Below are 135,694 nucleotides of genomic sequence, written 5' to 3' on the forward strand. Positions count from 1 at the left end.
TGAACCACAGTCTGCAGGCGGGTCCAGTCGCAGGTGTGTGGTGCTGCCACGTGGGGTCACGCAGGGGTCACACTCACCTCTATGGGCCGACGGGACACCGTGGACAAATCCACCTGCAGACGGAAACAGAGGAGCGGAGGTTAGAGCGTCTCCTCCCACGGGTGACAGGAACATTTGCCCAAAGCAGCGGTTCAGGCTGGGTGTTTGTGCGCGAGGGTGTGGGTGGGAGTCGCGCGCTCACTGGACCCAGCGAGAGTGAGCGCTTCAGGTCGATGAGCGGCCGCAGAGCCGGAGCAGCGCGAGCGCGTGTGAGCGGCTGGACGCGGCTGGACGCGGCTGGACGCGGCTGGACGCGGCTGGACGCGGCTGCGCTGAGCAGCTTCCCTGTGTTTACTGCCGCTCAGAACCAGCTGCCGCCGCAGCCCCGTGTTTATGCCGAACACAAACACGGAGACCGGCGTCCTGACGCGCAGTAAACCATGCGTGCGGTCCAGATCAGGCAAACACGAGCCGCCGAGCCTTTGAAGGGAACTCCGTGATCGAGCAGGAACTGGAGCCCGCGCGCGCTTCCTGGGAAGCAGCTCTGCTTATTCTCCCTGGTTTACAGCCTATGACACAGATAAATTACAGACCCGAGTCCTCGCTGTCATGTAAACACGCGCATGAGAAACTGCAGCCTCGCAGCCTCAAGTGAAAACATGTGCAAACACACGTCTCCTGCTGGACCTCAGATGTTATCGCACCCAAAGCCAACGCTTTCGAATAGTTGTAACGTCTGGCGCCAGCGAGCGAAGACGGGTTCGACCGTAGCGCGTTCACGCGCGCTCCCACACTTGGCACGAAGCTGCACGAGCGTCTCCGCGCGAACAGCCGCTGCTTCTGTGCTCGGACGCTCGCGCGGTACCAAAGTGCGCAGACGCCGCAGTACCGCGTGGAACTCCCGAGCGTCTCCGAGCGTCGCCAGCGTTGGAGGTGAATTTTCACGCCTACCTCCTGCAGATATCCCGTCAGGTGGAGCAGGATCGCCACGCTGGACGCCACCTGGAGCAGTCCCATCACAGCGAGGGTTCCGAACAGGAGCGGCCGGTACGGAGACTCCGAGCTCTGCGCCGGCTGGAAGCGGTGCGGCCCCGACTCCACGTCCACGGAGCTCCGCAGGTAGCCTCTGTACTCGCTGTGGGTAGCTGCCATGATGCGCTGTGTGCCGTTCCGCCCCGGGGCCACGTCCCAGACTCAATGCGAGGAAGAGCGCGAGACGGTGAGTCCCTAAAACCAGCGGTGGGAGGGCGAAGACGGCGCGAGCGCTCCGCAGCCAATCACACGCCGCCCTCGGTGATCAGCGCGGAGACTGACAGGACCACGAACCAGACCGACCTGAGCCGAGACAGGTGGAGAGTCCAGATGTGGCTCAGTGGAACGCGTGGATCCACCCACGCGCCGACGAGAGAGTAGCGGGAAACGCGTCACTTGACGCCCCTGCAGTGTTGCACACGAGCGGGCTGGAAAAGAAGCATTCAAGTCATTACTGCCCACTGCATCGAACTGAATAAGGTGTGTGTGTGTGTGTGTGTGTGCGCGTTGGTAACCAGAGGAGGCAGACGTCGACCGTCGGCGTGAAGCAATGAGAGCAGGACGAGCTGCACCTCGGGTTCAAGAGGCCGAAACCTTATTAAGTGCTCGGTCCATTATGACCGCTTCACAGAGAGGAGAACATGTAGCGTAACACATGTACAGACACACACATACACACAAAGACGCATGCACACGTTCTCTGCTACTCAGATGAGGTTCACCCCACACAGGAGGTGTACAGGCTGATGGCACCGGTAGGAAGGTTCTCCGCTGGCGTTCTGTGGAGAACCTGATACTGATCAGCTGTGGCTGAAGGTGCTCCTCTGTCCAGTCACACACTGTGTGGAGGTGGAGGTGTCGTCTATGGAGAGGAGTTGGACCAGCATCCTCCTCTCAGCTACGGCATGGAGGGGGTCCAGCTCCACCCCAGAACAGAACCAGAACCTCCTGATCACTTTGTCCAGTCTGTTACTGTCTGCTCCATTCATGCTGCTGCCCCACAGACCACAGCCTAAAACACTGGACCCACAGACTCATAGAACATCCTCAGCTGGAGCTGCACACGTTAAAGGACCTGAGCCTCCTCAGGAACTACATCCTGCTCTGAGCCTTTTGTTCACAGCTGAGGAGTCCTTCTTCCAGTCCAGTTTATTGTCAGTACACTCCCAGGTACTTGTACCTGGTCCCAGTACACTCCCAGGTACTTGTACCTGGTCTCAGTACACTCCCAGCTACTTGTACCTGGTCCCAGTACACTCCCAGGTACTTGTACCTGGTCCCAGTACACTCCCAGGTACTTGTACTCGCTCACCCCCCTCCACTTCATTTTTAATAGTGAGTGTGGTGACAGCGCTCACAGATTTCCTAAAGTCCATCACCAGCTCCTTGGTTTTACTGATGTTCCGTTGGAGGTGGTTCTGTCCACATGTCCACCACTTCCTGGTACTGTGTGACGTCACCACCCTGGATACGTCCTACAGTAGCAGCGTCATCAGAGAAGTTCTGGAGAACAGGACCCAGTTGGACCTGAAGTGTGAGGTTCAGGCTGCAGAGGAGGGAGACAGGAGCGCCCCCTGTGGAGCTCCTGCTGCAGCCACGGTCTCACACACGGTTCTGCAGGCGGACGTCCTGGGGCGGCTGGTGAAGTGGTCCGTGGTGGTCCAAATGCATGGAAGAGCGGCGCTATTAATGTTACAACTGCCATTCAGAGGTCTGAGATGCAGGGAGAGCGGATCAGAACACCATTACAGCCAGCACAGATGGATTCTTTTGGACCCCATTCCTGGTCTGGCTCCTCTCAGCCCTGGAGCAGCACCATGTGACCCGTAGCATCACGTGGTTCTACTGGACCCCTCATCAGGGCCCGGCGGTCACGCTGCTGCATCTAAACATGGCACAGAGTGACCTCCCTCAGTTTCCCCAGCGCCAGCACAAAGCGGGCCTCCTTTAGAAACACCACTTATTTTGGGCCCAGCCGTGACAATGGAAAGGCGGGCGCTGTAGTAGCTGGGTGAGTTTGCGAAATCCAAGCAAACGTCTTGGTGCCAAGAAGTTCATGGGAGAAAGCTGCTTTCATTTGTGCCATCAAACCTCATGAAACCACACGCGCCCCCTTCTCACTGCTCTGAAATCAGCACAATGTCTGGAGCCCGAGGCCAGAAGCTTCTCCCCATCTTATCTTATCGGATCTTATCATGAACCCGTCTCGGCTGTGGCCGGGTCTGTGGTACCACCAAGAAGCCTCCCCTCAGGGGCCGGTACCGCACCGTGAGAACTGGTGTTTGTCACTGAACGTTTGGGCCAAGTTAATGTGTCTGTGCAGCGACTTCATGCTGCAGCACAAACCCAACAGAACCGGCTGCAGCAAAGGAAGCAAACCCAACAGAACCGACCGCCCGCCAGCGTCTGCAGCAAAGGAAGCAAACCCAACAGAACCGACCGCCCGCCAGCGTCTGCAGCAAAGGAAGCAAACCCAACAGAACCGACCGCCCGCCAGCGTCTGCAGCAAAGGAAGCAAACCCAACAGAACCGACCGCCCGCCAGCGTCTGCAGCAAAGGAAGCAAACCCAACAGAACCGACCGCCTGCCAGCGTCTGCAGCAAAAGAGAAGAGCTGCAGCACAAACCCAACAGAACCGGCTGCAGCAAAGGAGAGGAGCTGCAGCACAAACCCAACAGAACCGGCTGCAGCAAAGGAGAGGAGCTGCAGCACAAACCCAACAGAACCGGCTGCAGCAAAGGAGAGGAGCTGCAGCACAAACCCAACAGAACCGGCTGCAGCAAAAGAGAGGAGCTGCAGCACAAACCCAACAGAAGCGCAGCCCAGCCCAGCCGGTCTTGGTACTGCATGAGCAGCTGACCCGCTCTGCCTCCACTGTGGGGTCAGAGCTGGAGCTCCAGGGTTCACAGACAGACTGTGGAGTCACGGTGAGCCGGGTCCGGTCAGTCTGGTTCTGCCCAGGGCTATTTCAGCTTCAAAGCGACCAGCAGGATTCCACTGGATTCAGCTTGTTTTCAAACCATAAGTGTAGCGATGCATGAAGAAGAGAAGCCAAATATGAGGAAATGGTTGAGCTGCTGCCTGGCACAAATATTTGCCGTTGGGTGTTTGATGCGCAGCGTCCGGCGTCGCAGGATTCCTCCCGACGACGCCGCAGCCGAGCAGGATTTTTCCACTGTTTATCCCTGCTTCCTTTTATCTGCTGGAGGGAAGCGCCTTCTCCCCTCGCTCCCACATCCTGTGGGAAGGTCACTCCGAGTCTACTGTAAAACACACTCACCCCGGCCGGCCGTCTCCATAGCGACCGGCTGTTTACACCCCTCCCCCACTCTCCTGTCACACCAGGCTGCGGTTTCATCAAAACGACACACAGAAGAAAACGCGAGCGGTGATCGGCCGAGCGGGGATATTCCAGACCATTAGGCTGATCCGGTTTCACTTGTGGGCTGGAGAGTGTGGGAGAGTCGGGCTGAAGGCGGTTCTGCCAGATGACAGCGACACCACCCCAGTTGGCAGCCCATTACCCGACTCCTCTGCTACTGAAGGCGAGGTCACACGACCTGCTGGACCGAATGGACCTTCTGCTCGGGTTCTGAAAGGTTCAGGCCGGCACATGGACCGACACCGAGCCCGGACCCACGGGTCAGCACTGCCGCAGACCCGTGACCCGCTCCACCCTCCAAGCAGGCGGAACCTCCTGCTGGATTCTGGAGGGACCTTCTCGGTCCGACCTTCGGTGCTTGTGGTCCGTTTGTGTAGTTCTGAGTATGTGACTCGTTTTTTCAGACCACCTTTTGTGCTCTGTTAACTTCCAAAACACATCAAGCATTTCTTCATACGACCGAGCAGAGGATGGGGATGAGGAGGAAGAGGAAACGTGCTACGACAGGATCGATGACATCATCGTCAGACGACTCAGCATCTCCCACACTTCCCCTCTGCTTCCTCTCTGTGGTCACATCAAAGGCGGCATGAGACAATGCTGTCATCGTGTGCTGGGCTCAATGCATGAGCTCAATGGAAGGCGACTTGTTGAGATGTTTCCCCATTTCAGGCTTCCAAGTGTACACACACACACACACGTATACACACACACACCCACACACACACACACACACACACACATGTATACAAACACACACACACACGCACACGTATACAAACACACACACACGCACACGTATACAAACACACACACACACACACGTATACAAACACACACACACACACAGACACATGTATACACACACACACACACGTATACAAACACACACACACACACACACACAAACACACACACAAAACACACACACACGTATACAAACACACACACACACGCACACGTATACAAACACACACACACGCACACGTATACAAACACACACACACACACACATATACAAACACACACACACACACACACACACACAGACACATGTATACACACACACACACGTATACAAACACACACACACACACACACACACACACACACACACAACACACACACACACACGTATACACACACACACACGTAGACACACACACACACACACATATGTATACAAACACACACACACACACACACACAGACACATGTATACACACACACACACGTATACAAACACACACACACACACACACACACAAACACACACACACACACGTATACACACACACACACGTAGACACACACACACACACACACACATATGTATACAAACACACACACACACACACACACACACACACACACGTATACACACACACACACACACGTATACACACACAAACAGACACAAACGTATACAAACACACACACACACACACACACACACACACACACACACACACACACACACATGTATACACACACACACACACACACACACACACACACACACACACACACACACACACACACACACACACACACCCCTGAGTCAGCAGGAGCGGGCGTCGCTCCCTGCAGACACACACAGCAGCCTTTCCTGCTGTGGGAACGCTGTGATCAGGAGCCAGTGGAGCTCACGGCTCATGTTCCTCATGAACCCGGTTGCATTGACCACGTTTCCCCTGTGCTTTTAAAGCCCTCAGGACCGGACCCTCCGCCCCGGGGCTCGTCTTTCTGCTGCTCTGATCGTACAGATACTCTCTCACACACTCTAAATGTTGCTCCCACGCCGATCCTCTGAGCGGCTGTGGGACTCGCGTCCACGCTCACGCGGTCACAGATCACTGTGTGGTCGCTCCTGGAACCAAGCAGACAAAAGCAGGGACAGGTCGCGTCGGTCCTGCTTCCACTCGTAAAGGCAGCGGGATCGGGGAAGTTCATGTGCGTTCTGTTACCATAGCAACGGCCCAAACACCACCTGACATGGGACGACGCCTCCCATGGGGGTTCTGATGCAGTCTGGTGAACAGTACCCACAAACACAAGCATGTATGAACTGCACTGACACACAGCACAGAGCGAGCAGCGCCCATTGCCCCGTCAGAACCAGAACCCTGGCTCGTCCACCAGGGGCTGTGGGCTCAGCCACGGAGCTCCGTCAGTGTGAGTTCTGAAGAGTTCTGCACCCAGAGGTCAGCTCATCAGTTCACACATGCACGTAATGCGGCCGTGCCCACACAAATGAAGCAATAAAGCAAGAACGCATGAGACGTAAGCTCAGTCCTGCATTCGTGCTCTTACAGTGCATTTACAGGAGGGAACGCGGGGAACACGCCCAGACGCATGACGCACCGAGGAGCGAAACGCAAGAACAGCATGAATCACCAGAACACCAACAAAGGCATTCTGGTAACAATGGATATAGATGGGAAATAACATTAAATCAGCTAATGTATCAGAATAAAGCGGTTAATTACAGTAAAATGGGGAAGGTTTGACTGAGCAAAACAAGCAAAGAGAAAAGTTTTCAAATTGTTCCAAATTACAAACGATGGGAACAATCGGTTTTCCACCTGGTGAATGTTTTCAGTGTCTCCTTCACTCTTTGCGGGTGTTCGGATGCAGCCTCCTGCTTGTGTTCTCTGGTGCTGCAGGCCAGAGGTCGTCCAGCGCCACCGGACCCGCGCCTCCTGAAGGAGGCGAGGAGAAAGAGCCCATAGAGCGGCGGAGGCCCAACAAAGGAGCATCTTCAGGCCCAGTGGGGATGATGTCGCTGGTTTTCCCCTCTCCAGCACAAAGGCACAGTCTATCATGGATTCCAGGGCTTTGACTCAATCCTCCACCCTCGTCCCCCTTCATCCATGGCCTCTCCCAACAACCTGGCCATTTGTTGCTGTTGGGAGGGAAGTGATGTCAGTGGTTCACACACTCGCTCCCATCTGTTAGTAACGTCTGCACAGCAACCGGGGAAGACTTTCCTCCCCTCTTATTTCCTGCTTTATTCTAAACATGTGGTGAATATGATCCTAACCCTCACAGAAGAAGAACTCGCTCTATGTCGTGAGTTCTGCCAGGTCTGTGAAATTCCATAAAACCTGCAAACACGAAAAGATGAGTTTGTATCTAATAAAAAGGAAGGACGGAGATGTGACGTTTCATTCACTGCCTCAGAGTCACGACTCGAGACTCCACACGATGACGAGTCAGACACACAAGAGGTCTGTTTGAGGATCATCCAGTCACAGCAGTGTGTCACCACCAGGTCTCTGTCATGGTTCCACAGCAAGACGTGGTGTGTCAGAGCCCGTTCACTTCCTGTGGCGTCACTTCAGAGCTCGGATTCAGGTTCCTGCGGTTGTGCTGTAGTAACAGGCCCTGGATAAGCGTTAGTCACATCACTGGACCCTGAGCCGCCTGCCAGCGCCTGCGTCCAGCTGCAGGTCCAGATGCAGGTCCGGCTGCAGGTCCGGCTGCAGGTCCGGCTGCAGGTCCGGCTGCAGGTCCAGATGCAGGTCCGGCTGCAGGTCCAGATGCAGGTCCAGATGCAAGTCCGGCTGCAGGTCCGGCTGCAGGTCCGGCTGCAGGTCCAGATGCAGGTCCGGCTGCAGGTCCGGCTGCAGGTCCAGATGCAGGTCCAGATGCAGGTCCGGCTGCAGGTCCAGATGCAGGTCCGGCTGCAGGTCCAGATGCAGGTCCGGCTGCAGGTCCGGCTGCAGGTCCAGATGCAGGTCCGGCTGCAGGTCCGGCTGCAGGTCCAGATGCAGGTCCAGATGCAGGTCCAGATGCAGGTCCGGCTGCAGGTCCAGATGCAGGTCCGGCTGCAGGTCCAGATGCAGGTCCAGATGCAGGTCCAGATGCAAGTCCGGCTCCAGGTCCGGCTGCAGGTCCGGCTGCAGGTCCAGATGCAGGTCCGGCTGCAGGTCCAGATGCAGGTCCAGATGCAGGTCCAGATGCAGGTCCGGCTGCAGGTCCAGATGCAGGTCCGGCTGCAGGTCCGGCTGCAGGTCCAGATGCAGGTCCGGCTGCAGGTCCAGATGCAGGTCCGGCTGCAGGTCCGGCTGCAGGTCCGGCTGCAGGTCCGGCTGCTGACGTCAGCACAGGCTACCTTTCTAATGTGAGTGAGAAGCAGACTTCATGCAAGAGAACCTCAACCTCCACTTCCTCAGTCTTTACTGACGACACACAGGCGGAAATGCTTTGGGTTTGCAGCCACACCAGCGGGAACAGGACTTTCCCCATTAAATCTTACACTGATGAACGAAAATAAGTCACAAGACGTTCAATAAGCATCAGAGACGCGATGCGTCTGCCACGAAGTCTGACACTGGACAAATGTTGTTGTTTTGCTGATATGAAACACATCTCTGCCTACAGTAACTCAGTACAGGACCAGGGTTCGTCATGTTGCTCCGGAACAAGAAGTCCAAAGTTCCCCAGCCTCATCCTCTTCCTCAGCAGATGAAGCAGCCGCTGCAGAGGCTGACGCTTCCCACACCCACCCACCCACGGACCCCCTCATTTGCAGTCGGCTGGAATGACTTCACCCACACGGGTCAGGTCACCCACAGTCACGTCCTTGTGCGGCTGCTCTGGGAAACTCTGCTCGTTCAGCAGCTCCCACTGCGCTGAAGATCAGAGATGTGCTCGTCAGACACATTCCTCGCCTCCTGTATCACTGTGCAGCCTGCAATTAGGCATCCCCACCTTCCCTCCTGCCTCGCGTGTCAGACACCTCCATTCATCCAGTGACAGGTATTGGCTGTAGTGAACATTATCTAATTATACATCTCCACCTGTGTGGTGCAGACTAATCGCACAGCAACAATGGCTGTTTGTGCAGCTGAGCTTGTTACTGACACCAGCTCCATCTGTTTCACTTGGCACCTGCAGCAGCCTCGGACTCATTCTGGCCACGGTTCCTAATATCACTCTCTGGAACTTTAAAATATTCACTTTCAGCCGCTGGGGTTTCGTTTTCTGAGTCGTACCTTGGGTCTAAAGTATGAACCCATTTATTTTGTACCTAATTAAATTTAACCTGAGGAATTAATTAGTGGATACAGTGATGAGGACAAAGCAGCACATGGAAAAGCTTTATTATCACACGAAGCTTCGACAGAAACAAAGCAAGAGGTTTTAAAACGTAAACTATTCAGGAACATCACTGGGAGAACAGGTTGTGATCTCACTGCTATGGAACTTACATACAATATTAAATATCTTTATTGGGCAGGTTACACAGGAAGCAGATGATGCAGAGTCTTTGCAGGGACACAAACACAGTAATATAGCGCCGAAGGTCACGAGGGAAGCTGGGGAGTGCAAAGGAGGAAAACGGTGGAGGGGAAAACCTGGGAAAGTCCTCAGCATTCACACTGGGAGAGAATCTGTACACGGCCACGACTCGCAATACATTCCTTTAAATGTGAACCAAAAACACTTCACGCTCCCGCTTTGCAGCGTAATACTTCAACTATTACCTTACAGTAGTTTTACCTCAGCGAGAACTTTACTTTTTTTTTTTTAAAGATTTGTTTGTGTGTGTAAACAAATCAAGCATGACAAACACCTTAGAAGAGGCTGTCTGGCATGTGCAGAGAGCCAGTGTCATTAGCCAGCACAGGAGAATTACAATGACGTTAACAGAAAAGTCAGCTTTAAACCGTGATGACAGTTCAGCCATGCAGGGGAACACACCAACCACAACATTAACTTTCCTGTAATGCCTGTGAGGCTGTGGTATATTACAGTGTTTCATACTCAAGGAGCCAAGTCCTGATCATTCTTAGGTCCCTCATTAAAACAATAAATAAAGACAAAGATCCCAATAAGCTTTCTGTGGGGGGTTTGGGGTCCACTGGAGGAACTTCACAGAGGAGGGCAGAGGTCTGAGGACCGGCCTTCTCCTCAGCCCCATCACGAGCAAGGAAATAAATAAAAAGTGCAACTCAGCAAGGAGCTGGTAGTGCTATGCATGGACGTCGTATGAGGTGACTGTAGCGTGGGCGACAGAATGCGCGAGTCCAGGGTTCAGCTATGTTCATGCTGGCTTTGTGGGCTGGCGCTTTAATTACTACAAGATTCACCATCTGCGTCACTGGATCTTCCCCAAACTGGACGTAGATGACCGGAGTATCACTTTACGACTGACTGGAGGGGAGGAGTCACCTTCTGAGCCACATCTGGCAACGTGTGTAGCTCTGAGCAGCAGTTCACATTTCATTATGAATTTTTCCTTCACAAAAATATACTTATTATTTTAACACCGACCGGCCGAGTAAACATCGTCTACTTTTACTAAGTTCGACAACTTAAGCGATTGTAGCAGGACATGTTTATCTGATACTGCACAGCATCAGATAAAACAGGAATTCCAATACTGGCAAGAGGCAAGGAGCGTTTCAGACGGGCCCATCTGATCGTCAACGCAGAGAACAATTAACAGGGTCTCGTTGGTCTTCACAGGTCCAAAACTTTAGATCTGATCCACAATGATTTATAGCAAACCCAGTCAAGCGCATTCATTAGGTCACAAGAGAACACAGCTGCAGAAACCAAACTGAAAACAGCCACAGCAGCAGGATAAGCGACGCTTACATCCGTTACCAAGCAGCCGTGTGCCCGTGCTGTCCTGAAAAGACACCAGAACAAGTAAACGCATGGGTTTCAAGGCTCTGCTTCCACTCTAATGAGCCCTGAGGCAAGCTACATGTAGGGAGGAGATGATGCTCCGTTAAAACATCTGTTCTCCGAATCCATACCGTGAAGGCTTCAGTACAGGCGTTTGGACCTGACCTCCAGCTACAGAACCAGGAGAACCCATGAAGACCCTAAAGTACGGCAGCCTCTCGGTCAAAAGACTCCACCAGAATTTAACTTGTGCACTGATTAATCCTCCAGGAGGAAATGACTGCCAGATGTTGACGGGTGCTGCCCTGAGTGATAAGACGAGGGTGTGGTGTGCACAGTTGGTCTCTAAGCATGTGAAAACATCACCGCGGAGGTGAGCCGTGGGTGTACTGACATCATCCACCCAGCAGTGATGGGGATTCCCTAGCAAAACACTCATTCTCTTTCTCTCCACTGTCTGGAACACATGGGGTGCGTCTCCCTGTTCTCTTCTGTTCTTTCTGTAGCTCAAGTGGCAGCAAAGCGTGAGGGCTTCAACTTAGGAGTGTGGGTGGGCAGGAGAAACAGCTCACTGAATCAACACGATATGTGCAGCCTAGTAAATGATGAAACTGCGGCAACAAAACAAAGGTGGAATGGAAAGTAAACAGAACTGTTGGTCATGGCATGCAATACAAAACACACGCCGCCCACATTCACGAGCTGGTTACAGGCCCGCTCTGCATGGCACTAGGGCTGTAGCTAGGCATGCTCCAGGAGCCACTGGAAGAGGGGGGCGCGCTGGGCGTCTCCGCCCACCTGGAGCGCTTCCTCCCTGGCCTGGGGCGGGCTCGGAGTCTGACTCTCTTCACAGTATCGCAGCAGCATGTGCAGCAGGTCTCCCACCCTCCACTTCTTCTCCCGGAGCCTTTGAACCACCACAGGAAGCTGAAAGACACGGTTCATTGACGTCAGTCATCAAAAGGACGAACCGTCACATTCAGGGAGTTAGTCCTGACGAAGTAGAGGTAACACACGTGTGCAGCTGTAACACCTTACGGCTCGGCAGCAGAAAAGACGCCACAGGGCCAGCTTCTGCCTCTGTCTGTTGGGCAGCTGCAGCTGGGTTTTCCTGACTTGAGAACAGTGGCGCAGGCCAATGCTTTTCATTAGTGTGTCCCTAGCACACGGCCCATCAGAAACATGAGATCGTCTGGGCCCTGTTACACTTTGTGTCTCAGAAAATGTCTAATTAAAGATGAAACATTGAGGCATGAACTTGTACCTCAGACAGCTACAACTAAATTTATTCAGCTTCAACATATCATTCATTACCCAGACGTCATTTAAATGCTATAAAAGCTTTGAGCTTTGAGTCTGATGTCAAGTGGATGGAAAGCAGGCACACAGTTTGACCTGCTACTTTGTGAGGATCTATAGACAGTCAGATAAATTAAAGTAAGGTAATACATATTTACACTTGATTCCAGCTGAAGGTTGGTTTCTAAGCTGTAGAACCAATAACAATGGTTCCTCTGACCGAATGAATAACCTCCACAGTGGGAAGCGGTCAGGAGCTAATGAGGGTGTTCACCTGCTGGAGCTCTCGATCAGGACTCAGCTGGATCTGGGGGATGTCAGCCATGGAGGCTGCCACCCACTGCAGCATGCTCCTGAGCTGACGGTCCAGGGTCGAGTGCTGGCCCAGGTCCCTGACGTCGGAGTTGACTATGAGCAGGGCGGGTCTGGGAGCCGGCACCTGAGTCCTGTCCACACGGAGAGTCCCTGCAGCACAGAGACACACGTACAGGTTTCTACTGCTCTGATGTGATGCTTTTCCACCTTCCCACAACAGAACAAGCCTCGTGAGGAGCCCCTGACTGGTTTGACACATATGTCCTGTGGAGGGACTGGAACAGATGAATGAGCACTTGTGCAGCTGAATATGGGGGTGGTAAAATCCCCAGCTGCTGCAACACACAGCTGAAATCAAAGCCAACTGTTCTGAATCTTCCAGTGGAAAGAGTAAGACGTGAAGTGAATGTGTCAAACTGTCTGATACGGATATTCAGGCCAGACGTCAAGTGAAAGCTGTCCTTACCACTGGATTCCTCCTTGGCCTCAGTCTCCTTGTCCTCCGTGTTGTCACTGTTGAATGACAAATGTCACAGCATTTAGTGCCAAAGGACCGAAGCTTGAAGGAAACATCTACACCAGCAGCTTTCCTTAAGCTTGGCGGGATGTCAGAATCCACACAGAGATCATATTTAGAGTGTTTGTTCGTTAGGACCCTCATTGAGTTCACATCTCCACGTACGTTTTCCCATTCTGAAATCAACTCCACTGAATTTCTTCATAAGCAGCTGAGAAGGTATTTGCAACATGACGTGCCAACAGGTAACAGCTATTTCTGCTCTTTATAAGTAAGTTAATCACAGACTTGTTGACACAGCCCACGGCTACAGACACTCAGGCTCTGCTCGATATCAGGATATGACTTTCTTTCCAGAGGGTGACGACTCAGGAGGCTTATTTTCATCTGCTGCTTTGTGAAGAGGATCACGAAGCAGCAACGTCTGAGGAGCACAAGCCCACAGTTTGCAGCAAAACTGTGGTTCTAACGCTAACTCCTCCATAGCATCTCAACCTGTCTGTGAGAACGGCCTCCTAACGGGGGCACAGCTGAGTGTTGAGTCCCTCATACATCAAGCAGCCATGTGTGAGTGGTTGTACACAGTCATCTGTTGTGACCTGCTCACAGCTTCACATTCTAATGATGATCTGTGATGTGACATGACTTTTACTTAGTGGAATATACACAGAAATGCTAGTGATTCACAAAACTCGCTAGTAAATTAAATATGGCACAGATCACAATGCTTGTTCATATTAATGCTAAACCCCAGACATCCAGCTCTGCGTTGGTTCTGACACAGTCAGTCCTCCATGTTGTTTTTATACACGTTAACAGGAAGGTGCTCAAACCAAACAAGCAAAACAGTTGTTTCGCAAGTTTCAGCCTCTTTTAAGACAAGGAATCTGTGGCTCTGTGCTTTATGTTCTAGGAAGCCACTGGTTTCAGTTGATGTCAGATCAGAACGTGAACAAACTCGCTTAAAAAAAAAGTCATTCTAGCCTGTGAATATTGTGACATGTTAGCTGCCAAACAGATGTCAGTTCCTCTGCAGCGAAGGTGGAAAATGACAAATACGATGCTGAGCGAACTCTTGGAGCGGCAGCGAAGGTGTGCAGTCTGGGGTAAAAGCATCAACACTGCAGTGCGTCGGTGTAAAGGACCTGAAGCTGTAGGGACCAAATCAGCTACAGCTTCCGATCCTGCTGGTGAGCACAACAACACAACAGAGCATTCTAGTTAGCAGCACCGCATGCTAGCGCTGGCACCAACAAGCAGACGGCAGGTCCAGGGGTCATGCAAGGCGGCTCCTAGTATGAGACAAAATGTAGCTCAATCTTTAAATGTGGGTTCCTTTGTCCCATTCTAGGTGAGCCTCCAGGCCTGATGCGGTTTGGAAGCTTAGTCATGCTAAGCAGATGCTGACCAACCTGTCAGAGGGGGAGAAGGACATTCGCTCCTCACACGCCTCCCCCTCCAGGCCCAGACTGCTCCAGCTACTGCTGTTCCCATTGCTGCTGGAGAGAGAAGGTAGGTAACGCACCACAGTAACACTGACAGGGCTGAACATGACACTTACTGACATGGAACAAAGCGAGGGATGATCACATCCATCACAGAGCTTCAACAAACAACATTCAAGCTAATGACAGTGTCGGGAATTTGAAATAATCCAGGTGAAGGTCATAACAACGAAGAATTCTCCAAAGCATGAATATTTCCTCCATGTCTCCACTAAACCATCTGCAATGTTGATTGAAACAATTTGTTGCTAAAGGCCCAACACGTGAGATCACTGCATTCTTGTCCTCGCTTAATCCCGTTAACAAGGCGGTTTCCAGCTGGCAACAAAAGCACAACAACAAACACTTTGTGTAATTAGTCAGTGATTAGACGGCTGGCTGGAACCTGCACACGGTGGCGTGCGGCGCTCAGTGAGGCTGAAGGGCAGAACGATCCGATGCCTAAAAATACCGCCATTAATCTGCGTTAGCTCAGATTTAGCTTTCTCCTGTGGTTTCTCTGAATGACACTGCACCTTTAATCAATCAACATGCTCCTGTCAGTGGGCGCTTAAAGGTGATTTTTCTTCCTTTTGTTATTATATCTGCCCAGTGAACTTTGGACTTTGTTCCTGTAGAAACAGAGCCTTGAATAAGGAGACAACTCAGAGACACTCCTTTAGAAAATATTATGATACCTTAACTTGGCCCTGGTGGACAACATAGCGCTCTGCTATCACAATGTGCTCACTTAGCATCCTGGGAAAGAATTTCACATGTCGTCAGCTGCTTCCATAGAGATAAGCAGCCTGCGCTACAACCTTAAACATGTGTCTATCGACTCAGACAAAGGCTACGCTGTCACAACTACTGCCCCGTTCTGATCTCTGCGGTGCATTTAAAAAACGTTCTCAGAAGAACTTGGCTGCTTTGACAGCTACATAAAGCCTCTAAGAGCTACACATAAGAGACCTCACATATAATGCAACATTTGCACAAATCAGGGAAAATTGCATGTTGGCAGCGAGGCCTCTAACCATACGGCGCATTGTGCTGTGTGCTGACCTTGGGAAACGTCCAACCTGGACTGAACCACAGCAGAATAAAATGAGGGCAATAAATCCCAATAAAAGTTTCACTACTACTGTGGTAGCAAAGAGAGGAGCACAGTTCCACCACCATCCTAAGATTCAGACCACAAATAAACTGCACTGCTTTTAACGTTCAGGCCAGGTCAGCCTCGTCCCAGAAGAGTTCAACAGAACCAGTCCAAGGTTTGGACCCTCACATGCTGTTTCCCATGTCACGTGACCACAGAGTTCAAACTTGAATTTTAATATCCCCTGTATCGTCTTAAAATGTAGTTGAATAGCAGATGTACATGACATACATACAAGATCTTAGAGACCCCATTATCAGCAGGGAATGAGGTTGAGACAGTAGCTGGTACCACCTGTTAAAAAAAACTAAACAAAAAAATCCTGGCAGCGTTTCTGGGGAGCCTGAACGCCGCTCCTACCAATCTGCTCATCTGTCAGCACTCGTGTGTAGCAGATTGCATCACAGAAGGTGGACAAGGAACGGAGCTGAAGACTTTGTGCATGTTGAACAAATACATTGTATTTCAAAATGGGTGTTGGCTGCATGTGTAACAAGTGGTGCTTCAGTACCTGTCACTGAGGTGGAGGAAGCTGCTGTTGTCATCAGGGTGCTCGTCCTCAAAACTCAGGTTAGACCAGCTGCCCAGACTGTCGTCTCCTACGCTCAGCTGATGTGACACAGTGGACTCCGTGGTTTCTCTACCTGGAGAGCTGAATGCAGGCACCAGCAGAGGCTTTAGAGCTCTATGGTTAGATCAGAGATCATACTGTAGCATGCTGCAGCTGAACGCTATGTGGACGTGGTGCTCACCTGACGTTGGCAGCCTGGCAGACGTTGGACAGGGCGGAGGTCATGATCTCAGCAGTGAGGCTCTCTGCGTAGCTGGTTCCATCATGACCGATGCCACTGTCTGCGTTCAAGCTGGTGTTGCTCAGTTCCCTTTTAGCCGTTTCCATTGCCATGGAAACCATTTCCTCAGCAAACACTGTCCTGTGGTCCAGATCTATGTGGATCTTTGGTATCTCCAGGCTGGACAGCCGCTCAGCCCTCCCCTGAAATTCCCCTTGTTTCCTGTTCTGTAAGACAGGTTGGCGGTTGTGCCCGCTAAGTTTGATGCAGTATGGACACTCTTGGGCCTGACAATAACGGCATGTCCTCTCCCCCAGGACGGGGCCCAGTGCTGGTCCCTCAAACAGCCTCTGAGTGTGGGAGTGTCTGTCGTGGCCTCGGTTGGCCGGATGCTCCAGGCTAGTCAGTCCCATGGGTGTCAGACTTATCTTTAGAGTGTCATCAACTATTTTCCTAGCGTAATGCTCAATGACCTGCATCACCCTCCTGCTGTAGCCACCATCATACAGGCTCCCTGTACTGCAGTAATGCCTGCTCTTAGCCTCCCTGGACAACAGGGGACAGGAAAAGGAGACATTCTGTGTGTCTTCAACCTTGGATTTCTTATAGAGACAAGAGTCGGTAAGAGACTTTGGAAGTCGCACAGAGGAATGATGCAGCTTGCGAGTGACATCACAGGTGATGTTATAAGCTAGAGACTCCGCAAAGTTGACCAGATCCATGTACTCCCTCTGAGACTGTGCTTCCCTGCAACAACACCGAGCGTCAGCGCCAGAGGGACCAGTCATGGACTCTGCTTGGCCTTTGGGCGATAGAGCCTCACTACCACAAGCTTTGCATTCATCTGGTACAAACTTGAAGGACTGAAGGTGGGTTTTAGATGATCTCTGTTTGATCTTGCGACTGGCGTGAGCCAAGCCTTGTTTGATGGAGCTATAGGCCAAACGACTAGCGTACTGATCTAGGACCAACTCCCTACATCCTCCTTCCTTTTTTAGCACCCTGATGAGGTATCCAGCATATTCATCTGTCACACTCTCACAGCTGGGATACTCAGAGGACAGACCAGAGCTGGAGCTGGAGATGGTGCTTGAAGTGGAAGTGGGAGAATGGAAGACAGAGGCTATCAGATCATTAGACCATTGCTCAGCCAGGCTCCCTAGCCTCCATTCTCTGTGGTGATAGTGATGGTGATGCAAACCTTCAGAACAGCATCTGTCCGAGCTTTGCCTTCCAACACCTCTATGGTATGGACACTGCTGTCCAGAGCCTACCATCCTCTTCACATCGTTGATGACCTCTCCTGCCACTTCCCCAGCGTACATCCACAAGGTGTTCAGAGTCTGCTCTGAGAACTGAGCCACACTGTCTCTGACTCTCTCACTGCCCTTTTGCAACTCTCCCCCCTCCTCTGCCACTCCCAGGGTGTCCATCTCTGTTGCCATGGAGACAATATGACATGCCAACCGTTCAGCATAGTGGAGAGCTTCCTTGTTGGACATTCTGCGAGCAGACACCTGGTTGAGGTCCTGACCATCATCCCTGGTCTCTAAGCATCTGATGCCACAAACACCATTCTCCTCAGCCCACTCTTCCTCCTCTTCATCCTCATCACCATCTGCCTCCTCAGAAAGAGACCGCATCAGTTTAAACATGAACTCAGCGTTGTCTGCCTCAGGGGTTAAATCTTTTGGACCTGGGCCAGGTTCAGGCTGATAGTGTGGGGTGGGAGGGGGTGTAGCAGGAGAAAATTCCTTGGCCAGCTTGCTTTTAAGTTTCTTAGAAAACTTTTTTATCTGTTTCTCTTTAGACACCTCACTTGGCTGTTGAGGCGTAGAAGGAGGGGTTCCGGGAGTCTCACCAGATTTTTGACCAGAACATTGACCTGAGTCTTCCACAGTCCTTCGTCCACCCATCTCAGGGTCTGGCACATTTAGAGTATGCATGATTACAGGAAGTGTTTCAACCACACCTTTGGTCCAAGGGTCTACTTCAAAACTGGCTTTTCGCTGGCCTGAGCCTGTGTGGAAGGAAATGTGAGGAACGTTACGATCTGTTGTTTGCTCAGCTGGGCCTCCCTTCCTTAAATTCCCAGAATTGCTACAGTCTAGTGTGAAACACTCCACATCAGCTCCCTGATGGTGAGGAGAATCTAGGGTCTCATAATTGACTGTGTCTTCATTAGAAAACAAACACCTTTGTCTATTGATTGTCTTCGTAAATAGATCAGCACACTCCCCAAAACCTTTCTTTGTCTTTGAAGCGGCTATTAACTCACAAGCTTCGGTTACTAGCTTATCAACCGTGTTGCCAGAGAGGTTGTGGAATGGGGACTGTACCTCAGGGGGGACTCCTCCAGTCACAGAGGTCTGGGTTGCGTCACTGTAAAGGTGGGCTTGTGTAGATGTAGTGATGTGGGATAAAGGTGGGGAGGCTTTTTTAGAGTTAGCCCGTGGGCTGTCCGACATGCTCAGCTTGTATTGACAGGTCTCCTCTGAATTCTGGAGGTGGGAGAGAGCTTGACCTGCTTTGGGCACAGGAATACAGCTGGCCATGCCTGAAACACTGAACAGGGCTTTCTTTACAGTGCAGCTAGCATCCTCTCCTGAGGGCACTGCCGCTGCTGCAGGTGAGCTGGCACTTAAAACCTGTTGGTTAGCAAAGGTACTGCAGGTGCTTGTGTTCTCTGCACTCACGTAACAGATGTTGTCCAGAGACACGCTAATAGCTGCTTGGCTGGTGAAGGCAACATCAGCCTGAGAGAGCTCAATGAAGGCTTCCTGAATAACAGATTCAGACAGGTCTGACGCGTAAGAGGAAACCACCTCTTCCTCCTCTGCCTCTTGTCCATGGCCAAAGGACCAATCACTGGGGGTGAGAGGAGTTGAGGGGTGGGAAAACTGACAGACTTCCATTATGCCTTCAAACACGAGCTCTTCGGCCAAATCAGCAGCGAAACGTGTCACTGTGTTGTGAAAAATTTGCTTTTTTACTTTCAGGAACTCTTTCAGCGCCCCAGAGACCGCTTCTCCGACGAGAAAACCAGCTAATCCATTAATAGCTCGTTCCTTTAGTACATAGGCTCGGCGCATCCCAATCTCATGGAAGGCCATCTGAAACACGGAGGAGGTGAGCTTGGCAGCTAGATGACACAGTGTTGTGGTACAAGAGGATACACCTTTCTGGAGGTCTCGCAAGGCGCTGCCCAGGCTCATTTCCACCAGATCAGATGCAAACCTCTGAATGCCGTCCTTTAAAGACTGGGAAGTCTTCTGGAGCTTGGCCACTGTCACAGTCTCTTGTATTTCAGAGAGCTTCATCAAGTAGCCTGAAGGGTTTTTGAATTCCTTGTGGCACACACAGCTGAGATTTTTGTTTTCACTGATGTCAACAGCAGACTGATAGCCACATACTGATCCCAGGATTTCTCTGGACAGACTGCTGGCAAAGTCAGAGTAGGTCTTATACAGAGAGCAAAGATGCTGGGGTTTGCGTAACTCTGAGTTATCCTCTCCATCCTCATCTGTGTTCCAGAAATATTCTAGCGATCCACTAGAGTCCACCAGAGGGCTGAAGGCTGAGGAACTTACAGGACTGAAGAGGGGGCCACCATTATCGTCAGAAGAGGTCTGCACCGGCCTTATGGGGTCAAAGGCATCAGCCTGGAGCGAGTATGGAGAGCCTGCTTTCAGAGGAGTAGGTTTTTTAACACTGGCTGGAAGGGTGGGCTGGTCAAAGCGATGAGGATTCATACCCTTGGTTGAGCAGCCCCTAGAAACATACTTGGATGCTGAGCCAGCGGTATAAGACTCAGTGGACATCTGTTGTGTTGGTGGGACACTGTTGGCATCCAAAGGCAGTGTCAGGGTGCAGCTCTCTGAGCTTAGCTCCTCCAGGTCATCAAACTGGTCAAAACTGTCAAAGAATTCACTGACTTCAGAGTCAGAGTCTTCAACTGGATCTCTGGGTCCCCCTGGCACCTGGGGGATTTCCAACTTGGCCAACAGGCTCTTCTGGTAGCCCACCTCATCTAGAAAAATTATAGGGCTAGGGCTGGAGCAGTCGGACTCCTCCGATTCACTGGCATGATTTAAAGGTGGGGGGACATGAAACCCAGGACGACAGTACGTCCACTGGGATTCCACCCCAGATGAGGTCTGCACTGTGACAGATACACCAGGAGCCGACGTGCCTGAATACTTATTGGAAGAGGAACTTCTAATAGCACGGGAGCCTGATAGTTCCTTTCTTCTCTTGTGGGCCGGTACCGTCTGTGAGGCTACGTCACGCTTTTTGAAATGCCGATGGAAAGCTGCAGCTGAAGAGAGTGGAGAAAACTGGTTATATGCAATAAAAAGAAAGTAGAAAAACTTGTTTCTGAGGCTGTGACCAAAGCGTACTACAACCACTGAGAACTACATCTTAAACATACAGGGATTGTCTGCCGTGTCATCCTCCTCCAGATGCTCCAGAGCTGTGACAAAGTCGTCCTCGATTGACGAGACTGACTGGTTGGTGTCATCTTCCTCTGGATGACTTGGCTCAGTTGTTACTTTCTGCAGCGCCTGGAGCTCCAGAGCATAGCGGACACCTGCCATGTAGCATCCCAACAAGCCCACTGAAGACGGTACACTGGCCTGAGTGTTGGGATAACGCCTCAGCACACACACAGCCCTTAACCAGCACTGGAGGCAGACATATCAGAAGATTAAGAACTATTTGTTCAGCTTTATTGTAGAATAATAAGACATCTGTAACCAGAGGCAGACAGAGCCTGTAAACTGATCCAGCATTCATGTTCTAAAATAACTAAAAAAAACAAAACAGCTGATACAACAGGAAATGAAAACCTCTCTTGGGGGATTTTTTTGGTCAAATCCTACAGAAGAGGGGAGGAAGGCCAGAAGTCTATTGTTTTGTCTGTCTGTACTGACTGATAGTGGATCTGTTACATATGCAGAACACAAAATATCTTAGTGCATATCCACTGTGCAATGTGTGGATATGTGGGAGGTCTAGCTGTGTGAAAATAACAGATCAAGCTGCAGGGCCTGTGAGAACACAAACCCATGAAGCCTACAACTGGGCTGAAAAACGAATCTTTCTGCCCATGTATGCCTCCTGCTTTTCTTTAGAGGCTTAAGAAGAACAACAGCAACGTGTCTCTACAAGCGGAGACAGAAACGGACAGTGAAGCAACAACTCAGAGAATTATAAGAAGAAAAAGGTCATACTCTTGTGAAAAAGAACTTGTGCAGAAGACACCACAGATGTAGACGCTTTGTGAATGAACTGGCATTAGCACCAGTGGAGCTCTTCTGGAAGAAAAAGGCTAAGACGCCGGCGTGCACTGAGCGCTGGTAGCTGCCAAAGCCCATTTGCTCTCCTCACGTCCTTGTCCTCTGCTTACTTCTGCTTTACTCAACATGCTGACTGAAATGACTGACTTAAAAAAGCAGCTCAGACACATACCTGAGTCCCAAAGTCTTTATGCTCCGCCAGCCTGCGGGAGTCTTTCACTAGCAGGACTTCATCATTCTTCAGGCCGTGGATGTGGACAGAGCGGAGCAGCTCACACAGGCCGCCTGCCAGAGACGACAGGGCCTGGGGAGGAAGACACAGAGCTTAGCTTCTGACCTACGTCTAACCACAGAACTATGGAGATATGTTCCTCCCTTCAGTTACCTGCTGGGTGACTTCTTCCCCCTCACACTGGCCAGGCAGGCACACAAAGTGAATCTGAACGAGCACAGTCAAGGAGAAGCATTAAAGGACGTCATGCTTGCCAGGGTTTGAGCTCTGTGTACATTTGCACTAAACCAACCTCTGTCAGTCTGGTGACGTCTCGGCTTTGCAGCTCGAAGGCAATGCTGCACAGCTCCTTTTTGTTCCTGAAGAGACTTTTCACACAGTGAGCGCTGCTTTCGCGCACAGCCTGCAAGAAAGAATAGAGAATTACGAGTTAATGAAAACCACACCACTGGCCTTTATTCATGAGTTCTGTCATTGTGTCTGCAATTTATTGTTGGTTGAGTTTTGTTTTTTTTACTGTTAATTGTTGACACACACAACAGACTGAAAGAGGAAGTCAAGTCAGTCAGTGACAGGTGATCGCGCACGTGTATCAGGTTTCAGATGCAGAACGAAACGTAGCAGACAGACCTCCTTCCGGACTGAGCCTCTGGACCTCACTGGGAATCCTCTGATGCGGGCACAGGCATCCATAGCATCAGAGAGCTGCACGTGGCTGGCTGGCGGCTCACCTGTGAGTGGTAAGGTGGCACTGTGAGAGGAAGGACTTACAAAACACACACCTGCTGTGGAAGGTGAAGGCAGCCTCAAGGCGTTAGTGTCTGTGCTTCTGTGAGCTGCTTGGCTGCTGTCACCCTGAACACACAACGTAGCTATGACATCATCAGTGCCAGTTGCACCAGGGAGAGCCCGCTGTATGTCTCTATGTGCTGCTGCCCACCAAAACAGGAAGCATAACCTCAAGCCACCTGTGCAGTTTGGTGGTTTAGTAAACCAACCACTACAAGTTTGAACAGCCAAGCAAGTTTTCATCAAACCTGTGAAAAGAAAAATAAATCAAGGCTTTGACTTGTCCTACTGATGAGATACACTACATAAAATAAGTCTGTCTCCTCTGATCTTCTTTCATCCGTCAAGTCTGCATCAGAGATCAAACACCAGAGGGAGCAGCATGAAAGAGTGGGTAAAGGAGGCTAAATATTTACAGTGCTCCAGAAAGAAAAGTTCCCAAGAAATCCTAGCCTCTCCTTTGAGGTTCGGTCCAAAGCAGCTGTTTGGGTCTAGTCGCAGGCAGGCGGTGCTACCCATCAGCCCATCCTGCATCCTGGGAACCGGAGAGCTGGTGTATGTGCCCACCCCCACTATCAGCCATCAAGCGGCTCCTGTTCAAAAATAAGTCCCTACAGCCTGACCTCAGCTTTGTAGCACATCTATTCCTTCTCAGGGGAGATGCTCACAGTGACGTCTGTTATGGTTGTGACTATCTAAAGTGGAAGGGAAGGAAACAGGGCAGCGAATCAGCAGTTTTAGCTTGGGTTTCAGCAAACAGCGGTGCAATGTATGAGAAACTCAACAAATATGATCATCACATTATTCAGCTAATTTGGTTACATACAGTAATGCTTAGCCCCCAGTCATCACTGGAATTATAGACCAAACCGAGTTAAACTTTGTTGCAGTTAACACATATACCAAGGCTGATTCATAGAGGTAATTATGACAAAACCAGAGCAGATGAAGGGGACAGTAGGATGTGTAGGACTTAGTAGTGAGAAAGCCCCACAGCCTGTCAAGGGCACAGACTGTGTAGTCTAAAATCCTGTTTGTTTGGAGTGTGGGTGGCCTGAGCGAGAGATCAACAGAGACAAAGAATGAGAGGGAGGATGAGAAGAAACTCAGAGAGAGGCGAGCGGCTGTCTGTGCTCTCTGGCCAGGGTTTAACAACAGGGGGAATATACGACAAGGGTATGCAAGCCGGTGTCTGCTTGAGTGGACAAACACATGCAGTTATAGAAAGGGATGTACTCCATCAAGTCCATAACTAAATTAATCACTTCGAGAATAAAAGCCTAAATATTCAAATGAGTCAAAGTTTGGTCTACTGGCCACAACAGGAAGGTTGTGATCACACCACTCTACTACAGCAGTTACTTCTCTGGTGTTCTCTTAAGCAAAGCATCAGCTTTGGAGAAAACATACGAGTGACACATTCATAATAAAAAAAATCCTCTGCAGGACTAATTTACAATGCAAACACTAAACCTTTGCTGTGTCCAATACTCCCAAAATGAGCTGAATGAACTCCTCACGGACTTGGTCAGTTCATTTTTACAAACCCCAATTATTAAATTACTGATATAAAAAGTGCAAAACTTTAAGTTACAGCTTCTCAGTTTTAGACTCTGCTCTTGTCTGTTACAGAGTTTACGCAGAGTTTGACCTTGTGATTCAAAGGAAGAAGTCTGTGCCATGAGAGGCTCTGTTAAAACTTTGCCATAAGTTTTGGAAAATATCTTTAGTAAGACAACAATGTCAATATGGATGCCAGCTGCCGCTCCAATAGACACACATACAGTAGAAATATAAGGTAATGCATCACCTCAAGTCTCCACATTTAGTTCTTGGCAAAATCATTAAAGTAAAATTAAAAACTATGTGAACTATGTGCGAGTGGCTCAATCCTGACACTACCAAAAAAATATGCGTCTTGTTTGAAGCACACTAGCATCAATATCATGGAGCCATCACATGTCAGATCACATCTTGGGGACATGAACACACTCACAACTGCAATAGCATCGGTCACATCTGCAGTTCAGAGAATTCACGTCAGGAACATCTGTTATTGTCGCACTGACTCATCGCACAGTCCAGCAGTCAATCTAGTAAATCTACTACTGTATGCCTTCGTGTTTGCCTGGAGCTGCCGTCACCCTAAAGGTTCTGTTCATTATTAGACGTTGTGGTGTCGCTCACCCCTTGTTCGAAACAACACATGACCCAAGTAATGAATTAGAAACACGTTCTCACACACAAACCGATCATCCCTCCTACAGAACCGCAGTCATTGGACTGTTGATGACGCCACAGACTCAGCCCTGGTAGCTCAGCACCGCGCTAGCGTCAGAGCCTCTGAGCTGGTCCCCGCCGCAGCAGGCCACACACGGTGGGAACCGCAGCTAGCAGCTAGCAGCCTTCAGGGGACAGAGCAGCCGTACGATGCGCCTCGCTCGTGACGAGCTGTCAATCACGGCGCTAGCAGCAGGACCGAGTCGCGACCGGCTGCCTGTGATGTCACCTGACGCAGTCCGCTAGCACCTAGCCACCAGTCCTCTAGGTTCCAACGCCTGAGCAGAGCGACGGCTGCTCGCGTTGTGGGCGTTTCACACAGCTATGTAACAGTCTACGTTCGCACTCAGCGTCGAACTCCAGCAGCAAAGACGGAACCACTGGGCTTAACGCGCGACTTCTACGTTTTCTACTTGCTAATGCAACGGTTGACACGTAGCTAAACCAACATCTAGTATTCGGCCTCCTCTCCAGCCAGGCATCATCATTACTAGTGTAAATGCTTCCCAAAAGCCACTCTTACCTTCAAAATGTAAGAAATGGGTTCAGGGAGGTTTTCATATGTAAGAAACTAGGATAATCGATTTCACCGATTGCCAAAAATGAACCACACTTCCCATTCCCTGTGCCGTTCCGTTTGTCCCATGAAAACAAGACTGCGCCAGGCATCACCGATCGAGCGCCGACCCCGCGAAGTGTTCGCGCTCACACCGTAGAACACAGAGCAGTCGAACCCCAGACAGATGAAGCTGAATTAGCACTGGGCTGCGCTGTATTATAGCTGCCTACACGTTTGGTATATTGTACCCTACTAAGTCAAATTTTAGCTTGAGGATACTTGCAAAGCACCGCCCCACTACTTTTGTTTGTGGCTTTAGCAGAAGGTGCATTTTGTAGGAATTAGTTTTTAGTGATATACTCCACCACAGTTACATACTGTATAGCTCTTCAAATGTTTTACTGGTCGATCTACACCTGCTAAGTCAAGACTGCTGGGAATGAATGAGTGAATGTTCTGGGCATCGAGCCCAGAGTTAGTGTAAGTGATTTAAACACAGATAACATGAATGTGCAAGTCTTTGGTAGATTTGTTCCACAGAAATTGTTAAGGTCCTTTCAGTTTAACTGTGTCATTAATGTCATTAATTAATGAATGTGTCATTAATTTGATGTCTTTATTCCATAATCAGTCCATTTAGTTAAAAAGAAACTCTTTTGAAAAAAGGGACATTTCTTTGTTCATTTCAAAGCATTTGTTTCTTTGTAATTAGTATCATCCTGCAAATCCAAATAGGTGATTAGGTTAAAGCCAACTGAATTTTGATAAATTGTTTATTTAAGACCAATGAAACTTCATCAGGAACAAAGATCTTTAAGTTTACGACTTTTGATGCAGCCACTATCAAGTTGACTAAAAATATTCGAGTCTGTTAAAGCTTGTTGTCACATGTTAACATATCGGTAGTACTTTGTACAAGGTTTCAGGTCAGGCCAAAAATAAAATAACCAGGTGTTTTTCCATGAAGTTAGGTCTTTCCAATGTTCTGTTAGAGATAAGAATCAAACACCACAAAAGTAGTTTATTGCTATTTGCTTTCTGTAGTTATGAAAGAATCCATCTAGCCACAGGGGTTGGAAGCCACTGACTTCTTTGCCAGTCCCAAGCCCGGATAAATAGAGAGGGTTGTGTCAGGAAGGGCATTTGACCTAAAACCTGCGGAGAACAACTGTGAATCGACAATAGGAGGATGTTGGCGATGTAGCTGCCAGGCAAGAGGACGACCAAAGAGGAGATACGTGGATGTGCTGACAGAGGACGTGAGGTTGGCTGGAAATGAGAATGCTTCCAGCTGACTGTATAAAAGGAGAATCTGTTTAAGAGGAAGTTGCCGCATAGTTTGAGATAAACTATTACTTAATATCACTTAGGAGGCAGCAAATGTCAGTTTTGTTATGGACTTGTAAAATGCAAGGCAGTAAATGTGTTACAATCAATCAGATTCCACTTTGAGATGGAAGGGGAAAAGTGACTTGAAGCAGAAGAAGCTGCTGAATTTGATAGAAAAAAAGCTGAGAAATGTTTCCTGAGAAGAGAGGATGTGGAGAGACGCGTGCAGGGACGTGGGTGTTCCAGGACACTTCAAACGCCACACAGACGCTGGGTTGAGGTGCTTTCAAACGACATATGGCTGATTAGTGATGCGAGAAAGGTTAGACTGAAGAATGTGTTGTTTCAAGAGACAGAAGCACGCTGCGTATGTATTTGGTTTTATTGAAGAAGAGAGATATGAACCGGTAACCTGTTGAAAGGCACCTTTAAAAATGTACAACAAAAGCGGAACCATTTATTTATTCAGATACAAAAATACACATCTCAGTGACTCCAAATGTAATAAATAGTTAACCATGCGTTCCAACCATAAAAAGGCACAGAAAACAGTCACTTAGTAGTCATAGAAAGGATCAACTACTTTACCCAAATCATCCAGATACTGTAGAAATACAGGTGACAACTGTAACATTATATTCCAAATGTGAAAACACAATATACATCATGTCATTTAACCTTAGGCAATAAATATGCAAACATTGTTTCTACCTACATTTAGATTCCTACAAATTAAAACTGTGCCATTGTAAACGTAATGTAAACAAAAGAAACTCCTTGCATGCGTTTGGGTGGTTCTTTGAAAACCAGGCAGTTTGCAGCATTATTTACAGAACACAGCGGGGGGGCAACTTTCGCTTTCGCCTGGAACTGGCAGACACGTCAGACACACGAGCACAGACTCAGAGAACGCAACACTCACACGCCTGATGGCCACGAAGTGATGAGCTGCAAGAGGAAGGCAGCAGAAGCCTACGTAGACCCTGAACCTGCCAACGGTCCAAGGCCTCGTTGTGTGTGACTCACACAGCAGAATGGCTGGAAATGACGCGGATCTTTGGCCACGAGGGGAGACGGAAACTCTACGTATACATCTACCAATGTGCAGGTCTCCACTGGACACTGGCCTAATTATGGAGCCCATCATCAGTTAGTTAAGGGGTTTCATAGACTGCCCTCTGCTGGTGATGCACAGACACTCACCTTCCAGCCTGGGCACGTTTCAGGACACAACTGAGCAACACACAGGGCTCAAATGACAGCATCAAAAGCGTTGGCAATGGTAAATACACAAGTGTAGATAGGCTTCAATATGCTACTGTTGTTGTACACACACTCAAACACACTGTGATTCAACGCGACAGCCACATCTGCTCAGTTTCTTGGTTCAGTCCCACGTCAGATTATCTTCTTGGAAGCACAGAGGAGCAAAACTACAGGCTAGTGAAGACGTTTCTGGAAGAAATCTGGAGTGTGTTAGAAACAGCAGGCTGTGTAGGCTCTGACTTTTCAAAGTGAACCTCCCAAACCTTGAGGAGGAGGAGAACGTGTACAAAAGCCATTTCCCACTGAGAGACCTGCAGAGACAGTATCAAAACGAGATCAAATATTGCACCGTCGTTCGTGTACATTACAAGAGATTGGAACAAAATCAACAATACACAATTATTATGGTGTAATATACACAGTCAAATGTGTCATCTGTTGACAACGCATGCCACGTCAGGAATCTACTAACGCATTCAACTACAACACAAACATTGTTTGCATACATGAGTTTACTGTATATACAAACTAGCATCACATAGAAATATACCCTGTAATGCCACCAGAGACGAAAAGTAGTGTCTTATCAAGAAGAAAACAGGCTACGGCTCTAAGCCGCAGTCCAAAACCACGTCTAGTTCTATTCTCCTTAGTGTCGGTACGCTGTTAAACTGCCAAAGGTAAAAAGTTGAGGTGACCTGTTAGTTCTACATGATGCTATGAGGATTTGCACTCGCACCAAGCAAGAAGTCAAAAGTGCCGTGGAAGTATTTCTTAAAAACTCTGCTACGCTACGTCTAAACAAAGAGCTGCTCTCCATGATCACACCCACAGAGAAGAGTCCAAAGAACCAGAACTCATCCGAGGTTCAACGTCTTATGACACCAACTGACTGGAAACGTGGCACCGTTGATCCGTCATGCGAACAGAACAAGTTCAAGCAGGAAAGGGAATTCCACCAGTTCAGTAGTAACCAACAAATCATAATACTTAATTTATGTAAAACTTGTTCAAGTCTTTTTTTGCACAAACTAAATCCAGACACTAATCATGCAATTAAATATAGAGCGATCAGCGAGCTTAGCATGCGTAGCGCGTAGCTGCGGCCAGCGGGACTCAGCCACTGGAAGCTGGTGGCCACGCCCCCGTCAGCAGGGGTTGCATACCTGAAAGTGGGCGGAGCCTCTACGTAGAAATGGCTTAGTGTGTGTGTGTGCGTGTGTACGTGTGTGTTTGTTGTGCGTGTGTGTGTGTGTGTGTGTACGTGTGTGTTTGTTGTGTGTGTGTATACATGTGTGTTTGTTGTGCATGTGTGTGTATGTGTTGTGCATGCATGTGTGTGTGTGTGTGTGTGTGTGTGTGTGTGTGTGTGTGTACGTGTGTGTTGTGCATGCATGTGTGTTTGTGTTTATTTGTTGTGCATGTGTATGTGTGATCATCCTAGGCGTCTTTTGCGCTCCCTTTACATTCTCCATCCTCATTTTGGCCCCTGAGCACAAACATAAACTGTCTGATGTTCACAGCTTCCTCTGCAGCCGTCGCGTGCAGCTGCTCCCTCTCTGTGTGCGCTGCTCCTGAACTCATGCGCTGTCAGGGGAATGTTTGCTTCCCTCTGCGGCAGCGTCTGCACCGGGGTTAGAGGTCAACCATGGAGGCTTTGGCCAGGTCCTTAGTTCCCTGGAGAATTCTCTTCATATGACCCACTTTCGATATCCCCAGATCCTGAGGAGGAGAAGGATGCTCACATTATTGGCACCTGGGGAACGTTCACAGCTGCTTTCAGGATGAATATATTTTGTACATGAGTTACTCTTCACTCGTGTCTTTGATCGGCTGCTTCACAGAGCTCAGTTCTGCTGGAGGTTTCTTTTGTTCCTTCCCACTGTCTCCTGGTGCCGCTCACTAAGACTCGTTGTCTCTATACGACTGGGTTGTTGGTTTGATAAACACACCTTAATAATATTTAGCTGTCTCTTCACCTCTCCCTGCTGCTCAGTGATGCACTGATGGATTCCCAGCCGTCACCGGTGGATGTGGTCACAGCTGGCCGGCCGCTCCACATCCACCGTGGTGGTTGCTGTGGTCGGAGGTGCCAGGAAAACGCTGCTTCTCAGCCTCATCTGACTGACAATCCTGCGCCTGCGGCCGCTACGTTGTCTGACTGCTCACTCCTTACATCCTGTGGTTAACAGGGACAAACTGATGGCCCTGTCTGCGTCAACACAAGACGCAAATCTTATTTAGCAACATTTAACCTCAAGTGCTGTTCTTCCCTGTCTTACTAGGAACAGAGGAAGGAGGCCGACGCTGAGGGCGTCAGAGCTGTACGTCAGTGCTTCGCTGGGTTCCCACATGATGACTGCTTCATGTGTCACATGCTCCATTATTCACTTACGTTTTTCTGCCAGATCTGTTACCAAGAATAAACCCAGACCCCCACGTGAGGAGAGTTTAGTCATATATTACTCACTTCTCATCATTAGACATAAACATAGAAGCTCTTTGAGGCTGTGCTACTCTGGAACCACTGCTACAGGTTATTTTATTTACTTGCAGGCCTTTTATTATTCTCCTGCGTTGAGCTGATGCTCATTGCTCCTCCAGCGTCTGTGCATGTTGGTGTGCTGTCTGTCACAGCTGGGCTTCGCTGCCTGACTCTACTCCCGCCCCTCGCTCCCGCCCGTCGCCAAATACACAGTGTTAGTGGGATACAGCGAGTCTCCTTCACCAAGCAACAAGTAGACAGAAGAAGCCAAGCAGAGCGATGCAGCGCAGCACGACAGGGAGACAGCTGACAGGTTCGAGAGTGTGAGAGGAGACAGAGGTAGAGCTGGCTGTGGGTGAGGGGTCCACACAGATCCAGAGGCTGCAGGTGTGTTACAGGCGTGTGTGTGTACCTTCAGGTCCCTCCTCTCCAGATGCAGCAGCTCGGAGCCTCGGATGTCGTGCCGGATGAAGGTGTCTCTGTATTCGCCCAGACTCAGCTGTTCCAGCCAGACGCCCACCTCCTCTGTGCCCCATCTGTCCACTATGCACACAGAGACACAACGGAGCAGAGCAGAAAGAGGCTCAGAGCCTCGCAGGTACGCTCACACAACAAAGGGCCACGCTCACGACTCGTGGAGGAAAAGATGTGGGAGACAAACGGGAGGGAGAGCGGAGGAGGAGGAGGAGGAGGAGGAGGTGGGTCAGTGGCATGCACTGCACAGCAGCTCGGATCAGAGCACACACAGGTAGGAGGAGGCAGAGGGCGGAAGCCTGAGCAGTCTGCAGGAAACACAGCCCCGTGAGAGGAAGGACCGACAGCACACGCTCACGCCGACCCCACGCGTTCCCTGGGACCTGCTCTGCCTACTGAATGCATGGATGGGGGCAGGTGTGATGGGAGGTGTGTACTGGTGTCCCTGAGCGTCGCACGGCGCTGCTGAGCGTCCCCGCTGGGACGCGAGCTCGGTCCTACCTGACTGAGGGCTCGTCTTCTTGGCCGCCTTCTCCTTCTTGAACTTGGGCACGATGCGAAACATGCCGCTGCGACTGTTCCTCTTGCCGTAACCCAGAGTGTGGTCCTGGTACATAAGCACAGTCAACCTATAGCTTCTCATTTAGTTACTCAGCTCTGCCGTGACTTGGAGCCATGCTACACCACACAGCTCTGTTTAGCATTAGGCCCTAATCTGTATCTGGCTCCATGACCCTGACCTTCAATATGTCAGACACGTGGCCGTGGTTCAAACTCCTGGCAAACAGAGCTTTCATGAGCAATAATGGCGACAGGCCGAAGCCCACAGAAGGTCCCATTACCTCCTCGTCGTCCGGCTGCAGGATGTGGTAGAGCCAGGGGGTCTCTCCCAGTTTGCCCAGCTCCAGCTCCACGCTCTGCAGAGCGCTGGACAGCTGCTCCTCCTCGGGGGGATCCAGTTGCTGCAGCACACAACAAGATGAAAGCTGAGCTTGAACATGGCACAGAGAGAAGTGAGAGGCTTGATGGTGGTCTGACACTCACCAGAGAGACTCGGCCCAACAGTAGAGACTCCGTCTCATAGTAGAGGGCCTTGACGGTGCTGGCCACCTCTATGGCCGTGTTCCTAGTCAGACTCTGAATGAGGAGCACAGATCACAACAGTTTATTCCACAGCTGGACCTCGCTGACCTCTAGTGGCCAGTCTGGGTGTAACCTTTTCCTACGGGGTGATTTGTGTTGTGAGCTCACCTCTGGAAACTTGGGATGTGTCTTGTTGATGGCGTGAGACGCAGCATTAACAGCATGAGCCAGCTCCTGCTCCAGCAGCCCATTGGTCTTTGCAGCCTCACAGATCCTGTGAAGAGCAGTGTGTTACCAGCCGGGACCGTCGGACTCTGAAGGTGGGTGCTGGTGGCAGGAGCGCTTACCTCGTGATGAGCTCCTCTGCAGCTCGGGCACACATCTGCACCAGGGCGGCCTCCTCCTCTGTGGCCAGATCCACGGACTGCTGCGGGTACAGGTGGGTCCGCAGAGGAGGCTTGTCATACTTCAACTTGTCCTCCCAGGACTTCAATGTGTTCTCAAACGCCTGCAGAGCCAAGATCAAACTATCACACACACACGAAACGTTTTCCACCCCAAACCCAAAACAAAACATCCGCTCGGCTCATGTTTCCTTTCATTCCTCCCCCTCTCCCCTCGAGTGTCTGTCTCACCCGGTCTCTGGTGAGCATCTGAGCTCGGTTTTTGTGCTGGATCTTGATGACTCCAGGAGGCTGAATCCAGGCCTCGCCGTCCACCTGGATCGGAACCCCCTCATCTCCCAGAATGGTGATCTTGACTGTTCGACACTGATCCGGGCACAGAAGCAGTGATCATGCGTTGGTACAGACACTGTGTGTGTTCACGTAGAGTTTTCAGAGTGTGTTGTCACCTGTGCTATGCGGTGGTGCTGCAGTTTGATGACTCTGGACACGGCCATCTGCATGCTCCCAAACACAGCCACCACCTCCAGGATCTTATCGTCAAAGGACGGAGCGCAGAAGATCTGCACAGCACAGTAATGACACGGTCAGACTGAACCCGCCTCATGCCCACAAAGCCGGGCTTTGTCCCTGGTTTTGTCTTGGAGCAGAACCTTAAAGTGACATTAAAGGGTAGTATGTAAGAACGAAGGGACACTCAGATTCCTCCATATTTTCTGTGCAGAGAAATGATTTATTCCTCTGCAAAAGTCCCCTGAGACGTCTCAGGGGATTGAGTGCACGTGCTCACAGACCACAACTGGTGCTTCCTGTTATTTTCTGCACCTGCCCCAGCAATGGTTGGACTGAGAGGGGGCGGAGCTAAGCGACAGGTAGGTCCAATCACTGCAGCTCCGGTGATTCGTCAGAGCGCAGTGCATTCTGGGTGTTGTAGGATATGACTGTTTTCAGCCACAACGCTTTTACTGCAGTTTTCCCTGTTTTCTCTGGACATAGATGTTAAATGTTGTTGCACACTTTTGCTGATAAAATGTAATGTCTTTTATAACACAACTTTTCCAGCGAAGTATCGCTTTAAGAGAAAACTACTGTACGCTGACTAAATGTCCTGTCCCTGTTTCTGTTTCCTCCCCTCCACCAAAACACTTAGATAACAGCAAATGTACACACTGCCTGTGTGTCCAAGGGTAACGTCTGCAGGGCTGGAGTGTGTGTGGGTGTGAGCCGACGCTGTAATCCCTTCCCGGACAAGCGCAAACTTTTCTAACCATTCCTCCCACTGCACCTCCAGGCTGTCGGGTCATGTCACACCAGCATCCAGGCCCAGTTACCCAACAAACACACAGAGACGCAGCCTTGAACCAGAAGTCGGGCCAGGTTCTGACGTCAGCGCCCTTCCTCTGGAGACATGATCCCACTCATGTCCAGCAGCATGGAACATTACACATTGTTGAGGGCAGGGTAATTGTACTCACATCATCCTCCTTGGTGCCGCCCCAGAAGTTGGTCCCGCCTGCGTAGCTAGGAATGTTTAAGACTGCGATGCCCTGAAGGCTGGGCAGAGGGATGTACTGGCCGTCGCACTGGGAAAACACACAATCAGCAGGCAGAGCTCAGCTGGTGCAGCATCAGCTCTGCGTTACCATGGCAACAAGGCCATGTCCCCAGCTCTGTAACTGTTTGTTTAACCGTTCTAATGGCATGATTCACATGCTGTATCCATGCAGATGTGTTTTATTATTCACTCTGTGGAAACGTTTCCGCTCGTTCACACGAGTCTGTTCTTGTTTCAGCACATTTTCAGTTGGTCATGATGATTCTTCAGTAACATTTAAATCTATCTGCATTCACATTCACAGATTTACGTTCATCATGGTGAGTAGTGATTATTTTATGGGAGTCTTATTTCGGTAATACTCCAACCAGGTTTCATGAGGCAGCTGCTGAGGAAACGGGTTCCTCCTGACTCTCGCAGCTGCACAATCACGGCTACAACACTTCACTTAAATAGAGCTTCAAGAGTGTCCATAGGTGAGTCACGACCAGCGTTGGCCGATTGCGCTGACTCTGACTCCACTGAAACCTGTCTCACCTCCAGCTGCACCTTCTGCTCCAGGTTCTTGTAGGTCCTCTGCAGAAGCTCCTTCGTGCCCAGAACACCGTACCACATCATGTTCTTGGTGCGACTCCTGTGTAGGAAGAGCAGAGGACGGGCTGGTTGACTGAGGACGCATGGACACAAAGCTAACGCAGGTTGGTGGGTGAAGGAGGCACGGTGCATCACAGCCAGCTGGAGACCTACCGCTCCAACACCAGCTGTTTGCATCTCACCTGCACTTCTCTGGATGCTCCTCACGCTTGTTGTTGAATTCCAGTGAGATCTTGGCATCCAGGCCGATGCCGAAGTAGTTGTTCATCACACACTTCTCCATGTAGCCCTCTCTGGGTACAGGAACAGACAAATGAACGCACAGAACTGGCCACACACACGTGGACGACACAAACGGCTCTTACAGCGAGTCGAGGTCGGGGTCGATGAAGGGAGTGGCCCCGAACGGGTCGATGTTTGCCAGCAGCATCTTGCTGATGATGGAGCTGCCAGCGATAGAAGCAGCGAGGCCCGCCCGCAAGCCTGCACACACACACACACACACACACACACACACACACACACACACACACACACACACACACACACACACACAAAGGCACCATGACCCAGGCTGCGGCCGTGCCTACGGGCGAGTAGCGGCATGCGTGCGTGCTCACCGGGGCAGATGATGCGCGTGTTGAGCACTGGCAGGTTCTCCTTGCTGGTGGTGAAGGGGGTGATGGTGAAGGAGCTGTAGGACTGGGTGCTGCGACTCACCCTCCTCTCTGTCGGAGAGCACGGGCTCTTAGCAGCTGCACAGACAGAGGAATGTATTTAAACACCGTCGCTTCAGAATGTCCATTATTATACTAGTAGCTCTTAGTAGCCTAATGCCAGCGAGGCTCTGTCAGGGTTCTGTGTGCTCAGACAATTCACGGCCAAGTTCACTCGCTGTCACATGACACGAGGCACGGAGCCTCTGTGGCGAAACAACAGCACCCTGTGGAGCTGAAGGCTGCTGTGGACCACACGTTGCTGCTCCAGGTCCAGGAGAGAGGAGGCCGAGCGCAACCCAGATGGGACACAGAGCTGGGGCTTCGACCGACACCTCCTGCTCCTCCAGTGGCTGCAAAAATGCGTGGAAGGAAGGAAGCGGCCCCGATAAACAGGAAGGACTTCTGCCCCTACGACAATCACACATCCTGTGGCTGCTGCACACGTCACGCAGCGAGAAGCAGCTCGAGGTACAGTCTTTTACTGTTGGAGAGGCTCAGAGGGAGGAGGGCAGCTCTAATCCTGGAGTTTATTTATGACAGGAAACGTGATTTGCGTCAGCGGGAGTTTTTTCCATGAGCGTTCCATGGTTGCCTGCTGCAGAGAGTGAAGCACCCACAAGGTGGCGCCCTGGAGTCAGACCTCACCAAGATGCTCTCAGTTGGCCTTATCGCCATGGTTACCAGGAATATCAGGCTGTGTGGCTGAAGCAGAGAGAGGCGTGGACACACTTACGCGGCAGCGCCTCCACCTCCCTGGTGTCCTCGTCCTTCTCGCTGTCCCTGTTCTCCTCCTCGCTGTCCTTCCTGAGCTCCAGGGGCGACGGCAGCTCGGAGTCGTCCGTCTGGACGTTCTGCTCATCGACCACTGCAGGAAGGAAGCACAGGGCGTCAGAGGAGTGTAGCAGGCAGGGGGCTGCACGCTGCGGGCACCCACCTCTCTCAGCCTGCTCTATGATCTGCCGCACGGCTTTCTTCAGGCTGTTGGCCCGGAGCATCAGCTGCTCCCTGCTCCTGAACAGCCCTCCTCCTCCTTTCTCCGTCTCCTCCTCCTCCAGCTTCTCCTTCAGCTCTGTCAGACTCTCTTCGCTGGCCTCCTCCTCCTGCTCCTCCTCCTCCTGCTCCTCCTCCACTATGGGGGGCGTGGCGTGGGGAAGCGGAGGCAACGCCTGGCACTCGGAGTTGAGCATCTGGAGGAGGGAGTCCAGCTTCTCGTTGAGGACGGCGCACTGGGGGCACAGAGGGAGGTCACGCGTGGAGCCCAGCAGCACAGAGCGCTTAGAGGTGAGGTGAGTTACCTTCAGAGACATCGTGTCACACTCCTCTGCGTTCTCCGAACTTTTCTCATAGGCTTTTCCAACTTTGGCAACAAAATCTTTCACGGTTTCACACAATATCCTAAAAACAGGGAAAGTGACACAATAAAACTCAAAGTTCTCCGGCTGAGCTTAGGGTCTGGTCCTGTTGCTACTCACTTGGCAGAGGAGATGACCACTGAGTGCTGCTCCGAGTTGAGGATCTTTGTGAGGTGAGCGGCCACTGAGTCTTCGTAAGTGGAAATGTGAAACTGGGGAGAACACACAGAAGCTGTGACGCACTGCAGACGTTCGCTCTCGCCGCCGCCCCCTGCTGGGTCCGACCCCCTCCGCTCTGACAGTACCTGGCAGTCGTCGGCGCCCTCGGGCGTGGTGGGGCAGCTGTGTTTGGGCGGGATCTTGATCTCGTAGGTCATGATGCTCCAGCGGTCCAGCATCTTGGTGCTGGCGCGCTCCAGCTTCTCCAGGATCTGGGGCAGCTGCGCGTCGTCGTCACACGACGGGCCCCAGCCCAGGACGCGCGCCAGGTCGTTGCCGGTGCCCAGAGGCAGCACCCCCAGCTGGCACTGCAAGAGGCAGGTGTGTTCACGCCGTGTCTGGGTGCGAGTGCCGTCCTCAGCGAACGGGGCATTACCTGCTTGTGGAGATTGAGCTTGTCGATCTCGGACAGAACCCAGCCCACGCTGCCGTCGCCTCCACACACCAGGATCCGGAAGTTGTCAAACTTCTGAAACAGGCGCAGACTGGCACAGACACACAAAGGGCTTGTAGCGGCGAACGGCACATTTACTGAGGCGTGCGTGGCTTCGCTGAGCTCACCCAAGGTGCGGCCCTCCGTTGACCAGGTCAAAGACCTGAGCCGGGTTCAGGAGCTGCTTAAAGCGGCGCAGAAACTTCACCCCCTGGTTGTCTCCGCTTTTAGAATTGACAAAGACCAGGAGGGGGCTGGCGCAGGACGGGGGGCAGGTGGCCTTCCAGAAGCCTGCGGAGACATGATGTGAGTATGCGTGAAGGGCCGCTTTAACGCCGTGCTGCTGCTGCAGAACGAGGCAGCACGCGAGCGGTGCAGCTGCACATGCCAGCGTCACGTGCTGAGCTCCGTGCATGCACACCCTCGTAAATGCTAATCTGAGGGCTAATGCAGCGGGCCTTTCTGTGCTTACAACATAATCTGTCCTGCTGTGTGTCTGCTTCACGTCTCCTTCTCTCTAATCTCCGTCCCTTCCTGCCTCTCTCCCTCCGTCTCTGTGATCTTGTCAGTAATGGATGGGTTGAGGAAAGGCGAGTGGAGGAGAAGAGGGAGTCACGACGCTGCAGCACGTGCTGCGTCGCCTCCGCCGGCCAATTACAAGCTGCCTTTGTGCAGAAGGGGGCTCTGGCACGTGAGGAGACGCAGCAGGAGTGAAAGGAGGGGGGAGGAGACGGGGGAGGGTGTTCTCGTCCTCCTGCCTTCTTCTGGAGTCTCCCTACTGTAGCGATGTAACCAGCCAGTGGCAGTAATCCCTTCACACACGCTCATCCGTCTACAGATCTGCAGCGTTTCTTCTCACTCGCTGGACATTCATGTAACCACAACGAATGAGACCTTGTTCTGTTTATGTTATGTTGAGTTTAACCTGCAGCCACGAGGGAAGTGTGAGTGTGTGAACTAGTGTCCTGTTTGTTGATGACTCCGTTCCTGTCACCATCCATCCATGAGAGGGAGGTCAAAGGTCATCCGTTGCCTACCGTCTGAGTCGATGCTGTTGAGCGCCGTAGGGGGGATGATGGACACTTTGCATTGACCCAGAGGACACTTGCGAGGATACAGGTCCATGCAGGCCGTGTGCACCTGCAGGAACAACTACACATCAGGACTCAGGAAACCGACCAATGGACAACGATGAGTAGTGACTAACAGACACGAGACCAACAGTGGCGACTCTGAGGACCCACCATAGCTTTGCACCAGAGGCAGCGCCAGTCCTGCAGCCTCAGCACGCTGCCGCACGTCTTATCGCACACGGCACACTTGGCACTGACGGGCAGGTTTCCCTCCAGCCACTGGTGAGGCATCGCCACCTGCGGGTTCAGCACAGGCGTTCAGCAGGCGGAGCTGCACAGACCTGCTCGCATCCAGCTGAGCACCAGTCTCACCCCGTCCTCGTCTTCCATGATGTCTTTCCCGATGGACGCCAGCGTCGTCCATTTGCAGTTGTTAGTGGCTCTGACTGCGCAGCGTTTGTGGGCTTTGAACTTGCACACTGAAAAGCACAGACCTGTCAGACTCTGCCTCTACCTGAACAACCCGAACATCTCAGCAGTTTCACACAGTGGTAAGAAATTAGACGCATCAGAAGAAGCTGGTGCAGCTCGGTCAACGTGTAAAAGCCATAGAGCCAACTCCCAGTAACTCCCAGTCTCTGTGTGGACAGTGATGCACATGATTCTGGTTGGACTGGAGGTTTTCTCCACTGTCTCCTGGTCGGCCTTTCTCTACAACTCTACACAGAACTACACAGTTCTTCTGTTCAGGAAAGTGTTGTTGTTTCTGGTTTGACGGTGTCAGCTCTTATTGATCATTACAGGCTCTCATGAATCTATTTAGACATTAAAAGGAATAATAAATTGCTGGAATACGTTCTTTGAATAATACATTTGAGCTGTTAAGCAACTGTAACATCTGCTGCTCTGAGGAAACAAACACAACTTACATGTAAATAAAGAGTGAATGCTACAGGTAAACTCGCTCCAGTTTCTCATGCTTGTAGCAACCACACCCTCGCACACACACACACACACACACACACACACACACACACACACACACACACACACACACACACACACACACACACACACAAACACACACACACTCATTAGTCATTAGTCTACACAAGATACCCAAAGTGGGCAAAAGTCATATCCGGGAGCAACAATCGATGTCTCAATCTTGTCTACCGCTAAATGCTGTTAGAGAGCATTAGCAGAACATTAGGGGAAATCAGAGGACATGACACCACTGTCGGTTAATGTCTCAGAGAAAACACTGTGTGCGTGTGTGTGTTTGTGTGTCCGGGCTGGAAATCAATCAGCTCTGCTAAATCCAGGGGAACCTGGGGGCAGAGGGCCGAGGAGCTGCTTGGCTGCTTTGATCTCTGTGTGGCTCATCCTGAGCGACCACTGAGTGGCTCCGCGGCACAGGGGATCTCCAGCGGGTCGGTTCCTCACAGAACAAGGACTCGCTCTGAGTCCGCTCCGAGCCGCCGACGTCGGCTAAACGCGCTTTGTTTTGCCTTCTACTCTGGATGTGAGAGGGAGTCATTGTGGAGCATAATGGGAGTGGAGAGGCTCTCAGTGCCTTCATGAACACAGAGTGAAGCCGACGCAGCAGCTCTCACACGCGTGCAGGGGGACATTAGCTAAATTAGAAAGGAGAGGATATGCAGATGGTGCCCATTAAAGTCTGCGTGACAGGCTGCGTGTCACTGCCACTAACAACAGCCAGAAGAAAGCACAACCCACCCGCCTTCTTTAACACCGCCGTTCAATGTTCCTTCACAGACGAGGTGAGATGTGGCGCCATTAACACGCCGCCTCCTAATATAGACCTTTCCTCTGGAAGGAGTGATGGTGAAATGCTAAATTAAACCTCCAGCAGCCTGAGTCAGAGCTTATCTAACAGGCAGCAAGTCCTTACAGCATATGGATGCATACAGCCATTAATTCACCACCCGTTCACCACTATAGCCCTTCACTCCCTCAGCTTCCATTCAGTGATTCTGGATGTGCGTCCAAGCTGCTCCACTGATAAGACGTTGGTCAATAAGGGCTCTCATACACCTCAGCTACACTGAGACTTTGGACACATTTAAATGTGTGTGTGCTGGATGGGGGTCAGTTCAGGCAGAGACAGGAAGAGACTCAACAAGCTGCTTCAGAAAGCCGGCTCTGTCCTTGGCTGCACACTGGAGTCCATGGACAGAAGGATGCTGGTAAACTAACATCCATCATGGAGAACCCCTCCACCCCTGCACCACACTGGCTCTGAGCAGCTCCTTCAGCACCACACTGTTACAGGAAGGAGCTAGCGCAGGTCGCTCAACGTGCCCAGGACCAGGAAGGCAGCACCCGCCACGTGTTACTCACCTTCGCAGGAGAGGCCGTGGGACGTGACCCCAGACAGGCTGTCTTTGCACACGTTGCAGAAGGTGGGTCGTGCGTGGGAGCAGGCGTACCAGTTGTGCATCCCTGAGAAATGCTCCACATTAAACTGTGCCGTCTGGGAAGGAAAGGAAGCAGGCACATGGTGAGAAACCCTCTACAGACTGAGCCCGGTACCGGACCGCGCGTCCGCCGGGCCGGCTCGGCCCGGTACCGGGCCGGCTCGGCCCGGTACCGGGCCCGTTTGACGCGCGGCGCTGCGTTCGCTGACGTGTGTGCACACTGCGTACGCTGTGGGGAGCTGCTGCTGCATTGCAGTGCAGTGAGGGGGTGAAGCCGGGGTCTTATATAAGATTTCCTTCCCAAATCCAAGCCATTAAAATGCAGAGCTGCTCCGCTCTCCTCGCGCTCGCCTCAGGTTTGGAGTCGTGATGCTGAGCCGCCGACCGTTCCTCCCTCTCTGCATGTCTGACAGCACACTTCCACACGTGTCCTGACACGCTGCCTGCTGCGGCGGCGCTTCCAGTCCCAACACGAGTGCGTGTGTTCAGCGTGAACAACCTGTTGAAGCCTCCTCCCCGTCACACACCACACAGACTGGACCGGCTCTTACCTCGTAATGCTCTCTGGACTGCACCGACTTCAGCGAGCTGATCCAGTCCTCCATCTCTTTACGGTTCTCAGCGCAGAGGATGAGCCTTCGGAACGGAGTGATGACCTGGAGGGAGAGTGGGAGAGACGACGGGTGAGATGGATGCTGAGCCAGAGCTCCGGTGCGTCCCTGTCAGCCTGCGGTGGCTCTGAGAGGAGAGCGAGCGGCGCTGCGTTTAAGGGAGGGAGGACGAGGAGCCCCCCCCCTCAGTGGGGCCAGCTCTCTGCACTCACACTTCCTCCATCCTCTCCATCCTCTCAGCTCTTCACGCTGCGTTGAGGCAGATATGTGCTGACAGTAAAGGCTGAGAGCTGCTCCCCCGCTGTGTTCACCGAGCAGCGTCCTGGACGTAACCCTACAGACTCCTCATCACGTATTTATGCTCTCGCTTCCATCGCTCCATCTCCCTGAAGCCTCCAGTTCTTACGTTGTCTCTTCACACTGCTGCAAAATCCCACTGATCAATATTCAGGATGCAGCAGATGACTTAAGATGATTGATGGTAACGACGACTGATTGGCTGAAGGCTCTCGTCAGATAATGACATCACCCATTTCAGCAACGTTAACACCAGACAACAAAAGACAACTTTTTACAGTTTGCACAAAGTGCAAAATGTCAAAAACCGTCAAACATCCGAAAATCACAAAGGTCCTTCTGGAGGACGGAAGGACCGGACCACGGACAGGAACACGGACCAGAACACATACAGGGAAAGGAACACAGAGCAGAACACGGACAGAAACATGGACCAGAACAAATACAGGAAAAGGAACACGGACAGGAACACGGACCAGAACACGAACAGGAACACAGAGAGGAACACGAACAGGAACACAGACAGGAACACAGACAGGAACACGGACCAGAACACGGACCAGAACATATACAGGAAAAGGAACACAGAGCAGAACACGGACAGGAACACGGACCAGAACACGGACAGAAACATGGACCAGAACAAATACAGGAAAAGGAACACGGACCAGAACACGGACAGGAACATGGACCAGAACACGAACAGGAACACAGACAGGAACACGGACCAGAACACGGACCAGAACAAATACAGGAAAAGGAACACAGAGCAGAACACGGACAGGGACACGGACGGGAAAAAAGAACCAAAACGAGGACCAAAACACCAACTAGAACACGGACAGGAACACAGACAGGAACACGGACCAGAACACGGACCAGAACAAATACAGGAAAAGGAACACAGAGCAGAACACAGACAGGGACAGGGACAGGGACACGGACACAGACGGGAAAAAAGAACCAAAACAAGGACCAAAACACCAACTAGAACACGGACCAGAACACGGACACATAGAGAGAAAGAAACACAGAGTACAGAACACAAACAGGGACAGGGACAGGAACAGGAACAAGGACCCAAACACCAACATAGAAAACCTACCAGAAGACATACAGAGAAAGGAACACAGAGCAGAACATGGACAAGGACACGGTCAGGAACAAGGACCAGAACATCACAGTTCAACATCACTTTTTTAGAAAGTCACCCCCAGACCCAGACTCAGACCCAGGCGCAGACTAAGACCCAGACCCAGACCAAGACCCAGACTCAGACCCAGAACCAGACCCAGACCCAGACCCAGACCCAGACTCAGACTCAGACTCAGACCCAGAACCAGACCCAGACCCAGACCCAGACCCAGACCCAGACTCAGACTCAGACCCAGACCCAGACCCAGACCCAGACTAAGAAACAAACCCAGACTCAGACCCAGACTCAGACCCAGACTCAGACTCAGACTCAGACCCAGACCCAGACCCAGACTAAGAAACAAACCCAGACTCAGACCCAGACTCAGACCCAGACTCAGACTCAGACTCAGACCCAGACTCAGACTTAATGGTTTCATGCAATCGATATCTGGCTTTTACCCAGGACAAGGACAGTAATAACACGGAAGCCTTGTGTTGTTACAGACACTAATGAAGCGCGTCTTCGTCCAGGAATGCAGGGTGTGACTGGAAGCAGGTACTGGTGACGGTTGCCAGGGGCAACAGGACCGGCTGTTTCCAAAAACAGCACTCGGCACCTCTCCAGCGCGGAATGCGAGCGACATTCACGCCATGAGATGCGATGCTCCGATTATGAGGTCTGACGAGCGAGACCCCCCCCCCCCACATACACACACACACGCTGCTGCCTGATCACAGACCACAGGAACCGTGGGGTCGACCCTGAGGGTCGGGCTCGGCTCCTCCTCCGCAGCCTCATTGTGTTCTCACTCTGGATCCTTTCAGCCAAAACGCAGCAAAGCCGGCAACACCTGCTTCAACCTGCGCCGGACAAACACAGCTGCAGACGCGGCACGTGGGTGCACACGTGCCGCGTCTGCAGCTCCTCTCCTTCCTCCTCCCCAGGCGTCCTCTTTCCACAGACATGTCAAACCCTCCCACCCGGAGGGAGCTGCAGCATCAACCTGACCAGGACCAGAACCAGCCTCAGCATCCTGATACCTCCCTACGCATGCGGACCAGAACCAGCCTCAGCATCCTGATACCTCCCTACGCACGCGGACCAGAACCAGCCTCAGCATCCTGATACCTCCCTACGCACGCGGACCAGAACCAGCCTCAGCATCCTGATACCTCCCTACGCATGCGGACCAGAACCAGCCTCAGCATCCTGATACCTCCCTACGCATGCGGACCGGGACCAGCCTCAGCATCCTGATATCTCCCTACACACGCGGACCAGAACCAGCCTCAGCATCCTGATACCTTCCTACACACGCGGACCAGAACCAGCCTCAGCATCCTGATACCTCCCTACGCATGCGGACCAGAACCAGCCTCAGCATCCTGATACCTCCCTACACACGCGGACCAGAACCAGCCTCAGCATCCTGATACCTCCCTACGCATGCGGACCAGAACCAGCCTCAGCATCCTGATACCTCCCTACGCATGCGGACCAGAACCAGCCTCAGCATCCTGATACCTCCCTACGCATGCGGACCAGAACCAGCCTCAGCATCCTGTTACCTTCCTACGCGTCCTGCTTCCCGCCGCTCCCGTCCGCCCTGCATGCAGCTCCACTCTGCTCTGAGCTCGGCTCCTCTCTCGCTCCTCCTCTTCTCCCCAGGGAGCACGTGCTGCAGTGTAGTCAGCGGCGGTGTGACATCACTCCAGGATTTCCTCTGCCAGCTACCTGTCACTGCCCGTCACGCACCATTTTCTCCTCCACCGTGTATCATTCCGCGTCTTCCCTCCGCTCCATTCCATTCTCCTCCCTCACCGCCCCCCCCTCGTCCACTCCCTCTCCACACAGTAATGAAATGCAGATGCTTGTGAGTGCCGTTGAGCTCAGCAGCCCTGCAGCAGCACACATGCACAGCGCCTCATTACTGAACCGGCAGAGGTGGAGGCATCCCAGCGCTCAGCGGAGCGTTCCGAGGCGCTGCTAAAAATAGCTGCGTGTTCTCCTCCAGGCCCTGCTCTCCTGCCCACCGCCTCTTCCTCCCTGTGTCTATTTATAGCAGCACCTGGGGAGAGGAGAAGCGTTTATAGAAAGGACAGAGTGCCACTCGCTCTTTGTCTGACTGGATCTCCATTACTCAGAGCACGTGGCCCAGCTCAGCTGCTCACCAGCAGCTTCCATTCACAGCAGCATCACTTTTCTTCCTGCAGCTCTGCCAAAATCGACAGCGTTTCACAGGAAGCGGAGCAACGCCGGCAGGAGCTTCAAATGCACCTAAAAATAATCAGTTCCTCTTCCACAAATGCTGGTGGATGAGAACACACACGGCAGGAGAACCCGCTGCTAATATAACGACACCTCAGAACCAGAACCAGCCACAGCACGTCTGGAAGGTCGGACCACGCCGGCCACGGTTCTCCAATGCTTTAGAACAGAAGTGAAACATTGTTCTCTTCAGATCCTGGTCCGTTTCCCTGCTTTGTGTGTGTGTGTGTGTGTGTGTGTGTGTGTGTGTGTGTGTGTGTGTGTGTGTGTGTGTGTGTGTGTGTGTGTGTGTGTGTGCAAGCATGTGTGTGTGTGTGTGTGTGTGTGTGTGTGTGTGTGTGTGTGTGCAAGCATGTGTGTGTGTGTGTGTGTGTGTGTGTGTGTGTGCAAGCATGTGTGTGTGTGTGTGTGTGTGTGTGTGTGTGTGTGTGTGTGTGCGTGCGTGCGTGTGTGTGCATGCGTGCGTGTGTGCATGCATGTGCATGCGTGCGTGCGTGTATGAGCTCACTGTGAAGCTGTTGTTGACGTTCTTGGTGCTGGACTCTGCAACGCTGGCGTCTGATAGGTCGACCTCGTCAAAGATAAGGGACTGCAGAGAACAAAGGAAAAGCTGAGGATGAGTCTGACTGAAGGTCACATGATACAACATGCTTCTACTTTGAGAGCAGTGATAGATGTCACAGTGAAGCAGGAATAAATGGACATTACTGCAAGACACATGGAAGCTCTGTCTGATAGGTAATATACCGACTACACACTGTGCAGGAACATGTGTGTCTGGTATAAGGAGCATGAGCAGATTATTTAAAGACCCTAAATGGCCACAAAGAGTCCGAGCGCTCGCTCTGGGAGCAGCAGCAGGCCTGACTCCAGCGGCCGTCAGCGGCCCGAGGCTCAGCTGTCTCTGGTCTCTGGTTCAGACGAGCCTGGCGTCGCTTAATCGAAGCCACCCTGGTCCTCAGAGTCGATGCGCCTCCTCTCAGCAGCAGAATCACTTCCAGCTCTGATCAAATTCTCTTTATTTCATTGTTCACGCAGGAACAACAAGGTGATATTCCAGCAGGGCTGAGATGCAGCCAGGAGCACATGGCGTTGATGGGATGTCCTCAGACGGAGGGGGGGGGGGCAGCTGTGAGGGATGCCCAGCGTGTGTGTGTGTGTGTGTGTGTGTGTGTGTGTGTGTGTGTGTGTGTGTGTGTGTGTGTGTGTGTGTGTGTGTGTTGGCCAGTATGACAGGCATGTAAACACAAACACTGAAGCCCTGCTGGGACGCTCAGACACACTCTCTTCCCACTCATCACACACACGCAGCTGTCTGGAAGGAAGCTGCAATGAAAGCTGACAGTGAATGGTGGACAAAGCCAAGCGTCCAGAACCGGTGATATGGGTGATACCCATCGATCTAGAGAGGAGAAGGAAGGAAGGAAGGGAGGAGGAGAGGAGGAGGAAGGTGGGAGGGGGGAGGGGGGAGGAAGAGGGGGAGGAGGAGGTGAGGAGGAGGAAGATGGGGTGGGGGGGGGGAGTAGAGGAGGAGGAGGAGGAAGGTGGGAGGGGGGAGGAGGAGGAGGAGGAGAGGAGGAGGAAGATGGGGTGGGGGGGAGGAAGGGAGGAGGAGAGGAGGAAAGTGGGAGGGGGGAGGAGGAGGAGATGAGGGGGGGTGGAGGAGGAGGAGGAGAGGAGGAGGGGAGAAGGCTGTGGGGCTGGGAGGAGTCTGTCTGGTGGACCAATGAGCTCGGGCCACACTGGACAACCACAGTGGACATGGATGACTGTAGTCTAGAGGCTGCACGCGTGATCGTCCCTACTTGAATCCCAGCGACAGGAAAGGACGAGCAGCACACAGTACGTGAGACAAAGCCGGCGCCTTAGAGCACGATGCACACTCAGTCTGTCGTAACAATAGCCAGGAGGCCCCCCCCCCCACGCCTCCAGGGGTCTCCTCCTCCTCTGCCAGAGGTGCTGCTGCTGCGTTCAGGGACACAGGGACAGAGCACCAGGCTAAAGCAGCGAGTTCCTGCTTATTGAGGACAGACTTTTTTGCTTTGCAGACTGTGTTTTGCTAATTAATGTTTGTATCTATGAGCTACAGCACATTCATGTCATACGGTAATAAAACACTAGGTTTTCCACTCTTTTCCCTATGACATGAATGCAGCACTGCGTAGGTGAGCAGCTACGTTTGGATGGTTAAGCAGCTGTGGTGGTCTGACCCTTGACCCCTGACCCCTGGCTGAGCTGTGCTGACCCGGATTCTCACTAGACCCTCCTCAGATCCGCTGGCACCCAGAGGGGGCGGGGAACGTCGCGCACCCGTCCAGCACACGGACAGAACCCGCCAGCACACGCGGCTCCTGGACACCCTGCGCAGAGCCCGCTCCTGCCAGCGAGCCAGAGCACTGCCCGACTAGTGCACACACACACACACACACACACAGACACACAGGTATACACACACATACACACGGGTATACCATCACAGGTACACACACACACACGCACACAGGTACACACACACACACACACACACACACACACACACACACACACACAGGTATACACACACATATACACACAGGTATATACACACACACACACATACACATAGGTATACACACACACGCACACACAGGTATACACACACATATACACACAGGTATATATACACACACACATAGGTATACACACACACACACACAGGTATACACACACACACACATACACAGGTATACACACACACAGGTATACACACACACACACACAGGTATACACACACACACACACACAGGCATATACACACACACAGGTATACACACACATAAACACGAGTATACCCTCACAGGTACATACACACACACACACACAGGTGTACACACACACAGACACACACGTATACACACACACACACACACACACACACACACAGGTATACACGCACACACATACAAACAGGTATACACACACACAGGTATACACACACACACACACACACACACAGGTATACACACACACACACAGGTATACACACACAGGTATACACACACACACACACACACAGGTATACACACACAGGTATACACACACACACACACATGCACGCATGTCCCAGGGAGGGCAGGTTAGTGGCAGAGGAATAAAGAGGAAAAGATGGGAACATGTTAAAAGGAAGACAGGTGTGAGAATAAAGGTAAAAGTAAATATAAATCCAGGGACCAAAGCTGGATCTGTATGTGTATTAATAATAAATATGAGCGTTCGTGTTCTGGAACTAGGAAGAATATTCTGATCGTGGCCTGGACTGATCTCTGGTTCTCTACAGAAGCTTCATCCTCTGCTCCAAATGGACCGAGCTGTCAGATGTAGAGCTGGTCATGTACCAGGACCGGGACCGGGACCGGGACCGGGTCCAGGACACCTACCTTGGCATCTTTTGCGTAGTAGAGAGTTCGGCCTCTGAGTTTGAAGTAGCGCTTTTTCCACCTCTGGAAGGAGCTGGTCTGTTTCAGCAGCAGTCCCTCCTTTATACTGGTCTGAAGGGAAAGAGCACAAAACCACAGCAAAGATCAGCCGACACACACAGATATGCTGCACATCCACAGGGGAGCGGCAGCATGAAGCAGCGTGAAGCAGCAAGCGTGAGCTGAACGCTGCTCAAACCGCTGCTCGTTAAGGCTCCACATCTGCGTAAAGCAGGAAGGGGGGGTGCGTCTGCGCAGGGAGCCCCCCCCTGTTTAGCCTCCAGATGCCACCAGGTGTTCTCATGACAGCAACCACCACATTCCTCCACATCTGAAACGACTTGTAGATCAAGTCCTTTAGTTTTACAGGCATCAACAAACTGGGCGAACTGAAAAGCACACGGGGCTATTTTTAGCCCAGGAAGCATCACAAACAGAGCGAGGCTGGAGCTGACATCCTGCCCACCAGCTGTGTCAACTTAGACACAGGAGCACACAGCCAGCGGTTCTGTGAGAACCTGAGGGGGTTCTGGTTCCATGCAGAGGAGAACGGACCTGGCCGGCAGGTCGGACACTCACCAGTGGATCTCTGCTGCCTGTTCCTTGGCCTCATAGTTCCCTTCCTTGTCTTCATCTGCTTCCTGTTGCCAAGTAGGCCAGAAGCGCTCTATAAATAGCCGCCCCCCCACTGACTCAGTGTGCTGTTCCTCCTCCCCTAAACTGTGAGACAGAGCGGGTCCAGTTCCTCAGAGGAACCAGTAACCTGAGCCCACGAACCCACGCACAACACGACAACAGGCAAAGTCCAGTGCAGCTCCCACGAGTCAGCGGCTGCAGCTGCGGAGCGGCCGGACGAGACGTGCAGATGAGTCCTCTGTTTGTACCCGGACAACGCGTGTGCGCTGTGAATGTGTGTATGAAGTGCTGTCCACACAGGTGCAATGAGCCGAAGCCTCACAACCACTCAGATGAAGCCAGAAGCGTTACCTCACACTGATGCATGTTCAGACGCACAAGACGCGCCTCCGGGGTGGATGGGAGTCATTGTGAGCAGGAGGCGGGTGTTGCGTCATCGCTGGTACCGCGTGCGGTCCGGACCGCGTGCTGAGAGGCCGTGTGCTGCAGCTAAGCCTCCGTCGCCGACCCGTCGGACCGGAGCCTCAGCCGAGACGGATCTGTGCGACCTTCGCTTCGCGCAGCTCCGCCGCTCTGCTGCAGCCGGGCTCGGCTCATTGTCCTTCTGTTGGGTGTAATTGTACCTCTGCATCCGTCGTCCTCCAACTCCCACCACATGCTATAATTTCACCACAGTGATGGGGAAATTACAAAGCCGTTGTAGGGAAGGGGTAATTCCCCCGTCTGCGCGTCTGTGTGTGTGTGTGTGTGTGTGTGTGTGTATGGGTGGTTGTACAGGGGGCGTGAGTGATGCTCAGGGCAACAATTTACACACAATCACTTCAGGTACGGCTGAAGAGGAAAGCTCTCAAACTGACAGAGCCTCGCTGGATTACGGATGTGTGCAGTCACTATTTCTGCAGGCGAGTGTGTGGGATGATGGAGGGACTGGGTGTCTGAAGAACAATGTGCTTCTTCCTAAAACGACCAAACATCTGCCACTTGGAGGAGAGCTTCAGGTTTCTCCTTTCGTGTGGAAACATCTTCAAAGAGACAAAAGATGAGCAAGCATGAACTGACAAGTGGAGGTCACAGAGCGTCTCCTCGCCCGTCCGGACCCCAGCAGCACAGCGAGCCTGCATCATCTGCCATCACACAGCTGCAGTCCAAGTCACAAGCTCCCACGCGTGCTCTGCTGCTCGTCCAGAGGAGACAGAGCTGAGACTGAGCCCAGGCACGAGCTGCCACTTTACTGATTGGCCTCGATGTGTTGGTCAGTGGCTCCACGTGTGTGTAAAGGCTTGAGCTACTACTTACTGCTACTGGCAGCGCATAGTTCATTAATTAAATGCTGGCTGCTCTAATCTCGCTCCCACTCAGCTCATATTCAGTGTGTTTGGTCAACTTAACTAAACAGAAGCACAGAGAGATGTCCCATCTCTACCCGAGCAGCAGTCACAGACAGCATCGGCGTGGACTCAGCCAATGAGGGACGAGAGCTGTGGTCGTCCATGGCAACCGGAGAACCTTAGAGATAGGTGATGAGCAGCTTTACACACACACACACACAGTCCAGAACTGAGCAAACAACCAGGTGGAACAACACTCAGTGAGTCAGGGTTTGCATGATCCATTAGCAACTCTGAGCACACACGGGTCTGGAGGAACCCACTGACCCACAACCTGAGACCTTGGCTTGGCCCACAGTCACGTGTGAAGCACACATCTGTGAGTGCAGCGTGCAGCTTTCCATTCCCACTCAGGTTGAGTTCACACAGGCCCAGGGTGCTGCAGTCAGGCTGTGGCTGAGGACTCACACCGGCTTCAAACTCCACAAGCAACAGGTGAGTAATGGAAAAATCAACGTACAATAAACAGCCCTCCGGGAAATTTCAGCAAACATCAGGTGATGGTGGACGGTCATCAGCGACATGTGTTTGCACAGAGACTGCCAGCTTGCCCATCACATCTTTATTACTGCTCTATTTAATATTTATCATAGGTTGGAGATTTTAGTTCTTCTACTGGACATATTGATGCTTTTAGGCTGGCACCACTGTTGGTGACTGCAATTAAGAACATGATTGTTCACGGTCAGACCTTGCATAAGGAAGGTTCCTCATTCTAAAAATAATGCCTTGCTGAATAATGTAGGTGGCGTGAAGTAGAGCTGTCAATAATTAAGTGGATCCATTGGTGTGGGAGGACAGCACTCATTTACAGTGAAGAAAACGAGTGGGCCAGAGATAAGAATTACGCAGCATCCTCCTGGACATTAAACGCAGCAGCAGGAAGTGCATTACAAATGAATTCACTTATTAGGGTGATTAGGCTGATCAGCGGCACACATACACAGTACCAACAGCTTCCAGCAGCGTTGTGGGAGCAGGAAGTTGTTTTAATGTAGCTCCAGGCGACAGGTGGAGTGACCTGTAGCTGCACTAACCTGCAGGCACGGTGGGGGGGGGGGGGGGTAGCCCAGCACAGCAGGGTGCCTGCAGCCATCAGGCCTGGTCCTCACCTTACTCCTGATCTGCCCCGAGGTGGACACCTTCCGGATGAGTTTCTGGGGTCCTTCCTGCTCTGCCTCGCTGTCGGAGGACTCGTCCGCAGCCCCGGCGCCGGGAGCAGCGCCCACCACGTGCGCGTGGATCCCCACCACGGACGCCGGCCCCTTCTCCGGCTCCTGTGGAGGGAAGGAACAGAACCGGGCGGCTTTATTCCGCCTCGCTCTCCGCGCTGTCACCTCCCTGCGACTCTACAATGAAGCCCCTTTCCGCGCGTGTGCGTGCGTGCGTGCGTGCGTGCGTGCGTGCGTGGCCAGGCAGTCGGTGGTGATGGGCGGCATGGCGCACACCGACGCAAAACGAGCAAAATAACAACTGCTTCTTTTTCTCTAGGCGTGGACGCTAAACTAAATCCTCAGAAGGAAGAAGGGATTATTGAATCCAGTATGAATGTGGGGCGCCTGCATTCTACTCGCTATAGATACGTAATGTGTTTATAACTGGTTTTTTTTAATTTAATTTTATATAGTTTAGTTCAAGATAGATTCCTTGTTGTCAGAGCTGGATTTGATTTCTGCGCAAACGCGCGTTTACGTGCGTTACATAAAAATCCAATTTCCTCTTGTCCTGATCTTGATGCCGCGTACGACTCTGTAACTTAGAGTCGGATCTGAGGACAACGGGCGCGAGAGTGTGGAACATGACACTGGAATCAGATAATAAAAACGGGGACTCCTCCGAGTTTGGCTGTGATCGTAAGTCAAATGCTACTCGCTGCTCTGTGCGAACCGCTGAAGCGCTCGACGAAGAAACGCTGCGAAGTGGAAACCGGCACAAACTCTCGACAAACTCGACAAGCGCGCAAGAACCACCAAAGGGCTTTGAAGTTTGATAACTGCACGAGTACGAAAGGCCCCGACGATCAACGCTTCACTGGTTCCTCGCGCCGATGGGAGCAGCTACTAACCAGGTCCTCCCAGACGGGGCTCCGGCTGTAGGCGAACACGTCCTCCATGTCCACGCCGTCCGCGTCAGAAACGAGGCAAAGCAGGGAGAGGTGGAGGAATTCACAGGCTGCCGCGCCGCGCCGCGCTCGCGCCACTCATGTGCGCACTGAGCCGCTCGTCCTCCGCCGCCGCCGCCGCCGCCGCTCCTTCCCTCCTCTCCGCTCCTTCAGGGCAGAGCCTATCAGCGCTCCACGTGATGGATGTCCGCCTCCGACGACCACTCGGGAGTTTATCAGCGATGTGCGCGCGTGGTCGCTCGTGTAGGTTTGGATGGGAGTTTAGTTCGAATGACGTCACCCACTTACAGTGTCAAGCCCTTTATCTTTCCTGACCCTCCACTTTCAGATTTTTATCATTTTTAATACAGTTTGATTTATGGACCCGGAACACTTATTAGTTTGGACCTTAAATATTTTAGTAAATTAATGAGGATTAAGCAGTGGTTTCATAAATCAAAAAACAACATAGTAACCCAACTTTAGAAATTAAACTAAGTAATTATGAGTGAGTGATTATACAGTGAGTGTTTAACGGTGGCTTTGGTTTCTCTCGTTGTGTATTTTCTAATGTTGTACACTAAGACGCATTCCGTTGTTACACAATAGGCCATAGTATTGTGAAACCACAAGTAAATTGATTTGGGGGATTGATTTGTGTTTCTGCTCTGAATCATGTACAGTAAAAGTATTGTAGAAAGAAAGAGCTCATCACTTAAAGTGAAAACGGTCATTACTTTACATCGTTAATCCCACTTTGCATCGTTGTCTACCGGATGCAAACGCATTTTAGGAGATTTATTTCATTGTGTATTAGGAGGTTTTTCGTCTTACTAAACCAATTACTGCCGCTTTAGGAAATATTAATTATGTGTCGGAACGTTAGAACGCGTGTCACAGTTCACCGCGGAGGAATTTAGTTCCGGACCATTTTGTTTCGTTTATTATTATCCGACTCCTGCAAACATTGACCTGACATATTGTGCAATGCCAATGAGGGCAGTCAGGACTTAGGTTTATGAGAATCGTGAGACATTTATTTCGTACTATGGTTCGTTTGCTAAGAGAATACTGTAGTTAGTGATGCACCCTCAGATGTTCTGTGGCGGCGCAGCAGCGGCCGTCGCTGCCAGGAGAGTGCGGAACATTTTGGGTTCTGTCCTGGGGAGAGACGCGTGGATATGGAGAACACATGAGGTCAGACTGGTCAGCACATCCTCGGGTAAGCATGTAGACACCTATCTGGCAGCACAGAAGAGAAAGGCCACTTTCACCAGGTGAAACCGCTGAGACGTCGTTTTGAAAGAGAGTATTGTGTTGTATTGTGTGTAGCAACTAGCTAACGCGACAGCTCTTCCAATTAATTAGCTTTTATGAGCATAACTATTATTTTTCTCATGGGCATGTGAACACTAAGATGTGCACGTAATACATTTAAAATTTAAATTAAATTTAAAATTGAATATGATGTGTTTCTGGAAACATCTAAATTAATGTCAAGTTAGGAAAGTAGGTCAAAGGTTAAGGTGATTTTACTTATTAGGTCCAGTTTGTACCTAAATATACACAAACTAATTATTATTAGATGCAAAACGTATGAATCCGGATTAGTTATCTAGATAATAGTATGTATGTTGGTTTGGCATGTTTTAAAATTTGGTATGTTGTGACAGATTATAATAATGTAATAAACATCTAATTCAGGTATTGTAAAATCCATGGTCTGTGGTTTTGCAGGTGACACAGTGAAGATTGGCGAGATCTCTTACAAGATAAACCCCCCCCAGAATCCAGAACTTGTTCCTGTTAAACACAGTATGTTTTTTATCATGCATTATCTGTACTACATATAAAAAACAGCAGATTCAACATTATTTTGTTTGCTTCTTCTAGTTTCAGGCTCTTTCTCTCAAACTGTGGCTCAGCACTTACGATGGATTATGCAGAAAGATCTTTTGGGCCAGGACGTCTTCCTTATTGGTCCCCCGGGGCCCTTGAGACGATCCATAGCTATGCAGTACCTTGTGAGTACACATATGGCCTACAGAAAGAGCAGATATAACTGTGACAGTATTGTTTGTCTCTTGTTTTATAAGTCAGTGTCCAGATATAAAACTGTTCACTTGTTTTTCCTTCTTGCTGAGCAGGAGTTGACCAGACGGGAGGTGGAGTATGTGGCCTTGTCCAGAGACACCACTGAGACTGATCTGAAACAGAGGAGGGAGATCCGCTCAGGAACTGCCTTCTACATTGACCAGGTAGATCCATAGGTTCAGCTAATGCTTTTCTTTAAGAATTGACTACAATACAAGGTTTTTAAATTTATTAAAATTTATCAGTATTACTGTATTACTCCAGGTGTCTGAAATCCCTATTGACATTTAAAGTTGCAATTTCAGTTTATGGTGCTTTTCTTTTTGTGGAACTAAAGTCCAGGAACATTCCATAGATTTCCTTCAGGAAAACCTGTGACTTGCATTTTCAGACAGAGAAAAAAGCCAGTATGTCAATAATCTCTACTTCCTCTTGTAGAAAATCAGGTAGAGGCAATAATAGATTCCTCAATCAAAATATTCCCGGTGCCCAGAATCATTGGTGTGGTAATAGCAGGCTTTTGATTCTTAAATTATACTATTTTGTCTGATCATGACATGTCACTTCTGGGGTGTGGATGGCTCATTAAACTGGAGGGGTGTCAATTTAAGGTTTCAAATTGTGTGTATTTTACTGTGGAGGAAACACAAACACAAGGACACGTGAAGTAGCACCACAGCAGCTCTCCGTTCTGTTCCCTTTGAACCATGGTTTGATCGATCAAGCTCCTTGGAAGTGTACGCCCTCACGCTCTGTTGACTTTGCAGTCGCGTAACCATGGAGACGAGCTGTTCCTCATTATCCAGACTGGTTTCTCTGAGGACGACTTTCTGTTCTTCATTTATCTCCATTCAATCTTCTGTGGGTACAGAAAAACCCTTATGAAAAAAATTCCAAATCCACAAAAGCCTGATCATTAAATCGCATCACTGACATATGATGATGAACTGATAATAACATTCAATTGTGCCATTATCCACATGGTTTCATCTGTGTAAAAATAAATGTGTTGCACAACCGTTCAAATATTAGCTCCATGGAAACAGGGAGTTTCTCTTGTTTTAGTCTCATTTATTGTGAAAATGTATAACTGGAAAACTATTTTGAGTTTCCTACAAGTAAACAAGTGGAAGAAACAGTGAAGAAGTGATTTAAGGACAAATGAGAAGAGTATGTAGATAACAGATGACCATTATCAAAACAACCTACTAACAAAGACTATGTAGTTAAAGCACATCATTATTGTGTATACCTGCTGTTGCCCGTCTCCTGAACACAGGCCGGCTCCTCCGTTGTGTTATAGTGACAAACTTTGGATGTGAGGCCTTTTAACTTTATTTCTATGCATGTGTTAATATTTTTCTCTCTAAACTAAATGGATAATGTGTTCTTTATATGTGTACCTTCGTTACATTGCATGAGGAGGACTTAGTTTTTGTTTTGTTTGGTCGCTCTCTGGAGGCGACATAACAAATGTAGAGCAACATGCAGATGGTTTCAGGTGTCACGCACAGCAGCAGGTGACAAAATGAATAGTGTAGAGTTGATAAGCGTGCCACTAAACAAACATGACAACAATAGTGACTGCTGCAGAAAGCAGGCCTTTAGTTGACACAGATAACACGGTGGTGTTCTCTAACGTCCAGCCCGCTGTACTTCTAGTGCGACCTTCCTTAGCTGCAGCTCTGCTTCCCTCTGTGCAGGGGACTCTGACTTCACATTTGAGGCTGAAATCCTCTGAGGGGCTTAAATGTTTTCAGTCTGAACCTACACTCATACACTTTCAGCTTCTTGCATCAGGGGAAGCTGGCCAGCAACTCTAATTCCCTGTGGCTCACTCACCTCCCACTTTCTCATCACGACAGAAACAGGTGTCTGTTGTTTCCATGGAAACGGCTCATGAATAGCTACAGCTTTACTGGTGGTACTAATAGGTGTGAGGAGATTGCCTATTTTTGCCCACTTCCCAGGGAGCCTTTTGCTGTACGGGGTGGAGTGTGTGTGTATGTGTTGGATGTATTAATATGTCCCTATTACTGAATGTAAGACACGGGAGGCGCGTGAGTGAGTAAGGAAGCTGGTTCTCATTGAGAGGAGTTTGCCGTGTGTGTGTATCTGGAACGAGTATTCCTCAGGGCTCCGTGCTGATTTGAAGCCCTACATTCAGTCACTGTGCTTCCTCATTCTCTGCCCCTCTTCTTTATCTTCTCCACTTCTTCCTTCTTTGTACATTTTTCCCTTCATCTTGGTTGGATGGAGTTGCATGGATTGAATGGATTGTTGACATGGTCACTGATGTAGGGCAGTTTACACCACACCCACACAGTGAATAATATCCACCACCACTGAAGCTGAACACACAGCAAACCTGAAGTAATGTCATTAATTCCCTCAAAAGCTGTTTGCAACACAGTATATTTAGCCCACTTCAAATGCATGACCAAACCAAGGGAAATCCTCAGGTTCTTTCGACATTTTTTTTTAAATTTGTAAAGGTGAGTAATTTATTTCCTTATTCACACTTGGACATACTAGAGCAACAAGCGTGAAAGCCGGTAAGACCAGTAGACCTGATGAAAAGCTCAATAACTTCTTGCACAGTTGTTCCCTCATGGAACACGAGGCCTGGTCGTGCATCTCCATCTCTCCTCACTTATGTTTCTAACAATTATCTGATTACAGCGTTGGTGCTGAAAATGGCTCAAGACTTAAATATAGAGCATCTGGTCCTCACTCTGTTTTATGGCTCTGCTTCCCGCTCAACCTTCCACATATTTACATGTTAACCTAATTACACATCCGTGCTCTCTGCGGTCCACCCAGACAGCTGAAGTTTCCTGCCTCTTGACGTCAAACATGCTTTTAGATTTGCTGAAGCGCACACGCACACACACAGTTAGTATAACCAAGTTTGATTCCACTTTTAGCGGTAGAAAATAGACCTTCCTAAAACAGCTGAGGCTGTTCTGAACTTAGTAAGCTGAGGACATCCTCAGGAAAGGCTTCATGACGGGCTCATATTGTCACCAGCGTGTTGGGCGGTGAAACTTGCTCCATGTTGACCTTGACACAGGGTCAGAGGTTGTGCTGCTGGTTTCAGTGGGTTAGGCTTTAAAGTTGGCCGCATTATGATGCCAACATCTTCTCTGTGTCTCTTATCACAGTATTGATTGTGTTCACTGCTTAATCTCCTGAAATGTTTGTCTGTAGTGCGCTGTGAGGGCAGCAACACAAGGTCGAGTCCTGGTCCTGGAGGGCCTGGAGAAGGCAGAGAGGAACGTTCTGCCCGTCCTGAACAACCTGCTGGAGAACAGAGAGATGCAGCTGGAGGACGGACGCTTCCTGATGTCGGCTGAGCGTTACGACAAGCTGCTGCAGGTCAGACACACAGAATGAATGAATGAGGGACCGTTTACGCGTAGGGAAAGGGCTGTAGTTAATTTGATTTTATCTTCACACTTATTGTGAACCCTTGGTGACATTCAGAGTCTGGGCTGTGTTCCCGCAGACATTTGCATTAAAATAGCTTGTATCAGAAAGGAGCTGTGTGTGACTCTCTGTGGTGTTGCAGGAACACTCCAAAGAGGAGCTGGACAGCTGGAAGATTGTCCGCGTAAGCGAGGACTTTCGGGTCATTGCACTGGGTCTTCCTGTTCCTAAGTACAAGGGCAACCCGCTGGATCCTCCCCTACGCTCTCGTTTCCAGGCACGAGACATCTATTACCTCCCCTTCAAGGTCAGCCCAGAGATTCACACATGCGGTGTCCAAGACCAAATATGTCCAATAACTGGACTTCTAGCCACTTGTCTGTTCTGTTCTGTTCTGTTCTGTCGTGTTCTCTCAGGACCAGTTGGAGCTGTTGTACAGCGCAGGGCCTAACATTGCAGCAGAAAGGTAAATTAGCGTAAATACTAAAGTCTTGACCTCAGAGTGGCGTCAAGTGAAGTGTTGTGTTGTGTGCCATGTGTCAGGGTGTCCCAGCTGCTGTCATTAGCCACCACACTGTGCTCCCAGGAGTCATCCACCTTGGGTCTTCCTGACTTCCCTGTGGACAACCTGGTTCCTGCCCTTCATGTGCTGGTTAGAATCCACACACCTTAGATCTGTCTTTCTGATGCTTCCAGATGGAAGAATGGAACAGCCTGAGATTACTCAAAACCGTCTGAGTCTTGTTTTGTGTTGTTCCAGAATGCGTTTCCTATGCTGTCCGCCCAGCAGCTGGTCCAGAGACTTTACCCCTACAGCAGTATCTTGGGCAAAGACGGGTGCCAGGCAGTAGAGGGTGTACTCCGGGTACGTCCAGGAGTCAGGCCTTCTTTAACTGTGCGTGTGTCATGGACTGAGCTTCTTTTCGTCTTTCATAGAGGTTCGAGCTCCTGGATGCTTGTCGTCACCCAGCGCCCAGCACCATCTCAACTGTGTCAGCGACAAAGGATCCTGAGGGCTGCGCATATGTCACCATACGGGTCGGCGAGCAGGATGTCACCGTGCAGGTACCAGCGCTGCTGCTTTGCAAGTAAAGCTCTGTCTTCACAAAGTGAATGGATGCTGGAGTTAAGCCCTTGAAATGTGCTTCCTTGGTTTCAGCTCACAGTTAAAGCGTGGCTGCTCTTCTTGTGTTTCCTACCTCTGCTCCTCTGTAGCCTTATAAGTAGAGGAAACTATATGTAGGTTAATAGTAAATATTTACACTGTTTTTACATTTTATCACATTTAATGTTCTCTGCTAAAGTATGAACTGAAACCAGGAATCAGACCAAACATGACAGGCTCCACGCTGCAGACAGGCAGACACACACTGTCGTCTTTACCCGTCTTTATTCCTTCTTTTGTTAGTGAGTGCGTCATTGTGCGGACTTGCTAGGAGCTGAGATTTCCCAGACAATCCAACATCGCTCTGGTTTACTCCTTTGTTTGCTTTTAAATTCTAAGACAAAGTTCTTCATGTCTCATGGTTTATAATGCCGTTGCTGCGAGTGATGCGAGTGGTCACGTGGCTCATGCTAAAGTACTTGGATGTTCTTTCTTGTGTATTACAGGTTCCTGCAGGCACCAAGGAGCCTCAACCACCCCTCACTGGCCCCAGCTTCATCAGCACACCGAGCCACTCCCAGCTCATGGCTGAGATGATGCAGTCACACATGGCTAAGGACATATGTCTGATAGGAGCTAAGGTCGTTACCACACACTGTCACATGATACAAAACATTTATTGTTTAGTATTTAGATATGAACACAAATTGATCAAATCATGTGATCTATGTGTGTGTTCACTTTGTAAATATAATCTCTGGGTTCTTTCTAATGGTTTTGTTTTAAGGGCTGTGGGAAGTCAGTAATTGCCAGAGAGTTTGCAGAGATTCTGGGTTACAGCATAGAGTCCGTCATGCTGTATCAGGTAGGCTGAGCACTGGAATCTTCCTACAAAGCCGTCACACTTTCTGTCTTTGACCATTTATTCACCTTTGGACTAAATCTTGTTTTGTGTTCCATGTGAAGAGTCGTACATGAACTCCAGATGCGCATAATAATGATATAAGTAACACATAGACCTTTGAAAAAGAGCAGTTATACGCAGCCGTAAAGCAGTCAACCTACAGTCGTAACTGTGTCACTGAAGTAATGAATGTCTTTATGCTTGGCAGACAGTCACATAGCTTCTAAACCACATATCAGGCTGGAGGTTTTAACTAATAAGGATGGAGCAGTAGGGTAGAGACCTCCTAAAACAGGATAGGTTTCATGATACAGATGCAAAGATAGATGATGAACATAGTTTTAGCTTGAGGCCTTCATCATCTGAAGCCAGCTACAACACAAAGCAGAACATCTGGCTTTCATTATCTGGACCTCGGAGGATGGGTCCGTCCAGAAACTGACTCCGACTGAAAGCCGTAGCAGAGGAGGCCTCAGCAAATGTAGATGTTAACCTTGTAGGCTCCCCCCCTCGATCCTGTGGCATGTAGTGAGTCGGGTGATGGTGGCAGGAAGCGAGCGAGCTCCAGCCTCGTATTAATGCATCATGCTGCAGCTATTTTTAGACGGGCGGAGGTCAGGGGTGATGCTTGCTGCGGGAATTGTGGAATCCTTCATCAGCCAATTAATCTGGTCAGCTCTGGAAATAGCAGTTTTGGAAAACACGGTGACGTGTAAGGCTGAAGTGGAATATAAATATATTATCATGCTGTATATTCCATTCAATGGCAGAAGTATGCAGCATCACAGAAAGCGCTGCTGAAGGTTTATATGCACAAATTTCCTGGACAGTGAGTAACATCACCACCACGTCCGTGCAGCTCCCTGTGCAGGTTCAGACCATCATAGCTGTTCACTTCACACCCATGTCTGGTTTACAATGGAAAATCGTCGACTATGTCCAACTGAAGGCTTGTTTTGTTAATATGTATATTAATATATATTAATAAAATGTGGCCTTTATGCCACTGGATGCTCATTTCTTTCGGATCCAGGTTTACTAGACAGTTAATTTTTGACTTGCTGCATAGAACTTTTAGAAGGGCAGCCATAAAGATCACTGAACAAATAAGCAGCCCATAAACGAAGCAGCCTAATATATGTCACCAGCAGGCACCATTACCCAGACACTTTGTTTCCTGGTAATACGCCACAGATGGAATCATTCATTAGCTCAGAATGTGGAAGTTGTGCGTCCTGACAGCTGCTTCATGTAGGCATCAGTGGCTCTGGTTGGTTAATTGGACTTCCTCCAAGCTTTTGTTTGTGTTTCCTAACGCTGCTTTCTGCTTTATGTTAGCACCAAATGCTAAATGTTTTCTGGTTAGCTCAATAATCGCTTCCCAGGACACAATGATCCAACCTCTCGTCGTCCCTCCTGATCCTGATGTCTAAAAGTTATACCACTTCCCTCTCACCACCTCTAATCTGTCTGTTCATCCCCAGGACATGACGGCCAGGGACCTACTGCAGCAGAGGTACACGCTCCCTAATGGAGACACCGCATGGAGGCCGTCTCCGCTGGTCACTGCTGCCATCGAGGGCAAGCTGCTGATTCTGGACGGCATACACAGGGTCAACCTAGGAACCTTGGCTGTGCTGTCAAGGTACTGACATGTCCTGTCTGTATTATGTAGCTGCTTTATGCTTTAACACTCAATCAAACACTCCTCAGCTCATGCTGCTGCGCTGTTTGTGGCAGGCTGCTTCATGACAGAGAGTTGGATCTGTATGACGGCACCAGGCTGCTGAGATGGGACAAGTACCAGGCTCTAAAGGAACAGCTGCAGTTCAGTGACCAGCAACTGAAAGAAAAGTACACACACACACACACCCTTTGTACGTCCATGGACGTGAGAACCTCCACTGACATAATGCCTTCCCTAGCCAAAGGATGGACCTCACGTGGACACACACACACACACACACACACACACACACACACACACACACACACACACACACACACACACACACACACACACACAGCGGCTGAAAGTGATGTGTTGACGGGTCAGGAGCATTTTAGGATCAGTCAATCAATCAATCAATCCATTAAAATTATTTATAAAGCACCTTAAAATAAACATAGTTGGCCAAATTTCTGTACACAAACACTGAACAAGATATTTAAAGGAACAGGCATAAAAATATATTAAAAAACATGTGAAATAATAAAAATACAGATAAGAGTAAAGATAAAAAAAACAGTGAAAGCCAACATCTAAACTGGGTTAAAACGCCAAGGAAAAGTAAGTTTTAAGAAAAGATTTAAATGAAGGAGCCAATGAAGTGACCCCAACGTTGGAGCAATATGCTCAAGCTTTTTTGTACCACTTAGAAGCTGGTACAAAAGCCGCATTTTGAACTAGCTGTAGTTGAGTAAGTGACCTCTGGCTAAGACCAACACAACAAGTAGTTTAAGCCAGTTGTGATAAAAGCATTGATTAAATGTCAAAGTGACGCTGTGAAAGAAAAGGTTTTGCTTTGTGCATTTGTGTCAAAGATGGAAACACCACAAATGCAGGAGGCAAAACTGGTGCCTGGTGTGTGAGGACCAAAAAACATGTTTTTGCTATCAAGGTAAGGACACTGTGACAATGTGGGGACACTTGGCAGGTCCCCACCAGTCCCAAAGCTTCTTTGAGGGTCAAGATGTGATTTTAGGTTAGAGGTGAGGTTAGAATTGACTTTTGGTTCGAATTAGAGCAAAGGTTAGACGTCTGCCTTTAGTTGTGATGGTTTGGGTCAGGGGCATTAGGGAAGCATTATGTCAATAGTGGGGCCCCACGTTGATGAGAAACCTGACGTGTGCATGCGTGCGTCCATTTAGGATTATTCGTTCAATAACCAGTTCCTCGTGTACAGAGCATAGACGTTACAAAACACGTGTGTCTGAGAATTACCTGTTTTTTTGGATTAATTGGTTGTAAAATGTGATGCAGTCATTTAAGTCACTAATGGCACGCACGCACGCACGCAGCTACTCCATCAGAGGCTGCTACTATTCCAGACTGTTTGTGTTTCAGGTCAATCGTCCCCATCCACCCTTCGTTCCGGGTGCTGGCCCTGGCAGAGCCACCTGTTGTAGGTGGAAGCAGCAGCAGAGGTCAGCAGTGGCTGGGTCCAGAGCTGCTCACTATGTTCCTCTACCACAGAGTGGCCCTGCTGTCCAAATCAGAGGAGATGGACCTGATACAGGGACTGGTAAGATGCAGGACATCTCCTGTCCAGACTGTCCAACAGCTTAAATCGCGTTTGGTGCTTCTCCAACATCTGTAGATGAAGAAATCACATCACCGAAATAGTGACATTCACCAGCCTGAGCACAGAAACTCACCTCCTAATGGCAGAGCTGGTGCTTTAGCTTTGTATTATAGAAGCTACTGGAAACCTAATGTTCCATCTCCACAGTAGCTGTGTGTTTATTCTCTGCTCCACCTATAATTTGTGTAATTGTATTGTTTGTACACGTCATGAAAGCGCTAGAGATGAAACACTTTGATGTATTGAGGCTATTACATACAAATTAAAGCTGTTTTCAAATTATTCCAAGTGAGGAAGACTAATGATGTTTATATGCTGCGCTCTTCAGCCAGGACGAAACCAACGCATCGGTAAACAAGGTTTATTGCAGGATGCAGCGGCCCATTCTTGGCCTTTGAGTTTTTCCAAATAAACTCTGACTTGGCAGTGAGACAGGGAGGAGTGAGTTAATCAGCCCCTTTGTCATGCTTTCCACTTTCTTTCACGTCGTCAGAGTCCTAATGTTCCAAAGGAAGCCGCAGAGCAGCTGCTGCACCTCACACACAGCCTCCGCGGGACAAACGACCCCACAGTGAGTGCGTTTGCAGCCACTCGTGCCAGTCGCTCACCGAGTGTGACCCGGCTCATTCACGGGTGCATGTTGTGCCTTCAGGCGCAGTCTCTGGCCTCGTCTCTCTCCACCAGGCAGCTGCTGAGGATCTGTCGCCGCCTCTCTCAGTACCCTGAGGAGAGCGTCACTCACGCTGTCAACAAGGCCTGTCTCTCTAGGTGCGTGTGGGCTGTGTTCTAAATTATTCTGCCATCGATAGACGTTTATATGTGTGCGTACGTGTGCAGGTTCCTCCCCAGTCTGGCTCGTGCGTCTCTTGAAAAAAGCCTCATCAGCTGTTCCATTCAGCGCGAACCAGATGCTGCAGAGCATCCATCTGATGTCAGCTGTAAGTCTCACTGCTCAGTGTGAGTAAAGATCAGGACTGATCAGTTACAGTAGCTTTGACTTTGACCTCGACCCATTTCTGGGCCTGATGTGACTGTTCGCTCTAAGATAACAGTTGAGTTCTAAATAAATGTTTCCTGCAAATCTGAGACACAATGATCAAATGATTTGAGTGAGCAGTGGTTAGCATTTTAACTGGTCCAATCCTTCCTTCCCTGTTGTTCATCAAACATCTCAATCATTCATTCTTCTGCAGACTTCTGTTTTGTTTGTGCACTTGAGGAATAGCCAGCCTGACCCCGTAGAGACTTAGCTTCTAGAAGGGTTGTTGACAGGTAGTTTCTGTTGATAAACATCAAAGCAGCACGTCTACTACCACTATGAAGCTGGAAGTAGCTTTTGAACATCATAATGCACCTGAAGCATACATATTACAGTCACATATCATTTAGTGTCTGAAAGTGAAAGAAGCAAGCAGAGAACTGTTGGACGGCAGCAGAAGCAGTAGCTGCTGCTGAGCGCAGGGGGGCGTTCGATTCGTCCTCTGACCGCCTCACCTTTACGTCCCAGGTGCAGTGGAGGACGGTGTTCTGACCATTGGAAACGTGTCCACTCTCGTCTACAGCTCCGGTGTGAAAATGAAGGTTCCTGACGTGCTCTTCTATGATAATCCCCAGGTTAGAACACGCCAGCACCGGAATGTAGGGATCAAAGCAATAAAGAACAAGCTGTGATTGTATTTCCTTCATTCACACACTATCAATAAGTATGTTATACTTGAAGATGTGTGTCTCACACAGACACTTCATGCGCTGATTGTCCTTTTCATCTACTCAACGTTTTCTAGTCTAATCCCGTCCTGCTGGTCCGGTGTAACAACTAAGGACACTCCCTCGGCAGCAGTGACGATGCTCTGACCCACATTCTTCCTTCTCTCCGTCCTCATTTTTCTCTCTGTGCATGTATTACAGACAGAAATTAGGAAACAAGGTGGTGAAATAGGTTGAGAGCAGAGGTCACAGTACTTTATTTAGTCATGTCTCCAACTTTGCTGCAGCACCTGATGGTGATGAAGGACATGTTGAAAGACTTCCTGCTGGGAGAGCACCTGCTTTTAGTGGGCAACCAGGTAAGTGACATGTCATTACATCCTGCTGTGATCACCACAGTCTCAGGGGCCTCTGTCCACGGATGTCCAATTAAGCCCACTGTCTGTTGAAGTAAAGTAGCTGCTACAGGGACACAGCCTGGAGGTAGAAGGAGGACGTGAGGCCGCACGCGCTGCAGCGGCCGCAGGGGGCGGCTTGTGTGCATGTGTCTGCATTAATCTGGGTGCATGAGCATGCGAGGTAGAAGCTTTTTGCATTGAGTGTGTGGCCATGCATGAAGCTGACTGAGAACAGCAGCAGATACAGGCTGCGGTCAGAGATCTGGAACCCAGATCCATTTCATTCAATGGTTCTGACGTGTGGCTTTGTGTCCCTTCACAGGGTGTGGGCAAAAACAAAATAGTGGACCGGTTCCTGCACCTTCTCAACCGGCCCAGAGAATATCTACAGCTGCACAGGTGAGGAGGTGTCACGTTAGCTTTGAGAAGAGCTGTGGGTAAAACCCGTTAGGAGGAAGTGTTGATTCTTTCTTCGTTTTTTTTATCCACTCAGTACAACATAACAACATACATAAAATAAAAATAAAACAACATAAAATGTTTTTCTGCTGTAAATTTAAACTTTGAGTGTTCACCTATTATGACAGAAGCCTTACAAATAATGAGAACCATTTTGGACAATGACCCAAAAAAGCATGTGAGCCTCTAGGATTATCTGTTGACATGACACGTGCTTCTCCTAGTTGTAAGATTTGTTTCTCTACATTTAGGTAGAAATCTGCAGCCGCTGTGTGGTGTATTTGCTCCTTTAAGTGCTTGTCATTTTCCTGCAGTTGGAACAAAGCAAATCCATGAAGTGTGATTTTCTCCAAGCTGAGGATGTCCAAACCTATTTTAAGTTAATCAGGTCGTCCTTCACCAGAAGAAGAACAGTTTGGAGGAGTTAATTGTGATTCACGCCTCGTTTAAAGACTCAAACAATCAGCCTTGTATTGATGTTGGCTCTGAAAAACCTGGTTGTGAGTCATCGCATGTAGAAATCTGCAGTAGTGTAAAAGAGGAGAGGGTAAATCTAATATAAATATGGACCCAAAGTCTTGTGAAAGTCGTAGCGAACGTGGTTGTGGCCTGGTTAGCGAGTGTAGCTGCTAATATTAGAGCAGAGCAGAGGCACAAGATCTCACGTAGTGGCTTTTGGGAGCCTGTAACTGAAAGTCTACAGAGATGTGGTTCAGAAAAGCAGGAGAGATGCAGTCGGCCAGAAAGGAAAATAGGACAGCTCCTAGGTCGCTCTGTCGAGGAGAGAGGGACCAGAGGGAGACGCTCAGAGACGGAGGCGTGATCACTTTGGACGTCACCTGGGAATGGCTGTGCAGGACTGACTGCACGTTGCTCTTAAAATGACTTGGTCTCAACCATCCACAGACAGTCAGCCAGGAAGACACAGACAGGCAGGCAGGGGGACAGATGGTCAGACAGGTCACCCACTGCATCAGTGGTTTATATAGCAACCTGCTCTGCACAATATTTGTGTAAATCTGTGAACAATCATGTATATTATTACCGGTACAAATCTTATACCCATTACTGTGCAATAACCCTGCAATGACCTCATACTCACTCTAACTGTACTGTACTGCTTTGTACTGTGCCAACACAAACTGTTCTGTACCTGTATTCTCGCTCATCTGTACTGCTGTTGTGAGACGTAATTTCCCCACTGCGGGACTATTAAAGGTTTTCTTATTCTTATTCTTATTCTTACTCTTATGAACAGGCAGACAGGCAGACAGATGGATAGACAGGCAGGTGGACAGACAGATAGGTAGGCAGACAGATGGACAGACAGGCAGGCGGGTGGACAGATGGACAGGCAGGTGAACAGACAGGCAGGTGAACAGACAGGCAGGTGTCCACATACTGTGTACAGGTCAGACACCTGACCAGCAGTAATAGGGTCTGCGTCTGTGTGTTACCGTGTTTCCTTCCCTCAGAGATACGACCGTCCAGACCTTGACCCTGCAGCCGTCAGTCCAGGACGGCATCATCATGTACGAGGACTCCCCTCTGGTTGGTTATCAACACACACTGAACTTTACATGTGGAAGGAAAATAAGCGTCTAGTCAGAGATCTGTGACTCAGTTTCTCATTTGCTTTGTACTGTTTTGCTCTTTTTGTGATGAAGTCGTTTTTCCAGCATTACATTCGATTGTGGGAGATAGTGCGCATGGATCATGTGTAGTTTTTTTAAGGAGCTCTCAGCTACTGTACAGTAGTTGTCCTCTTTCCAGTAACATTTTTTAGTAAGAGACACAAAACCCAAAGGACTAAATCTGGGCTGCTATGAAAATTATACTTAGCCCTGTCACATGATCCACACTGCCCCACAAAGAAACAAAGTCCAGTCTGCACTCAAAGGCCCAAAGAGGATGAGGTCACAATCAGTCGCACGGTCTGTGACTCTGTGCTTTGCAGGTAAAGGCAGTGAAGCTGGGTCACATTTTAGTGATCGACGAGGCAGATAAAGCTCCCACCAACGTCACCTGCATCCTGAAAACCCTGGTGGAGAGCGGAGAGATGATCCTGGCCGATGGACGCAGAATCATCTCAGGTACGTTCACATGACATCCATCCATGTGCCCAGACACCAGGAGAATCCCAGTCACGTCCTCCTGGATGACAGACGTAGCGCTGGGGAGCGTTGTTCTGGCCTTCTGATGTAGTTCACTGTGACTGGCTCTTCTCCATAGACCCCCGTGAAGCTGAGGGGAGGCCAAACACCATAGTCATGCACCCGGACTTCAGGATGCTCGTCCTGGCCAACCGGCCTGGCTTTCCCTTCCTGGGAAATGACTTTTTTGGAGCTCTAGGTACAAACACACAATGTTCTTCATTTTGAGTTTAGTAGGAAGTGAGACACACAGAGCTAAGAGCAAAGCTACAGGAAAGGATGACAACACACTGGCTGTGCACAGGTGACATCTTTAGCTGCCATGCCGTGGACAATCCGAAGCCCCAGGCAGAGCTGGCCATGCTCAAACAGTACGGACCCGACGTTCCTGACGCCACCCTGCAGAAGCTGGTGGCTGCTTTCGGAGAGCTGAGGTCCATGGCCGACCAGGGCACCATTACCTACCCCTATTCAACACGCGAGGTGGTCAACATTGTCAAACACCTGCAGGTAGGTGTCAGGGTCTGTGCTTCCAAAGGCGTTCAGTGAGTGTGAGAACAAGCACGTCGTCATTACCATAGAGCTGAAAGCAATTATGGTCGTGTTCCATTTCCATGATCTGTGAAAGACTGTGATCATCAAAGCAGCATGTTTCATGTCATTCTAGGACAGTGGAGATATTTAGTGGCTTCATAGCTGGAGTAAAGTGCAGCTTCTTCAGAGGAGCAGCTCTACCTTTCCTCCCGTCATCTGTGCACAGCAGCATTAGGACACAGTTATTGGCTGCATGAGAGCTGCTCTGTTCCCGTTTCATTGTGTTCTTTACAAATATGCTCAGTATTTATCGCAAAGAGTAATAAAAAACATCGAAGAGTCGGTACGTGGATCTGATTAGCCCAGGCTGCTGTGGATCGATACCTCAGCACAAACCGTTATGTGTGATTTCCCTCCTGACTCACCAGCGGCATCTTTAGTTAACACCACTATAGGATAATTTAGTCAGAGTCCTAATAGCTTCTTTCAAGGCTTGTCAAGGCTCTAATTACTGCTTCACATTTGGTCATAATTGCATCTTTGTGGTAACTGTCGACCCAAATCAATGCAAAACAGTGTTTGACGCAAACTGTGTTTAAGTTGGAACCAGTTGGGCAGAGGCTGATCTAATTATCGGAGCCGTTCATGGCCCTAATGCTACCAAGGCTGTGTTGTTTTTAATAAACCTGGTGTTACTGTGGTGTGAAGAAATTTTGCTGCTCACTCAATACAAACGAGCACCTTGACTGCCAAACATCATTAATCAGTGTTTTTGGTTCTGAAACCTGGTAAATCTTCTTATTCAATCTGTTTAACGTTACAAAAACTGCAATAAGAAATACCTGACAGCGGCTTTGAGGGATTAGCTGCCTTCCTGACGGAGGGCATCTTATTCCAGGCTCACTATTGATCCGTCCTGAGGAATTCAAATCATATTGTTTTTTTCTTTCTCTCCTCCATCATCATTTCTTTCATTCCTTTCCAACAGAAGTTCCCCAGCGAGGGTTTGGCCAACGTGGTGCGAAACGTTTTCGACTTTGACTCGTACAACAAAGACATGAGGGAGGTGCTGATGGAAGCGCTCCACAGACACGGTATTCCCATCGGAGCTAAGCCCAGCTCCGTTAACCTGGCTAAGGAGTAAGCATCCGGAGTTCCAGCTGCTCCACACGTGACCGCACACGACTAACACACATCACTCCAATAGACAATCCGGATGATGATGATGTCTCTGTCGGCACCACTGAAGCTGCTTTGTTCAGAGTTTTTGTTCTGCTAACAGATGACAGAACGCCCGTGAGCCTCCGTATTATAAGCTGGTGAGGTGGAATCAGGCTAAGAGCTGGAGAGAAGTAGTAGCTGTTACTGTGTAACGTGGTTGTTACTGTTGCCAAGCTGTGAAGTACGTGCATTGAAGGTTTTGGTCCTCTGAAGGTTCCACCCCTGTTCTGCTGAAGTGTTAGTGTGGCTGGTTGATGGTTCCACCTCCTCTGGTGGTTTTAGCAGTAGATGTCCTGCTGATGTTGTCTTTGACCAGTGGCTGGTTCACCGTCTGCTTCTGTTCAGCTCACACGATCATATTCCAGCCTCCAGTGTGTGCAGCTTTGTGATGTAAATAAAGGAAGACATTTGTTTCTTCTGTCTCCTGTGGTTTTATTTTCGCCTTTATATATTCAGTTTCATAAACCTCTCAAGTCAAAACACGGAGCCAGAAAGAAACAAGTCTTTTCCTTTAACAGCGACGTGATGAGTTGAACCCATCACTCACTGGCACGTCTGTATCTTTTGTGATTTGTGGTTTAAAATCTACATTGAACAGTTTAAGTTGCTGTAGCTGTTTTACACACAGTAGTACATCCCTTAAAGTCTGGACACAAACCAAGGGACAGTTTATTTAAGTGGCCTTCCATTCATAGAAACACGTGCCTTCTTTCCACCTCCTAAGCCTTTGTGTTGTGTGGTCGTCTTTAACCTTTGCCACCTGCAGCCAGTAAGACTGTGGTGCATCCAGCTATGATTCATGGGAAGGCCAGTCAAAAACAGTCCCGACACAAGGCAAACAATCGCACCCGTCTCAGTGTTCATGTCGAGGGTGACTGCAAAAACCACGGGTTTCTAAATGAATTTTGGAAGAATGGCAGCATGTGCTTTCACAGATAAAAACAAACCCATTCCTGTCTTGTACATTTACAGCTTCCCAGGAAGATCAGGCTCTTGTCACCATGTGGCTTTTACTCTTCAGGTTGCCTCTGCCAGAAGTTAAGATGACGGGATACTGGACGACCAACCAGGGAGGCAACGCTCGCCGCAAGCTGCTCTGTCCCACGGAGACGCGACCCATAGACGTGAAGGTGAACTCCGTCTTCCTCACAGGACCATAGGCTCCGGAACCGGATGGAAATAGAGTGGGTGCATGTGTGTTGTTTCCAGGGCCCCGTGTTCCTGCGTGTTCAGAGTTACCCCTGCAGCCGACAGGAGAGCAGGGCTTTGAGTTTCAGCGAGGAGAAAGCTCACTGGCAGATTCCCATGAACGAGGTCAACATCATCTGTGACGTCACCACCAAAGATGGTATTCACACACACACACACACACATTCTCTGGCCTCAGGTCTCAGATCTTCGAGGTTAGAGGTTTACACACGGAGCAGACGTCTTACTGCCCACATTCCCTTCCACCTGCAGACCTGCTGTATGTGTCCACGTGTAACCCGGTCTGCCTGTACTCCATGAAGGAGAACGGAGACGCAGTCCAGTGCGTGGAGCTCTACGACGTCTTCCCCAGGACCATCAGTGGCGTCTGGCAGCCTTTGGTCACTGTCGCTCCCCTGGGGAGTCCTCTAGACGGACAGCTGGTGCTGCACGAGGAGCAGGTCTGAACACACACATCTGTCGACCCGACGCTCGCACAACAATGAAAACCGCAGATTCCTGACTGGGTTAAAATAGCTGTGCCTTAAAATGGACAGTGGTTAGTGGTTGTTTTGCTGCTGGATCCCTCGAGGGACGGCCTGTGACAGCACCACGTAAGACTAGAACAATGCACGTTAGCTATTTGTCCAAGCTGCACACTAGTTCTAAAAATACTGCTGGGATGGATTGTGTTACATCTGTCTGAAAACCAAGAGGTCCAGACAGTTGGAGTTCACCCACTGGTCGCTGGCCTTGCAGGGAATCAGGGAAGCCTCTGTCCGTGTGATACCAACCTGGTTAATGAACACATGGGCAGTCAGAGCACACTAAGCCACACACGCTGATGGAAGACTCACACACTGGATCAGAATCAGGAAATGGGCTTTGGCGTCTCTGAATAGCTCAGCACAGAACAGTACAGTGTTTGTCAGGAATAGCAGTGCATAAGGAAACCATTAATTTGCAGCGGGGTCCGGGCCAGCTCCCCCGTGGCTCCTTCTCATAAAAGCCATTTGAAGATGGAGCCTAGTGCGTCACCAACAGTGGCCCTGTGCACAGGTCACCCAATACACAATGACGCATCCTACTGAGATGCACACATGCAAAATAAGTGGGAAGCGAGTCTGTGTAACGGCAGAGTGCGCCTGATGTGGACTCACAGGAGCACAGCGCCCTCTTGTGTCCTTCTAACTGTCCAACAGCCACTGGTCCCTATGTTCAACCAGATCTGATGTGTCTGTCTCTGCCAGACTAACACCGTGCTCCATCTGGACCTGGTGACAGGCGCCGTGCGGAGGCTCATACTTTGTGCTGACAGTGACCCGCCCTCGCCCAGAACCTCCAACTGGTGGAGCAGAAATGAGCAACAGGTCAGAGACATCAGTGTCCAGGGATGAAACATGATCCAGGTGGTTTGACCCGGCTACAAGAGGCTGGAACAACGAGCGGGCTGGACGTGATGTCCAGCTGGGGACGTTGATGTCATCGTGTCTAAGCTGCTGTGATGTGATGAACCTAACGTGTTACTCACTGTTTTCAGAAAGGACATAAAATGTGCCGGGATTTCTCCCACAAAAACTGGCTCCTGTTCTATGAGGAGGACGGGTAAGACGCTGCTGCCTGAACTCTCACTGTCCTGCTCAGGCCCTGGTGTCAGTCGCTCGTGTGTTGGCTCGTGTCTGCAGGAATCAGCTGGACGTGCTGGATGTGCTGGAGGGCCGCGTTCACTCCATCTCCCTTCCCATCAAAATGAAGTCTGTGTTCCTGGTGGCAGAGGACCGCTGGCTCCTCCTGGAGAGCAACACCCACAAGTAGGAGATGGAGCAAACCTCAGATCTCTCCTCAGGCTGAAGTCTAGTTTGACAGGAGGGTGCGTCACTATGCAGGAAGTTCCTGTTGACCAAGCCGCTGCACATGTCAGCGGAGGACCCGGAGGTGTGTCAGCTCCACAGCATCAGCGAGGACTGGGTCAGCGCAGGTGATGCACCGATGCCCTGGTATGGCCCACGTTCATGTGGAGCCGTCAACAACAGCAGCTGATGCCTCTGCCTTCTGTCCCACAGCTGAGACGACGCTGCCCCAGACACTGTCGAGTGAACAGCTGCCCAACGAGAACCTCAGCGCTGCTCTGGACCAGAAGATCATTTCACCCAACCGCCTGCTGGTCGATGGCGGCTCCTTCGCTCGCGTGGTTGTCGGCTTCCCAGACCTTATGGTAGGTTCACGGGTTAAACCTCTGACAGGACAGTCACCGTACAGTGTACGCTTTCTTCTCTTTGCTCGTTCAGTCCCCCAACGAGGTGTACAGCTTCCAGAGGCCTGTGGACCTGTCGGCCATGACGAGTGGGGAGAGCGGGGCTCACACCTTCCTCAGAGGGGGACTTCGCTCTAGCAAAGCCAAAAGGGAGAACTGTGTCACTCTGCTGTCAGCCAATCAGGTGGTTCGAGCCCTTCCACCAAACAAGGTGCCTCTGAAAGAGGTTTACCCAAAAGGTCAGAGTTGACATTATACCAGTGCAGGAGCTGGATGCAGCTTCAGTGTGTGAGCCTGGTTTCTTGCTTGTTCCTCAGATGTAACGCCTCCTATGACAGCAGCGTACTTGGAGGTGACCGACCTGAGCTCCAAGAAACTCAAATACATCCCTGTGCCGAGGTAAAGCAACCCATCTTCACGCTCTGGCGCCGGCTGGTGGTCAGGCACAGCATTACACCGGGATCTGTTAACTCCTATGCAGCAGAACATCGAGTGAAGTCATGTGTTTACTGTTCGTGCAAACAGACATAAGTACGTGTGTGTGTGTGTGTGTGTGTTGGCAGGTCACTGACCGTGTCTCCATACACCAACTGGGTGTCTAAAGTGTCTGAATCCGATGTGCTGATAGCTGCCCTCGGTTCTGGAGGTGTGGTCTCGGTGGACATGGGCGGCTGCGTCCGGCTCTGGGAGACGGGCCTGGACACCCTGCAGCGATCGCTGATGGAGTGGAGGAACATGATTGGGACAGAGGATGGCCGACCCATACAGGTGACGTCATCAGTGGTGTTCTGATGATGCTTGTTGTGCGTGTAGCAGCGGTGCCTGTAGTGTCTCCCAGCGCCACCAGGGGGCAGCGCTACTCTAGAAAGCGCTCTATTGGCAGCAAGCTGCTGATTTTCCTTCTAACTGGAACATTTCCAGGCCCATTATTTATGAGGCAGCTGTAGCCGGGTGGGAGCTCATGAATGGATGGGCATTGTGTGATGATGCAATAGGTCTGACCCCTCAGTATGGGTGAGGACGCTAGCGAACTGAGGCTGCATTGTGGAGGTGCCCACGTACTCATGCAGGAAACGCTGCCGTCACAGCGAAGCACACGTTATCTGCACATCTGTGGTTTGAGGCACGTCCAACCTCAGCTGGAAGGAGAAGATGCAGTAAATATCACACTTCATTCGTTCGTGCCTCAGTGTCCTGAGGTGGCACATGGGAATAACCTGCTTTGCTTGTTTATGACCACGCTTGTTCATTCACACACACTCTCTGCACCTGCAACACACAGAACCTCTTTCTGGTCCGGATTCCTGAGCGGCCGGGTCGTTCTTTGAGTCCACTGTAGGTCAGCGCTGCACAGACGCTCCCTGTAGGCGAGGCATGTCATTGGGAGGAGGGAGCAGGACGCCCTTAGTGAGTGGAGGTGCTTCATGGGTTCAGGTGTTGGGCCTGTAGGTTCACTGATAAGGTTATGATATTATTTGTGTTCCTCCATGGGTAGAAGTGTTGTCTTTGGATCTGCTCACCTCCACCCATGCTCCTCCTGCAGCAGGTAACAGTCTCCAGCCACTCGACCTCTCACTCGCTTGTGAAACATGATTGTTTTCACTCTGTCTGTGTCTTGGTCTTCTGCTCTGGTTGGACGCCCACCAGGCTTTTCCCCCTCCCTTAACCCAGTGTGCTTTAGCTTATCAGCTACACTCACATATTCCTTATCTCAGTTCAGATTATCTGTAGCATTCGCACGCAGACGTGTGCCACCCAGTTAACAGACGCGTCCTGTGGGAAGACGTTAATGTTGTAGCTGTTACCAAGAGAACGGCTGCTTCACACTCCAGCATCAAATCTCTCACATGTTCATACACTGTAGGCAAACATTCCTGTACAGACATGTACTTCCACACAGCAGCCTGCACCCAAGTTCAAACAGGGCCACGTATTCAGCTGTGGTCTTGTGCACATGTGTTACTGACACACACACACAAAAAGTCACTTATCATCGTAAGGGGAAATCGAAAATTTCTGAGGCTATTAATTCTACAAGACCGGGCGTGGAGCTTGAAGAACAGGGATAGAGGAGGAAACGGTGACAGAGGCGGGTGAAGCAGAGCCCATGAAGAAGATGAAGCTGCTCCGTTTCTCTGTCTCCAGCTTTTGTATCCTGTTCACCTCTGAGACCAGCGGCAGCAGCAGGAGCAACGTGATGCATTCACAAACTTCAGCCAAACTGGAAAAAACAGATTTCTTCAAGCAGCTGTTTGTTCACTGCACAGCAGAGAAAATGTAAAAGTCAGCTGTGGAGACTGGGGACGAGCTGCTGAGACCAAAACCACCAATGCTGAAGTTGTGCTTTATGTGTGAGTCACTGGATGTAAAATCCCTGATCACGTTATGCAGCGACATCCAGTTTCCCGCATGAACTGCACGAGAAGCGTGCGCTGCCAGATAGTGAACCTGATGCCGTTGCGTGGCTCCTGCATGACGTGTTCCAGTCCAGGAATCTCAGTCACTCAGAGCCCTAAATGAAAAGGCATCAGTCATCACTGGTGTAAAGCGTCGGAACAGGCTCCATTACCAGCATGAAGACTCATTTGGCAGCCGTGTTGTCACCAGCCGCACACGTTTATCTTTACACATCGCAGTGACATGAGTGTGTTAGTAAAAGCAGCCTGTGAGACCTCTTGACACGTCAGCAGGACGACGGCCTGTTTGGCTGCTCCGACCGCTCACGCTGTACCGGTTCATTGCTGCCGCTACAGGCATGAAGTGATTCCTAACGGATCAATCTATGAATCCTTCCGTTTCTCTCCTGTCCTCAGATCACCGTCCAGCGGGACAGCGGCCTGGATGTCACAGCCCCAAAACATGGCAAGATCGACGCCCGCAACGCTCCTCATGTGGGGGGGAACCAGTGGGCGGGAGGCACCGGTGGGTCCCCAGTCCTAAGCTCTGCTCAGCATGTAGCGTTGCATATTCAGCAGCTTTTACCATGCTGCTGCTGGGACCCCGTGTGCAGGTGGCAGAGACACGGCCGGCCTGGGGGGTAAAGGGGGCCCCTACCGCCTGGATGCAGGCCACAGAGTCTACCAGGTGAGCCAGGCTGAGAAGGATGCGGTTCCAGAAGACGTCCGCAGAGCAGCGCGGGAAATGGCCGAGAAGGCTTTCAAAGAGAGGTGGGTGGAACCTGCAGAAGCGGGTCGAGGCTGGGTGCAGTGAAGTGTGTGAGGTGGAGCAGGTGTGTGGAGGGGCATGAACACACACTCAGAGCTCAGCAGCTCCTCTCTCTCCTCCCTGGTTTTCCCCTCTGGCTCCTGTCCCTCCTCCTGTTTTCTCAGGGCTTCACTAAGCCCACGCTGATCTTGTAGCTACATGCTGAGACTGCGCTTTTGAGTGTGTGTCACAGCTCAGTAATGAAAGCCCTGCACAGCTGATTGACTTCATTTCTGTCATATCGCAGGCTGTTTCCATCGGACGTGTGCACATGTCCTCTCGTTTCTTAGCTTTAGGTTGAGCTCAGATCACAGTGACGCCTCCATCTCAAATACATACAAGCAAAGACAGGTTTAAGGTATGAGGCTGGAGACACTGAGCCACACATTGGGCTCAGAGCAGCGTCATCCACTGAATGTACAGCAAATCCAGAGAGAACAGCCAGCAGACACTTCCTGTTCCGCGTCCTGAAGGTGTTTACACGCAGGCGTCTCGCTGGAGCTGCTTGTTTTTGTGGTTGTGGGTCTGTGTCATTCGTTCTCTGTCCTCGTGTCTAAGTCAGGCTTCAGGAATTCGGAGGAAACGGCTTCGGCCACTGGCCAGAGTGTTTGTTCACCACATGCACTCACACGTGTGCACGCCTACAGGAGGAATGTGCGGAGGAAGCTGTGATGCGGTTGAAACTCCCCGGCCGTGATGCGAGTATCATACGTTGCAGCAGCAGCCAAAGGGTTAAATCCTGTTTAACCCACTCTGACCCATCAGAGTGTTTGGACTGTGATACAGTCCGTGCCATGCATGTCCAACGCGGGTTCGGACTCCTACGCAGGCATCTGCAGGGTAGAGCTGCTGCTTCAGGCCTTGGTGCTTGGGAACACTTTGATCTACTCCAAAGCACTGGACACGTGTGCTTCTAGGATGTTGTTGACTCTTTAAATTGTAAAGCTGCTCCGTCTCCGCTTGTGTCCCTGCTTCAGGCTGAAGGAGATCGACATGAGCGAGTACGACGCCGACACGTACCAGCGCTTCTCCAACGCCGTCAGGAGACAAGTTCAGTCGCTTCGCATCATCCTGGACAGTCTGCAGGTCAGATCCAGTCTCGAGGTTTCACAGCTCCAAATGCTGAACACTTCCTGCCAGCGTGCGTTAACGAGGGTTTCGCCAGAGGCTCATGAAGAGTTGAAGCTTCAGACCAACGCGTGTCCAGTGCCAGAACACAAAGGTCATGATGTGAGGAAGGAGGAGGCCGAGGCGCCCAGCAGCCGTCTGATTGGTGGAGGGAATGAAAGAGCAGGGAGTGGCGGCCAGTTATTGTCTCCATGTCATTATTTGGGTTTCCACTTTCCTGCCTTTGTTTGAGCGTCTTAGAGACGTGATTACAGAGCAGCACAGCCAGTCCTGCTCCTTTACTCTGCTCCAGGTGTGAAGTGTGTTTTCCATCCAGGTGTTTCTTCTCTGCTCGTACCAATCCAAGCGACGTCACGCTGTGAAGTCGTGCTATGTTTGATCGAGGACACGCACACGCCGGCCGTGTTTGCATCCGCTCAACTCATTCACTTTCTGCTTCGAAACTCAGCGGTCTGACTGGGCTCAGTTTGAAAGGTGAAAGGCCGTGTTGCCTGGTTTCATAAGAAATCGCCCACAGTCACGTCTGATGGCAGGTTCCCTCAGATCCATGGAATTCCCCTCTTCTATAAACAGCTGCTCTGTCACGGATTAACACCTGGGCCTTTGTCTCAGCTGCAGTATGTTTGTTTTCCCTGCTTCAAACCCTCAGGAAATAAATGAGCTTTTTATTGCAGACAGCCACTCAGTAACATGTAGAAGATGCTAGTGAGCATGATGAGCCCGTGACCTTTGGTGTAAAGTGACCCAGCCGGCCTCCGTCGCTGGGGCTGAGCTCCTCCTGCACTGTCACAGGTCCGTGTGTCTGCGTGTCGCAGGCTAAAGGGAAGGAGCGGCAGTGGCTGAAGAACCAGGCTCTGGGGGAACTGGATGACGCCAAAATCATTGACGGGCTGACAGGAGAGAAGACTGTGTACAAGCGCCGTGGAGAGCTGGACCCAGAGGTGTGTGCAGATGTTTCAGCCACAGCAGCTCCTCCAAACACATAATTCAGGCCTTTATCTGAGCGACGCTACATTCCAGTGGAGTGTGAGGGATTATTATTACACCCTGTGTTTGTGCCCCCCCCCCCCCCCCCCCACAGCCCAGTTATTGTAGTTCTCACACAAACACAACATTTGCTGCCTGTTGTGTGGTTCCATATTTAGCTGCATAGTTTTGGTCTGACGCTCAAGTGATTGCATGGCTTTTGTTGAATTATATTTTGAGTAAGTCACAGCCGAGTGTGTGCTCCTCCTGTGCTTGTTCTGACCCGGCCTGCAGCTGGGCGCCCCTCAGCAGAAGCCCAAGCGGCTCCGGCTGCTGGCCGACGTCTCGGGCAGCATGTACCGCTTCAACGGCGTGGACGGCAGGCTGGAGCGCTCCATGGAGGCTGTGTGCATGGTCATGGAGGCGCTGGAGAGCTACGAGCACAAGTTCAAGGTGGGAACGCTCTCATCTGCGTGTGTGATGATCAGAATCAAACAAACAATCTCAGGAATTAGTGTCCGTAGCTTATTACGAACCCCTGAGCCCATGTTTACATTAGTCCTATTTGAAATGTTTCACCTGAGGCATGTGAGAGTTTCTGACCCAACACCAAGTTCTGAAGCAGCCACAGCGTGTACAGTATATGTGAGCGTGGAGCCTGCAGCCTAATGGAAGCCAGTGCTGATGGACGCGTCACGCCTCCGACGGGGTCACACCTGCGTCTGCAGCGCCAGCGGGGCTCATGTGGCAGCAGCTGGGTTACACTAGTCTCATTGCGTGTTGTCCTCAGTACGACGTCGTTGGCCACTCGGGTGACGGCTTCGACATCGAGCTGGTCAGAGCAGACGACGTCCCCAAAAACGACAAGCAGAGACTCAAAGTGCTGAAGGTACAGGTCCACACTGATGCCACGGCTCTGGCTGAGTCCCTGCAGTCACTCTGCCTCTCTCTCCCCTGCAGACCATGCACGCCCACGCCCAGTTCTGCATGAGCGGCGACCACACGCTGGAGGGGGCGCTCGCCAGCATCCAGCAGCTGTCGCGAGAGGAGGCCGACGAGCACTTCGTGGTGGTGCTGAGCGACGCCAACCTGGAGCGCTACGGAATCCCAGCCGAGCGCTTCGCCCGAGTCCTGACCTCCGACCCGCAGGTCAACGCCTTCGCCATCTTCATCGGTTCCCTAGGCGACCAGGCTGAAAGGTGAGGAGGTGAATGAGAGAGACAAGAAAGACAAGACGCGAAGATCTCGACTCAGGCTCAATGTGGACAAACCACCGATTGAGGAGTGGAATGTATGAGGAAGAAGAGAGAGTGGAGGCCTCATGAATGACAGCTCATTCATTCTCACACACTGAGCGCTTTCAGTCACATGGCAAACGGGCTCTTGTGGCTCCTTTTTATTTTGGGAAACGAATTTGTTGCCTCTGTTTGACCCCAACATCTTCTTTATTTGTTCCAGACTCCAAAAAACCCTTCCAGCGGGGAGATCCTTCGTTGCCATGGACACCAAGCAGATCCCCCAAATCCTGCAGCAGATCTTCACGTCCACGATGCTGTCCAGTGCCTGAGCCTCAGCTTCAGAGCCTCGTACGGGATCAGACACACGTCTTAACCTGTTGCTGTCTTTAATCGTGTTTTCGTCCTACAGCTCCCTGACGCGTGTTCGCACATGTTCCTTCTATTTTGGGCCATGAGCGGCTTCGCTTGCAGGGAAGGGTCACCGGCTTGAAACCCTACGCTGACTTCCTGCCCAGTTTGTGAACGTGTGGGAGGAGGTGGTTCTCCTTCCTCATTCTTCACTACGCGTGTGGATTTGGACTCGGCGCTGCCCGGTTCTGCATCCAGCTGTGCAGTGGGACACTGATGATTAATCCCCAGCTCCGAGGCCTGGAGGGCAGGAGGCGGCCTGTGGCCTCCTGAGCCTGCTCTGACCTCCCGCTGCTCATTAGTCCTTAACTTATTTGTGTCTGTAGGTGATTTTCTCTTTATTACAATCATAGTGTTTCATTGACACTAACTGTTAAAACATGTAGAGTACAACCATGTAATAAACGGCGTCACCGTGGCGACGACGGAGTCAATCATTCCTGTGTCGTCGCTGCTTTGTTCCACAGGTGAAGCTGTTGGAGCAGAACCGTCCTCTGACTCCAGCTTGGTCCAGTTTGCTCTGTGATGACTTTAGTTGTACAAACACACCTGGTCACGTCCCAGTCTAGACGTGTGGAAGGAGTCAGCGCCTTGTTGCTTCAGTTCCATTCTGTGAGTCACTGGGTTTGGTGACTGTAATGTTTTGATGGTTTTGGGGTCAGCGCATTGATCTGCAGAGCAGGAGAAATGGAGCGGACGCTGCAGCAGCGCTGCCTCTGTGTGTCGCTAATTATCCGTGGCTTCATGAGGTTAGTGTGTTAGCGTTAGCCTGGAGCGGTGTCAGTGAGACGATCCGTCCAGATCCACACACCTGGCGCCATCAGTGGACCTTATGAGGCGCGCTGCTGACAGCGCCTCAGCGTCTGCCACAGAAACGAATGGACGGAGTGATGACAGGCAGCCGCTGTAAAGAGGCACCATTACACGACAAGGTCTCAGCGCTCCTGCAGCCTGGCGGAGCTACAAGACGTGGTTCTGGTCCAGGATTCACAGGGATTGTTAATCCCAAGGAACCCAGAACTGCAACAACGGACGGGCCGGAGGTTAGAACCCAGGACAACGACTCTTGATGTGTGTAGCAGTCAGGTGGACCACGTGAAGGTGTTTCTGTCTGGTCCTGACTGGACCCCGACTGCCCACGGTCCTGGCCCCAGTCCAGCAGCACAGGACCAGGTCCAGGACCAGAACCAGGTGGTTGGTTGTTGAGTAACCGGGTCTGGATACCTCTGGCCTGCTCAGTCTGTCCTTGATATTTGTCCTAGACATGATTCTAGGTTCTTGCCCTGAGCCCGGTTCTGCTGAGCTTTCTGCCCCAGACCCACGTGCTTTGCTCAGTTTAGCTGACGTGATGTCTAAACGCTGTTGACGTGTGCTGGTGATCAGTTAGTATATTTATTGCACAATGATGATGCAGTGGAAAAGAGACACGAGCCTCGCGGCTCACACTGACTCGAACTTGTGTCTGCGTTCACACGCTCCACTTGTGTTCAGGCCTGACACGCGTCTGACGAAGCTCAACCAGGTCCCTTCCTTCATGCCCCTCCCTTCCTGCAGTCTGATTTTAGATCATATGATCTGATGAGTCAGCTATCTATATCTGTCTATAACACTATGGTGCTGTAGACTGTGCTGAAAGCCAGCAGTCCAGCTCATGGTCACATCATTATGCTGACAGCAGATGCACATGTGGCTGCAGAGCCGTTGCCATGGCAGCAGGATGTGACTCACAGCACAACACTGTTTGTGTCACTAGTTTGATTTGTTTAGCAGATTCTTCTTCCTCTTCTGTGTCTTGTGTCGCTTGAACTTCGTCTCTGTTTTTCAGCTCAGGCCTGGATTCAGATCTGCTTCAGGAGGACGTAGGTGCTGCACATCAGCGTTATTAGAAATGACCCATTTTAAATCCTGATCAGAGACCAGGCTGCCTGCGTGGATGGTTACTGGTTTACTGCAGGCTCTGCTGGACGTGAAACGGCTCCTTCAGGTCTGACCGTGGCCTGAGGTGCTGCTTAAAGCCGTGAGTCCAGTGTGCAGCATGTGTTGAGCAGGGAGGGAACCTCTGGACCAGACACACGGTTTTCCTTCCTACATGTAGACGTTTGCTGCCACATCTGTCCCATGATCATCGCTGCAGTGACTCAGCTCTGTTTGTGCTGTGTCCTCGTTTTCCCTGCACGTGTCAATAAGCATTAATGCCAGAACGTTTTAGGAGAGCAGACGTCCAGAAGAAGTAAGCGATGCGTTCAGGGACACGGCGCTGTGTCTGAGCTCTGGGGACCCAGAGCCTAGTGATGTCTCCACATCTTCCCCACAGACAGAGACAAGGATGGATCTGGAGACAAATCAACAGAAATTAGAGTCTAACTAGTCAGAAGGTCCTCTGATGAACCAGCGCCGGTTCTGTTGGATTCGTATCCTATTAAACGCCTCCGGAGTCGCAGCTGCTCTGCTTCACAGCTTCAACCCAGTTTTTAGAGCCCAGTAGAAATACTGAGGTCCAGTTGGACCCAGTGATGCCACCAGATCAGGGTGTTGCATAACGTCTTCTGTTGTCACAACAGAAGACGACGTTCATCTAGTTTAAGGGCACACCCTTCACTGCTGCGCTTCGTTACGCAACCTATGCAGTGAGTCTGTAGAACCAGCACCTGCAAAGTCACCCAAGGTCCTGAATAATTCTGCCTTCAGCAAACCATGATCACACTGGGTTCATGCTGCTCAGTGTTTATGACTTGAGCAATGTGAAAAATGGCTCCAGGTGTGTGTTCAGAGTCATGGGTCAAACCTGCCTCTGGTACCTGCTGCTGTATCGGTGCAGTCACTTAGAGAAGGTGCTGGATTGCATCAGTCGGGTCCGACGTGAGTGGGCCTGACTTCATGGTGGAACCTGCATGAGGTCTCGGAGAGGTCGCAGTAATTACCTGCTTCCTGTCAATCATCAGTTAACTGCACCTGGACTCACGCTGTGATCATCAGTGGTTCTGCAGCTGGAGACCCGATTCCAGCTAGATTCACTGGATACCCCAGAGTCAGCACCACCAGAGTTTCATTGATGAAAGAAGCGGCCCCTTCATCAGGTTCACCAGGCGTGGCCTCGGAACCAGCTCACATTAAAGCGTGTTGCTCTGTTAAGCTGCCAAACGGGCCACTGGCACGGTGAAGTCCAGCAGTGGGTCCGACCCGCCGTTTCCTTCTTCACATGCTCATTAATGCTCCCCAAGGCCACATCTGGAGCCGGTGGAAGCCGAGCCTGATATTTGGCTCCAAGCATTTCTGTCTCTGATGTGGACAAACGTGTGTGTGTGTCTGCTCAGCCCGTTCATAGCAGCGGCCGCTGCTGCGCTTCCCTCCACGTTCCCACACTTCCAGCCTGGAACTGGACCGAGCAGCGCTGCCAGAAAGATGCTCACTGCTGCCAAGCGGAGCGAGGCCTCCAGGATCAAGGGTTGTGTCAACACGGCTCTCAGCTCGGTGCCAGCTGCCGGCCCGGCTGAAGCGAGGAGACGGGTCGGTGCCAGCTTCCTGCCATCAGATCAGACCGTCTGGGTCCACAGACAGAACAGCTGCGACCTCAGTCACTCGCTCTGCAACCAGAACCAGCGCTTCCGACCTCCAACCCAACCGCTGGTTCCTGGTTTGTGGATCTGCTTTAAATCTGTTGTGGTTCTGGACACTTGGACCTCTGCAGGTGCATGACACTGAGCAGAACCTGTGTGACTCTATGAAACCAGTGTGACCTTTGACCTTTTGGTGTCTCTGACCTCACATTATTCCAGCCACACCCGCTGCCGACCGGGTGGAGGCGGCCCCCACGTCTCCTTCCACCTCTGGAAATAGACCCTGAAGCTGGACGTCCCTGCTTCACAGAGTGCGACCGGCTGTGTCACTGCTGTTTTAATGAGTTACATGATGGACAGATCCGTTTCTCAGGCCAAGTGCAATAAAAGGGTCAATTCCAACAATACTTCTCTAGAGTGGCAGGTACATAGAGACGTCAGAGCCACACGTTAGTAAAAGAACAACCTTTCATACTTTAATAACAATCTCTGCCACAGTTTAGCTTAATATTATTATACAATAGTTCTAGTGGAAGCACCAAACACACTTTATTCCAGTCAAATGATCCTAAACGGAAAATAGAATTTGAAACAATTATTTACAGAAGATATAAAAATATATTTCACCAAAGAGAACCAACATTTACATTAGGAAGGTTGATAAAATTATAATATACTCCATTATAGAAGCCTTATTAAATAGTTCTGGATGATGGAGCGGAGCAGGGTCGCATGCAGCCGTCTGGGCCGATTGTTCTCGGGTCAGGGCGGCGCCACCAGGCTGGCGTCCGGACTGGATGTGTGGGTGGTGGCTGCTGGGGTCCAGACCAGACGTTCCGCTCCAAGACGACTGCGAGCCTCGATCACATGCCTACGAGCGGACGGACGGACAGACAGACAGACAGACAGACAGACAGACAGACAGACAGACAGACAGACAGTTAGAACGAGACCCCGGCTGCTCGCTGTAATCACTGCCGGTACCACGGCCCGGTTCGTGCAGCTGGAGGCTGCTCAGCCAGTGGTGCCGCTGTGTAAGCGGACCCACACACTCACTGCCTCCTGCTATTTATGAAAAGGAGCTCTGAGTGACAGGCTGAAAGGGATACGCCGCCGCTCCCTCCACTTTAACCTCAGGGGCCTCATGGTCCACATGACGCCTGGCGCCACCACAGTCCTGACGCATCACTGCTGCACGCACACACACGCACGCACACACACGCACGCACACACACGCACGCACGCACGCACGCACACACGCACACGCACGCACGCACACACACTCACACACGCACACACGCACACGCACACACGGACAGACAGACAGATACGCACACGTACACACGCACACGCAGACGCACACACGCAGACGCACACACGCAGACGCACACACGCAGACGCACACACGCAGACGCACACACACACACACACACTTACTCTCCAAGGTCTTGTCCAGGTCAGCGATGAAGTCCTCCAGCTCCTTGGTGTCTCCCAGTTTGGCTGCAAAGGAAACAGGAAGACGTTCAGCTCCATCTGCAGCCAAACACCACCGCAGCTTAAAGCAGCGAGCAGCTCACGTTTTGGTGACATGGGGGGCGGCGAGAAGATGGTGGGCGAGTTGAGCCGCTCCTCGCTGAAGCTGAAGCTGTTTCTGTTGAGCGACTCTGCAGCTGTTGGACAGAGGACAGGTGAGATCAGGTGAGCAGCAACGGTGACGGGGACGGGCGCTCACGGCATCGTCAGTCATGTGTGGAGCGGCCCCACGCACGCACGCGCGCGCGCGCACACACACACACACACACACACACACACAGCTTCCTCCTCAGCCTCCACATAGTGTCGCTCCGTTATCCGAGCCGTCAGCGGTGCGTCCATCCATCAGGCCGCTCACAATGGCGCGTGGGACGGACGCCTCCTCCGGCTGCACGGGGAGACGGGGCTCCGCCTGGAATCCGAGCCCTCCCTCCGGAGCATCGGCCCACACACGGCTGCTCCTCCGCCCCCGCTCCCTGGCAGCTTCCGCCCGTGGAAGCGGATCTGATCCGTGGGAGCTGCAGGTGTCTGGTGCCTTCGGGGAAACGTAAAACCGACACTGTCCGTGTTGGACCACTCACTCTCCGAGTCGCTGATGCCGCTGTCGCTGACGCTCGCGCTGCTCCTGCGCTTCATGGTCCTCAGGTGCTCGTCGTACCTGAAGCGTCGCTTCTCCACCGGCGACGTGAAGTCTTCCATCACCGCGTCGAACTCGCACAGCGCGTCCTTCAGGTCCTCGTTCACGAACCTGGCTGCAAGACGTCGGCGGCGTCAGTCGTCACACGTCTCCAGTCATAAGTGACGCTTCAGACGCTAATAGGAAATGAAGATCAACAACAACTCACTTTGAGGTTCCAGTTTGGGAGACTTCATGATTCCAGCGACGGCTTCAAAACGCTCCCGCCGCGTCCAACTGACGCTCTGAGCCGCGGACAGCCGCATTTTAAGTCGAGGGGGCGGGGCCAAGAGGGGCGTGTGCGCGCGAGTAACAAAAGTGACGTCGCCCGTGAAGTTTGTAAACATCTTAAGTGTCACTTAAGCAGCAACCGTTGGTTTATTTATACTGAGGGCGAGCACGTGTCCACTTTATTAGGAACAGGCTGTGGTTCGTCAGACTGGGCTGATACACAGCCTCACAGAGTATATGCGGATCAGAACCTTGTGTCCAGTAACAAATGATAAATATCAGCAATGAAACGTGGAGCACGCGGCCATCGTCCCGGGACTGAGCTGAACCTGGCGCGACACCTGCTGGTGCAAATCTGCAGCTGCACGTCAGCGCAGACGAAGCCGAGCTCGTCAGCCTCCACGGACCAGGAGCCGCCGGGTCCGACGCTGGAGGCCCCTGGACAGAACCGTGACGATCCCAGCCACAACATTCATGTTTATTAAAAAATAAATTACGAATTTACACTCATTCCTTTTCATTTGAAATGAACACACATGACAGACAAAAATAAATGTTGAGTCGATGCAAACTACATTATTTGAATATTTATGACTCCAGCGTCTGTCTGTCCACGGATCCTGTGCTCCCTCTGCTTCCTTCCTCCAGAGGAAGGTGAAGGTGAACGTCCTGTCACTCAAAGTCGCAGCCCAGGAGCTCCACCCTCAGCGTGAGGGAGACCATCCAGGTCCTGGGGACGATTCGGAGGAAGCGGGAGAAGATGGGAGGGTAAATGTAGTTCTTCACGTGGTCGCTGTTATTTCTGTTTCCGAGAAAAGTCTGGATGTGGAGAGACAGACAGGGAGGTTAGAACACGGTCACGGCTCGGTTATGGTCACTGCCTAATGACGCCGCGGTCACTGCGCGATGACGCCGCGGTCACTTTGTGATGACGCCTTGGTGATGGTCGCTGTATGGTCACTGCGTAATGACGCCGCGGTCACTGCACGATGACGCCGCGATGACGCCGCGATGACGCCGCGGTCAGTGCGCAATGACGCCGTGATGACGCCGCGGTCACTGCGCGATGACGCCGTGATGACGCCGCGGTCAGTGCGCAATGACGCCGTGATGACGCCGCGGTCACTGCGCGATGACGCCGCGGTCACTTTGTGATGACGCCTTGGTGATGGTCGCTGTATGGTCACTGCGTAATGACGCCGCGGTCACTGCACGATGACGCCGCGGTTACTGCGCGATGACGCCGTGATGACCCTGCGGTCAGTGCGCGATGACGCCGTGATGACGCCGCGGTCACTGCGCGATGACGCCGTGATGACGCCGTGGTCACTGCGCGATGACGCAGTGATGACGCCGCGGTCACTGCGCGATGATGCCGTGATGACGCCGCGGTCACTGTGCGATGACGCAGTGATGATGCCGCGGTCACTGCGTAATGACGCCGCGGTCACTGCGTGATGACGCCGCGGTCACTTTGTGATGACGCCTTGGTGATGGTCGCTGTATGGTCACTGCGTAATGACGCCGCGGTCACTGCACGATGACGCCGCGGTTACTGCGCGATGACGCCGCGATGACGCCGCGATGACGCCGCGATGACGCCGCGGTCAGTGCGCAATGACGCCGTGATGACGCCGCGGTCACTGCGCGATGACGCCGTGATGACGCCGCGGTCAGTGCGCAATGACGCCGTGATGACGCCGCGGTCACTGCGCGATGACGCCGTGATGACGCCGTGGTCACTGCGCGATGACGCAGTGATGACGCCGCGGTCACTGCGCGATGACGCCGCGGTCACTTTGTGATGACGCCGCGATGACGCCTTGGTGATGGTCGCTGTATGGTCACTGCGTAATGACGCCGCGGTCACTGCACGATGTCGCCGCGGTTACTGCGCGATGACGCCGTGATGGCGCTGCGGTCACTGCGCGATGACGCAGTGATGACGCCGCGGTCACTGCGTAATGACGCTGCGGTCACTGTGCGATGACGCCGCGGTCACTGTGCGATGACGCAGTGATGACGCCGCGGTCACTGCGTGATGACGCCGCGGTCACTTTGTGATGACGCCGCGATGACGCCTTGGTGATGGTCGCTGTATGGTCACTGCGTAATGACGCCGCGGTCACTGCACGATGACGCCGCGGTTACTGCGCGATGACGCCGTGATGACGCTGCGGTCACTGCGCGATGACGCCGTGATGACGCCGCGGTTACTGCGCGATGACGCCGCGGTCACTGCACGATGACGCTGCGGTCACTGCGCGATGACGCCGTGATGAAGCCGCAGTCACTGCACGATGACGCCGTGGTCACTGCGCAATAACGCCGTGATGACGCTGCGGTCACTGCGCGATGACGCCGTGATGACGCCGCGGTCACTGCACGATGACGCCGTGATGACGCCGCGGTCAGTGCGCGATGACGCCGTGATGACGCCGCGGTTACTGCGCGATGACGCCGTGATGACGCCGTGGTCACTGCGCGATGACGCAGTGATGACGCCGCGGTCACTGCGCGATGATGCCGTGATGACGCCGCGGTCACTGTGCGATGACGCAGTGATGATGCCGCGGTCACTGCGTAATGACGCCGCGGTCACTGCGTGATGACGCCGCGGTCACTTTGTGATGACGCCTTGGTGATGGTCGCTGTATGGTCACTGCGTAATGACGCCGCGGTCACTGCACGATGACGCCGCGGTTACTGCGCGATGACGCCGCGATGACGCCGCGATGACGCCGCGATGACGCCGCGGTCAGTGCGCAATGACGCCGTGATGACGCCGCGGTCACTGCGCGATGACGCCGTGATGACGCCGCGGTCAGTGCGCAATGACGCCGTGATGACGCCGCGGTCACTGCGCGATGACGCCGTGATGACGCCGTGGTCACTGCGCGATGACGCAGTGATGACGCCGCGGTCACTGCGCGATGACGCCGCGGTCACTTTGTGATGACGCCGCGATGACGCCTTGGTGATGGTCGCTGTATGGTCACTGCGTAATGACGCCGCGGTCACTGCACGATGTCGCCGCGGTTACTGCGCGATGACGCCGTGATGGCGCTGCGGTCACTGCGCGATGACGCAGTGATGACGCCGCGGTCACTGCGTAATGACGCCGCGGTCACTGTGCGATGACGCCGCGGTCACTGTGCGATGACGCAGTGATGACGCCGCGGTCACTGCGTGATGACGCCGCGGTCACTTTGTGATGACGCCGCGATGACGCCTTGGTGATGGTCGCTGTATGGTCACTGCGTAATGACGCCGCGGTCACTGCACGATGACGCCGCGGTCACTGCGCGATGACGCCGTGATGACGCCGCGGTCACTGCGCGATGACGCCGTGATGACGCCGCGGTCACTGCGCGATGACGCCGCGGTCACTGCACGATGACGCTGCGGTCACTGCGCGATGACGCCGTGATGAAGCCGCAGTCACTGCACGATGACGCCGTGGTCACTGCGCAATAACGCCGTGATGACGCTGCGGTCACTGCGCGATGACGCCGTGATGACGCCGCGGTCACTGCGCAATGACGCCGTGATGACGCCGCGGTCAGTGCGCGATGACGCCGTGATGACGCCGCGGTCACTGCGCGATGACGCCGTGATGACGCCGTGGTCACTGCGCGATGACGCAGTGATGACGCCGCGGTCACTGCGCGATGATGCCGTGATGACGCCGCGGTCACTGTGCGATGACGCAGTGATGATGCCGCGGTCACTGCGTAATGACGCCGCGGTCACTGCGTGATGACGCCGCGGTCACTTTGTGATGACGCCTTGGTGATGGTCGCTGTATGGTCACTGCGTAATGACGCCGCGGTCACTGCACGATGACGCCGCGGTTACTGCGCGATGACGCCGCGATGACGCCGCGATGACGCCGCGATGACGCCGCGGTCAGTGCGCAATGACGCCGTGATGACGCCGCGGTCACTGCGCGATGACGCCGTGATGACGCCGCGGTCAGTGCGCAATGACGCCGTGATGACGCCGCGGTCACTGCGTGATGACGCCGTGATGACGCCGCGGTCACTGCGCGATGACGCAGTGATGACGCCGCGGTCACTGCGCGATGACGCCGCGGTCACTGCGCGATGACGCCGCGATGACGCCTTGGTGATGGTCGCTGTATGGTCACTGCGTAATGACGCCGCGGTCACTGCGTAATGACGCCGCGGTCACTGCGTGATGACGCCGTGATGATGCCGCGGTCACTGCGCGATGACGCAGTGATGACGCCGCGGTCACTGAGCGATGACGCCGCGGTCACTGTGCGATGACGCCGCGGTCACTGTGCGATGACGCAGTGATGACGCCGCGGTCACTGCGTGATGACGCCGCGGTCACTTTGTGATGACGCCGCGATGACGCCTTGGTGATGGTCGCTGTATGGTCACTGCGTAATGACGCCGCGGTCACTGCACGATGACGCCGCGGTTACTGCGCGATGACGCCGTGATGACGCTGCGGTCACTGCGCGATGACGCCGTGATGACGCCGCGGTTACTGCGCGATGACGCCGCGGTCACTGCACGATGACGCTGCGGTCACTGCGCGATGACGCCGTGATGAAGCCGCAGTCACTGCACGATGACGCCGTGGTCACTGCGCAATAACGCCGTGATGACGCTGCGGTCACTGCGCGATGACGCCGTGATGACGCCGCGGTCACTGCACGATGACGCCGTGATGACGCCGCGGTCAGTGCGCGATGACGCCGTGATGACGCCGCGGTTACTGCGCGATGACGCTGCGGTCACTGCGCGATGACGCCGTGATGAAGCCGCAGTCACTGCGCGATGACGCCGCGGTCACTGCACGATGACGCTGCGGTCACTGCGCAATAACGCCGTGATGACGCCGCGGTCACTGCGCGATGATGCCGCGGTTACGCCGAGCGCGTGCTTCGAGCCGCTCACCTTGAACGGGACGTTCTCGTCGTCTGTGTAGTGGCTCCAGTGGAGCCCGTCGTTGCTGTACTGCAGGCTGTAGGATGTGACGTACATCTCCCTCCCCAGAGCCTTGGCTCCCTGTGTGATGATCCCAGTGATCTTCATGACCTTGGGCAGCTCCACCTGAAGCCACTGGAACATGTCATTATGCTGTGGAGCAGAAGACATGAGGTTGGCGTGGAGCCAGTTCTCCAGGCATGTGTGGCGTGTGCGGGTCAGAACCTTAGCCTGCCACGCGTTGATGGCTCCCTGTCTGTTGAGGCGGGCCAAGGAGGGCTTCCAGGAGCTGCCGTACCAGCTGGAGGCCGTGGAGCTGGCGCTGATGTGCTGGTCTTCTATCAGTCCACTCTCCATGCCCAGAGGCAGTGAGCAGCCTGCGGAGGCAGAGAAAAGCCCTCTTCATCCGCCAAAGCTATCAGTGCACAGTCCACTGCAGGTTGTACATTATCTGAAACCCTAAATAAAGCCAGCAGCGCCAAGATGGAGTCTGGTGCTCTGCTGGTTCCCCACCCACTCCACCCGCTCCAGAGCTGGCTTCTCCTCCTGCTCCACCTGCTCCTGAGCTGGCTTCCCCACCCCCTCCACCCACTCCACCCGCTCCCGAGCTGGCTTCCCCACCCTCTGCACCCGCTCCACCTGCTCCTGAGCTGGCTTCCCCACCCTCTCCACCCACTCCACCCGCTCCCGAGCTGGCTTCCCCACCCCCTCCACACACTCCACCTGCTCCACCCGCTCCCGAGCTGGCTTCCCCACCCGCTCCACCCGCTCCCGAGCTGGCTTCCCCACCCGCTCCACCCGCTCCCGAGCTGGCTTCCCCACCCTCTGCACCCGCTCCACCTGCTCCTGAGCTGGCTTCTCCACCCACCCCACCCGCTCCACGTCTCACCGTCCAGCTCGCAGCCGTAGAACTCCATCCGCACTGTGGCCTTGTTGCTCCAGTCGATGGGGTGGAGCCGGATGTAGCGTCCAATGATGGGAGGGAAGAAGGTGTTCATCTTGATGTCGTAGCTTCCCAGGTTCCCAGAGAACTCCTGGTCAAACAGACAGCATCACAGCGATGCCACAGTGCTCACGCGCGCCCCTGTAGACGCGTGGACCGACCGATGGCCCCTCACCTTCCTCGGGCCTCTGCTGTCGCCCTTGTAGAAGATCCACATGCGCCGGTCGGTGCTGTAGGACACTGAGAACCGGCGCAGATGCTGGTGCTGGAGCAGCTGCTTGGCTCCCTGCGTGGCCACCTGGCTGATGACCACAGGCCGCTGGAAGTCCACCTGCACACGGCCACAGGGTCAGACGCCTCGCGCTCACGCAGGCGCCGCTCCTTCACACCTTTACGGTACAAACCTGGATCCAGCTGTGGTTCATCTCTGTGCTCCACGCGTTGTATCTGCCCTGGTTGTTCAGCCTGGCCAGCTGGGGCTCCCAGTTGCCTTCAAACACGGAGGCAGCGTCATTTCACAGGTTCCTGTCTCTGACACTATGCTGGGAACGGACATATTCACCTCTGGTGTTGATGGCTGAGATCTGGTCGTCCTTTACCATGCCGGACTCTAAACCCAGCGGACGGTAGCAGTCTGAGGGAGCACAGAGCAGAGTTAGCGCCTGGACAGTCCTGCTCCACTGCAGCGGTTTCTAATGGGCTCTACCGTTATCCAGGACCAGGAAGAGGGTCTGCATGCCGTTCTGCTGGTTGGAGCCCACCTCCGTCTCCAGCTGCCACAGGCCAGGCTTGGACGGATGCATCTCCAGCGTGCTGAAGCTCCCTGCGGGGGGACACGGGTTTGTAGACACTGATCACACAGATCCTGGCTGCGAGCGGAGGTGCTAGCTGCGCTACGGCTCACCAGGCAGCAGCGGGTGCACAGCCTGCCTGGAGCTGGACCTGGTCTTGTGGACGAAGGTTTGTCCGTGGAAGTGGATGCTCTGAAGGTCTGTGGGTGAGCCCATGTTGAGCAGGTGCCAGGACACCTGCTGCTCGGTGTACATCCTCAGGCCCTTCAGGTTGAATATGATGCCATTTATGGCTGTGAACACAAAGGCACGTTTTAGTTTTTCTGTCCAATATGTTTCAAACAGAAACCAACTGTCGTCATTACAATGAAACTTGAGGCTCCGGTCAAAGCTGGGATCCATGTTTCTCCTTCGCGTCTTCCTCTGTATCATCTCCTGGTTCTTTTCGTAGTACCAGCTCTGCGACTCATCGAAGGTCATGAAGAGCAGCACAAACTCCCTGGTGTCCGTTAGGCTCCGGTCCAGGGTTCCCTTTCGACACACCAGCAGAGGCCCGATCAGGCCCGAGTGGATGTCCCGTTCCTAAGAGAAGCGACACCGCTGGTTAAATATCATCCACAGTGACCTCAACTTGTTCAAGGTCTAGAAGGCTCACAGGGTTGACTCCTGAATAGTAGGCCCAGGTCCGACAGTTGGACTCATCTCGTGTTGGTCCGGCAGACAGGCTGGCTTTCCATAAATACGTGAAGGTGCTATTGGGCTGAACCTCATTGTCGTATTGAAACCAGTAGGTAGAGCCGTCCTCGTAGGACAGACCCTCGGTCTGCTTGGTGTATGTAACACCATTTGGATGCAAGGAGAACGGACGCTTGGCGTTGTTCCTGAACACCACCTGCAACACAACAACGTGTCTGTGGGCCAGAACCCAGTCACCGCATCTGCATTTAACTCATGGACCACATTCAGTAGCAGCAGTCAGCGAGCTGAGGTTTGGGCCTTGGTGATTTGACCCATGACCCACGTCTCAGAGAAGCGCCACTTACAACGATGCTCTGGCCGACCTCGGCCCGGATGACGGGCCCCAGGATGCCCAGGTGCTCCTCCACCTCTCCACGGATCTCAGGTGTGCTGAAGCTACTGTCCACGTAACCTCGGAACACCACCTTGGTGAAGATGGTGGTCTCTCTGCTCGTCTGGTGCGACTTCTCCTGCCTCCTGTGGAGATAACAGGCGCTTCTGTCTCTGCTGGGACATGAATGAATGCTGTTCTGATCAATCTGAATAGTCTGACCTCTGTCCGTAGCCAGCGTAGTCCCACTCCACCTCCTCTGCTGCGATGAAATACGTCTTCACGTTGAGGCCGGGGTATTTTAAGTAGTACTTGGCGGTCTCATCCAGGCTGAGCTTCTTCATGTCTTCATGGCCACCGTAGGGGTCCTTGTAGCTCACATATTCATATTCCTCCAGGTCTGTAGGATCCGGCTTGCTTCCAGGAACATACAGGTCGTAGTCACTGAAGCCAAAGCGAGGCACGCCGATCACCACCGGCGTGTTGATCAGCTCCTCCTCGTCAGACACGGGCCGGGGCGCACTGGGCCGGGCCCCTCGCGGGCTCAGGCCAGGGTTGAATCCTCGAGGGGAAAACGGTAAAAGGCTCCTGGCCTGAGGCTTGTAGTCCTTCCTCTTCTTCGTCTTCAGGCCTTGACCCTTCTCAGGCCTGTGTCGGACAAACACCCTCTTGTTCCTTGGTGGCGGTGGTTTCTGTGGACTCTTGTCCTCAAAGTATTTCCTCATGTGGTCGGGGATGTCCACGGGCTCCGCTGGCTGGCTTTCGTCATAGGTCCAGTTGTGGCTCTGCGTTTTCACCACCGTGCTTTTGATGCCATCTGTGTTGGTTTCTTTGAGGTAGATGATCACTTCTTCGCTGCTGTCTGAGGAAGTCACATGGTCTGCGGAGCTGGAGACGGACGCGTCCACCGTGGTGGTGTTGTCGTTGGGGACCGTTTGTACAGACTGTGTGTGGTTCTGGTTGAGTTGAGTTCCTTTTAAAGACTGTGTGAGGTTCTGGTTGAGTTGAGGTCCTTCTACACACTCTGTGTGGTTAAATTGAGTCCTTCCTACAGACTGTGTGTGGTTGTGGTTGAGTTGAGTTCCTTCTACAGACTCTGTGTGGTTGTGGTTGAGTTGAGTCCTTCCTACAGACTGTGTGTGGTTGAGTTGAGTCCTTCCCACACACTCTGTGGGGTTAAATTGAGTCCTTTCTACAGACTTTGTGTGGTTGTGGTTGAGTTGAGTCCTTCCTACAGACTCCGTGTGGTTGTCATTACGCTGCTGTGTCCCGTCCTCCCTGCTCTCTGGGCTCAGCTCAGTCAGACAGTGTGAGGACTGAGCTGCAGCAGGCGAGGCCTCGGAGGAACCGGCTTCTGCTCTGTTCTCCAGCTCTTTATCTCTGGTTCTGTTGTCTGTCGTCTCCACATCAAAGGCTGTGAAGTTGTGCGTGTTGTTGCTGCTGAGGTTCAGCTCTGCAGAATCCAAGCCTGGGTGTGCTGCATCAGAAGACGTATCATCATAGTCGGCCTGTGTCTTGTTGCCGTCTTGTTTCTGGGACAGACTGACAACTGAGAACACGTCTCCTCTGGTCACAGTTTCCAGGTCATCACCGCTCACGCTTCCATTCGATCCTTCGACATCTGAGGTCCAAGTCACATTTCCAGGTGCTTTTGCTGCTGTTGATTGTTTTGTGAGGTTGCCTGTCGCCGTGGTTCCGTTACCCTTCGTGGTGTTCGTTCCGACGTTATCGAGGAGCGAGTCGTCAGAAACTCCAGCTCGTTCGAGCACAAAGTTGTTTGCCGGATGCAGAGAGGAGCTGCTGACCAGGCTCTTACTGAAGCTTTGGTTCAGGTTTGTAGCTTCAGCTTCTGTCCGGTTGCTAAATAATGTCTCGTTTCCTCTTTCATAATCAGAATAATTATTAAAACTTAGTGCAGGAGCTATGATGTTTTTGCTCAACAGATCATCCCCTGTCAGGTTGACTCCAGGAGCCTCCGTCACCTTCTCCACCTCTATCCAGTTTGTAAGTAACGCCTTGTTCCGCATGTTCACATTTGCAGCAGACGTTTTAGCAGCGTTCCCGTTTCGCTCCCTGAGTCTGTTTTTACTTTTTTTGGAATCATAGTCCAGGAAAGTGAGGTCCAGTTTGTCTGCATCTGACACTGTAGACTGGTTCCTGAGCGACCTGAGGCCCAGTTCGGCTGCAAACATGTCTGTGTACTCATCTGGCTCCGCCAGCTTCCCTTTTACAGCTTTCAGCTGCTCCTCTTTTTTTTTAATGTCGTCCAAGCTCTCAGGGTTCCACGTGGAGTACTCCTTCTGGGACGCTTGGTCGTGGTCGTCTTCTTCTGTGTAGTCATAGAAGGAGTCGCGGAAGCACTCGACATCCTGAAACTTCACTCGCATTCCTTTGGTCGTCCCGAGGGAATTGAGGGAAGCCAGGAGCCAGACACCTGTTTGGAGACAGAAGGAGACGGCCGGTGAGAGCCTGAGCCGCGGCGCCTTTGAGCCCGAGAGCAGACACACTGACCGGGGTTGTCCATGTTCATGGTGATGGTCTCTCCTGTCATGGGGTAGAGGCTGAGGACGTCCTCCATCCGCTCGTTCAGCGTGAACGGGTGTCCGTAGAAGGTGGCGGTCTGGATGTAGTCCTGCGCTCCGACGCTGGACACGTGCCACGTCGCCACCTCGCCGTTGCAGAAGCCCAGGAGCGGCCCGCTCTCGAAGGCGTAGCCGTTAATGGCTGGGGACAGAACAGGTGGAGGTGAGTCAGGAGGTGAGGCAGTGGTGAGCTGGCTTACATGGCAGAGAGGACTCACTGTGCATGACGTTGGACTTGTAAAAGTCCGGGTCGGCCTTGTTCACCTTGGACTCGTCGCTGTACTGGCGAATGTTAGAGTCCAGGTACCAGCTCCTGTTTTCATCGAACACGGCGAACATGGCGTGCTGCTCCTTGTCCGCCTTCAGCTGGACACACACACCTGCCGCTTTAGCTCACGGCTTTCCTAAAGCCAGGCTGGTTCCGAAGCCTTCCTACCTGCACGTTCCTGACGTTGAGGGACTCGCTCCTGCAGATGAGCATGGGCCCGATGAGCCCAGAGGCGATGTCGCGGGGCGTGTCCACCGCGCTGTGGTACATGCGTGTCTGGCACCGGGCGTCTTGGTCCAGCGGCTCGTCCTCCTCCACAACTCTCCACACATACGTGCGCACCTGGCCCGGATCAACACCCTGAGTCTGGTTGCCTGCGCACAGTTGGAGCAGGAGTCCGTTATTGCAGCCAAGTGTTGGCTCTTCATCTGCTCCGCACAGCATGTACCTGCTTGTGGGTGGTTGACGCCCTCCTCTGACTTCTCTATGGTCAGGCCGTGTGGATAGATGCTATACGGCCTGGAGGCCTTGTTCTTGAAAACAATCTGTGGGTGTGATAATGAAGAGTGACGCACGTGCTCGTACTCAGACTTACTTCACTCTGATGTGACCTTGAAAGATTCGAGGCACTGAGACCTGTGGCTGCGTGAACTCATTTCCTCACAGCCTCAGGTCTCTGCTGCACTCACAATCGCTGTGATTAGACATCTCCTCACCACAACTGCATCTCGGACTTGTGCTCGGATCACCGGACCCACTATCCCCAGCGGGCTTTTCCTTTGCTTGTCCTCGTCTGTACAGCGCTCAGTGAAGGACTCGTTCGTGTAGCAAACGTACAGGGCCTTCTTGTACTTGGATCCGATCCGCGTTGCAGATTGTTTCAGATACTGCTGCTTGAAGTCCCTGCACAAAGAACATTGGAGACACTGAGACTCTAGATTACTTCCCTAGGATAAAGCGGCGTGAATGCGTGCGTGCCTGCCTGCTTACCCGCCTGTCTGACTGCTTACCTGCCTGTCTGACTGCTTACCTGCCTGTCTGACTGCTTACCCGCCTGTCTGACTGACTGCTTACCCGCCTGTCTGACTGCTTACCTGCCTGTCTGACTGCTTACCCGCCGGTCTGACTGACTGCTTACCTGCCTGTCTGACTGACTGCTTACCCGCCTGTCTGACTGACTGCTTACCCGCCTGTCTGACTGCTTACCCGCCTGTCTGACTGACTGCTTACCTGCCTGTCTGACTGCTTACCCGCCTGTCTGACTGACTGCTTACCCGCCTGTCTGACTGCTTACCCGCCTGTCTGACTGCTTACCCGCCTGTCTGACTGACTGCTTACCCGCCTGTCTGACTGCTTACCTGCCTGTCTGTCTGACTGCTTACCTGCCTGACTGTCTGACTGCTTACCTGCCTGTCTGACTGCTTACCTGCCTGTCTGACTGCCTGCTTACCCGCCTGTCTGACTGCTTACCTGCCTGCTTACGTGCGTGCGTCGTGCGTGCGTGCGTGCGTGCGTGCGTGCGTGCGTCTCACTCGTCAACGTGTCCGTGGATTTGCGGAGCATAGTCCCAGATCACTTCCTCGGCAGCGATGTAGTACTTCCACACCTTGCTGTGTTTCTTTTGCTCCGACGTCATCTCTCGCTGCGAGGCTTCGAAGCCGTCGCACTGCTTCACGTCCACGAAGCCGTGCATGCCAGCTGCGAAGGCACCGGTTCTGTGAGCTCACAGCTTGGGGTATGTGTGTGTGTGTGTGGGGGGGGACAGCCTACCTTCCAGGTGCCTGCTGGTGTGTGAGGACAGCATCCAGCGGCCCGCGTACAGCGCCTTCATGCTGGCGGTGGCACAGGAGCCACTGACCAGCCCCACGGACGACACTTTGTGGCCGCTCTGCTGCAGCACCTGCCCGTTCACGTGCACCGAGAACACATCCGGCTCCGAGCTCATGGCCAGTAGGTGGAGGCTGACCCAGGCGTTAGCGCACATGCGTACGTCTGCGCAAAGAGGAGGAAATGTGCTGTAAATATGGGCGGAACTGCACAAACCAGGGGATTTTTACCAACGCAAAGTCATCTCTGCTTGTTGACTTTGTGGAACTTTGCTTTGTTAGAAAGTCACCATGGTCCCTGAGCGGTGACCAACCTGGCAGCGAACCCTTGGTGAAGCCATTGATGGTGTATTTCACATGCTTGTCTGCAGCTGCACCGTTTGCTTTGTGTTTGCTCTCCTTCTCATTGAAAACCCCAAAGAGGAAGACGTACTCGTGGTGGACGCCGACCTGCTGCCCTGACGCATCCAGACTTCCTGTAACGACACAGAATGAAGCCAGTCCTTTGCTCAGGAACAGAGGCTCATTTTCCACACGGCTTCATGCTCACCAGCTTTGCAGATGAGCAGAGCGCCGACGAGGCCCGAGTTGTAGTCCTCAACAACGTTTTCATGGGAGATGTAGGTGTAGGTGAGGCAGGCGGGGTCGTCGGGCTGCGGAGCCACCTGTGACGTCACCTCCCAGGAGTACACGTGTTCCGTGTTGGGCTGCACCACGTCGTCCTCCTTCTCCTTCTGTGACGTGTTGTCGAAGTACTGGGCGCCTGCAAACACAGCAGATGAGACAAAGCGTAAACTCCACTAATTAAATTCCACATGCGGCCAACGGGGTCTGAGGAGGTTCCAGCATAGTGAAGACTTAATGAAGCCTTTGGCTCCTCCCTGCACTCTGACCTCCAGTGAATCATTCACCAGCACAGATTAAGTTTCATTTACTCTCCTTCTCCTAAATTCCCAGTTGCTGTCTAAATGCACGACGCAGCTGAGCCCAGCTTCCTGCTGGACTTCAGAACCACCTCCGGTGATTATCGGCCCGTCCTGGTTAATATTTTAGGAGAAGACAAACAGGGTTGTTTGTTGTGTTGGCTCATGTTGAGCAACCCCACCGGGCCTGCAGCCGGACCGAGGCCGCTCACCCTCTGACTGTTTCCCGTAGGTCACTCCGTGTGGGTGGAGGCTGTGTGCGCCGCTCGCCATGTTCCGGAAGGTGACAACAAGGGTCTCCCCCTCCTGGGCTCTCAGAGTGGGTCCCAGTAAACCTGCAGACATTTACATTTTCAGGCCCAGCATCATAACTCAGCTCAGATCAACACATACAACGTAACCACTAACAGTTGTTGAACACTTGAACACAGGACGACTTCACACATTCTGACGTGGTGCATGCTGCTGTGATAACATAATCTTAGAAGAGAGCACTGGCTCAGGCTAAATCTCATTTTAAATCACACCACTTCTTTGTATTTCTTACCTTATTTTTTACCTTTTCTTAAAGACTAGATTTTGTAGCATCTACATTTAGCTGATGTGTACACATCTGGCAAATAAACACCTACAGGTTGGTTCCTCATCAGATCAAATGGGTGGACAGTGAATTTGGAGGCAGGAGGGTTTTAGCTAAGGTTAAGCCTGCTCACCCAGCCAGGAGGGATGCGTCTTCGCCTGCTTGAAGCCTTTCTCATACTCTCGAAAGACCACCTTCTTATAGGTGGAACCAAAGCTGAGAGACGGTGCAAAACACAGAAAAACAAATGTCCGAGTCAGAAAAGAAAACCAGCAGAATGCACTTTAACAGATTTCACACATATAAATGTTGCAACTCTGATGTGTGTAACCTAGTATGTCACAATATTGATGAGTAACAGCCTGTTTGACAAGAACAACAGAAATAACAGGCGGTCAAGCTTACGATAAAGAATAGCATTACAGAATAAAACCAAAGAGTTTACCACAACTGAGCACATTCAGCTCTTGCCTTTTAACCTCACGTACCCGTTTTCACCGTCCGAGTACGTCCAGTCGATCTCCACAGCAGCGATGTAGTAGTGTCTCTCCTTGGGCTGCTGTGCTTGCACACGGATGACAGCCAGAAGAAGCAGGACGGGCAGGACACGCCGGGCTCCAGTCCACACGCAGAGCCTCATGTCTGGACCAGTCCTCCAGGTGATGCCGGACTGTGAGTCAGAGTGAACGCAGTGATCTGACGGAGGCGTCTGCTCTCTGAGCTTTATCTATCACACACACTGGGTTCAAACACCGTGAACAGGACAGTGAACTGTCAGCTCGTTTTTTCTCTCTCCTAATTCAAACCTCCCGTGGTGGGTTTGGCCTAGCTGTGACTCACACTTTGGAGGTTCTGGGTATTCACATCACTGAAAATGTAGAAACCTCCTCTGACGTCAGAATGAAAACAATGTGGTGAAAAGCCCTAAACATCACTGTGTAGCAGATGGAAACTGTATTTTTATCTCATTGTGACTGACTGAAGTTTTACTGCTTGTTTATGCTAAATTCAATTCAATTTCAATTCAATTTTATTTATATAGTGCCAAAGGCACTTTACAAAGTAAGGTTTAAGACCTCACACAACTAAACCCAACAAATCCTACACACAGCAAGCATTTAATTTGACAGCAACAGTGGAGAGGAAAAACTCCCTCTCTAACGAGGAAGAAACCTCCAGCAGAACCAGACTGGATGTGGGCGGCCATCTGCCTCGACCGGTTGGGGTGAGGGGAGAGAGAGAGAGAAAAGCACAGCAACAACAACAAGCAACAACAAGCAACAACAGAGCACAGGCAGGATGGTCTGATCCACAGCTGCCCATCACAGACACAAAGCTCTGAATCCAATGATACCTGTAGGTGAGGAGAGAGAGAGAGAGAGAGAGAGAGAGAGAGCGGGAGAGAGAGAGAGAGAGAGAGAGAGAGAGCGGGAGAGAGAGAGAGAGAGAGAGAGAGAGCGGGAGAGAGAGGGAGAGAAGCACAACTACTGGACAGAAAGAGACAAGGTTAGTTAAACATGGGACAATGATGGGAGGTTATTGGACAGAGGAGGTAGAAGGAAACAGAGGAGCTCAGTGTATAAATTAAGTCCCAGCAGTCTATGTCTATTGCAGCTTAACTAAGAGATGGTTCCTGTGACTAACAATCACTGCCAGTGACCTGAACCATCTCTAACTATAAGCTTTATCAAAAAGGAAAGTTTTCAGCCTGATCTTAAAGGTGGAGAGTGTGTCAGCTTCTCGAACCTGAAGAGGGAGCTGGTTCCAGAGGAGAGGAGCTTGGAGCTAAAAGCTCTGCCCCCTGTTCTACATTTAAACACTCTAGGAACCACAAGTAGCCCAGCGCTCTGAGAACGAAGCGTTCTGCTGGGAGCATAAGGAACTATGAGGTCTTTAAGATAAGAAGGAGCTTTATCATTGAGTACTTATAGGTGAGTAGGAGAATTTTAAATTCTATCCTACATTTTACAGGCAGCCAGTGCAGAGAAGCTAATGTAGGAGAAATGTGATAAAGACTGAGCTGCTCTCTGATCTCTGATATGTGAATATCAATATATGATCTATGATACGTTTACAGATTGAAACCTGGAGAGAAGAACAGACCAAAGTGACTCCTGAGCGAATATAAGCGTCCGCCGGTGACGTCATCGCGCACCCGTGCGTCTGCGCCGGTCAACCAGGAAATGGTGGAGTAAATACGAAGCTTGTCGACAGTTCGAAAACAGAAGAGCAACGGGTGAAGGTGTTGTGCGGCGCGTTGGTCAGAGAGCGTGGGTCACGTGCGGCGCGTGTAACGTCGGCTCCCAGTCCGTTCCTTCCCCCGTGCGTCGCAGCCATGCCGTGCTCGCGCTCGCGCTCGTCGGCTTACACGCTGGGCCTCGGCCTGGGCTTCGTGACGCTGGGCACCAGTCGCATCCTGCTGCTCAAGTTCTCCGCTAACGCAGGTATCTGACAATGACGCCAACGCCGTGGTTCCACGGGGACAAGGGGCTGTTGGCTGAGTGTCGGCAGTCAGCGTCGCTTTTGTTCCGTCTGTGTCTGCGCCTTGGTCACTGTGTGTGTTTATTCGCAGATAACAAGTATGACTTCCTCCCTGCGTCGGCCAACCTTCTTGCTGAACTGCTCAAGCTCCTCTTGTGCTTGGTGATGTCACTCAGGGTCATCGTTCGAGGTGACCGCCTCAGGCTCGGTCGCGTGTCTTGTGTCCGTGGTGACGTCACTCACTCGCTCTCCCGTTGCCTGTGTTCTCAGAGGGACGCTCGTGCAGAGAGCTCGGCTGCTCCTCCAGCTCGTCCTTCCTCCGGTCCCTGAAGTGGGCCGTGCCTGCGTTCCTCTACTTCCTAGACAACCTCATCATCTTTTATGTGATGACCTACCTGCAGCCTGTTAGTGGAGATATTAGTATATTCTGACGCTCATTAATGTTTTGTAAGCAGTCTTTGCCATTGTAAGGTGCCTGTAGGTGTGATGCTGTGGTTCTGCCTCGTCCTCAGGCCATGGCAGTGCTGTTCTCAAACTTCGTCATCCTGACCACAGCCGTCCTCTTCCGGATTGTTCTGAAGTAAGTGAGTCGGACTCTTCCCCAGAAAGCAGGAAGGTTTTGTGTAGACGAGTGTTGGCGAGTGAGCATCTGCTTTGCGCTGTATTCTTTTATTTTGCAGTCTTAACTGACTCCTCAGTGGCTCCAAACCTTAGATGACTCATCTTAACGCTTCACTGAAGTCACGTTGAGGAGACTTGAGATCAAATTGTCATTTTCCCATCAGGAGGCGTCTGTCCTGGGTTCAGTGGGCAGCGTTGCTCGTCCTGTTCCTGTCCATTGTTTCCTTGACGACTGGATCAGGAAGCAGCCAGAACTCCATAGCTGTGCCAGGCCTCCGCTCCAACCCCCACGCCACCCCCTCCAACTCCTGCAGGCTCTACACCCAGCTGCTGGAGCAGATGAGGAACAGCAGGTATCTCCACCAATGCGAGTTCCATTCAGAATGTTTTATCAGATCACATGAATGTCAGTTGAGGGAAGAGACTCGCTCTGTGAGTGAATGATAACCAGTTGTCTTGGGATAGACACTAGCTGGATGTCCTGAAGGAAGGAGCACCCGCAGTTCGTTCGCTAAAGCTTGTGTTTTTTTACTTGCCTTGTATTTGCAAAAGAGGAACTAAGGTTGTTGCAAGCGGTTCACAGATTATTTAGTGCCACATGTATGTGCTAATGCTGAACACCCTCTGTAACGTGGTTGTTAAGAATAAGAATAAGAACACCTTTAATAGTCCGGCAGTGGGGAAATTACGTCTCACAACAGCAGTACAGCTGAGCAAGAATACAGGTACAGAACAGTATGTGTTGGCACAGTACAACGCAGTACAGTACAGTTAGAGTGAGTATGAGGTCATTGCAGGGTTATTGCACAGTAATGGGTATAAGATTTGTACCGGTAACAATATACATGATTGTTCACAGATTTACACAAATATTGTGCAGAGCAGGTTGCTATATAAACCACTGATGCAGTGGGTGAGTGACTGTAGTGGGATGTGGTCAACAGTTCTGATTGTACAGTCTGACAGCAGCAGGTAGGAAGGATCTACGATATCTCTCCTTCACACAGCGAGGGTGGATCAGTCTGCTACTGAAGCTGCTCTCCAGAGCAGACAGTGAGTCCTCCAGTGGGTGAGAGACCTGGTCCATGATAGATGTCAGTTTAGCCAGGACCCTTCTGTCACCACCTCCTGCACCGTGTCCAGAGTGCAGCCCAGGACAGAGCTGTTGTCAACCTTTGTTGCAGTGCCAGTGCGTCGTGGGTGTCGTCCCTGCCCGGACAGGAGTGGAGAGCCAGAATGCTCCAGAAGCTTCGCTCTTTGGGCGTGGGTCACATCCTGCTCCTCCTCCAGTGCTTCATCTCTGCCATGGCCAACATCTACAATGAGAAGATCCTCAAAGATGGAGAGCAGCTCACGGAGAGCATCTTCATCCAGAACAGTAAACTGTGAGAGGCACCCTGTGAATTAGGACTGGAGGCTGAAGCTGGATTCTGATCCCACTGTGGTGTCATTGCAGCTATGCCTTTGGGGTGATGTTCAACGGTCTGACCCTGGGGCTCGGCAGCGAGGCCCGAGGCCTCACCGTGCACTGTGGCCTCCTCCATGGGCATAACGTCTACTCCCTGGGCCTGGTGCTGGTCACCGGTGAGTAGCAGTGATGTCAGATAACTGCTCACAGCTCAGTCTGTCACTCGTTTCCGTCTTCTCCCCAGCTGCTTTGGGTTTGTCTGTGGCCTTCATCTTGAAATTCAGAGACAACATGTTCCACGTGCTGACGGGACAGATCACCACCGTTCTGGTTACCGCCCTCTCCCTCTTCCTGTTCAACTTCCAGCCCTCACTGGACTTCTTCCTCCAGGCTCCAATGGTGCTGCTGGCCATCTTTATCTACAACGCCAGTCGGCCCAAAGACCCAGAATACTGCCTTCAGCAGGAGAAACTGCGGGTCATCAACGGCGAGGTGTTCGAGAGGTCCAGAGGGGTAGGGAGCAAAGCACAAACCTCCACCAGACTAGCACACACTCCCACACACTCCTTTGTTCCAGTGTCACTCACCAGGCCCAGATTTAAAGCCTGTCCCCTCCACCCACACACATCACGTTCCCTGTAGGAGACCTGGCTCCAGGACGAAAGCAGTGTTCAGACTCACGTTGGAGCCGTAACTCACAGAACGTCATTATTTAGTCTGTTGAAGAAGGTTTGATCAGGACCTGAAATTCATTATTTATTATCATAGAGGCATTATTTGTTACCAGCTGCTTCACAGTAGTAACTCCTTTAAACGTGTGAGTTGTCCTGCACTAATAAGAGAATTGCTTCATAAGTCGTGTTGTGTTGTGTTGCAGGACGGCGAAGAACTGGAGCTGCTGGCGAAGCCCAACACAGACAGTGAATCTGAGGAGGAGTCTTTGTAGCATGTAGTCCTGTCGCTGAGCACGGAGGGTTAGGACTCGTGCTCCTGGACACAGGACGACCACGGATACGGGTCCATTTTTACCGGAGCAGCTGTCACATGAGCCACGACACTGTGGTGGTGGTCACCGAAAGAGACTAGTGTGAACGTCTGGAAGCGCAACAGGCCTTAAACTTGGCAGCACCTCGATGTTTTACTGCTGCTGTGAAGATGAACCCTTTTCTTCTTGTGCCATAATGTATAAATACTAATCTGAGAATAAACTGCTAGTGGATCAGAGCGTTTACGTCCTCCACCGTTTGGCCACTAGGAGGAGATGCGGCTCCACAGAAGGTTGTAGAGCCTCAGGCTCGGGCTTGAGTCAGGGACACGTCACTGGTGGTAAACAAATGTTTATTTGTCAAGTGTGTCAACAGGGCATAAATAAGAACATTAATAACAGGAACTTTACAAAGAAGAAATAATGTAATGGCTTATTTCTAAAAGAACTAATTGCACCTCAGATGTCTAATAAATACACGACTTATTTCAGCCAGTATCTACAAATAAAAGCTGTGTAAATATGACTTTAAATGCAGAAAGAGAGAAAAACAACAAGCAGAACAGTCTTTGAGGGTCCTTGACCCAGTGAGTCCAGCCCCCACGGGTCTCTATTACCAGCAGGATCACATGCTACACAGAACTGCAGGGGCGGCGGCTTTCATGAAGGGCTACGAAGCACTGAGGAGCAGTCAGCCATGCGCTAGCCGAGTCAGTAGCCGTAGCCCTGGTGGTAGCCGTCCTCGTAGCCGCGCTCGTAGCCGTGCTGGTGGTAGCCGTAGCCTCCGTACTCGTCCTCAGGGCAGCGCATGCCCAGCGACTGCTGGATGGCCATCTCCTGTCTGCGCAGCTGCATAGAGTCCACCAGGTCGTAGATGATGGCCATGGACCACATGGGGGACGGGTACCAGGACTTGACGTTCCCGTCCTTCCCTACCAGCAGCATGGAGAAGTACTCTGGGCTGACCTGGAAGTAGTTCCTCATGTCCTTCACCAGCGTGGCCGACAGCCCCTCACGCTCCACGGTGGCGCTGCCTGGAAGCACACGTTCAAGGCAGGACTATTTACGCAGTGGTCCGAGTGGGGAAAGTACAGCCGTGTTTATCTTTGGAGGCCTGTTTGACGCGGGCTGAGCTCGAGCCAAAAGCTGAAACCTCAGCTCACTGACAGCAGCGCTAGATTCTACAGCCATGCTCAAGTCAACAGCAGAGCTTCATATGAAGGTGAAGCAATGTTTCACATTTTGACCCTGATCCCGGTGACGTGGTGGAAGGCTGAAGGAGGCCTCGGTTCTGGGACCTCTGACCTGAGTGAAGTGGAGACGTGCTGGCCCACGGGGGCTGGTAGAGGCCGCTCCTCTGCCTCTTCACCACTGTGACCTCTAACCTCAATAGTTCACAGTGTAACTGATGGGAGAGGAGCCTGGTCCTGACTGATGGACATGCACCCCCCCTCGGACAGTGACCTGATCACAGACGAGCCGCATTCACTCCTTACCGTTAATGGGGTAGAGCTCCAACACTCCACCCATGTCCGGCAGTTGAGCACCGACCAACTTGAGAACTGCGATGTGTCTCAGACCTGCAGCACGAGGCAGACAAACAAATCTGTTAAGGAGATGAGAGTGAACCTTCAGGCATGAAGCTAAAGGGGAAGTGACTCCCGATGACGCCACCTCTCTGGTTTTCAGGTTCACATGATTCTGTCTGACGGGTGCATAAATGATGGTGTAATAAAGTCGAGTAACGGAGACGCTGACGATGAGGAGGAGCTTGTCCGGCACCGCATCCCTCCGTGCACCGATGCCTCCACACGTCTGCATGTCTGGAGTCATGTAGTTTGTTTATCCTGTATAACGGAGTTCATATTTTGCGCTTTAGGAGCCATAATTTACAGCAGCCAATGTTTTATCACAGATCCATAGAGAATATTTCCTCCGTCATTTCTCCTCTTTTTAACTGCAGCAGGCAACAGCTCGGCAGCGCCTCCCTCCGGGGTGAGGCCCGGGAGGACCGCGACTCACCCAGGTTGCAGGCCTGGCTGGTCAGGGCGTAGAGCTGCTGCTGGTAGGCCCACTCCTCGTCGCTGGGGGCTGAGATGATGAACAGGCGACGTCTCCAACGGAACCTGCAATTACACAACGTTTTAGCCTGGATGTAAGTGGCACGTTGCTGCAGCAGTGAAAGCTCTGTAAGACGAGGACTTGGTGCTCGTACACCAACATGTTCCCATGTTATTTCTGCAGAAGGGAGACAACCTTAAATTATGGTCAAAAACCTGCCAGATCGCAGCACTGTGATGTGGTGTGGAATTCAGGTTGCCATGGAAACAAACGACAGCCTGCCTGCTTTAGACATCATGCGAAAATATGTGACTGCAATGATTCAGCTGTGATGAGCGGCAGGTTTGTTTCTGTTCGTATCTGTGGAACACGCAGGCTGTAAATTCTGACCCGGCTGATTACTGAGCCGAACAACAAACATCGGGTTTCATCATCAAGCCTGCATCAAGTCAAACAGGTCCCCGGTTTAACCGTCAGTACAACAGCGAGCGTCTGTCTGCGTAACGCGGCCTTAGCGGCGCTGCCATCACCTGCTCAGGTGTGTGTCTGACCCCACGGCCCACGCTTTGCCAACATCAGTGTCCTCACCTGGACAGGAAGTTCTCCAGCGACCTGGGCTTGTCCTCCTTCGCGCAGGTCACCCCGTCCCTCTTCTGCTGCTCCATGTCTCGGATACGGGAGGAAAACGTGTCGATGTAGTCGAACACGGCCTTCATGGCGATGGGAACCTCGTAGGATTGCTGCCAAAACAAGAGTGTGTCATACTCTCCAGAGAAGTGGGGAAGCGACAGGACAAATGAACCCATGTGTCTGGAGACGACACAGAAGACTTGGTGAACCAGTGTTCAAGCTATCAAGATGGGGAACACAACCACAACCGATCGTTCCTCAACCACTGCTGGGAAAGAGACATGAACCTGATGTCAGCCTGATGTCTCAGCATGTAACACACACTCACTCCTTCCCAGGATTCACTGAATGCTTGTTACACACACACACACACACCCACACACACACACACACACACACACAGTCCATCAGGAGGACCCATCAAGCTCCTACCTTGACTCTCATGTCGATGTCGGTGAGGACCATGTAGAAGTCCTCGTACGTCATGCCGTAGTCCTTCCTCAGCTCCGTGATCAGAGCCTGGTTCACCAGATCCTCCTCACGGAGGCCCTTCATTGGCTTGTCCTTCTCTGGGGATGGAAACACGTGGGACACATCACAGGAAAACCTCGCACTGGCCTGACGTAAGAGGGGCAAGTAAGAAACGCAGCTTTATGGTTTATGAAACCGTCGAATCATTAGACAAGTCGATGCTTTCATACGTCTGGAAAAACCCAAGAATAGAAGTTGTTATGATAAGATCCCCATTAAATAAACAGCACAGACAGCATGCAGCATCGCTGAGCAGCGCTTTCATAGTACGTAGCTCTGCCTGGGCTACGAGCAAGGCAGCAGCCTGAGCACTGAGCACCACCAAGTCAAAGCGCAACACTATGATGTCACACTGAGACATTCAGTCGGTCTGCAGTGAAACGCTGGGGAACAAGCGTCGACGAGCCGTGGGTGGAGGCGTCGCTCTGGACGTCTGAATGGACTGGACTACGGTTCTACACAGTGACCCGCGGGTCAGTACCGGGTGGTGACAGACGTAAAATGACTGTGAGGGGGGGAGTGTAACTGGGTCATATTGTAATAATGTTCTGATTATAATACTATAACATACCGAAACGCTATAATACCATTATAACTGTAACACTTGGTAGAACAACGAACGTCCTCCTCTTTAGTTCTTCTTCTTTGCTCCTTTTTCTGTAGTGGGGATTCATGGCTGCTCCCCTGACGCTCCCCTTTTTCTCATGACTCCAGTGGGAGAGGTGGGTGCTGCTTCACTGATCACAATACGTTCATATATAGCCAATACCTTCATATCCAGTGTTACTTTTAGGTCCCACACAGTTTTTCGTTGACGCTGCTAGCTTGAAGCGGGCTAGCTTTAGCGACATGTGTCTGGGGATTCAGGTGCAGGACAGAGGGCAGATATTTGCCCTGCTCTGGGTTATTGCTTTGACCTTTTAGACAAAAAACAGAACAACTCTGAACCCCGTCTGTTCTACTACAACCACACAACACAGAAATACAGCGGTCACAGCCACCGTTGAGCTTTCAGGAAGACCAGACTGACCAGAAGAAGGTTCCACAGAGACCATGAGCAGCTGGACCGGCACAAAGACCCGGACGCTTCAAGACCTATGGGTGACTAGTGATCCATCACAGCTGCTGGGCCCAATGGAAGGACCGGATGGCGCCGCCTCTTACCCAGCTGGTAGTGGTCAATCTTCATGGTGGAGTTGGTCAGGGAACCGAAGATGGTGATGATGGACACTTTCCTGATGGCCATTTCACACACGGACTCCAGGTACTCGTCTCTCTGCTGAACGTACATGCTGTTCTCCTCACTGGGCGACGTGATCAGCTGCAGGGAGGGAGGCAAAGAGGTCAGAGCATAAGGGCAGGGCGCGTGTCCCTCCCTGTGTGCTCCACCTGCACACGACTGGAAAGCAATGACATTATGATGATGATCACCCAGAACCAGAACACGCCTGCTTGCCCAGTGCTTGGATTCTTCTCCTGCCGCTACCTTCCCATTCGTCATTAACTGTGGGCCGAGTGTCATCACTGGTGTCATGCTCTCACCAGCAGCCGCCTCCTGTTCTCAAAGTAGTCGAGGAAGGAGGCCACAGCTCCTCTGGGAGGGGGCGTGGGCCTCCTGCTGGGCTTCGGCTCTTCCTGCTTGTCCGGGTACTTGGACGGCTTCTTGCCATTCTTCTTGCCTCCGGCCTTCCCCCCTCTCCTGTCCGGCTTCTTGGGCGCCCTGTCGCTCTTCTTCTTCTTCTTCTCGTGCTTGCCCTTCCCTTTACTGGTGGGGTTGGGCTCGGTGAAGGTCTCCTCAGGACCACTGGCCGTTGGCTTACTGGGCTCATACGGGTCCTTGTGGTCTTTGGTCAGCACCTGCAGAGGTAGACATCGCCTGTCAGCCACACGTCATCACATCACTGGAAGCTGAGCATCATAAATCGATTCCATATTAGTGTATCCACCTTCTTAAAGGGTTTGTGTGAAGAAGGCAGCAGCTTGTGCCTGTGTGGACCTTTGCTGCCCCTGTCTGTGCGGTTGTCTCCAGCCGCGGTGGACCTCTCCCTCTGTGCGGGGTTGTAGGAAGTATCAGCAGTGGTTTGAGGGGCCGGCAGCCACAGCGCCGTGGTGTGGGCTCTGGTCGGTCTCAGGGTGGTGGAGGTGGTTGTAGCTTTGGTGGTGGTTGGTGGTTTAGTCGTGGTGGTGGTTGGTGGTTTAGTCGTGGTGGTGGTTGGTGGTTTAGTCGTGGTGGTGGTTGGTGGTTTAGTCGTGGTGGTGGTTGGTGGTTTAGTCGTGGTGGTGGTTGGTCGTTTAGTCGTGGTGGTGGTTGATGGTCGTGTGGTTGTCGTAGTTGCTGTGGTTGTGGTGGGAGTTGTGGTTGGTGTTGTCGGTGCCTGTGTGGACTTCACAGGAATCTTCTTTGTTGGTTTTCTTTCTACATGTGTGTCTACACACACACACACACACACACACACACACACACACACACACACACACATTTTCAGACCTCAGTCAGATCCCGTGACGGCTGCTTTGAAGCTGTGGGAGGCGGGTGCACTGTCACCTGGGAGCGGCCCCTCCTCCACCTGCCCCTCCACGCCGGCGTCTTTGCATTTCTGGACGAAGCCTTTCTGACGAAGCTTTTCCAGCCTCCTCATGGGCGACTGGTCGATCACCTCGTACATGGCCTCCAGCCTCACGGGGTAGGGGTACCTCTCCTCCACCTGCAGCGTCTTCTTCAGCAGCACCATGCCAAACTTACCTGCAGGTCATCACAGCACAGAAGCTTGAACAAGGCTTTGACCTCATTTAGGTCCTCTGACGTCATGGCTCACCTTTCTCCAGCTTCAGGAAGCTCATGAGTCTGGGGATGAGAGCAGTGTCCAGCGGCTCCTCCAGCACCTTCCCCTCAGCGCTGATCCTCCTCACGCTGCCTCCCATCGCCCCCTCCTGGTGAAACATGACGATCTGGTGCACGTGTCGCTCTGCCAGCTCGCAGTACACGTCCGGCTTCAAAAGCGACATCATCAGCCGGTAGTAGCCGTCGGAGTCATGCGGAGCGGAGATCACCAACACGCGGTTCTTCCCCGCGAAGCCCGCCAGTAGGTTCGGTGACCCGGCGCCGCTGGGCATCCGGGTCCCCCTGGCCTTCGCTGCTGGCGCGCCCTCGTCTCGCTGGACGTTCTCGTGCCGCGGCGAGCCGAGCTGAGTCCGCGGCGCCGCAGCCGCTCCTGGCGCCGCGTTGCCCCGCACAGCTCCCGCACGCTGCTCGGCCTGAGCCCCGCCCTCCCCGGGGCTGCGCACAGAGATGGCGGAGCTGAAGCCCGGGCGCGCGCGCCCGAGCAGACGCTCCGTGTCCGTCGCGCCCTGCTGTGTACGTCCGCGTCTCGCGCGTCTCTGCAGCTGGACCCGCTTCAGATGAGTCTGCGTGTCGGCTTCGGCCGTGCGGGTCAGGAGATACGAGAGAGCCACGAGAGCCAGAAGCAAAGCCTTCATTCTAGCGACACGTCAAACAAACTGTAAACAGACAAAGACCCAGACGTGGATCCGTTTTCAGCGCGTCTTTACTTCATCTGAGTTCGGCGACGGATTGGGTCCAAATGAAGCGTAGGTTCTGTGTTTAGAACATGTGTTCTGCTGAGGAAACCTGACGCAGAGCCGCGACTGAGACCTGACTTTACTGCGCGTAACGGTTACATCCAGCACCCAAGGTCAGAAATGACGCTCAATACGCACGCAAACCCTTCCTCGGTTCGGTCGAACTCTTTGGACCGATTCACAGTCCAAACATCAAGCGAGCATTTCCAAATCCAGCGGATCTTCAGCCGCAGCTTTTGTCCGAGGCGACTTTCTGGACCCGGAGCCGGAGCCGGAGTCTGTGCAGTTAGACGCGGATGTGCTCCTCCTTGTTCGGACCACGCGAACCTCCGGACCTGCCCCGAACCCGAACCCGAACCGCAACTCCTACAACAACACGCGTCCAAAGTTTGTGAGTGACACCCTGCTGACAGAGGAGACGCACGAGCACAACGAGGACGAGGACGAGCGTCAGGGTCCTGCTTCCGAGCAGAGGGACGCCCACAGACCCCCCCCCCCCCCCTCCCCACGTGAGTGTGCAGGAACAGATGAGTGTGAAGTGGTGTGTGTTTGAACTGGTCTCACTTCCAAAAGGAAAATAAAATGAAACTCTGCTCTTTTGGTTCAAGTCAGACGTTTCCATTTCCTCTAACACAGTTTCCCAGTTGTCTTGTAATTAGGTCTAAGTAAAGACTCAGACTCAGAAGGAAACCGCTGGTCTGACCCACATCCACTCTCTCTGCTCAGACGAGGAATCCGCTGCAAATAGATCATGCACAAAAACATGTATTGTGTGTTTCGTGTCTTCACTCATATCTGGGTGTGTGGTGACACAAATCACTGCAGCAGAAAACAGCACACACATTGTGACTAAAGTTGAGCCACTGAAAGTCTGAACAGGTCAAATAACACAACAGGAACCAGAAGTGGGACGTGTCCGCCTGACTCCCTCACTCTGGCATTCAGCTCCACAGAACCACTCCCATTGGGTCCGATCCCGTGCAGCTGCTCTCGTCCTGGAACCAGCAGCAGCTCGGCCTTAGTGGAGAACAGCTGGAGGTTCTGCTGCTCTCTGGTACCTGAATCTGTGACCCGTCCTCACAGACGTCCCACACGACGCTGCCGCCTGCGTCTCCCGTGGTCCCAGCGGTTCTGAGCTGTGGACCAGTGCCGCCCATCACCTCAGAGCCTCTCACTCACCAGCGCCTCCACAGCGGTCGAAGCAGGTCAAAGGTCGTCAGGTCTTCCATTCCCACCTCTTCCTGGTTTTGTGTTCTTCTCCCCTCACGTTGTCTTCTCAGGCTCTCTGTGCTTTATGCCTTTCCGCCCTTTGGACGTTGGTCCTCTGACCTCAGGGATGTGACTCAGTTAAACCCATTCATCAAGTTGGTCCAGAACGTTTCCCATCAGAGGGTCTGAGCTGAGTCAGTCCCCACATGCTGCTACTGCGTTAATGAGCCCAACATGTGGGGCGCGCTGATCCTGCAGGTTTAAACTTGAAGGAGCCGAACCTTCCACCGCTCAACAACTGTATAGAAGGAGCACGAGGCACAGATGGTGAACGTAAAGCCCTCAGATGCAGCGGAGGCACAGCTAGTTCCAGTCAGAGGCTCAGAAACAAAGCACATTCCTGCTCTGCATTGATCCTGGGTTTCCTGAAGGTCAGATGGACTGAGAATCTACAATCAGTTCCATGTGAAGCCTGCACCAAGGGAAAGGAAGCGGTACCGTCGGCCGGGCTCCTCCCTCATCACACAGAACAAGGCGACGCCGGCGCTTTAGGTTCCCAAGTGGAGCATGAGTCATCGGAGCAGCAGCAGGAAACAGGAAGGAAAACACGGAACAGAGCTGGAGACCAACGGCCTCGAACGCTGGAGCTGGTCCCGCTCTGCAGAGGACCCGGCTCAGGACCAGCTCGGGCTCAGCCTGACCCAGCAGTCGGTGAATGTGTTCGCTAGCCACCAGTCTGCAGGTGGTTGGACGGCCGAGTCCAATGTGACGTTGGACCAACAGGTGCGTGACTTTACGAACCGAGTCCGGTCCGGTGGCTTCGTCCGTGGGTTCCTCTGAGTTGCTCTGGGTTCCTCTGCTTCCTCTGGGTTCCACTGGGTTCCTCTGGGTTCCTCTGAGTTCCCCTGGGTTCCTCTGAGTTCCTCTGGTTCCTCTGGGTTTCCTTGGTTCCCTCTGAGTTCCCCTGGGTTCCTCTGAGTTCCTCTGGTTCCTCTGGGTTCCTCTGAGTTCCCCTGGGTTCCTCTGAGTTCCTCTGGTTCCTCTGGGTTTCCTTGGTTCCCTCTGAGTTCCCCTGGGTTCCTCTGAGTTCCTCTGGTTCCTCTGGGTTCCTCTGAGTTCCCCTGGGTTCCTCTGGTTCCTCTGAGTTCCTCTGGGTTCCCCTGGGTTCCTCTGGGTTCCCCTGGGTTCCTCTGCTTCCTCTGGGTTCCCCTGGGTTCCTATGGTTCCTCTGGGTTCTACTGGGTTCCTCTGGTTCCTCTGAGTTCCCCTGGGTTCCTCTGAGTTCCTCTGGTTCCTCTGGGTTTCCTTGGTTCCCTCTGAGTTCCCCTGGGTTCCTCTGAGTTCCTCTGGTTCCTCTGGGTTCCTCTGAGTTCCCCTGGGTTCCTCTGAGTTCCTCTGGTTCCTCTGGGTTTCCTTGGTTCCCTCTGAGTTCCCCTGGGTTCCTCTGAGTTCCTCTGGTTCCTCTGGGTTCCTCTGAGTTCCCCTGGGTTCCTCTGGTTCCTCTGAGTTCCTCTGGGTTCCCCTGGGTTCCTCTGCTTCCTCTGGGTTCCCCTGGGTTCCTCTGGTTCCTCTGGGTTCCTCTGGTTCCTCTGAGTTCCCCTGGGTTTCTCTGAGTTCCCATGGGTTCCTCTAAGTTCCTCTGGTTCCTCTGGGTTCCTCTGAGTTCCCCTGGGTTCCTCTATGTTCCTCTGGGTTCCTCTGGGTTCCCCTGGGTTCCTCTGGTTCCTCTGGGTTCCTCTGGTTCCTCTGAGTTCCCCTGGGTTTCTCTGAGTTCCCATGGGTTCCTCTAAGTTCCTCTGGTTCCTCTGGGTTCCTCTGAGTTCCCCTGGGTTCCTCTATGTTCCTCTGGGTTCCTCTGGGCTCCCCTGGGTTCCTTTGGGTTCCTGAGTCCTGGCTTTGGGAAACTGCAGCACAGATTAGATAATGACTTACAGACCTGAATGTTGGAAACGCACGCAAGCATTAACCTTGAACACAAGCCACACAGACACACACAACCCAGTGGTTCTGAATCCACACGCAGATCAAAATAGAAGTCGCTGCCTGCGGACGGAATGAAACACAGATGAGGACGTAATGAAACGTGGCTGCGTCCAGAGACGATGGGATCCAGGCCGGACGGAGGATGTTTGCTCGATAGGCATCTTTAATAAACTGCTAATTTGTTAAGTCTTTTGTACTGTCGTTAGGAGGAAACGTCCCTTATCCCAGATCTGATTTAATAATCCCACACTGTTTGGATAAAAGCTGCTCTGAAATATCCAAATATTCTGTAATTAGCTCTGATTGGTCTACAATAACCCGAAGGTCCGGTTCCACGTTGGTGCTCAGGGTAAAGTCCTGTTGCTGCGTCCTGGATAATTACAGACGGCGTTTAAAGCCTCAGAACACGGCTCAAAGTAGCTCTCTATGATATTTAATAAAAGAAACCACTGCTAAGAACATAACAGCCTTCTGTTAATAATACTGGGCGGAACCAGTGAAATATCAGCTCCTACTTATAGCAGCCATCACTCACTGCTCAGCTTCACACAGCGACGGCACATTAAACAGGTTTCATCCTGTTCCCTGATATTTGAAATGTGAACGTTAATTGTTACTGTGTTTACTGTGTTTGAAAGGACACACATCAAAGGCGACCTGTCCATCAAAGAGTCTTTTCTAACCATCACTACATAATCTGCAGCTTTGTTCCTGAATCTTCAGCAAAGCTGAGTCTGTTTGGTTCTCAGCAGAACGGAGCAAAGACCATCCCTCAGTGGGTGTCCGTCACACGACACCTGCATTCAGCACCGGGTTTCAGGTTCTGCTGGCGCTGCCACAGGCTCCACATCTGGACTCAAACGATCTCTCTGGGGCCATGAATGCGCTGTGTGTTTGTTTGGTTCCACTATGTTCATGCAGAGAGTGTGGTCAAGAGAACGTGGTCCGGTGCGGGCGTGTCCACTCTGTTTGAACAGTACATTCCAGGTCCGGCTGAAGAACAACATTCCTTTCATGCACAGACGCGGCTACAGAAAACTTCAAGTTCTGCATGAACGTGACACAGACTGGAGCCACTCACACGACACGGTCCGAACCCGGTAGAGTTCTGTCTGTCCCGGCTTATGTTTAAACAGACCTGCACCGTCACCTCTGATCCGTAGAACACAGGAACAGCTCCTCCAGAGCAGACGGAGTCCAACCTGCTCTCCACTGAGAGGTCAGCGCATGGACCGAGTGTCCGCGCTGGCCCGGCGCTGGCCCGGCGCTGGCCCGGCGCTGGCCCGGCGCTGGCCTGGCGCTGGCCCGGCGCTGGCCCAACCTCGGCCTCATCTGGCACCAAAGGAACTGCAGCAAAGAACAGAGCATCTGGAACAAAGGCCTCAAAATGATGACGACACAGACGGAATGTTTCAATGTGGCATCAGTGTTGGTGTGTGGGGTTCTGTTGGTTCTGGGTGTGTTGGGTCTGTTGGTGCTGGGTGTGTTGGGTCTGGGCCTGTATCTTCTGGATCTACAGGTTCTGGGTGTGCCTCAGGTTCTGTAGGTTCTTAGCCAGTAGACTCTAAGTGTGTAGGTTCTGTTGGTTCTCTGTGTGTAGGTTCTGGGTCTGTAGGTTCTGTGCCAGTAGACTCAAAGTGTGTAGGTTCTGCATGTTCTGTAGGTTCTGGGTGTGTAGGTTCTGTAGGTTCTGGGTGGATAGGTTCTGTAGGTTCTGGGTGGATAGGTTCTGTAGGTTCTGGGAGACATTAAAATGTCCAGGCAGATGAATAGTCGTGATGATGAGTGAGACAGGTTCTGTTCTTGGACCCGTGAAAAGCCAAAGGCGACAGCGGGCTTCAGGTCCGGCCTCGCTGCGGCTCAGTGGGCCGGGCGGCGCTGGCTGTGGGTCGGAGCTGGGCTAAGCTCCACAAAGCCTCGGACTTTGAAGGCCCGTCCCATCGTCAGACAGTCGTGTTGACTTTCTGCAGAGACAACAGACACTTTCTCACTATGACACAAAGGACGAGTGGAACTGTTTCACTTCGGCCTCATTTGAGATCAAAGCGGGCCAGAACTCACGAGAATAACACTGTTATGTAGACACAGGGCTCGGGAACGAGCGGCGCCACACGGACCCGGTTCACCCAGAGGAGTGACGCCTGTGAAGGCTGCTGGGTCTAGGACCGGAACCGGAGCAGGTCCAAGACACAAACACAGCAAACAGAGGCCTTTAGCTTCGATCGGATCTGATGGATGTCAGAACCTGCAGGAATCTGGAGCTTCACAGGCTGCAGCTGGAAAGGCTTGGGACTGTGGTTCTGCCTGGCGAGGGTGTTCTGAAACATGAGGAGTACCAGCATCAGACCCACAGAGGAAGCCGGACCCTGTGGTTCCAGTCGGACAGAACTTCTCTTCGACCTGGCTCAGCATGCGGACACCTTTGCAGACTCGGCTTCTCCTGACGACCAGAAGCTGAAGTGACTCAATGACCTCCATCACGCTGAGGAGCTGGACCTGGGACCTGGGACCTGGGACCTGGACCTCGGTTCTGTAGAGAACCCGCCTTTCGTACTCTTCTTCCTGCTGTATGTTTTCTGTGAGCTCAGACCCTCCTCCACAACCGTCCAGATGTTTCCCTGGCCACAGAACTAACCGGGCCTGGGCCGGTCCACACTTCCTCTAGACAGGTGCTTCACTGCCTCCTACTGGACCGGATCAGTAGAACCTCACATCACAACAGATCCTGTATCTTCCTCAAATCCAGGAAATGATTATTATTTCATTATTTATGCTTTTTATCCTCTGAGTGTGTGTGGGATGGACCTGTGACAGAACCAGGTGCCGGTGTGAGGTCGGTACCGGCCCAGGCAAAGGGAAAAATCAGACTCTGGGTTGGAAAGCCTCCTGTTGGGATGGAACCTGAAAGTTCCTGTTAAACTGGTAGAAAGTGAAGCGGCCCTTCCAGCTTTTGCACAAAGCACAAAGCAGCGTTCACGTTCTGCCAGCTGTTTGCTGGTACCGCCCACTCACCTTCAGGTGAATCCTCTGCTGCTCCCTGCTCCATTAACACGCATGCTTCTGGTTCCGGTTCCGCTGGCTTGTTGCACAGCGCCACCTGTGGGACCGCAGCCTGCAGCCTGTGGGAAGGAGGAAGTGGCTGTACCAACACGCAGCCACTAGAGGGAGCTGTTGGTCCGGCTGTGGGCCGTGACCCGGACTGACCTGGTGGGCTGGTTTGCTTCAGAGCGTTTTAGTGCAGAACCTTGGACCTGCTGTGTCTCTGGTTCCGATCCATGACATTAGATGAGCTGTGCCACAACTGTCTGTTATTGAGATGTTCAGCCTTTTACTGCGTTGTGGCTGATAATCATGTATGTTGTTACCGGTACAAATCTTATACCCATTACTGTGCAATAACCCTGCAATGACCTCATGCTCACTCTAACTGTACTGTACTGCTTTGCACTGTGCCAACACAAACTGTTCTGTACCTGTATTCTTGCTCATCTGTACTGCTGTTGTGAGACGTAATTTCCCCACTGCGGGACTATTAAAGGTTTTCTTATTCTTATTCTTATTCTTATTCTTATTCTTATTCTTATTCTTATTCTTATAATTCTCCACGTCCTTGAAGCCTGTCAGCTTCTACTAATCAGCAGGAGGACGGGCCCCTGAACGGGTCTCCTCAGGTTCCGGTGCTGTCATATAATAAACCGAGAGCAGTCAGAAGTAAAGCACGAGTCCTAATAACGACATCAGCTGATCTCAGGTCTGACCTCAGGGCTGATCTCAGGGCTGATCTCAGGTCAGCCGATGTTGTTATTAGGACTCGCCCGGACTTCAGTCCAGCTCCGATCGACCGCACGTCAACTTTTCTTAAATGCACACTTTCAATTTCTGAAACCCACATTGAATAATATCAGGTCATATTTGTCTCAGCTGTCAGTGGTGTGATGGGTGGGTGGTCTGACAGGTGTGTGTGTGTGTGTGTGTGTGCGCAGGTGTGTGTGTGTGTGTGTGTGTGTGTGCGCAGGTGTGTGTGTGTGTGTGTGTGTGTGTGTGTGTGTGCGCGCAGGTGTGTGTGTGTGTGTGTGTGCGCAGGTGTGTGTGTGCGCAGGTGTGTGTGTGTGTGTGTGTGTGTGTGTGCGCGCAGGTGTGTGTGTGTGTGTGTGTGCGCAGGTGTGTGTGTGCGCAGGTGTGTGTGTGTGTTTGTGTGCGCAGGTGTGTGTGTGTGTGTTTGTGTGTGCGCAGGTGTGTGTGTGTGTGCGCAGGTGTGTGTGTGTGTGTGTGTGCGCAGGTGTGTGTGTGTGTGTGCGCAGGTGTGTGTGTGTGTTTGTGTGTGCGCAGGTGTGTGTGTGTGTGTGCGCAGGTGTGTGTGTGTGTGTGTGTGCGCAGGTGTGTGTGTGTGTGGGTGTGCGCAGGTGTGTGTGTGTGTGTGTGTGTGTGCGCGCGCAGGTGTGTGTGTGTGCGCAGGTGTGTGTGTGTGTGTGTGTGTGTGTGTGCGCGCAGGTGTGTGTGTGTGCGCAGGTGTGTGTGTGTGTGTGTGTGTGCGCAGGTGTGTGTGTGTGTGTGTGTGTGTGTGTGTGTGTGTGCGCAGGGGTGTGTGTGTGTGTGTGTGTGTGTGTGTGCGCAGGTGTGTGTGTGTGTGTGTGTGTGTGTGTGTGCGCAGGTGTGTGTGTGTGTGTGTGTGTGTGTGTGTGTGCGACAGGTGTGTTTGTTGTGTGTGGCGTCAGGTGGTGTGGTGTGGTGTTGTGTGTGCGCAGGTGTGTGTGTTGTGTGTCGCATTGGTGTGGTGTGTTGTTGTGGCGGACAGGTGACGTGTGTGTGGTTTGTTGTGTGTGCGCAGGTGTGTGTGTGTGTTTGTGTGTGCGCAGGTGTGTGTGTGTGTGTGCGCAGGTGTGTGTGTGTGTGTGTGTGTGCGCAGGTGTGTGTGTGTGTGTGTGTGTGTGTGCGCGGGTGTGTGTGTGTGTGTGTGTGTGCGCGCAGGTGTGTGTGTGTGCGCAGGTGTGTGTGTGTGTGTGTGCGCGCGCAGGTGTGTGTGTGTGTGTGTGTGCGTGCATGCGTGCATGTGTGGTGTGTGTGCGCGCGCGTGCATGTGTGGTGTGTGCGTGCGTGCTCCCTCATCAGCGACACCATTAGCGCTGTGCCTCCACCCGTGGAGCTGTGTCCTGAGGACCGGCTGCAGGCTGGTGCTGATCCGCTGCCGCTGAGCCTCAGGACAGAACCTGTAGTGTGTGACACACACACACCTACGTGCTTTTATTTTGACAGGTATCTGTTGTGCTCAAACAGGCACAAACACCGCACACACAGTGACACGTGTCCGTGAACTGCAGGCGCCCAGGTCAAAGGTCAAGCTCCTGCTCGGAGCGTCCTCGCTGCCACGCTTCAGGGGGTCATCGCACTGTGACCCGTTCACCACCACGGAGGTAAAGCCCCTCCCTCCCTCCCTCCCGTAGCCGGTGGAATCCCTGCCCATCCACCTAAGTGTCACTTAAGAATGTTCCATCATTTAAACGGGAGAATGCTCCGCTAATATATAACCAATTACACTGGTCACATTTCCTGTGTGTCCTTTGAGCTCTCTGCAGGCTCAAAGTGCCAATCAGGCCTGGAATGCCAGAACATGGCTCGTATTTGCCAGGGGTCAGCGCACCAGTAACCCCGCATTCTAAAGGACCATTGTTCCCATGGCCAGAAGCTCAAAGAAGCACACACACACACACACACACACACACACACACACACGCACAGGCCCCCGGAGGCCCCACGTCAAAGCCCGCTCTGTTCAAACAGCATCCGCCGCCAAAGGGATTACACAAGGTGTGAGGCTGTGGAGGTGCAGACGCAGGAGAAGCAGCCTTCGCTTCTGTTGAAGCTTTGCTGCAGCGTTAACAGGACCTTCAAGCTGGGTTCCACCACTCACCCGACCGCACCGCACCGGACCCAGACGTCCTCCATCACGAGGGAGAGAAGGGACTGAGGTCCAAATGTCCTCATGGTGCTTCACCACCGGCGCTCAGTGCATCTCCCCTCAGACTGTGAGACGCACTTGACCTTTGAGCTGGAGCCTTTTTAAGAGTAGTGTTTCAAAGGTCAGGACTTCATTTGGAGTTTGGTCTGAACTGAAGGAAACCAGCGAGTTTCAGCCGGTGGAAAACTTCTAGCCGAGCGTTGTTGGTTCCAGAAATCTGCCTGGCTGTGGTCTCATATTTGTTGTCTGGAGAGATCCCTCAGCTACAGTCTGACCCATTGGGAAACCACCAAGTGTCAGTTCATCAGTACTCAGGACTCAGCGTGACAGTATGGTTGGGTTTGTGAAACCTGTTCAGAGAGAGAGAGGAGAGCCACATTGATGTGCTCAATCTTCAGGTCCTGGGACACCTGGAGACCGAGGACGGTGAGGTTGAAGATCATACACAGATCGTGTCTCCTCCTCTCCCCGTGAGTACCCAGCAGAAAAACCCCTGCCTGGGGGACGAGATGCGAAGGAGCGAGAAACAGGAAGAGGAAGGAGGAAGGGGAGAAGGAGGACGGAGGAAGAGGAGGAAGAGAAGAGGGGGAGAAGAGGAGGAGGCAAAGAGGAGAAGAAGGAGGAGGAAGAGGGGGAAGGCAGGAGGAGGAGAAGGAAGAAGGAGGAGGAAGAGGAGCAGGAGGAGGAGGAAGAGGAAGAGGAGGAGGAAGAGGAAGAGGAGGAGGAAGAGAAGAAGGAGGAGGAAGAGGAAGAGGAGAAGGAGGAAGAGAAGGAAGAGGAAGAGGAGGGGAAGAGAAAAGGGAGGAAGAGAAGGAGGGGGTAAAAGAGGAGAGAAAGGAGGAAGAGAAGGAGGAGAAGGAGGAAGAGGTGAAGGAGGAGGAAGAGAAGGAGGAGGAGGAAGAGGAGAAGGAGGAGGAGCAGGAGGAGGAAGAGAAGGAGGAAGAGTAGCAGGAGGAGGAAGTGGAGGAAGAGGAGAAGGAGGAGGAAGAGGAAGAGGAGGAGGAAGAGGAGCAGGAGGAGGAAGAGAAGGAGGAGGAAGAAGCGGAGAGGAGGAGGAGGAGGAGGAGGAGGAGGAAGAAGAGGAAGAGGAGGAGGAGGAGGAGGAGGAAGAGGAAGAAGAGGAAAGAGGAGGGGAGGAGGAGGAGAAGAGGAAGAGGAGGAGGAGATAGAGGAGAAGGAGAAGGAAGAGAAGGAGGAGGAGGACTCCGGGGACCTTTGTGTGTCAGTGCTCTTTACACACGTCGTCTCCATCCAACCCTAACTCTGTCCCCTGTCTCCTCCTCTTCCTCCCTTCACATGAACACAGTGTCTTAGATGTGTTCCAAATTTAACAGGGTTGTAGCTTCAAACTCCCTTTAGATTTTCAGATGACGTCACCTTACGTGATGGCGCTCACCAACCGACCTCCTGCTCCACGCGCTTCCAGCTCCTATATTGACCTCGGGAGTCCGGCCGGGTCCGAAGGGACTGACACAGAGCCAGCAATCTGCTCTTTGGTGCTGATGCAGGCGCGGTCCCACTGCCGCCGCTCCTCAGCTGTCTCAGGCTGTTTGTCTGGAAGTGTTTACGACAATCAGAGCAGGATGTTGGCTCCACTTGAGTATCAGCTCAGGAACCAGTGCAGCTTCTATTAACAGCAAATCCTGATGGAAATTGGAGGTTTGGAGGAGACAGGAGGAAAAAAAAGAGTGCTGTTTGGTTTCCAGGCAAACAGCGAACGCCGGCACAGACGAGCTGCAGGGCGGTTCCCACCTCCCACGTCTCCACATTCTCTCCTGAGGGAATTTGACCCCCGACCTCTGCAAACGCCGGCGAAGTCACAGCTAGTGTCACCCAGAGTCTGCAGACGCGAGCGGCTCCAGACTCCAGCTCCAGCTCTATCTCTATCTATATCTCTATCTCTAATCTCTATTCTCGATACTCTATCTCTATCTCATATCTCTATCTCTATCATCCATCTCCAGCTTCAGCTCCATCTCCAGCTCCATCTACATCTTCAATCTGCCAGCTCCAGCTCTCATCTCCATTCTCCATCTCCAGCTCCAGCTCCATCTCAAGCATCCATCTCCTCATTCAGCTCCAGCTTCAGCTCCCAGCTCTCATCTCCATCTCCATCTCCATCTCCAGCTTCAGCTCCAATTCCATCTCCATCTTCATTTCAAGCTCAGCTCCATCTTCAGTTCCATCTCCAGACCCATCTTCAGCTCAAGCTCCAGCTCCAGCCATCTTCAGCTCATCTCAGCTCCCAGCTGCAGCTCCATCTCACTCCAGCTCCAGCTCCAGCTTCAGCTTCAGCTCCATCTTCAGCTCCATCTCAGCACAGCTTAGCTCATCTTGAGCTCCATCTCCAGCTCATCTCCCAGCTACGCTTTCAGTCCAATCTCAGCATTCAGTCTATCTTCCTCCAGCTCCATCTCCAGCTTCAGCGCCATCTTCAGTCCATCTCCATTCCAGCTCCATCTTCATCTCCTCTCCATCTCCATCTCCAGATCACGCTCCAACTTCAGCTCAGCTTCAGCTCCCATCTTCAGGCTCCATCTTGAGCCTTCAGCTCCATCTTCAGCTCCATTCTGCCTATCTTCACGCCCATCTTCACGCTTCAGCTCCATCTTCACAGCTCCGTTCCAGCTTCAGCGCCATCTTCAGCTCCATCTTCTCCATCTCCACTCCATCTTCAGCTCCATCTTAAGATTAGCTCATCGTCAGCCACTCCGATCCTCTCAGCTTAGATCCATCTTCAGTTCAGCTCCATCTTCAGCTCCATATCTTCAGCTCCATCTCCAGCTCAGCTCTCAAGCTCTCAGCTTCAGCTCCATTCTCCATCTCCATCTCCTACATCCCATTCCAGCTTCAGCTCCATTTAGCTCCAGCTCCAGCTCCAGCTTCCAGCTCCATCTTCAGCTCCAAAGCTGCAGCTCCATCTCCCCCCCCCCCATCTCCAGCTCAGCTTCAGTCTCAGCTCATCTCAGCTCCATCTCCATCTCCAGCCCATCTCCAGCTACAGCTTCAGCTTCAGCCTTCATCTTCAGCTCCATCTCCAGCTCATCTCCATCTCCAAGCTACAGCTTCAGCTCCATCTTCAGCTTCAGCTCTATCTTCGGCTCCGTCCAGCCCATCTCCAGCTTCAGCGCCATATCAGATCAGACATCTCAGCGCCATCTCCATCTCCAGTTCATCTTCACTCCATCTTCAGTCCATCTTCAGCTCAGCTCCATTTCAGCTCATCTCGCCCCAGCTTCAGCTCCATCTTCAGCTCCATCTTCAGCTCAGCTCCATCTTCAGCTCCATCTTCAGCTTCAGCTCCATCTTCAGCTCCATCGCCTGCTTCAGCCCATCTCTTCAGCTTCAGCTCCATCTTCAGCTTAACAAGCTCCAGCTACAGCTCCAGCCTCGTCTGCAGAGCAGCGGACGAGGGCCTCGCTCCATCAGGACTCATACGCTGTGAACAGGAGTGTGAACGAAGAACGATGCCGCGCTACATTGTGGACTTTACAAGCAGGCCTGGAACGTTCCAGCGGAACCTCGCGCCTCCTTCGACTTCAGCATATTCTGATGGGACGCAGCAACCAGGGCAGCGCTTCCAGAATCAGCGGCTCCGTGGACCGGAACCTGCTGGTCCGGTCGTCCCAGCAGAGTCGGGTTTCACCCACTTTCGGGTGTGAGTCGTCCTCCGTATCATTGCGTTTTTTATGGCTTTCATGTGTTCGGGTCCTGACAGTGATCAACGTCTGAATGTGAACATGATCATCTCTCAAATCACAGATTAATGAGCTGCAGCTCAGTCAGAACTTTAATGTTTTTCCTTCTCAGCCTCGTTTTTATTTTATCTCAATACTTTCACCGCCCTGAAATATCACATTTAAATTTATTCATTGTGTTCAGCGAGGATGAAGCTGTGCCAGTAAATCATTTTTGCCATTAGAAGCCTGGGAATTGTTAAAGTGGCTTTAGACGAACGTGAACGAGCTCGTACCACGGCCATCCAAGAATCCACCAGTGGACACGCACACGTACGTCCACGCTGGTGCAGAGGTGTGGAGAGCTGACCTGAGGCCTGCTGATCGAGCTCCAGGAGTCCAGCACGTTAAGTAAGGCAGCAGCGAGAGCTCGTTAGATCCTCCTACAGACGCCTGAGCAGCTCACGACTAGCGCCGACGTCCTCCATCCATCCCACTCAGAGCAGTAACACCGACCTCAACACGCACACGCACCGCATGCACACACACTAAAAACACACCACACACGCAATACACACCTAAACAAACAACACACACACACACACACGCACGCACCACGCACACGGCACAATGCACACATGCACACACACCACACACACTGACAAAACACACACCACACACACACAACGCAACACACACAAACTACTGAACAAACACACACACACACACACACGCACACAACACACACACACTGACAAACACACACACACACACCACACACACAACACAACACGACAAACACACCACACACACATGCACCACGCACATGCACACACGCACCCACGCGCACACGCACACCAACGCACACATGCACACACGACACACATCACACACCACCACACACACACACTGACAAACACACACACGCACACCACACACACAACACTGGCACAAAACACACAACACCACACACGACACACACACACACTGACAAACAACACACACACACACAACACACACACACACACACACACACACACACCACACACACACACACACACACACACACACACACACACACACGCAGGCCTGGGACCCTTGCGTATGAGTGCTGCTGCCTCCCTCAGTCTCAGCTCCTCGCCTCTTACACGGTTCCGCCCGTCTCACCGTGGACTGCAGCCTTCGAAACCTCGGGCTGTAGAAGGCTGTAGCTGAGAATAGCAGACGGATCCCTGCCCACCATGTGATGTGCTCATGCAGCCTGTCTGCAGGGAGAACGATGAACCCTGATGAATAAATATGAAGATAACCTGCACCTCTGCTCTTCTTTCTCCAGTCTCACATATGCTGCGCTGAAGAGAAAAACACATCTCCATTTTCAGCAGAAGCCTCCGGCCATTGTGTTGGTGTGTGTTCTGTGTGAGTACATGTGAGTGAATGTGTGCGCACACATGGTTGTGTAGTGGTTGGTGTGGTGTGGGCGGCTGTGTAGGAGTGTGCAGTAGCTTTGACAGAGCCTCCAGTAGGAGTATTTGCAATCTTTGTTTATTCTCCATCTCCCGTCGTAATGACACCTACAGAGCGGCGCCGCGCTCGTGTGACCGTGCCCCTGAACGAAATGCACAACAAAAGCCTCTTTAGGACTCGCCTCGCGGGGTCACCGTCTTCACGCCAGCAGCTGATGCACGGTGATCATTAAGGGCTTTTCTGCAATTTTTAATAAAGCACAGGCAGCTTGATGCTTTATCTGCAGTCGGCTCCAACAGAACCGTTTCATGGGAATCAGTATCAGCAGCGCTGCGCGTCCTGGGCACGGATCTCAGGCGTTGGGGGGGGTAGATGTGTGCGCGGCGTGCGTGCGTGCGCGCGTGCGGGTTGCCGTGCGTGCGTGCGTGCGTGTGGTGTGTGTGTGGGCGTGGGGGGTCCACAACACAAGTGATTGCAACGGGAACGACGAGACGAGAGACAGAGGAGAGTGTTTTCACCAGAACCCAATGGATCCAGCACTTTACGTGATGATAAAAGTGGGCTGGGGGAGAAAGCGGGAGCCGTCGCAGCCTGATCACCATCTTCATCATCACATTGTCTCAAGTCTTGCATTCATTTGCTGTCACCACATAATGTTGCAAGAAGCGTCAAATTCACTAATGAAATTCCCACTTTATTTTTTTTTTGTAGTCTGGGACGGGGACGTTTTCCTTCTGAGCATTGTGCCTGCTTAAATGGTCTCTTCTTTGTAGAATCGAGCATGAAGCCCAAGTAAAATGATACAGACATAGATTTTTTTAATAAACTAATTCATATTCAGATCATGGTTCTGTTCTCAGCTAATGATCCTGTGAAGTCCCACCGGTGTCAGAGCCTGTTTCTACTGTAGCACACTGACAGAACCGAGCTTGAGGCTCGGACCGAGTGTGCTGAGGCAGGGGTACAAGCTTCCCGCGGTGCGTCTGCGTGTCTGCCCCGCGATGATCATCAGGAGCACACAGCAGCACACGTTCCCTAACACCCACTCCATCATCAGAGATCCAGAGACCTCCATCATGTGGAAGCAGTAGTCTTATTGCAGCTGAACATTGGTTCAGTTTCAGAGCTTACTTCCTGCCTCCAGCACCATCACATCACACACACAAACTCAGCTGAAGCGTCCTTCAGGCCGAGGTCAAAGGTCGGTCAGAAGCCTCCGTCCCGGTGAAGGTGCAGTGGTAAAGTGAACGGGCGACGGCTCTTACGTCCAGTTAATCGGCAGACGCCGTGGAAACGCAGACATTTGCCCACGCAGCGAGAGTGAAGTCAATGATGGGTTGTGTAATAATGGAAGCATATTTCTGCCTCATTTGAAGCTGCCAAAGCTCGCTCACAGCTTCTCTCAGCTTCCACGCTCTGTGGCCCGATCCGCATGGCAGCATTTCATTGGTCGGCAGGCGCCAACCTACGCGTGCGTCTGAGGGCGACGCCCGACAATGGAGGTCAAAGACAGCACCAGGCTCCTGCACGATGTGAAGGATGAAAACATGATCTTTATGCAGACGGCGCTGAGGAGTCGAGGCTTGGGACCAGAGCGGCCTCAGTGCGTGGGAGCCGGGACGAGCGGCACCGCTGGTAGGCGAGTATGTGCTGCGGATCCTCAATTAGCAGAAACCGTAGCATCCCTTAGCGACTGTTAGCGTCTCGAACGTGACAGATAGCGTACATAGCGTATGTTAGCATAAGTTAGCGTACGTTAGCGACCATAGCTCCCAACTCTTGCCTGTGACCTCTCTGAACCCACCAGGCCTGACTGCAGCATTGGTCCAACCAAGTCTACCTTCGTGGTGGCCAGAAAATCTCAAATGAATCATTTGGGGAATTTACAGAAGAGAACCTTTTGCAGAATGTCAGATCAGACCAAGAAAGCTCTTGAGCTTTGGAGTGGTTTGCATCAGTAGCGGGGTCCTTGGTTGGAGAAGGACACAAGCGTCAGAGGGTCAGAAGAACCAGCGACGTTGCTGTAACATGTAAAAACACAGATTCATCACACGTTGCCGTGATCGGACGGCAGCGGTCTGATGTGTGACGGGTTGAAGCCGTGGGCGGATGTGGAGGAATGAGTCTGGACTTGAGGTGTCGGAGCGGTTCTTTGTGGTGGGATGATGCTATTGCTATTCATTGTGGAACGTCAGGGTTGCGAGCGGTTTGGCCACAGGCAGGCAAGTCCCATTCTTTGGCCGGTGTGTCTCAAGGTGTGTGTCTGCATACTGAGGATTTCTGGAGTTTCTGGCAGCTTGTGGGAGCAGAGAGAGCACCTGGATCAGAGGTGAGTCACCGGGCAAGGCGCTAGGCTGAACATTAGTTCTAATGAAGCACTGGCACAGAATGGCAGCTATTGGCATAGCAGGCGCACGCACACGCACACATCGCGTGCGCGCACGCACGCACACGTGCGCCGCAGCCCCGCGAAAAGCCGTCCTCAACACTTACCTGGCGGAACCCGTGCTTCAGACCCGACTCATGCACATTAAGGCAGAGGACGCGGAGGAGGCAGGCGCGTTTCGGAGGCCCAGACAAGATGACACGTCAAAAGGACACTTAGAGGCGAGAGGGAGGAGAAGGCGAGGAAGGAGGAGGCAGGACCGGGTCCCGGACCGAGGTAACGAGGTGGACTAATGCAGGTGGGAGGTGATTAGTGACAGACCGCGGGAGGGAAGGAGCTGCTCGCCGGCGGAGAGTGAAGTGAGCTGCAGTAGATGAACAGCGGGGCTTTTCTCATGCTGTGCAAGTAAGAACAGGCATGAGCTCATCGCAATTATAAGGTCAGCGTGCTCCCCTCAGACGCACCATCAGAATGTCCCTGCACTCACTGGGTTTTCCCTCCAGGTGTGTGTGTGTGTGTGTGTGGGTGGTGGGTGTGTGTGTGTGTGTGTGTGGGTGGGTGTGTGTGGGTGTGTGTGCAGGCCTTTAGCTTCCCGGCTAAATGGTGCTAGCGGGATCAGTGTGGACTCTGGGCCTCCCGCTGCAGATCACATCTCCACACACGCATGCACGCTCATATGTACGCACACACACCGCATAACACACACTTATAAGTACGCACACACACACACGTACGCACACACACACGCACACGCACACGCACACATATGTACGCACACACGTACGTACGTACACACACACACACACGTACGCACACACACACGCACACGCACACATATGTACGCACACACGTACGTACGTACACACACACACACCCACACGCACACACACACACACACACACACACACACACACATCACACATACGTACATACGCACACACATACGTACGTACGCACACACATACGTACGTACGTACAACACACAGCACACACAAAGCACACACACACACATACGTACACACACACACACACACACACACACACACAAAACCACATACACACACCAATATGTACGCACACAACACAAAAACACGCACAAGCACGCACACCACATACGTATGCACACACACACAAAACACGCACACATGCACGCACACACATACACGCACGTACACACGCACACACACACACACCAGTAACACAAAGAACAAAAAGCCTCATTTCTTTAACCTCTGTCAGAGTTTTGAGTTTTGACACGCTCTCAACGCCCATGTGGTTTTGGGGAAATTCTGCTTCTTCTCTTTGTTCTACCTCCCGCTGCAGCACTCCACCCCCTCTCCCCCCACAAACAGTCACCATTTGCTGATTGTCAGCTTGCGCGAGGACCACAATGACTTCATGAGCGACTGCGCCGTGGTGTGTTAAGCAGGAGAGCCGTGAAGGCCGGTGCCACGGTAACGGCGAGGCCAGGCGTCGCCCTGTGTCGGTGTCCGACCGGCGCACAGCGTTTGCGGGATCCTCGCTCGCGGCTGTTGTTGTAGCATTAGTGGGCGTCGCCGGTTTGTCTTTGCTCTGGTGATGGAGGAGACGGTTCGTCCTTGAATCTCCATTTAAACGCGATTTGCTTTTCACCAACTCCAACTCGACAGTGCTTTCACCAGGTTGTCACGCCCTCTCATTGTGCTGCATTTGACGCGGAGAGAAAACTGACAGTCATTCTCCGGCGTGGACCTTTCTAAATAATGTTTTAATTTTACTTTCCATTGAATGGGTTTCTCTGCTTGTGTTGTTGCGCAGGCGAAGCCCGTGTTTGAGTGGTGGAGGTGAAAACCATTAAGATGTGTCGGCGGGGAGGAGAGGGGCGAGCGAGTGGCTGTGTGGTTGGCGATGAGTGGGCTGCCCGTGCATTCTTTTGGCCTTATTCACTGACTGAGCGTGGGCAGCTAATTCGTGTTTGCGTTCACAGGGTTTACCTAAGGCGGGAAATGTTTTTATTATGCGCTGTCTTTGAAATCGATGACTAATTGCGCTTCTTTCTCTGGCCCGCGTCGCTCAGCGCGGTCCTCCTGGACCCGGACCCGAGAGGACGCGGCTTCTGGTTCTGCTGACAGAACAGAGAGTCTGATGAAGTCACATCCTGCTTTTAGATGTGTTGTTACTGCAGCAGCTGAAGCACAAAGGCTCAGGACAGTAACACAGACGCGGCCTTGGGAGCCGCGAAGAGAAGGAAGCGCCATCAGAAACGAGGAGAGTGGCGATCGAGCAGAGAAGCGCATTCTCGCAACATGAGTCACTTTCGAGTGAAAGCTTTGTAATTTAAGCCACACACGGGCGAAGGACAGACGAGCGGGATGGAAACCGCGGCGCAGATGCGTCACCGGCTCCAGCTACCGAACAGAGGTGGTCCAGTATGTGTGGGACCCGGTTCCACTCATAGGTGACAGAACGTGGCCCTTCAGCCCTTTGTTTCCACTGTGGAAATAAGACCCCGCTTCACACAGACACGAGCGGCAGCGGCGCTTCCTCTCAGACGCTGGACTAAAGAGGCGGCGGCGCTTCCTCTCGACGCTGGAATAAAGATGGCGGCGGCGTTCCTCTCGACGCTGGACTAAAGATGGCGGCGGCGCTTCCTCTCAAGACGCTGGACTAAAGATGGCGGCGGCGCTTCCTCTCAGACGCTGCGCTAAAGATGGTGGCGGCGGATTCCTCTCAGACGCAGGACTAAAGATGGCGGTGGCGCTTCTTCAGAGCTGGACTTAAAAGTGGGAGGGCGCTTCCTCTCAGACGCTGGGACTAAGATAGGGCGAGCGGCTCTCGTGCAGCCGGTTGCTGGCTGCGGCCTCGAAGGCAGGCTCCACCAGCTCCTCACGGAAGAGGCACTAGTGAGGGATCTGGGACGCGTGGGTAGACAGACGCACGCACACGATGCAGGTCCATCCACTGTGACAGCTGGGTTTTTTCTAAAATGGTTAGTCGGCTTTTTGTGCTTCGCCTACAGGAACAAAACACAGACCACGTGTCAGTGAGTCACCGCCCGTGTGTTCATAGTGGAGGATGGCATCAGCCGCTCACACAGGACACAGATCCAGTCCCAACAAACAGAAACGCACCAGGTGAGTGAACTGGAGGAGGACCTTATCGATCTGAGAACTGAAACAACTTCCACAAACAAACTTCACTCAGTGTTTGTACCATTTGTTGCAACACAAAATGGTGGCGCAGCTGACGCCGTGCTGTGGGTAGGCCCGTCAAACCAGTGTTGGGCTCACCTATGTTCAGCTGAAACATTAATACCACAGGATGCAACAGAACCTATTCCTGGATCACACACTGCTGTGGAGAAGATGGAGGAGAAGAGCTGAGTTCTGACTGCTTTCTATGAGGGAAGTGAATCCTGTGTGACCAGCGCAAAGCTTGATTGCTGGATGACGGGGGAGGGGGCGGGGGCTACGCTCCAGCCTCAGCCTCATGCTCAGCCTCGCTTATCTATCCTCATCCTCATCCTCATCCTCACCTCAGCTATCCTTATCCTCGCCTAACCTCATCCTCATCCTCAACTCATCCTCAGCCTTAGCCTTACCTCAGCCTTATCCTAGCTTAGCCTTAGCCTGCCAGCCTTAGCCTAGCCTTAGCTTAGCCTTGCCTTAGCCTTAGCTCAGCCTTAGCCTTATCCTCAACCTCGAACTCAGCATAGCCTTAGCCTCAGCCTAGCCTCAGCTTAGCCTTAGCCGTTAGCATCAGCCTCAGCATCAGCCTACTCGAGCCTCAGCCTCGATCAGGCTTAGCCTCAGCCTCAGCATAGCCTCGCCTCAGCCTCCACTCGAACCTCAGCTCAGCTTCATCCTTAGCCTCAGCCTCGGCCTCAGCATCCTCCGGCTAGCCTACAGCCTCAGCTTAATCTAGCCTCAGCTATCCTCAGCCTCAGCACTCGGACTCCCTTATCCTAGGCTTAGCTCCCATCAGCCTCAGCTTCAGCTTATTATTCAGCCTCAGCGTTATACTGAGCCTCAGCCTTAGCCTTGCCTCAGCATTTCCAGCCTCAGCGTTATCCTTAACCTCAGCCTTAGCCTTAGCCTTAGCCTCAGCCTCAGCCTCAGCCTTAGCCTTAGCCTCAGCCTCAGCCTCAGCCTCAGCCTCAGCCTTAGCCTCAGCCTCAGCCTCAGCCTTAGCCTTATCCTCAGCCTTAGCCTTAGCCTTATCCTCAGCCTTAGCCTTAGCCTCAGCCTCAGCCTCAGCCTCAGCCTCAGCCTCAGCTTCAGGCTCAGTCTACTCCTTCGCCGCCTCAGCCTCAGCCTCCCTCAACCTAGCTCTCAGCAACCTGCCTATCCTCAGCCTCAGCCTCAGCCTTCAGCCTCAGCTTCAGCCTTATCCTCAGCCTCAGCCTCATCTCAGCTCAGCCTTATCCATCCTCAGCTCATCTATCCTCACATCAACCTCAGCCGTTAGCCTTATCTCAGCTTAGCCTTAGCCCTCGCCTTAGCCTTAGCCTTAGCGCTTAGGCCTCAGACTCAGCCTTAGCCTTATACCCAACCTCAACCTCACCTCAGCTTAGCTTATCCTCAGCTCAGCGTTATATGAGCATCAGCCTTAGCCTCAGCACTTCAGCCTCAGCGTTATCTACTCAGCCGTAAGCTTAGCTAGCCTCAGCCTCAGCCTTAGCCATTAGACTCAGCCTCAGCCTCAGCCTTAGCCTTAGCTTATCCTCAGCCTTAGCCTCAGCCTCAGCCTCATTGCCTCAGCTTACCTTATCCTAGCCTCAGCGTTATAACTGGCCCAGCCTTAGCCTCAGCCTCAGCTTCAGCCTCAGCGTTATCCCTAACTCAGCCTTAGCCTTAGCCTTAGCATCAGCAGCCTTAGCTTGCCTCAGCCTCAGCCTTAGCCTCAGCCTCAGCCTCAGCCTAGCCTTTCCTAGCCTTTAGCCTTATCACTCAGCCTTCTGCTTAGCCTTATCCTCAGCCTCAGCCTTATCTTACTCAGCCTTGGCCTACCATCAGCCTAGCCTTATCCTCAGCCTCAGCCTTAGCCTTATCCTCAGCCTTAGCCTTATCCTCAGCCTCAGCCTTAGCCTTATCCTCAGCCTTAGCCTTATCCTCAGCCTTAGCCTTAGCCTTAGCCTCAGCCTCAGCCTCAGCCTCAGCAGCGTGGAGGCCTCAGGTCACAGCCAGACCCGGACAAACACCAGCAGCAGAGTTCAGCGTTAGTGACGTCAGGCTGTGACAGATGAAGGGAGGAATTACGGCTCAATTAAGAGCTCCAACTGCAGAGTTCACCGGCGCCGATGTTTCTGTCTACAAACCCTGCTGCCTTTCAAGGAAGGACCTTGAAAACATGGGTGTCTTCAAAGGCCTTTTTCAGAGACACAAGGTCTCTCTCTGCCACGGGTTTTGTGCTGTGGAGAAAAGCAGTAATGGGAGAGGGAATGCTTCAGCTTCTCCTTTCAAAGAAAGTCACATATTTCTAAATGAAAGGCCTTTGGCAACAAGGCTGCAATCATGTTGCTCTGAAAAGGCTGTCTGCCCTTTGGCCTCAGGTATCTCTTATAGACGCGCAGGACGAGGAAGGAGCCGACAAATGAGAAAAGCTCTGCTGGCTCCTCTTATTCCCCGCCTGCTCCTTTCCTTGCTCCCCTCCTTCAGCGAATCCGTCCATTATCCATTAATCACACATCGCACATATTGAGCAGGAGTTAGCGGCTAATGCCGGAGCATTGTTTCCCACGCTGCACATCCAGGGGTTAACAGCAGCGTAGGAGTAGTTTCGATCCGTCAGGTAGGTCAGGTTTCTCCTAGCGCGGCTGCATACCTGTGTGTGTGTGTGTGTGTGTGTGTGTGTGTGTGTGTGTGTGTGTGTGTGTGTGTGTGTGTGTGTGTGTGTGTGTGTGTGTGTGGTGTGTGTGATGTAGTGGCATGCTTCACAGAGACATGAAAGGAACAGAGCGTCCCAG

General features: G+C 52.1%; 8 protein-coding genes across 26 annotated transcripts in view; 2 read left to right on the forward strand and 6 right to left on the reverse strand.

The window, feature by feature from the left end:
- The window catches only part of tnfsf11 (TNF superfamily member 11), a 7,786-nt gene extending 4,183 nt beyond the window's left edge, over positions 1 to 3,603 (reverse strand). The window contains exons 1-2 of the mRNA XM_029137613.3: positions 991 to 3,603; positions 78 to 113 (exon numbers count right to left, since the gene is read on the reverse strand). Of these exons, the coding sequence (XP_028993446.1) occupies positions 78 to 113; positions 991 to 1,191 (237 nt within the window). The 5' untranslated portion in view covers positions 1,192 to 3,603. The remainder of the gene's footprint in view (positions 1 to 77; positions 114 to 990) is intronic.
- A 5,942-nt stretch (positions 3,604 to 9,545) lies between these two features.
- akap11 (A kinase (PRKA) anchor protein 11) lies at positions 9,546 to 25,967 on the reverse strand. 4 transcript variants are annotated; one of them, XM_029136524.3, is made up of 12 exons: positions 25,785 to 25,967; positions 22,823 to 22,923; positions 22,485 to 22,595; positions 22,346 to 22,399; positions 22,133 to 22,264; positions 21,093 to 21,345; positions 16,622 to 20,978; positions 16,381 to 16,521; positions 14,639 to 14,722; positions 13,176 to 13,222; positions 12,669 to 12,859; positions 9,546 to 12,022 (listed from the first exon to the last, which is right to left on the reverse strand). In XM_029136524.3, the coding sequence occupies exons 2-12, from the start codon at positions 22,883 to 22,885 to the stop codon at positions 11,837 to 11,839; spliced, it is 5,619 nt and encodes a 1,872-aa protein (XP_028992357.1). In that variant the 5' UTR covers positions 22,886 to 22,923; positions 25,785 to 25,967; the 3' UTR covers positions 9,546 to 11,836. The 4 variants fall into 4 exon arrangements, with proteins under 4 accessions (XP_028992357.1, XP_028992356.1, XP_040924794.1 ...); XM_029136523.3 differs by having other exon boundaries at positions 14,639 to 14,725; XM_041068860.2 differs by lacking the exon at positions 25,785 to 25,967 and adding an exon at positions 25,223 to 25,691 and having other exon boundaries at positions 14,639 to 14,725.
- A 1,546-nt stretch (positions 25,968 to 27,513) lies between these two features.
- Positions 27,514 to 53,317, reverse strand: dgkh (diacylglycerol kinase, eta). Of its 10 annotated transcripts, none has more exons than XM_029137154.3 (31): positions 53,106 to 53,308; positions 52,153 to 52,317; positions 48,978 to 49,088; positions 47,807 to 47,965; positions 46,070 to 46,150; positions 41,799 to 41,903; positions 41,171 to 41,303; positions 39,179 to 39,285; positions 38,978 to 39,103; positions 38,771 to 38,873; positions 37,862 to 38,024; positions 37,677 to 37,785; positions 37,387 to 37,608; positions 37,202 to 37,293; positions 37,025 to 37,124; positions 36,664 to 36,955; positions 36,463 to 36,594; positions 35,631 to 35,765; positions 35,376 to 35,493; positions 35,193 to 35,303; positions 34,954 to 35,050; positions 34,337 to 34,444; positions 33,311 to 33,424; positions 33,093 to 33,227; positions 32,805 to 32,965; positions 32,626 to 32,731; positions 32,419 to 32,511; positions 32,217 to 32,336; positions 31,876 to 32,003; positions 31,313 to 31,443; positions 27,514 to 30,137 (listed from the first exon to the last, which is right to left on the reverse strand). In XM_029137154.3, the coding sequence occupies exons 1-31, from the start codon at positions 53,151 to 53,153 to the stop codon at positions 30,085 to 30,087; spliced, it is 3,858 nt and encodes a 1,285-aa protein (XP_028992987.1). In that variant the 5' UTR covers positions 53,154 to 53,308; the 3' UTR covers positions 27,514 to 30,084. The 10 variants fall into 10 exon arrangements, with proteins under 10 accessions (XP_028992987.1, XP_040924882.1, XP_028992986.1 ...); XM_041068948.2 differs by having other exon boundaries at positions 31,881 to 31,981; positions 53,106 to 53,306; XM_029137153.3 differs by having other exon boundaries at positions 31,876 to 31,981; positions 53,106 to 53,303.
- A 651-nt stretch (positions 53,318 to 53,968) lies between these two features.
- On the forward strand, positions 53,969 to 81,273 carry vwa8 (von Willebrand factor A domain containing 8). Of its 5 annotated transcripts, none has more exons than XM_029137151.3 (45): positions 53,969 to 54,363; positions 54,879 to 54,956; positions 55,035 to 55,165; positions 55,289 to 55,399; positions 58,446 to 58,613; positions 58,807 to 58,971; positions 59,081 to 59,130; positions 59,208 to 59,316; positions 59,425 to 59,529; positions 59,601 to 59,729; positions 60,276 to 60,410; positions 60,557 to 60,634; positions 62,158 to 62,318; positions 62,414 to 62,527; positions 63,741 to 63,918; positions 64,472 to 64,549; positions 64,631 to 64,746; positions 64,816 to 64,916; positions 65,486 to 65,592; positions 65,973 to 66,044; positions 66,406 to 66,482; positions 68,018 to 68,093; positions 68,500 to 68,635; positions 68,775 to 68,894; positions 69,000 to 69,205; positions 70,218 to 70,369; positions 71,472 to 71,580; positions 71,660 to 71,798; positions 71,912 to 72,099; positions 72,889 to 73,008; positions 73,179 to 73,243; positions 73,324 to 73,449; positions 73,525 to 73,616; positions 73,702 to 73,853; positions 73,927 to 74,131; positions 74,210 to 74,291; positions 74,456 to 74,660; positions 76,706 to 76,814; positions 76,903 to 77,059; positions 78,074 to 78,182; positions 79,040 to 79,165; positions 79,485 to 79,643; positions 79,981 to 80,079; positions 80,151 to 80,389; positions 80,649 to 81,273. In XM_029137151.3, exons 1-45 carry the CDS (start codon positions 54,225 to 54,227, stop codon positions 80,755 to 80,757), a joined length of 5,682 nt encoding a protein of 1,893 aa, XP_028992984.1. In that variant the 5' UTR covers positions 53,969 to 54,224; the 3' UTR covers positions 80,758 to 81,273. The 5 variants fall into 5 exon arrangements, 2 of the variants coding, with proteins under 2 accessions (XP_028992984.1, XP_028992985.1); XM_029137152.2 differs by having other exon boundaries at positions 54,220 to 54,418; XR_003784205.3 differs by lacking the exons at positions 79,981 to 80,079; positions 80,151 to 80,389; positions 80,649 to 81,273 and having other exon boundaries at positions 79,017 to 79,165; positions 79,485 to 79,624.
- Positions 81,274 to 84,847: 3,574 nt separating this feature from the next.
- On the reverse strand, positions 84,848 to 87,149 carry rgcc (regulator of cell cycle). Of its 2 annotated transcripts, none has more exons than XM_029137164.2 (5): positions 86,772 to 86,930; positions 86,508 to 86,678; positions 85,971 to 86,063; positions 85,831 to 85,893; positions 84,848 to 85,264 (listed from the first exon to the last, which is right to left on the reverse strand). In XM_029137164.2, exons 1-5 carry the CDS (start codon positions 86,866 to 86,868, stop codon positions 85,257 to 85,259), a joined length of 432 nt encoding a protein of 143 aa, XP_028992997.1. In that variant the 5' UTR covers positions 86,869 to 86,930; the 3' UTR covers positions 84,848 to 85,256. The 2 variants fall into 2 exon arrangements, with proteins under 2 accessions (XP_028992997.1, XP_055360971.1); XM_055504996.1 differs by lacking the exon at positions 84,848 to 85,264 and adding an exon at positions 86,285 to 86,461 and having other exon boundaries at positions 85,845 to 85,893; positions 86,585 to 86,678; positions 86,772 to 87,149.
- A 143-nt stretch (positions 87,150 to 87,292) lies between these two features.
- Positions 87,293 to 101,676, reverse strand: f5 (coagulation factor V). The gene is made up of 25 exons (XM_029137150.3): positions 101,265 to 101,676; positions 100,910 to 100,992; positions 100,409 to 100,531; positions 99,824 to 100,036; positions 99,588 to 99,749; positions 99,218 to 99,439; positions 98,980 to 99,145; positions 98,164 to 98,350; positions 97,896 to 97,992; positions 97,616 to 97,821; positions 97,398 to 97,545; positions 97,109 to 97,321; positions 94,820 to 97,031; positions 94,572 to 94,743; positions 94,184 to 94,420; positions 93,894 to 94,110; positions 93,642 to 93,821; positions 93,444 to 93,560; positions 93,300 to 93,371; positions 93,142 to 93,227; positions 92,913 to 93,068; positions 92,684 to 92,828; positions 92,020 to 92,171; positions 91,765 to 91,947; positions 87,293 to 87,652 (listed from the first exon to the last, which is right to left on the reverse strand). Exons 1-25 carry the CDS (start codon positions 101,414 to 101,416, stop codon positions 87,506 to 87,508), a joined length of 6,048 nt encoding a protein of 2,015 aa, XP_028992983.1. The 5' UTR covers positions 101,417 to 101,676; the 3' UTR covers positions 87,293 to 87,505.
- Positions 101,677 to 102,582: 906 nt separating this feature from the next.
- slc35a5 (solute carrier family 35 member A5) lies at positions 102,583 to 106,510 on the forward strand. Of its 2 annotated transcripts, XM_029136530.3 has the most exons (10): positions 102,583 to 102,707; positions 102,854 to 103,220; positions 103,349 to 103,447; positions 103,528 to 103,661; positions 103,770 to 103,837; positions 104,043 to 104,231; positions 105,063 to 105,263; positions 105,335 to 105,462; positions 105,531 to 105,799; positions 106,164 to 106,510. In XM_029136530.3, the coding sequence occupies exons 2-10, from the start codon at positions 103,112 to 103,114 to the stop codon at positions 106,230 to 106,232; spliced, it is 1,266 nt and encodes a 421-aa protein (XP_028992363.1). In that variant the 5' UTR covers positions 102,583 to 102,707; positions 102,854 to 103,111; the 3' UTR covers positions 106,233 to 106,510. The 2 variants fall into 2 exon arrangements, with proteins under 2 accessions (XP_028992363.1, XP_055360970.1); XM_055504995.1 differs by lacking the exon at positions 102,583 to 102,707 and having other exon boundaries at positions 102,931 to 103,220; positions 105,653 to 105,799.
- Positions 106,511 to 106,607: 97 nt separating this feature from the next.
- On the reverse strand, positions 106,608 to 113,469 carry ccdc80 (coiled-coil domain containing 80). Its single transcript, XM_029136528.3, has 10 exons — positions 112,310 to 113,469; positions 112,039 to 112,236; positions 111,440 to 111,921; positions 111,036 to 111,350; positions 110,658 to 110,814; positions 109,395 to 109,531; positions 108,921 to 109,072; positions 108,294 to 108,397; positions 107,768 to 107,851; positions 106,608 to 107,305 (listed from the first exon to the last, which is right to left on the reverse strand). Exons 1-10 carry the CDS (start codon positions 112,968 to 112,970, stop codon positions 106,983 to 106,985), a joined length of 2,613 nt encoding a protein of 870 aa, XP_028992361.1. The 5' UTR covers positions 112,971 to 113,469; the 3' UTR covers positions 106,608 to 106,982.
- Between the last annotated feature and the right edge of the window lie 22,225 nt (positions 113,470 to 135,694).

The sequence above is a fragment of the Betta splendens genome, chromosome 21 (assembly GCF_900634795.4).
Source record: "Betta splendens chromosome 21, fBetSpl5.4, whole genome shotgun sequence".
Classification (NCBI taxonomy): Eukaryota; Metazoa; Chordata; class Actinopteri; order Anabantiformes; family Osphronemidae; genus Betta; species Betta splendens.

Bases quoted from the DNA above. Each gene is read 5' to 3' on its own strand.
- akap11 (XM_029136523.3), bottom strand. From the start codon at position 22,885: ATGGATGCCTGTGCCCGCATCAGAGGATTCCCAGTGAGGTCCAGAGGC. The intron at 20,979-21,092 runs GTATGTTTAAGA...CACTCTCTTCAG, and splicing joins TGACACGGCAGACAATCCCT to CTGCAGCTTTCCATCGGCAT. The intron at 16,522-16,621 runs GTGAGCACCACG...GCCTGCATTCAG, and splicing joins TGCCAGGCTGCCAACGTCAG to CTCTCCAGGTAGAGAAACCA.
- dgkh (XM_029137153.3), bottom strand. From the start codon at position 53,153: ATGGAGGACGTGTTCGCCTACAGCCGGAGCCCCGTCTGGGAGGACCTG. The intron at 39,286-41,170 runs GTGAGTAACACG...TGTGCTTTTCAG, and splicing joins CCACGGCCTCTCCTGCGAAG to TGTGCAAGTTCAAAGCCCAC. The intron at 32,732-32,804 runs GTAAGCGCTCCT...TGCTCTTCACAG, and splicing joins GCAGAGGAGCTCATCACGAG to GATCTGTGAGGCTGCAAAGA.
- vwa8 (XM_029137151.3), top strand. From the start codon at position 54,225: ATGCACCCTCAGATGTTCTGTGGCGGCGCAGCAGCGGCCGTCGCTGCC. The intron at 60,635-62,157 runs GTAGGCTGAGCA...GTTCATCCCCAG, and splicing joins AGTCCGTCATGCTGTATCAG to GACATGACGGCCAGGGACCT. The intron at 79,644-79,980 runs GTGGGAACGCTC...TGTTGTCCTCAG, and splicing joins GCTACGAGCACAAGTTCAAG to TACGACGTCGTTGGCCACTC.
- rgcc (XM_055504996.1), bottom strand. From the start codon at position 86,949: ATGTTTACAAACTTCACGGGCGACGTCACTTTTGTTACTCGCGCGCAC. The intron at 86,679-86,771 runs GTGAGTTGTTGT...GACGTCTTGCAG, and splicing joins TCCCAAACTGGAACCTCAAA to CCAGGTTCGTGAACGAGGAC. The intron at 86,462-86,584 runs GTACGACGAGCA...GTTTCCCCGAAG, and splicing joins GTGGAGAAGCGACGCTTCAG to GCACCAGACACCTGCAGCTC.
- f5 (XM_029137150.3), bottom strand. From the start codon at position 101,416: ATGAGGCTCTGCGTGTGGACTGGAGCCCGGCGTGTCCTGCCCGTCCTG. The intron at 97,032-97,108 runs GTCAGTGTGTCT...GTCTCCAAACAG, and splicing joins CATGAACATGGACAACCCCG to GTGTCTGGCTCCTGGCTTCC. The intron at 94,111-94,183 runs GTGAGCCTTCTA...CGCTTCTCTTAG, and splicing joins ACTATTCAGGAGTCAACCCT to GAACGGGACATCCACTCGGG.
- slc35a5 (XM_029136530.3), top strand. From the start codon at position 103,112: ATGCCGTGCTCGCGCTCGCGCTCGTCGGCTTACACGCTGGGCCTCGGC. The intron at 103,221-103,348 runs GTATCTGACAAT...GTTTATTCGCAG, and splicing joins CAAGTTCTCCGCTAACGCAG to ATAACAAGTATGACTTCCTC. The intron at 103,448-103,527 runs GTGACCGCCTCA...CTGTGTTCTCAG, and splicing joins ACTCAGGGTCATCGTTCGAG to AGGGACGCTCGTGCAGAGAG.
- ccdc80 (XM_029136528.3), bottom strand. From the start codon at position 112,970: ATGAAGGCTTTGCTTCTGGCTCTCGTGGCTCTCTCGTATCTCCTGACC. The intron at 112,237-112,309 runs GTGAGCCATGAC...GATGACCTGCAG, and splicing joins CTTCCTGAAGCTGGAGAAAG to GTAAGTTTGGCATGGTGCTG. The intron at 110,815-111,035 runs GTGAGAGCATGA...CCCTCCCTGCAG, and splicing joins AGAACAGGAGGCGGCTGCTG to CTGATCACGTCGCCCAGTGA.